This window comes from Notamacropus eugenii, chromosome 5 (genome assembly GCF_028372415.1).
Source record: "Notamacropus eugenii isolate mMacEug1 chromosome 5, mMacEug1.pri_v2, whole genome shotgun sequence".
Classification (NCBI taxonomy): Eukaryota; Metazoa; Chordata; class Mammalia; order Diprotodontia; family Macropodidae; genus Notamacropus; species Notamacropus eugenii.
This window is the reverse complement of record NC_092876.1, coordinates 138384993-138529171: the sequence shown is the minus strand read 5'-3', so window position 1 is coordinate 138529171 and position 144179 is coordinate 138384993. Positions and strand designations below refer to the sequence as shown.

General features: G+C 37.6%; 2 protein-coding genes and 1 pseudogene across 5 annotated transcripts; 1 reads left to right on the top strand and 2 right to left on the bottom strand.

The window, feature by feature from the left end:
• The first annotated feature begins 33144 nt into the window (after window positions 1-33144).
• Window positions 33145-68500, top strand: LOC140505241 (NXPE family member 4-like). 4 transcript variants are annotated; one of them, XM_072611040.1, is made up of 7 exons: window positions 33145-33403; window positions 34042-34135; window positions 38236-38957; window positions 39309-39370; window positions 45080-45298; window positions 61036-61457; window positions 63818-68500. In XM_072611040.1, coding segments are annotated over exons 1-7 (1662 nt in total). In that variant the 5' UTR covers window positions 33145-33401; the 3' UTR covers window positions 63959-68500. The 4 variants fall into 4 exon arrangements, with proteins under 4 accessions (XP_072467141.1, XP_072467143.1, XP_072467144.1 ...); XM_072611042.1 differs by lacking the exon at window positions 63818-68500 and having other exon boundaries at window positions 33147-33403; window positions 61036-62767; XM_072611041.1 differs by lacking the exons at window positions 33145-33403; window positions 63818-68500 and having other exon boundaries at window positions 33754-34135; window positions 61036-62767.
• A 5348-nt stretch (window positions 68501-73848) lies between these two features.
• LOC140505242 (NXPE family member 1-like) lies at window positions 73849-94520 on the bottom strand. Its single transcript, XM_072611044.1, has 5 exons — window positions 94398-94520; window positions 82644-83377; window positions 82106-82167; window positions 74742-74957; window positions 73849-74384 (listed from the first exon to the last, which is right to left on the bottom strand). Exons 1-5 carry the CDS (start codon window positions 94518-94520, stop codon window positions 73849-73851), a joined length of 1671 nt encoding a protein of 556 aa, XP_072467145.1.
• A 28260-nt stretch (window positions 94521-122780) lies between these two features.
• Window positions 122781-124204, bottom strand: LOC140507696 (NXPE family member 1-like; annotated as a pseudogene).
• Window positions 124205-144179: the final 19975 nt, after the last annotated feature.

The following is a 144179-nucleotide window of genomic DNA, read 5'->3' as shown; positions in this document are numbered from 1 at the left end:
TTATAAGCTACCTTATTACTAGTAACAATCTTACACATAGGTTTTATATTTTCCATACAGAAAAGGTAAACATTCTATCCTTATTTAGTTTCTTGTAATTGGTCTTCAGTATGTACCTTACATTTCTCTTGTATCTTGTATGTGAAATCTTCTGTTAAGTTCAGGCTTTTTTTTGAGTCCTGAAAGTCTGACAGTTGATCAAACGTCCATTTTTTTTCATTGAGAATTATGCTTAGCTTTGCTGGGTATGATATTTTGACCAGAGGCCCAGTTCTTTTGCCCTTTGATATATAGTGTTCCAGGGCCATCTCCAATCACCCTGATTAATATCTGGTCATTGGATCCAGATGCCTCAGGAGGAGAAAGTGAAGCTGGTGACCTTGCACAACCCTCCCTCACTCAAAACAAAGTCATGTGCAAGTCATGCCATCATTTCTCTGATGTCATGGTCTTCTTCAAAAATGAAGGATGAACACAATAATGTTCCAAGGCTTGCAATCTTTTAGTGTCGCCAATGCTAGGTCTTGTGTGATTCTAATTGTGATACCATCATATGTAAGCTTTTTTTCTTGTCCTTGATCTGAGGGGTTTCAGAATTAACTATAATATTTCTGTGAGTTTTCCTTGTAGGATCTCTTTCAGGTGGTGATTGGTGGATTTTTCTATTTCTATCTTCCTGTCTTGTTCTAATGCTTCAGGACAATTTTCTTTAATTATTTTTTGTGCTATTGTATCAAGATGGAACTTTCAGGTATTCCAGTTATTCTTTTGTTAAATATAATTTATTTATTTTCAATTTTCAACATTCATTTACACAAGATTTTGAATTCCAAATTTTCTTCCCATCTCTCCCCTCCAATACACTCTAGGACAGGGTGCACTGCAACCGCCCCTTTCCCCAATCTACCTTCCCTTCCATCATCCCTCCCTTCTCTTATCCCTCTCCCCTCTATTTCCCTATAAAGCAAGATGGATTTCTATACTCCATAGCCTGTACATTGTACAACTTATTTCCCAGTTGCATGCAAAAAACATTTTTAACATTCATTTCTTAAGCTTTCAGTTTTATATTCTCTCTCTTCCTCCCTCCCCACCCACCCTCATTAAGAAAGCAAGTAATGAGATATAGGTCACGCATGTGTAGCCATGAAAACCACTTCCCTAACAGTCATGTTGTGAAAAACTAACCACATTTCCCTCTATCCTGTCCTGCACTCTATTTATTCCATTCTCTCCCTTGACCTGTCCTCTCACAATAGTGGGAGCTTCTGATTACCCCTTCCCCAATCAGTCATCCCTTTTATTATCCTTTCTTTCCTATTCCCTTTGCCCCACCTTCCTGCAGGGTAACATAGATTTCCATTCTCAGTTGAATGTGTGTTATTCCCTCCTTAAGTCAAATCAAATGAGAATAAGTCTCACTTATTTCCTCTCACCTCCTACCTCTTCCCCTCCATTGTGAAAGCTCTTTCTTGTCTCTTTTATGTGAGATGATTTGTGTTTTACATTCTACCTCTCCCTTACTCTTTCTCTCAGTACATTTCTCTCAACATTTAATCTTATTCTTTAGGTATCCTCCCTTCATATTCAGCTCCCCCTTGCCCTTTGTCTATATCTACCTACCTACCTACCTATCTACCTACCTATCTATCTGTCTATCTGTCTGTCTGTCTGTCCATCTGTCTGTCTGCCTATCTGTCTGTCTGTATTTAAACACATACATACACACATATGTGTATATAATAAACACACACATATATTCCCTCTAACTACCCTAATACTGAGAAAGGTCTCATGAGTTACAAATATCATCTTTCCATGTAGGAATGCAAATAGTTCAACTTTAATGAATACCTTATAGCTTCTCTTTCCTGTTTACCTTTCCATGTTTCTCTTGATTCTTATACTAGAAAGTCAAAATTTCTGTTTATCTCTGATCTTTTCAACAACAATGCTTGGAAGTCCTCTATTTTACTGAAATTCTATTTTTTCTCCTCAAGTATTATACTCAGTTTTGCTGGGTAGGTGATTCCTGATTTTAATCCTAGCTCCTTTGACCTCTGAAATACCATATTCCAAGCCCTCCAATCCTTTAGTGTAGAAGCTGCTAAATCCCGAGTTATCCTGATTGTGTTTCTATAATACTTGAATTTTTTCTTTCTGGCTCCTTGTAATATTTTCTCCTTGACTTTGGAGCTACAATATTCCTAGGAGTTTTCATTTTGGGATCTCTTTCAGGAAGTGGTTGGTGGTTTCTTTCCATTTCTATTTTACCCTCTGGTTCTAGAAAATCAGGGCAGTTTTCCTTGATAACTTTTTGAAAGATGATGTCTAGACTCTTTTTTTGATCATGGTTTTCAGGTAGACCAATAATTTTTAAATGATCTCTCCTGGATCCAGGTCAGTTGTTTTTTCAATGGGACATTTCACATTGTTTTCCATTTTTTTTATTCTTTTGGATTTGTTTTATAATTTCTTGATTTCTTATAAAGTCATTAGCTTCCATATGCTCCATTCTAATTATTAAGGAATTATTTTCTTCAGTGAGCTTTTGGACCTCCTTTTCCATTTAGTCAGTTCTGCTTTTTAGGACATTCTTCTCTTTGTTGGCTTTTAGAATCTCTTTTGCTATTTGGGTTAGTCTATTTTTAAAGGTTTTATTTTCTTCAGCATTTTTTTGAGGTCTCCTTTAGCAAGGATTCATTTTTCATGATTTTCTTGCATCACTCTCATTTCTCTTCCCAATTTTTCCTCTACTTCTCTTACTTGATTTTAAAAATTCTTTTTGAACTCTTCCATAGCCTGAGACTATTTCATATTTTTCTTGAAGGCTTTGGATGTGGGATCCTTGACCTAGTTGTCTTCCTTTAGTGTATGCTTTGATCTTCTTTGTTGTAAGAAAATATTTTTCATTAAGAAAGTAAGCTTCTATACTCTTATTTTTTCCCCTTTTTGATCATTTTCCCAATTAATTGACTTTTGAGCTCCTTGTTAAGTGGAGGGTACACTGCCCCAAGTTTCAAGTGTTTTGTGTAGCTGCTTTCAGGGATATCTCTAGGGACCTGTAAATTGTCACTTCCTTTAAAGTGGTATGATCAAAGGAGAGGTGTTTACTCCTCTCCTAGCCTGCACTCTGGTCAGTAAGCAACCACAAACACTTATTTCTGGATTGGTGAGTAGGACTTCCTCTCCACAGCTGCCACCTACTCTTCTACACTAGCACTTCTTCTTGCCCCAAGACTGCCACCCAGGACTGTGACCCTGATAGATCAGCCCCTCGATTCCCCCATTGTTTGTAGGTTGAGAGCTCCAGACGCCCTTGCTGCTGCAGCAGTGGCTGATGCTGCTCTGGAGCTCAGACTTGACCACTTTCCTCTCTCACCCAGGTGAGAGAGCTTTTCCACTGACCTTTGAAGTTATCTTCGGAATTTGTCCGTTGAGAAGTCTGGAAACTACTACAGCTGTCAGTAATTCAGTGCCCTGAGGCCTGCTCCAGTCCCATCTGTGCTGGACTGTTCTCTGCTCTCAGCCTAGTGCGATAGACCCTTCCTGTAGTTCTTTTACATGGTCTTGGGCTGGAAATCTCTTTCACTCTGTCATTTTGTGGATTTTGCTGCTCTATAATTTTTTAGTCATTTTTTTTATATGTATTTTGAGGGGTTTGGGAAGAGAACTCAGGCAGGTCCTTGCTTCTACTCTGCCATCTTTGCTCCTTCCTCATAGTCTAGTTATTCTTATGTTTTCTTTATCTGTTCTCTAGAGCCATTGTTTTTCTTATGTGATGTTTCACCTTCTCTTCCATTTTTTTTATTCTTTACATTTAAAAAAAATTTCTTTATCTCTTAGAACTTTGCTGGCTTCCTCTTGTCTGATCAGATTTTCAAGGAGCCATTTTCTTCCTTAAGATTCTGGATCTCCTTTTCTAATTGGTTGTCTTTTCTGCTTGTTTTTCTTCTATTATTCTTATTTTTCTTCTTAATTTTCCTATATCTCTCTCATTTGATTTTTTTAATCTTTTTAAAGTTCTTCAATAAATTCTTTTTGGGCATGTGACCACTTGATATTACTCTTTGGAATAGAAGAGGGTTTCTTTGCTTCAGTATCCTCCTCTTAAGGTGAACCCCAGCCTTCTCCATTCCCATAGTAGCTCTCTATGGTTGAATTCTTTGTCCTTTGCCTGTGCGGTTTTTTCTTAATTATTTAGTTTTTAAATCACCTGTAGTTTTGGGGTATGGGAAATGGTGCCTCTGCCCTCTGATCCTCTTCATTTCTCCCCTTTGACCTTGAACTCAAATCCAGCCTCTTGTAAGTGCCCACAGTTGGTGATTGTCCTGCCTCACTGCTTCTGTACTCACTGGGCATGTGCTGGTTCCTTCTCCCCTCCTGCTTTCCACAGCACAGCTGGGTCTGACATTCCTTGTCAGCAGAGGTTCCCTAGATCTTCCCCAGGACAGATGACCAACTCCTGTCCCTGCCTCGGGGGTAAAAGTTCCTGTGGCTAGGGCCAAGGCAGCCTCTCAAACCAATTATCCCCAGGGCTTGTCAATAGTTGATAAAATGGACCTAACCTGGAGATGTTTACTCTTCACAAGGAGAAAATCTTGTCCTGTGATTTCTCTTCAGGTCTTTTCTGATTGTTCCAAGAGAATTCCTGTTGTGTCCCTACTCTTATTTATTTCACTGCTCGTTTTGCCCAGAGGTGATATTTGATTTTTTTGTGTATAGGAGGATCTTGAGAGCTTGGAATTTTCTGAACAACTCTGTCATCTTCCCAGAATACTCTCCATTTTTCTTTTTCTTCAACATTCCATCTCTGACTCTGGTTTGTGTCCCATTTTCTCTGGTTGTGTCCTATGCTTAGAATTCTTTACCTTGTCTTTTACATTCACTATTTTCCATAGATTCTTTCAAGTGTCAGTCAAAAAAATCTCACCATCTATAAGAATCTTTTCAATATTTCTCTTAATACTAACACTTTCAATTTATGATAATCTTTGGTTAATCTTGTTTGAGCGTAATTATTTACTTGTCGTCTCTCCTATTAGATTATGAGCACCTTGAAAGTAGATACTATTTGGGGTCTTTTTGTATCCCAGCACTTGGCACAATGTCTAAGACATACTAGGTACTAAATAAATGCATATTGACTTGATTTTATCCATTTGGAATTCATTTGGGTAAATGTTGTTTAATATTTGCTTAAACCTATCCCCTGTCAAATTGTTTTTCTATTTTTTGAGCTATACTTGTCAAATAAGAAATCCTTTCAGTATTTCGTGATCTCCAGCTCACTTCAATGCTACAAAATAAACCACCGCACTGCTATATGTATTTATTTTAAATAAATTTGTCTAATTTATTGCATCAACTTAGTTTTCTATGTTTTAACCAGTATCAAAACTCTTTGATCACTAATGCTTTATAATAAACATTTTTTATGATTTACCTTTGAATTCTTTCTCTTTTGTTAAAAAGTAAAAATAATTAAAAAGTTAGGGATAAGCATTAGAATTTTACCTTCACATTTCCTTTGCATTAAAAACAAGCTAAAATTTTAATACCCATCCACAACTTTCAAAGTATTTGCATTTAGTTACTTGTCAGTCTATAAACATTTATTAAATACCTACTATATGACAGACACTATGCTAAGCACTGGGGATACAAAGAAAGGCAAAAGCTAACTTCTGCTCTTGAGAAACTTACTAATGGGGGAAACAACACCCAAATAACCATGAGGAAATAAGTTTTATATGGGATAAATAGAAGCAATAAGCAATTAAGATGACACTAAAATGAAGAGGGATTAGGAAAAGCTTCCTGTGGAAGGTAAGACTCCAACTGGGACATTAGTATTGATAGAACAGAGATTCAGCTCCTGCGTATAGAGTATACCTATCTAGCAGGACACTCCATATTCTTACCTACCTCATGTTCCACCTCTTTTCTCAAAGCAATGCCTGGCAAACAATGGGATCTCCAACAATTTCCTATACTGTAAAGCCATAGTTACAAATCCTAATAAAACTACAAGGCTGAGCATGAAGAAATCTTAAAGGAGTAAACAGAAGTAGATATGGAGACTGGTCTATTGGCATTAGCCCTTTGACTGTCCTTCCTATACAAAGTACATAAGTCCACTGGTCATCTCTTGTGACTTTATGACACGTTAAGTTTGTATGGACTTGGTGAATTTGTGGGTAAACTAGGTCCTGTGAGCTAAATCCAGTCATTTATGGTCTGTTTTTGTATAGCCTTAGAGTTAAGAATGTTTTTCAAATTGTTAAGGAAAGTTTTATTGTTTTAAAATGTAAATCCCCCCAAAATATGTAAAAAAAATAAAAAAATGTGAAACACATTCTTAGCTCTCGGGCCATGCAAAAACAGAAGGCTGGCTAGATTTGGCAGGAATTTGCTAACCCTGGGTCTATCTCTACACAAATGTATTAAAAATATTACGTCAATATTTATCTTAATTCCCACTCACTATAAACTAATAACAACTAGATAGACAGACATAAAATCCCTGTGACATGAGAAACTTTAAAGATCTTTCAGTCTAATCTATAGCTGCAACATAAATTTATGCTACAAGGTCCTTCACAAATAGATTTCCAAGCAATTATAACTTTGCAAATGTGGAACTGGAAGTAAGGGGATGCTCTTACTATAGGCCTTGAATTTGAATGTAGATATCTACTTGTCTGAAGAAGAAAATGGCAAACCACTCTGATCTTTGGCAAGAAAACCCTAAATGGGGTCATGAAGTCTTACATGACTAAAAAATGATTCAACAACAAAAAAACAAATTCCCAGCATCATAAGGAACTTTAAATATCTTAGTCTAATCTATAACTGCTGCATAAACACAGAATGTTAAATATGTATGTGCTTAATAAATGCTTCTTCCTTTCCCTTCATTATTATTGTCATTTCTCTGACTATTGGAAAGAATTATAACAAGTTGGATGGTGCAATTACAACTAAGCTGAAAATAAAAATACACCCTTGTACCAGATGGAGATGCTTAAGAAAACCACAAGAATTTGGTAGAAGCTATTCAAACCACAATAGTACTATCTGAAAACTCAGATACCAGATAAATATAACGGTTTTAGGGAACATGTCCAGAACACGGCAAGATGAAAAGACCAGCTTCTAGAAGAACATATTTTATGTTAACATACCATAAACAAGGCAACAGCCTCTTTCTAATTGGCTATGTAGCTGAAATAAGCTGAGTCTTTGAAACTGTGGGTCTGGGACAGTCATTCATTCTTTTTCCAGAAAGGATAGAGATCTAGTTCACCCACATCACAGGCACAGTGAACTGAACTGGGTAGGGAAGAAGGACTGCCATCTCCTCACCTCTCCTTTTTACCCTGTGCCCCCAAGAGTTTGGTTTTATTTTCTTCCATTTGTCCTTTTCAATTCTAGACTCAGGCAATAGAATCACTGGAACAAAATTGGAGCCTTAGTAACCTTGGAGTCAGTATTCCAGGCCAAATACAGCAATCAGCCCAGATAAGGAGGCCCTTAGAAGTCAGGGGGCTTAGGACTCTAGCCTAAGGGGGCTTTGAACTTGGAATTTTGTAGGACAGTACTGTAAATCTACTGAGCTAAATTGTGAACCTAATCCCCTTCCTCTCCCCAGAGATAAAGCTATTCTAGGGAGGGACTATGCCCCCAGGTGTTGGGAGGAAATGTTTGTATGATTATTCTTGCTATAACATTAGAGTGAATATTGTTTTGTATTTGAAAATATTGGTAATCTAATTGTGAAAATAGAACTGAGGTGCACAGCACCTCTATAATTGGGGGGAACACCATTGGAGAGGGCCAGAGTCAATGCTAGAAAGACTCCTAACCCCTTAATGGTATTGGAGAATCCTACAGGAGGGGTAAAATGTAACATACCTGGCCTCTAGACAAAGTGACCAAGGTAATGTATATATTAGAGCCAAAAAAAAAAAAAAAAGAATGATGGGTTAAGGAATTTACTGGAAGAGAGAAATAGCCATCACATTGTCAGCTGGGATGTGTTCTTATAGCTGCTTCACTTGTTAAAAGCAATTTAGCCTAGATCACAAAAAAACAGCCTAAGGAATATCACTTACACTGGTCTGCTGGCTGATTGCTTGTGATATTTCAAGGAAACTATGTGGTTTTATGGGAATGAAGCATAAGCAGGACCGTGTAACGTGGAAAATTCTCCTGCAGTGGCTTCAGATCCTTTTCTGACCTTTTGGGTGGGCTGCATTTCCTTCCCCTGATAACTTGTTTGGGACTGTTTCCTGCATAACACAGGATTGTATTTATAACACAATTGGGTTTTCTAAAGATATGTTTTTTACAGTCCAAAATGAGTACACAAAGTGTATTTATTTTGGAGAATAGATGCAATTCATCACAGACTTTAATTGTTCCCCATTGAATAACTTGCTTTCTTCAACTCTACCCAATTCAGTTCCAATTGAGAGGTATTTATTACCAGATTGTTGGTTATAGTTGTACATCTAGGAATATAATTCAAGCAACCAGAGATATCTCTAGTCATTAGATGTTTCAACACCCTAAATCAGAGATATAGAAACATTTTTAATAGGGGATGGGGTGGGGTAAGGTGCAGTATGCTCAGGAGTGAAGAGTTGAGGATCACATGAAGCTATCCCTTTCAGGGTGTGACTTTCTCCATCATGGTTTTAATTTATCACCACTCAGTATAAGTTAAATAAGAATTCTTCAGGAGTTTTGTGGGAGCCTCAGAGGATACATGGAGGTCAGTGGATGACACAGAGCCTTTGATCAAAAACTTAAGCCAAATTTCATAATAAGGTAGGTAAACACTCCATAAAAGAAAAAGAGCAAATTCAGACTTCTTCCCTGGTACAAAAGGAAGCCAAAAAAAATGATAAAAAATTTTTACACAGATTTTCCAGATTGTAGGAATGCAGTAATGTGGAAGGGATAAGTAAGTGAAATGTAACAATTTGACTTCTGATATAGGAAAAGGTTACTCCTGTGTATACTTTGCAACTTCTCTTTGAAGTAGGTGATACAAATGTGATTATTTTCACGTTTTAGATGAGAAAACTGAGACTATAGGATTTTTAAAAGGGTGGCCAAGCTTGCACAACTATTAAGTAGTAGCACAGAGACCTAAAACCCAGGACTCTCAAGTCAATTACCTTTTTAAATTGAGAAAATTTAACATTTTGTCCTACTTAAAGCGAACTTTAGAGTACTAAAAAAGAGAGTGCTCTTTCTGTTGGAACTTACCAAACGCAGAAGTAAATTTTATCAGCTATAGGCTCCTATCGCTGAAGGTCTTGAAGTGAAACTTTCATGGATGGAACTGTCCATACCTGGATGATCATTACTAGGAATGCCTTACAATAGTTATCTCATTAGGGAGAGACAAGATGGTGACCACAAGTCCCTTCCAGTTATGATATCCTAATTCAAAATATGGAAAAAATTTATCTATTCTATTAGACAGCAGCTTAAGGGAAAGATATAGAATTAGAAGTGGGAAGGCAGAGAAAATGCCATTATCCTATACTTCTGTCTCTCCACCAAGAACTCCTTTCCAATCACATTAATCTAATTAATTTGTCCCCCACAACATTTTTGGAACCCCTTCTCACATTAGCCACTCTAATTTAGGTCCTCAGTTATTGTAATGGACTACTAAATTGGTCTTCCCACTCTAGCCAATCCTGCACAAATCTTCTGACAAAATAATCTTCCTAAGGAACATCCTCTTCATTATTCCCCTATAGAATTTTCCAAAGCTGCATTTTTTTTTAAAAACAGAAACTAATTATATTTGAAATACAATATCAACATAATTTTTATAAAATAAATTCACTGTCTGAAGCCAGCTTTCCCATGGCTTCCTCCTCATTTATTGTTTCATGTATTGGTTAAGAACAACAAAATCATTCCCAAGGCATGGGTTTCCCTTCTTTTTTTGTCTTCTAACTACCTTTTTTTTTACATAGACCCCCATAACAGTGTTTACTTCTGATTACCCCTTCCCCCAATCTACCATCCCTTCTATTATCCTCCTTCTCCTATCCCCTTCCCCCTCTGCCTTCCTGCACAGTAAGATAGATTTCCATTCCCAATTGAATGTATGTTATTCCCTCCTTAAGCCAAATTCAATGAGAGTAAGGCTCACTTATTCCCTCTCACCACCCCTCTCTTTTCCACCATTGTAAAAGCTCTCCCTTGCCTCTTTTATGTGAGATGATTTGCAACATTCTACCTCTCCCTTTCTCTTTCTCCCAGTACACTACTCTCAACATTTAATTGTATTTTTAAGTATCCTTCTTCCATATTAAGCCTACCCTGTGCCCTCTGTCTCTGTCTCTCCATATATATATATATTCACGTGTGTATGCATATTCACACACACACACACACACACACACACACACACACATATATATACACACACATACATATACACTTGCACACACACATATATTCCCTCTAACTACCCTAATACTGAGAAAGGTCTCATGAGTTGCAAATACCATCTTTTCATGTAGGAATATAAACAGTTCAACTTTAGTGAGTCCCTTATGACTTCTCTTTCCTGTTTACCTTTTCATGATTCTCTTGTTTCTTGTATTTGAAAGTCAGAGTTTTTCATTGAGCTCTGGCCTTTTCAATAGCAATTCTTGGAAGTCCTCTATTTCATTGAAATTTCTTTTCCCCCCAGAATTATTATACTCAGTTTTGCTGGGCCAGTGATTGTAGGTTTTAATGCTAGCTCCTTTGACCTCTAGAACATCATATTCCAAGTCTTTTAATCCCTTAGTGTAGAAGCTGCTAAATTCTGTGTTATCCTGAGTGTGTTTCCACAATACTTGAATTCTTTCTTTCTGGTTGCTTATAATATTTTCTCCTTAATCTGAGAAATCTGGAATTTGGTTACAATATTTCTAGGAGTTTTCCTTTTGGGGTCTCTTTCAGGAGGTGATCAGTGGATTCTTTTCATTTCTATTTTACTGTCTAGTTTTAGAATATCAGGGCAGTTTTCCTTGATAATTTCTGAAAAATTATTTCTAGACTGTTTTTGTGATCATGGTTTTCAGATAGACCAATAATTTTTAAATGATCTCTCCTGGATCTGTTTTCCAGGTCAGTTGTTTTTCCAATGAGATATTTCACATTGTCTTCCATTTTTTCATTCTTTTGGTTTTGTTTTGTAATTTCTTATTTCTTATAAAGTAATTAGCTTCCATTTGCTCCATTCTAATTGTTAAGGAATTACTTTCTTCAGTGAGTTTTTGGATCTCCTTTTCCATTTGGCCAATTCTGCTTTTTAAGGCATTCTTTTCCTCATTGGCTTTGTGAACATCTTTAATCTATTGGTTTTGTCTATTTTTAAAGGTGTTATTTTCTTCAGCATTTTTTTTACATCTCCTTTAGCAAGCTACTGACTCATTTTTCATGATTTTCTTGTATCACTCTCATTTCTCTTCCCAATCTTTCCTCTACTTCACTTATTTGATTTTAAAAATTCTTTTTGAGCTCTTCCATGGTCTGAGCCAATGTCATATTTTTCTTGGAGGCTTTCCTTGTAGAAGTCTTGACCTTGCTCTCCTCCTCCAGTTTTAGGCTTTGATCTTCCTCATAGCAAGAAATAATCTTTTCAGCAAGAAAGTAACCTTTTATAGTCTTAGTTTTTCCCTGTTTTGGTCATTTTCCACTTGACCTCTGAGCTCCTTGTTAAGTGGCAAGTGCGTTGCACCAAGTTTCATAGGTTTTGTGCAGCTACTTTCAGCAATATCTCTAGGGACCTATCAATTCTTAGCTCCTCCAAAATGGTAAGACCAAAGGAGAGATGTTTACTCCTCTCCTGGTCTGCACTCTGGTCTGTGAGTAACCACAAGCACTCTTTTCTACCCTGGATCTGCAAGTAGTATTCCCTCTCCACAGCTGCCACCAGCTCTGCCACACCAGTGCTCTTCCTTGCCCCAAGACCACAAACAATAACTGCAACCCAGATCAGCTGCTCAATTCCCTCACTGTCTGTGGGCTAAGAGCTCCAAAAGCAGTGGACCATAGTAGCAGTGAATGCCACTGCTCTGAGGCTGGGACCAGGCCACCTTCTTCTCTCATCCAAGTGAGAGAGCTTTCCCACTGACCTTGGAAGCTGTCTTTGACATTTGTGGGTTGAGAAGTCTGGAAACCAACCAGTGATTCAGTATTCTTAGACCTGCTCCATTCCCCTCTGTGCTAGCATGGTCCATGCTGGGTTATGTTCCACTCCAAACCCAATGCAATAGACCTCTCCTGTTGGACTTCCAGATTATCTTAGGCTGGAAATCTGTTTTGCTCTGCCACTTTGTGGCTCCTGTTGCTCTAGAATTTGTTCAGAGTAATTTTTTGCAGGTATTTTGAGGAGTTTGGGTGGAGAGCTCAGGCAAGTCTCTGATTCCACTCTGCCATCTTGGCTTCCCCTCTCCCCCTCCCCCTCAGTTATAATCTCCTAACCTACTTCTTGATCATGCCTGGCACCTAATGAAGTTTTCTGCTACCTATTTATTTGCACATTTTCTCTTCTATGTCTATCTACCTTTTAAACTAGTGCTCATCTTTTGAAGCTTAATGGTTACCCAGATTTAGGTAATCTTTACCTACCTGATCTATTATAGACTACTTTTGAGAATTTAATGGACATTTACCAAAGTGAATTTATTAACTTCCAGATACATTCCAGCTACTTCCTAGTATGCTTATGATGGGGAATAGATTTAAAATTGAATACAATCCCACATAGATATTTAGAATCAATTAAAGAGACTAGAGACTTGGCTTAAGTCAGGTTTATGGCTTGTGTGGCACTTGTGGCCTTCCAAAGGATTTCATATTGTCCATGAAAAATGTAGAGGATGTAAAACAGGCCTGTACAACATTTGGCCCATGGGCTGCTTTGATGAGTTTCAAATGGCCTGTGGGTCACATGCTACGTAGGCCTGCCTTAAGTTAAGGGGAGGTAGTCATATCATATGATTTCTATGATCTCTTCTCCATGGTAGGACTTCATTCAATTTTCTCAATAAGAGGACTTTCAGTTAATACCATTATGGTCAGCAAAAAGATCCAGGGAACATGGAGAATTTTGGGTCACAATATGCTCACCTAACAGGAAAATCACTTTAGCAACTGAGTACAGCATAGATTGAAATGTGAAGAAACTTGAAGCTAAGACTCACCAGTAGGCTGTTGCCATCAGGTGTGAGGTGATGAGGGTCTGCACTAGAGTGGTGGCAATATCAGAGGAGAAAAGGGAAAATATTTAAGAGATTTTATAAAGGTGAAATCAACAAGCCTTGGCAACAGATTGCATGTGAGGGAATGAAATATAGTAACGAGCTGAATATGACTCCTAGGTTGATAACCTGAAGGACTGAGATAATGGTGATGCTCTCTACAGTAACAGAGAAGGTAAGAGGGTAGAAAAGTTTAGGGGGAAAGATAATAAGTTCCATTTTGGACATGTTGCTGAACATTCAGTTCAAAATGCCTGAAAAGGGGGGGTGGAGCCAACATGGTGGAGTAGAGACACACACATACGCTAGCTCCAAACCCACCACCCATAAAATATCTGTAAAAAAAGAACTGCCGGTGAATTCTGGAGCAGCAGAAGCCACAGACCAGTGGAGCGGACGAGATTTCTGTTCCAGAGAGCCTGAAAACCTCTCGCAAAAGGTTCTTCATGCCATGGACTGGGAGCCGAGCACAGCCCTGCCGCGGCCACCCGGTGCCGAGAGGAGCAGATCTGAGTGGGGAACAGATCCGAGCTGGCTTCAGGGACAGAATCTCCAGCAGCCACGTGGGTCCCTCCACCCAGAGGGGACAAGGGTTGGTGAGAGGGTCTCTTTCAGGACCCCTTGGGAGGCAGCAGTGGAAGCAGGAGCACACCAAGGCTCCCCAAGCAGGCAGGAGCCTGGATCCATTGTTGAAGGTCTCTGCATAAACCCCCTGAGGGAACTGAGTCCCGTGAGGCGGCCCTGCTCGCACCTGAGCAGCTGAACTTAATCTCACACTGACTAGTAGCCCCGGCCCCACCCAAAGCCCTGAGGCTGGGGAGCAGCATTTGAATCTCAGACCCCAAGCGCTGGCTCAGTGGATCGGGAGATGAAGTGGGTGTGAAGAGGATATTCAGAAGTCAAGTCACTGGCTGGGAAAATGCCCAGAAAAGGGGAAAAAACCAAGACTATAAGAGGTTGCTTTCTTGGTGAACAGGTATTTCCTCCCTCCCTTTCTGATGAGGAAGAACAATGCTCACCATCAGGGAAAGACACAGAAGTCAAGGCTTCTGTATCCCAGCCCACTAAATGGGCTCAGGCCATGGAAGAGCTCAAAAAGAGCTCAAAAAATTTTGAAGAACAAGTTAGAGAGGTGGAGGAAAAACTGGGAAGAGCAATGAGAGATATGCAAGTGTGCATGATCAGGTCAGCACCCTAGTAAAGGAGACCCAAAAAAATGCTGAAGAAAATAACACCCTGAAAAATAGGCTAACTCAATTGGCAAAAGAGGTTCAAGAAGCCAATGAGGAGAAGAATGCTTTCAAAAGCAGAATTAGCCAAATGGAAAAGGAGATTCAAAAGCTCACTGAAGAAAATAGTTCTCTGAAAATTAGAATGGAACAGATGGAGGCTAATGACTTGATGAGAAACCAAGAAATCACAAAACAAAACCAAAAGAATGAAAAAATGGAAGATAATGTGAAATATCTCATTGGAAAAACAACTGACCTGGAAAATAGATCCAGGAGAGACAACTTAAAAATTATGGGCCTACCTGAAAGCCATGATCAAAAAAAGAGCCTAGACATCATCTTTCATGAAATTATCAAGGAAAACTGCCCTAAAGTTCTAGAACCAGAGGGCAAAATAAATATTTAAAGAATCCACCAATCACCACCTGAAAGAGATCCAAAAAGAGAAACTCCTAGGAACATTGTGGCCAAATTCCAGGGTTCTCAGGTCAAGGAGAAAATATTGCAAGCAGCTAGAAAGAAACAATTCAAGTATTGTGGAAATACAATCAGGATAACACAAGATCTAGCAGCTTCTACATTAAGGGATCAAAGGGCGTGGAATAGGATATTCCAGAAGTCAAGGGAACTAGGACTGAAACCAAGAATCACCTACCCAGCAAAACTGAGTATAATACTTCAGGAGAAAAATTGGTCTTTCAGTGAAATAGAGGACTTTCAAGCATTCTTGATGAAAAGAGCAGAGCTGAAAAGAAAATTTGACTTTCAAACACAAGAATCAAGAGAAGCATGAAAAGGTAAACAGCAAAGAGAAGTCATAAGGGACTTATAAAAGTTGAACTGTTTATATTCCTACATGGAAAGACATTATTTGTAACTCTTGAAACTATTCAGTATCTGGGTACTGGGTGGGATTACACACACACACATGTACACATGCACACACACATAGAGACAGAGTGCACAGAGTGAATTGAAGAGGATGGGATCATATCTTTAAAAAAATGAAATCAAGCAGAGAGAGAGAAATATATGGGAGGAGAAAGGGAGAAATGGAATGGGGCACATTATCTCTCATAAAAGAGGCAAGCAAAAGACTTTTTTAGTTTAGGGAAAAAGAAGGGAAGTGAGAGAAAAACATGAAGTTTACTCTCATCACATTCCACTAAAGGAAGGAATAAAATGCACACTCATTTTGGTATGAAAACCGAACTTGCAATACAGCAAAGTGGGGGATAAGGGGATAAACAGGGTGGGGGGGATGATGGAAGGGAGGGCATGGGGAGGAGGGTGCAATTTGAGGTCGACACTCATGGGGAGGGACAGGATCAGAAGAGAGAATAAAAGTAATTGGGGGCAGGACAGGATGGGGGGAAATATAGTTAGTCTTATACAACACGACTATTATGGAAGTCATTTGCAAAACTGCACAGATATGGCCTATATTGAATTGCTTGCCTTCCAAAGGAAGGGGGTGGGGAGGTAGGGAGGTAAAGAAGTTGGAACTCAAAGTTTTAGGAACAACTGTTGAGTACTGTTCTTGCCACTAGGAAATAAGAAATACAGATAAAGGGGTTTAGAAAGTTATTTGGCCCTACAGGACAGAGAGGAGGATGGAGACAATGGCAGAGAGGGATGATAGAGGAGAGCGCAGATTGGTGATGGGGGCAATTGGAATGCTCAGTGTTTTGGGGGGGGGGTGGGGATGAGGGGGGAGATAATTTGGAACCCAAAATTCTGTGAAAATAAATGTTAAAAAAGTTAAATAAATAAATAAATTGGGGGAAAAAAAGAAAAAAAAGAAACAAAAAAAACAACAAAAAAACAAACCCAAAATGTCTGAAAAGCAACTGGATATATGTGATTGAAGGTCAAATAGAGTTTGGGACAGCATAAGTAGATTTGAGAATCATTTACATAGAAATGATAACTATGGGACTGATGAGATCACTAAGTGAAGTTGTTTAGAGGGAGAAGAGAAGAGGACTCAGGACAGAAACTCTATGGGACACATATGGTTTGAGGGCATAATCTCAGCAAAGAAGACGTGTTTGGATTATAATTGCTCAATCTGTAAGAAAAACCACTGAGTCAGAGCTTTGAGTCATGGTCCCCGTTATGAATTGGACCTCAGATCTTCCTCAGTATCTGAAATACCCCCTATTTCTAGGGCCTTGTTTTTTAAGGCTTGATACAAGATTTGATAGTTAAACACACTAGAGGGGCCACACAAAATATAGAATCCCATTGGTAGACAGACCTTGCTTTAAGGGCCAAAAATGATGCATCAGCCAAAAAAAAAAAAATGGTGTGTCAGCAGGAGGTCTTGGATTGGGTGAAGCATGGGGCATCTTCACTGACTAAGTGGTCATAGGATGGTCATAAGATAGTCCCCTGCTCATGCTGAACAGGAGAGAGTGATCTGGAGACACAAAAATAAGTTGGGGGACTTTTCATGTAATCAAGTCACCTCCACCACACTGGGCTCGGTCACCATTACAAGGTAAAACAAAGGTGGAAGTCCTCTAGTTAGCTTCTAGTTATCCATGTTGTCAAATACTTTCAACAAGGATGAACATGGCATCAAGGTCAGCTACCACATTAATGGTAAATTCTTCAACTTGAAAAGGCTAGAAGCCAAGAACAAAGTAGAGGGAGTATTGGTGCTTGGTTTTCTGTTTTTAGATGATTCTGCATCCAATGAAGCCTCTGACACTGAGAAGCAAGAAGTATGGATCAGTTTCCTGCTGCTTGAACTAATTTTGGTCCAATAATTAACACCAAGAAGACACAGGTACTCCATCAGCTACGACCCCATAATTCATATGTAGAACCATCGGTTATAGCAAATGCAGGAGTTTTGAATGCTATGAATAAGAAATGAGGTTGATGCACACATTGCCAGAGCTAGCTCAGTGTTTAGAAGGCTCTAAAGGAAAGTGTGGGAGAGAAGAGGTATTAGAGTGACTACCAGACTGAAGGTCTACATTGCTGTTGAGCTGACCTTATTGTTGTATGCCTGTGAAACCTAGAGACCTGGCACCATTCCAGAAAACTGAATCACTTCCATTTGAATTGTCTTAAGAAGATTCTGAAGATCACCTACCAGGATAGGACATCAGACACTGAGGTCCTTTCTACAACTAAACTGCCAAACATTCAAATTCTGCTCAGAGAGCACAACTCTGATGGTCTGGCCATGTTGTTCAAATGCAAAACATATGCTTGTGCAAAAGACTATTTTATGGAGAACTTACACATGATGATCAGAAGAAGCATACAAGGATACTCTTAAGGTCTCTCTTAAGAACTTTGGAATTGATTCTATGATATGGGAGACACTCACACAGGAGATCTCAGTATAGTGTGCGCACATTACCAAAAATCCTGTGCTCTATGAGTAAAGCAGAATTGAAATAGCTCAAAAAACCCACAAGATGCACAAATTTAGAGAATCCACCCCAAATATTATTTGTGCCCAACCTGTTTTAGAACATTTTGATCTTGTATTGGACAGATCAGCCACAGCTGGACACACTGAAACTTGACTCTAAAATAGTGATGTCACTTTGGTCCTCTTCAAAAATGAGGATCAACAGCCAACCAACCAGCTTCCTATGATTAAGTAAGTGATTTTACAGTCTCTGAAGATCATAGCTCTGGGGCCTGATATACAGAACCTATAATCACTACCCATATGGAATCATATAAAGCTGATTAATACTCACTAGAATAGGGGTCAAAGATGAATCATCTCTCATAGAAGAAGTGATCAGATAGGTAGGAGGAGAACCAGGAAAAAAGTGGAGCTCCCCAAACCTAGAAACAGGAGACTGTTATCAAGGATGAGAGAATAATCAGCATTGTCAAAGACCAGAGAAATTGAAGAAAATTAGGTTCAAGAAAAGTCCAACGAATTTGGCAACTAAGAGATCATTGCATTCAGTGTGTTGTGTCCTTTCCTGTATTGTCTGTTCATCAGTCCACTTTATCTGGTAAGAGATTCTTACTTAAGAGATTGTTGTATTCATTTTTAGAATGTATTATGTCCTTTTCTGGATTGTTTGTTCATTATTACCTTTTTATCAGATCTGAGCCAAGGATAGACATTGACACAAACTTTGTCAGATTTCTTGGTTGCAATCCCTTTCTTCTATTCCAAATAGTGCCATATCAGGCAATAGACTCCTAGTTCTTTTCCTTATTTATCCATAAATATATGAGGATATTTATTTTGTCTCATTTATCTTATTATTATATTTATATATTATATATATTTGTTTATGTTAGTGATTTAGCCTATCTGTTGAAATTTATCTCATGTGAATTACTGGGTGTCTTCCCATGTTGTAGCTGACAACAACACCAGTAATAACAACAACACCTAATTAGCATATTTGCCACACAATTAAACGTGCATTTCCTATGTACACCTAACATCATTCCTGTTAGGATTCCTAAAGCACTCTGCCTGCTATATTAGCATCGTAATAAATCTTGAGCCACTTCACTGAAAGGCTGAGTCCCAAATTCTTTCCAGGTAACTGTACCCTGTACCTCAATAGTTTTGGGGTTGCTGTACCCCTAAACTGCATGAGTAGCACTTATAAAGCACCTTAAAGTTTACAAAATACGTGTCATCTCCACTGATGCTGATATCCCTGCAAGATGCTATGATACAATATACGTAGTCTGTAGTAATAGTAGCTACACATATTTACTTTCTGTGTTATGTAGTTTGGTAATTTTCTTCTTTGCCATTTAGAGCTCACTTAAGTCACTGTAAGCAAATATATATGCCATCAGCTTTTATTGTGAGAGAAATTAATATTAGACTACTATATCAACTATTAATTCATGTTATTAATTAATTAAAGCTGAACTCCTGAAAAGATCAATCAACCTCTGAACAGCATGGAGGAGTGATGAGATTGCTCCCAGCCCCCAAGATATATGCTTCTTTTTTTTTTAAATTGTTTTTTTAAATTTATTAATTTAACTTTTAACATTCATTTTCACAAAATTTTGGGTTACAAATTTTCTCCCCTTTTATCCCCTCCCCCCCCCCAAACACCAAGCATTCTAATTGCCCCTAAGGCCAATCTGCTCTCTCTTCTATCATCCCTCTCTGCCCTTGTCTCCATCTTCTCTTTTGTCCTGTAGGGCCAGATAGCTTTCTATACCCCTTTACCTATTTCTTGTTTCCTAGTGGCAAGAACATTACTTGACAGTTGATCCTAACACTTTAAGTTCCAACTTCTTTACCTCCCTCCCTCTCCACCCCTTCCCTTTGGAAGGCAAGCAATTCAATATAGGCCAAATCTGTGTAGTTTTGCAAATGACTTCCATAATAGTTGTGTTGTATAAGACTAACTATATTTCCCTCCATCCTATCCTGTCCCCCATTACTTCTATTCTCTTTTGATCCTATCCCTCCCCATGAGTGTCAACCTCAAATTGCACCCTCCTCCCCATGCCCTCCCTTCTATCATCCCCCCCACCCTGCTTATCCCCTTATCCCCCACTTTCCTGTGTTGTAAGATAGGTTTTCATACCAAAATGAGTGTGCATTTTATTCTTTCCTTTAGTGGAATGTGATGAGAGTAGACTTTATGTTTTTCTCTCACCTCCCCTCTTTATCCCTCCACTAATGAGTCTTTGGCTTGCCTCTTTTATGAGAGATAATTTGCCCCATTCCATTTCTCCCTTTCTCCTCCCAATATCTTTCTCTCTCACTGATTGATTTCATTTTTTTTAAGATATGATCCCATCCTCTTCAATTCACTCTGTGCACTCTGTCTCTATGTATGTGTGCGTGTGTGCATTTGTGTGTGTGTAATCCCACCCAGTACCCAGATACTGAAAAGTTTCAAGAGTTACAAATATTGTCTTTCCATGTAGGAATGTAAACAGTTCAACTTTTATAAGTCCCTTATGACTTCTCTTTGCTGTTCACCTTTTCCTGGTTCTCTTGATTCTTGTGTTAGAAAGTCAAATTTTCTTTTCAGCTCTGGTCTTTTCATCAAGAATGCTTGAAAATCCTCTATTTCATTGAAAGACCAATTTTTCCCCTGAAGTATTATACTCAGTTTTGCTGGGTAGGTGATTCTTGGTTTTAGTCCTAGTTCCTTTGACTTCTGAAATATCCTATTCCATGCCCTTCGATCTCTTAATGTAGAGGCTGCTAGATCTTGTGTTATCCTGATTGTATTTCCACAATACTTGAATTGTTTCTTTCTAGCTGCTTGCAACATTTTCTCCTTGACCTGGGAACTCTGGAATTTGGCCACAATGTTCCTAGGAGTTTCTCTTTTTGGATCTCTTTCAGGCGGTGTTCTGTGGATTCCTTGAATATTTATTTTGCTCTCTGGTTCTAGAATCTCAGGGCAGTTTTCCTTGATAATTTCATGAAAGATGATGTCTAGGCTCTTTTTTTGATCATGGCTTTCAGGTAGGCCCATAATTTTTAAATTGTCTCTCCTGGATCTATTCTCCAGGTCAGTTGTTTTTCCAATGAGATATTTCACATTATCTTCCATTTTGTCATTCTTTTGATTTGGTTTTGTGATTTCTTGGTTTCTCATAAAGTCATTAGCCTCCATCTGTTCCATTCTAATTTTGAAAGAACTATTTTCTTCAGTGAGCTTTTGAACCTCCTTTTCCATTTGGCTAATTCTGCTTTTGAAAGCATTCTTCTCCTCATTGGCTTTTTGAACCTCTTTTGCCAATTGAGTTAGCCTATTTTTCAAGGTGTTATTTTCTTCAGCATTTTTTTGGGGTCTCCTTTAGCAGGGTGCTGACCTGCTGTTCATGCTTTGACTTCATGTCTCTCATTTCTCTTCCCAGCTTTTCCTCCACCTCTCTAACTTGATTTTCAAAATTCTTTTTGAGCTCTTCCATGGCCTGAGCCCACTGGGTGGGCTGGAACACATAAGCCTTGCCTTCTGTGTCTTTGCCTGATGGTAAGCATTGTTCTTCCTCATCAGAAAGGGAGGGAGGAAATACCTGTTCACCTAGAAAGTAACCTTCTATAGTCTTATTTCTTTTCCCTTTTCTGGGCATTTTCCCAGCCAGTGACTTGACCTCTGAATATTCTCCTCACACCCACCTCGCCTCCTGATCCTCCCAGGCAGCGTTTGGGGTCTGAGATTCAAATGCTGCTTCCAGCCTCAGGGCTTTTGGCGGGGGCAGGGCTGTTATTCAGTGTGAGATTAAGTTCAGCTGCTCAGGTGGGGGCAAGGCCACCTCTCAGGCTCAGTTCCCTCAGGGGGTTTATGCACAGACCTTCCACAATGGATCCAGACTCCTTCCCCCTTGGGGAGCCCTGGTCTGCCGCCGCCCCTCAGCTTCTGCCTCCCGCGGGGGCCCGAGCCATGGGGGCACCCCACTCCTCTCTCGACCCGCCAAAGAGACTCTCTCACCGACCCCCATCACCTGTGGGTGGAAGGACCCACGCGGCTGCTGAAGATCCCGTCCCTGAAGCCTGCTTGGGTCTGTTCCTCTTGGTGCCGCGGCCGCAGCAAATCTGGGCTGGGCTGGGCTCTGCTTCTGCAGTGTGACGGACCTTGTGCGAGAGGTTTGCAGGTCCCTCTGGAACAGAAATCTCCTTCGCTCCACTGTTCTGTGGCCTCACTGATCCAGAATTCACCGTGGGTTACTTTATACCGATGTTGTATGGGTTGTGGGTTCGGAGCTATGTGTATTTGCGTCTTTCTACTCCACCATCTTGGCTCCGCTCCCCAATATATGCTTGTTAATTAGGTGGGGAAGACCCCCACCCAACTGGAAAACCTAGAGTACAAAAAGAATTCAGTCCAGGTGAGCCTTTGCCTGGGGTAAGAATCCTGTCCTTGATGTCTTCCATTAGAATTTAGGACAATTGAGTTTTTGAAGGAGAAACTTAGCTACAGAAGTTCAAATGGAAATGACTTGCCATGCTCAGATGCCTTGAGGCTGCTGAGTCTCATAAACACAGCACATTATCAGCAGGAGGAGCTGAAGACTTTTAGCCCACCTCCTCTTTAAACTCAGGGCTGAGTTTCACATGTCAGGGAAGTTTCCTTTCAAAAGGAATTTAAGATAATTCAGAGCCTTTCTTTAAATCTTTCATTACCAAGAGTAACCATTGCCCGTCAATTTGTTATTGGCTAGCCTAATTAATTAATTGATTATTAATTAGCCAGAAACTGAATTTTGACAGTTTTCATGCATCACTGTTATATGTGCTCAGCTCCTGACCCAGAATTCAGCATTGTTACATTTTAAGCCATGTAGGTCCTGATGTATTTGATAGCTTCAACTGTAGTTTGAAATTTGATGGTGTCTGTGACTATTACCAAATGCCAATCATTCTCTCAAAGATCAGTAAACTGACACAAGGTATGTGTTTTAAGTTATGTGTTCACGTCAGTTACAGTTAAAATAACTAAGAATGCACCCTTATCAATATGCAGACTGCAGGAAACAATCTCACCATAAAAATGGTATTAATTATCATAACAATAAGAGTATTATTAACAATGAAAATAGTAAGTTAATATTTTTTTGGAGTTAAAAAATACAAGCTGCCTATTCATACAGAAAGTATACATATTGGGTCCCAGAGCCAGAGATAAACACCACCCCAACCATTCAGTTCTTGTAGACTTCAGCACAATATAAAAAACAGTCTACTTAGCTTTCAAGTTGTTCCAAAATTTGATTAGGGTGCATTGGGAAGTAGTAATAATAAAGTTGATGACAAAGCTCTTTAAGAATTTGTTAACCCGTCACTTGGGAGACTTTTTCTGTGTGGTCCCAAAGGTGCAAGCAGCAAAAATGGGTAGAATTTGAGAAGTAGATTTTACCTAAATTCAAGAGAAAACTGCAGCAATGAAAGGTTTCAAAGCAGTTAAATGACCTAGGAAGGTTATGAATTACCTATAACTGGAAGTTTTTAATGGAAGTTGGATAAAATGAATGAAGGGGAAAATGACAAATGTTGGAAGGGATATGGAAAATTGGGACACTACGCTGGTAGAACTGTGAAATTCAACCATTTTGGAGAGCAATCTGGAATTATGCTCAAAGAATTATTAAACTACCTATAGCATTTGACCCAGCAACGCCACTAGTAAGTCTTTTACTTTTTTTCTTTTTTTTTCTTTTTTCTTTTCTTTTCTTTTTTTTAATCTATTTTTAACACAGTTTATAACAGATAAAGCAATTCCAACTTTTGGTCAGGTGATACTTCTTTTTAAAGCATTTACAATATGGACCACAAAAGAAATTTTTTTTTTGAACAATTAACCAACTGAGACACAAATAATATTTATGTTGCTAACTTCACAAGCTCTTGACCTAATTGTCTCCACAGTATTACTAAGAATTAAAGGACCCTAACTTGTTGTTGGTCTAAAGTCCTATGCCTCATAGCTTAATTTTAGACAATCTTGGATGTTCCCCTATCCATAATCTATTATTGAATAGATCTGGTATTAAGCTTACAAACCTTTTGACTATAGGAATTGCCACCAATAGTAAGGACATTGCAGGGGTACAATATCACCCCAACTTCATGTCAATTCCAGGCCGGATTAGATTATCCACTTTCATTCAGTCAGGCTTAAAGTCTGCCAGGTGTCAGTGGGGAAATTGAGTCAGGAGAATCCCACCTCAGCCCATGCTGAACAGCTGCTCTCCCACCCTTCATTTGAGATCACCTATGCAGTTCATACCAGCATCTCATCAGCTTACTGGCATCATGGATTGGAGGCTCAGATCGCCTTTCTTGCTACCCATACCTGGAGTTAGACTCAGAAGAACAGTCACTTAATAGTCCCATAGCATCTAAAAATGTCAGGTTCCAATAATCAGGTTTCAAATATGGTTATAGTTTCACTTTGGCTAAGGAACATCTTTTGAGGCAAGCCGTAAGTGGTTTACATGCCTCTCTATACATGTTCTAGTTCCTGATTAAATGGCAGTCACAAAATCAGATTTACCATGAAAGTTTGACTTTTCCACCAATGCCAAATTTTACCCGAGGTTACCTTCCTCTAGGAAATTTAGACTGAAATTCTTTTCTCCAAACTAAAGACATCATTGATTTACTCTCAGTAATTAATTCTGTCTATTACTTTAATACTAATTGCTTTTACCTCACTTTGTAACTTGTCCAATTTTTCTCCCCATCATTCCCCTCCCCCCACTTCCTAATACCTTGCATTCTGATTACTCCTTCCCTCAATGTACCCTCCCCTCCATCACACCCCACCCTTCTCCTATCCTCATCTTCTCTCTCTTCTTGCAGGACAAGATAAATTTCCATACCCCTATCCCTGCAGTTCTTTTTTCCTGATTATATGCACTAAAAATTCTCAACATTCGTTTCTAATACTTTGAATTCCAGCTTCTCTCCCTCCCTCCCCCTCCCCAGCCCTACTGAGAAGGCAAGCAATACAATACAGACTAAATATGTGTTGTTTTGCAAAAGACTTCCATAGTAATCATTTTGTGTAATACTAATTATATTGCCCTCTGACCTACCTTATCCCCCCTTATTTTTCCCCCCTACAATTGACCTTGTCCCTTCTTGAAAGTGTTTATTTCTAGTGACTCCCTTCTCCCATTTGCCCTCCCTTCTAATATTCTCCTCACTCCACTTGTCACCTCCTCTCCTACTTTCCTGTGGTGTGTATAAATTTTTATATCAAATTTAGTGAGCATGTTATTCCCTCCTTCAGCCACACATGGGGAGAGTAGTTTTATTTTTCCCCTTCTCCCTTTCTTCCTTATCTCCTCCACTGAATAAGATTTTTCTTATCTCTTTTATGAGTTATAGCCTGCCCCATTCCATTACTCCCTTTCTCTTCCCAGAATTTTCCTCCTTCACCCCTTAATTTTTATTTTATTTTTTTTGTGTGCATATCATCTCTTCTGATACAACACACCCTGTACTCTCTGTCTATCTATGTGTATATGTGTGAGTGTATGTACAATCTCTCCAACTACCCAAATACTGAAAAAAGACTCAATTCTTATAAATATTTTCTTTCCATGTAGTAAAGTAAACAGTTCAGCTTTAGAGAATCTTTTATGATTTTTCTTTTCTGTTGACCTTTTCATGCTTCTCTTGATTCTTGTCTTGGGAAGTCAAATTTTTAAATTCAGATCTAGTCTTTTCCTCAACATGAAATCTTGAAATTCGACTATATCACTGAATGACCATTTTTTCCCTTGAAGTATTATATTCAGATTTGTTGGGTAGGTAATTCTTGGCTTCAATCCCAGTTCCTTTGGCTTCTGAAATATCCCACTCCAAGCCCTTCGATCTCTTAATGTTGAAGCTGCCAGATCCTGTGTTATCCAAATTGTATTTCCATAGTACTCAAATTGTTTCTTTCTAGCTGCTTGCAGTATTTTCTCCTTGATCTGGGAACTCTGAAATTTGGACACAATATTCCTAGGAGTTTCTCTATTTAGGTTTCTTTCAGGAGGTGATCAAAGTATTCTTTCAATATCCATTTTGCCCTCTGATTCTATAACATCAGGGCAGTTTTCCTTGATAATTTCATGGAAGATAATGTCTAGGCTCTTTTTTTGATCCTGGCTTTCAGGTAGTCCAATAATTTTTAAATTATTTCTCCTGGATTTATTTTCCAGGTCAGTTGTTTTTCCAATGAGTTGTTTCACATTATCTTCTATTTTTTCAAATTTTTGGTTTTGTTTACTAACTTCTTGGCTTAACTCACAGTCATTCGTTTCCCTGAACTCAATTCTCTCTTTCAACAAATTATTGTGTTTGGTGAGCTTTTGAACCTTCTCCTCCATTTGGCTAGTTCTGCTTTTTAAAACCTCCTTCTCCTTGTTGGCTTTTTGGACCTCTTTTTCCAATTGAGTTAGCCTTTTTTTAAAGCTGTTATTTTCCTCAGCATATTTTGGTTCTCCTTTAGAAAGCTGCTAACTTGTTTTTTAAGGTCTTCTATTACCTGAGTCCGGTTTAAGTTCCCTTTGGAGACAGAGGCCTTGACTTTCTCTGACAGTATACTTCATTCTTCTTCATCTGAAAGGATGGGGGAGACATCTGTTCCCCAAGAAAGTAACCTTCTATGGTCTTACTTTTTTCCCCTTTTTTGGGCATTTTCCCAGCCAGTTACTTGACTTCTGAGTTTCCTCTCCACAACCACCTGGCCTCCAGTTCCTCCCAGCCAGTGCTTGGGGGTTGAGATTCAAATGTGCTGCTCCCAAACCTTAGGGGTTTTAGGTGGGGGCAGGGCTGCTATTCAGTGTGAGATTAAGTTCAGCTGCTCAGGTCGGGGCAGGGCAGACACATGGAGCTCAGTTCCCTCAGGGGGTTTGCGAGGAGACCTTCAACAATAGATGAGGGGACTGCCTGCTTTGCGAGCCCCTATCTGCTGCTGCCTCTGCTGCTGCCTCCTGAGGGGCCCTGAGTTATGGGGACACCCTGCTGCCCTCTTGGTCAACCGAGAAGACCCTCTCACTGACCTTTGGTGCCTGTGAGTTGAGGGATCTGTGCTGCTGATGGAGATTCTGCCCCTGAAGCCTTCTCCAATCTGCTCCTCTCAGTGCTGCGTGGCCAAGGTGGGGCTGGGCTCTACTCTGCTGTCCAGTGTGCAACAGACCTTTCTCTTCAGTTTTTCAGGTCTCTCTGGAACAGAAATCTCCTCCATTCCATTGTTCTGTGGCTTCTGCTGCTCTAGAATTTCTTGAGAGTTCTTCTTTAACAGGTATTTTATGGGCTGTGGGGTAAAAGCTAAGTGTATGTGTATCTTTCTACTCCACCATCTTGGCTCCTCCCTCTAGTAAGTCTTTTTCTAAAGATGATCAGGGCAAAAGGAAAAGAATCTATGTATTTTTTAAAATGTTTATGGCAGCTCTCTTTGTGATGGCCAAGAGCTGGAAATTATGGGGATGTGTGTCAGTTATCACCTCTAGTCCTGAGGTATGGAGGATGATGCCTCTGGTCTCAGATCCTCTTTCAGTTCTCTCTTCTTTTCTGGAACTCAAATCAAGACCTCTAGCCTCCTGTAAGTGCCCACAGCCAGCAATATCTCCACCCCACTGCTTCTGTACTCAATGACCATCTACTGGTTCCTTCTCATCCCTGGCCATATCTCCAGAGCACAACTGGATCTGGCATTCCTTGTCAGCTAAAATTCTCTCTATCCTCCCTGGCTCAGTCACCCAACTCCCTTCATTGTCTTGGGGGTAAAAGTTCCTGTGGTTGAAGCTGAGGTAGCATCTCAGTCTATCTAACCCAGGGCTTGTTGCTTGTGGTTTAAGCTGACCCTAGCCTGGAAGTGTTTACTCTTCAGAGGACCAAACCTCATTCTGGAATTTTTCTTCAGATTTCTTCTGATTGTCTCTATTGTAAATACCCAAATTAACTACAAAGTACCTATGAAGGAAGATGCTATCTGCATCCAGAAAAAGAACTGCTAAATAGAAATATATATTAAATGATTTTGTATGTATACATATCTATCTATCTATCTATCTATCTATCTATCTATCTATCTATCTATCTATCTATATGGATATACATACACACACTTACACATACACACATACATATATACACACACATATACATATTAGTGTATATCATTATATAGATATAGTGTATATCATTAGTGTATATCATTAGACATTAATGTCTAATGATAGGCATCTCTAGGGTAGGAGGGAGGTAGAGGAAAAAGAAAAAAAAGAAATTTATGTAACTTTATTATATATTTAAAAGGACTAACTAATTGTACATAATAGATTTGCAGTTTCATGTGTAATCATCTTTTTATTTCTTTCTAGTCTACTATGTGTTAGAAACTATTTTTTAATTTCTTAAGTTCAGAATAAAATGAATAAAATTTTAAAAATGAAAGGTGGATGACCAAATTTCAAAAAAAACCCAAACCACCAAACAAATTCTAGGAAAGAGTTGTACTTTAAATATTTTTATTAAATGGTCACCAATATTCCCTGTAACTCTGTGATTTTGTGATTAATCGAGTGCTACTAAGTTATAGTGAAGGGATTGTTAAGAAAAATATCAATGAAACCATGATTCATTTTTATCAGATGGGTTGGTAAAGTTTTAATTCCATGATGAGGAAGAAACAGTTCTTATATCATGAGATTTATTTGAGCATAAAGAGCTTGTGCAAAGATAACTCACTCTGGAGCAGTAAAAACTAAAAATGAGTAATGTGACAAAACAGGACTAATATATACAGACAAATGGTTATTTGTTTGCTACTGGTATGGTTAGGGTAGAGGGCCAAAGAATGGGCCATTAGTTACAGAATTATCAGGTTAGGGAGAGATCAAAATGTCAAAGCCCAGCACCTCTGGTCTCTAGTCAGTGGGATCACATGATTATTTCTAGGTCTACTCTTTTAGTCTTCTTCATACTTGGACTCATCATTTTAATGGTATTTTTGTTGAACAGTTAATTTATGAAATCATGAAATGAGGTAGACACACCCAGTTATTTGGTTACTCATCAGGAAATACCATGATGGCAGTAGGAAGTGAGGTCGCACTCATTTTTCAATAAGGCATAACGGATGCAGGGGTGAACCACACAGAAAATAGAGAGATAAGAAGCAAAAAGGAGTACAAAGGCAAATGGCATGGAGTCTGAACAGGGTGGTGGAAGAAGGCAGGTAGTAGTGAGCAAGAGGATAAGACAGGGAAGAGACACAGAAAAACATTCACATAACCATGAATTAGAGTTGCGAGTACTCAGACTAAGGACCTGAAGACTGGAGCAGTGCTGGGAGAATGGAGTTTGAGGTCTCATTTTTATATGGTTCAAAGAGATTCTGATATCTATTTGTGCCACCTTGAGGTTAGTACATTAACGTAACATCATCTCAAAGTTGTCAGTGAAACTTTAAACTTAACATGTCCACATATCATTCCAAAGCTATCAGTAACATGTGGTGTTCAGCTGGTTTTACTGTGGATGTCTGAAACTTCTCTGAGAATTACAAAAGACCCTGACAGAAAAAAGTAGTGTAGAAAATTCTGAAGCTTAGGACAGTGTTTCTTCCTCACCCCTCAACCCAAGAATAAAATCCAACTTTAATGCAAAGTACAAAGTTAAACAATAGGCTAGAAAAATGAGCAAACAACAATAACAAAAAACCTCACCTTCAAAAGCTACTATGGCAATAGGGAAGATTAACACAAACTAGAAGAAGACAATGATGTCTAAATAGCTACAAACAAAGTCTCAAAGGGAAAAAAATGATTTGAGTAGGTTGAACAAGAATTCTGGAAAGAACTAAAAAAAGCTTTTAAAAATCAGAGTGGTAGTGTAAAACTTAGGTAAAGAAATAAAAGTGAAGGGAAAAAATTGTGAAAAGACAATTCATTGCATGGTAAAAGAGGCACACACACACACACATACACACACACTCACACAAATATCAAAGAAAACAATACTTTTAAAATTGGCCAAATAGCAAAAGATTTCATTCATATCCAACAGGGAAGTATTAGAGGAAGGGGCAAAGATAAGAAAATGGAGAGGGTGATAAAAGCAGGGCATAGATGAAGGAAGGCAGTAGTTACAAGAAAAACAGAGTTTGGAGGAGGGGCAGGATAAAAATAGAGAGGGAAGGGTGAACAGAAAAAATAGAATGGAGGAAAATGTACCATTAGTAATCATAACTCTGAATATGAATGGGATGGACTCAACCATAAAACAGAAGTGGATAACAGAATGGATAAGAAACCAGAATCCAAAAATAGGCTGTTTTAAAAAAAACATGAATCAGAGGGACACACTGTAAAAGCAAGCACCCTGACATACAGAGGAGAGCTTGCTATCACAGGTTCTTTGATCTGCTTTTCTAAAAGGAAAGGCAACTTTTGAGGGGTCAATAATCACTTTAATTAAGCACGTACATCATTCACTTAGTTCAAGGGGAAAAGTCAGCACCCTGAACTTCAGAGAAAATGCGAAGAAATACTGATCAACAGACAGGGCTTCCAGCTGCGTGCCCTTAAGCAATATATACATCACAGATCAACAGATAGATCCAACTGTCTGCCCATTACATACATACATAGTTACCAGAGATAGAAGCACCAACATCTGGGTTTTCAAAGCCAAGGGGTTCCTTAGTGGCTGCCTAGATAAACATTTCCAATTAGTAAGCCCCAAAGTAATAATTCACCTCAGTGAGTTTTTTTCAGAGCCAGAAGGCATCACAACCCTTGAGAACCAGTGCATTAGAAACTAACACAAGATGTGGGTCTTCCCTAATCAAACTTTCCTTAATGGGCGAGCCCATTAATGCATGGGGAAGATCTTTAATATCATTAGCATTAGATACCAAAAAAAAAAAAAAATAAGAGGCTGAAGCATAATCTATTATGCATCAGCTAAAGTTGAAATGTAGGAGTTACAATCGTGATCTTGGACAAAGCAAAAGCAAAAATAGACCTAATTTTAAAATATAATCAAGGAAAGGCACCATAGGCAGTGAAGTAATATGAATACTAAATATGTATTCACCAAATGGCGTAATATCCAAATTCTTAAAGGAAAACTTTTGAATTACAGGAAGAAATAGTAAAACTATACAAGTTTAAATGTTTCCATTTTGGAGCTAGATAAATCAAACCGTAAAATACACAAGAAACAAGTTAAGGAGATGAATAGAATCTTAGAAAAATTAGATGTGACAGACCTCTGGAGAAAACTGCTTGTATGGAAAAAGAAATATGCCTTTTTCTCAGCTATACAATGCCCCTTCACAATTCAAAAATTGACCATATGCTGGGGCATGAGAACCTTCCAAAGAAATGCAGAAAGTAGAAATATTAAATGCACCTCTTTTAGAGTGCTATAAAATTACATTCAATAAAACACCCTGGAAGAACCACTAATTGGAGAGCAAATATCATAACCTTAATGAATGAATGGATTAAATAAAAAATCATATAAACAATCAATAATTTCACTAAAGAGAATGAGAATAATGAAACAACCTACCAAAATTTATGGGATGCACAAGAGTAAGAGTAAGAGTAAGAAAATAGACAGAGACCATCTCACACCATATACTGAGATGAAGTTAAAATATGTAATTTAGACATTAAAGGTGATATAATAGGCAAATTGGGGGAGCATGGAAAAATGTACTTGTCAGATCTTTGGACAAGGAAAGAGTTAATCACCAAGCAAGAGATAGAAAGGATTGTGGGAAATAAAATGGGCAATTTTGGTTACTTTAAATTGAAAATGTTTTGCGCAAACAAAATTAATAAAACCAAAATGAGAAGAAAAGCAGGAAACTGGGCAAACATTTTACAACATTTCAGTGAGAAAAATCTCCTTTCTTGGGAACTGAACTGAATTAATAAAAATAAGAGTCATTTGATTAGCCAGTTGATAAATGGTCAAAGGATATGAACAGTTAGTTTTCAGAAGGAGAAATTAAGACTATCAATAGTCACATGAAAAATGTTTTAAATCACTATTAATTAGAAAAATACAAATTAAAACAACTCTGAGATACCGTCTCACAACTACCAGATTGACTAACATTACAGAAAAGGAAAATGGAAAATGTTGGGGGGATGTGGAAAAATTGGAACACTAATGTGTTATTGATGGAATTGTGAACTGATGCAACTATTCTGGTGAACAATTTGGAACTATACCCAAAGGGCTTTAAGACTAGTCATACCCTTTGACACAGCAATACCACCACTAGGTCTGTATCCCAAAGAAATCGGAAAAGGATCTATATGTAGGAAAATATTTATAGTGGCTCTTTTTGTGGTGGCAAAGTTTTGGAAATGAAGAGGGGGTACCCATCAACTGGAAAATGGTTAAACAAGTTGTTTTATATGATTGTGATAATTATTGGGCTATAAGAAATGATGAGGGGAATGTGTTCAAAAAAACCTGGAAATATTTACATGAACTGATTTACATGAAATGAAGTGAGCTCAAGCAGTAGAATATTATATATTTAGTAATGCCAATATTGTAAGGATGATCAGCTGTGAAAAACTTAGCTACTCTGATCCAAAACAATTCCAAAGGACCCATGATGAAAAATGCTATCTACCTCCAGAGAGAGAACTGATACACTTTGAACACAGATTGAAGCATTCTCTAAAAAGAAAAGAAAACAGCTGGTTCAAGCTAAAGAAGAGCTGGGTTTCATAGGATATAGGATTCAGGTCTGGTTTCTTTCACTTAAGGATTTAGAAAAGAACAACCTATCAAAAATGGTTGAGAGAGAGTCACAGAGGGCTTCTAAATTGTATTTCCTTCCTGGTTGGGGCAGCTAGGTGGTGCAGTGGATAGAGCACCAGTGCAGGAGTCAGGAGGACCTGAGTTCAAATATTACCTCAGACACTTGACACTCACTAGCTGTGTGACCTTGGGCAAGTCACTTAACCCCAACTCCTTCCTGGTAGATTACCATAGTTCTCACAGACAGCGGATAAAACAGTTAAAGAAAGATGACAATAACTGAAAACCACAAATACAGTGACTGTTGAGAGAGAGAGAGAGAGAGAGAGAGAGAGACCAGAGACAGAGACAGAGACAGAGACAGAGACAGAGACAGAGACAGAGACAGAGAGAGGTTGGACAGAGACAGAGAGGAAAGAGAGGAAGTTAGCCAGAAGTAGAATATGGTTTGTGAGGAGGCTAAAAACAAAACAAAACAAACAACCTTTAACCAGTCAGAGTAAATCAGGAAGTACAGCGCAGGAGGGTGGATCCCCAGATGAATTATTGAGAATGAAACATAGTGAATGCTTGAAAGACGATCTTATGCTGTTGTGGCTTTGAAGAACTTATCTGGAGGTAAAAAGTAGACGTTGCAGAGGGAGAGATTTCTCTTCAATGTAAGTAAAAATTTCATGATGATTAGTTATCCAAAATTGTTTTGAGTTGTCTGTGTATAATGGGTTCCCTCTCGTGAGGGTTTTTTAAAAGATGGATGGATGCCAACGTAATGAGGATCTTGTAAAGATCATTTGTAGTCAGGTTAAACTACGTGGCTTCTGCTCACGTTTCTACTTCTGAGATTCTTAGTAAAGGGGACAGGCCCAAGCAGGAAAGAGGGAAAGAAATACTTTTTAAAAATTGCCACTTGGTTTAATTAAAATGATCATGAAAAATGCTTTTTTTTTTTTCTTGGTTTGCTTATGGAGTCCTTGGTGACCTGAAGGGAAGAGGGGCAGGAAGAGATATCCATTATAATTAGGGGTGGGGAAAATTCCCCAGGAAGTAAGGTCCATTCCCTGAACAAGATTGTATTAGTAATTCCTTATAGAGAGATAGGTAGGCTTTTCATGTTTCATGTTTTCCTGTATGCAAAGTGCTGGTAACACTTTTTCAGGGTCAAAAAAAGGGAAAAGCTTGAAAGGAGCAAAGAACAGAATTCTAAGAATTAGAGCGCTGTTAAAAATGATAGTAATCAAGCATAAAGCAACGACCTTTTTGTTATTCTTTGCATTTTTTTTATGATCATCTCTCATAGGGCTTCAAACCTGACTGCTTGGAAAATACTGGTAATGATGATGTATGTATTAGCTGCACTGATCATTGTGATAGCTTCTAAAAACTTCTCAAAGGTAAACAGTGTTTTTAATTCCCAGCAACACATTCTCTCTCAAAACAAATAAAAATAAAACATATGACAGTGGTATTTTTATCTTTGGCTACTAAATGACTCTAGGTTTTCCTTTAAAAAACACACACATAACTTTCTTTTTTTGTTGTTTATTTACCTATTTTAAGTTTTCAACATTCATTTCCACAAAACTTTGAGTTCCAATTTCTCTTCCTTCCTCCCTCCTCACCCATCCCCACTCAGAGGGCAAGCAATTCAATAAACACTATATATGTGTAGTTTTGCAAATGACTTCTATAGTAGTCATGTTGTGTAAGACTAATTATATTTCCCTCCGTCCTATTCTGCCCCCATTTCTTCTATTCTCTCTTTTGACCTTGTTCCTCCCCAAGAGTGTTTACTTCTAATTGCTCTGTCCTCCCACTTGCCCTCCATTCCATCATTCCCACCCCAACTTATCTCCTTCTCCCCTGCTTTCCTGTAGTGTAAGATGGGTTTTCATACTAAATTGAGTGTGCATGTTATTCCTTCCTTGAGCCAAATGTGATGAGAGTAAGCTTCACTTTTTCCCTCTCACCTCCCCCCTTTTCTCCTCCATTGAGAAAGTTTTTTCTTGCCTCTTTTATGAGAGATAATTTGCCCCATTCCATTTTTCCCTTTCTCCTCCCAATATATTCCTCTCTCACCCCTTAGTTTTATCTTTTTAGATATGATCCCTTCCTATTCAACTCACCCTGTGCTCTCTGTCTGTCTCTCTGTCTGTCCATCTCTCTCTCCATATATAATATGTGTGTGTCATACACAACTTTCTTTTTTTTATTAATTTTATTGATTTTCAGTGTTCTACAATCACTACCATGTAACTTAGATATTTTTCCCCTTCCTCCCCAAGAGGGCATACATTTTTGTATAGGTTCTACACATACATTCCTATTAAATACATTTTAACTATAGTCATGATGCGTAGAAGAATTAAAACAAATGGGAGAAATCATATAACAAACAAATATGTAATACAAAAGAAAATGATCTGTTACATTCTGTGATTGAATTCCATAGTTCTTTCTCTGGATGTGGAAGGCATTTTGCCTTAAAAGACCATTGGGCATTTTTTTTAAATCCTTGCATTGCAATGAAGTTCCAAGTCTACCAGAAAAATCTCTCACACTGTGGTCATTGTTCTCCTGGTTCTGCTCCTTTCGCTCAGCATCAGATCATATAAGTCTTTCCAGGCCTCTCTGAAGTCTTCCTGTTCATCATTTCTTATAGAGCAATAGTATTCCATTACGTTCACATACCATAATTTATTCAGCCATTCCCCAATTGATGAGCATCACCTTGATTTCCAGTTTTTGGCCACCACAAGAAGTGCCACACACATAACTTTCAAAAGGGCTACTAACTATGAAGTTTATACAGAGCCTGGAAGTAGGTCTTATTTTGGCAGCTCATTTTATTCCCCATGTCATAAGCCCATCTTGAACTTCAAGGATAACTTGCAGGAAGACCCAATGACTGCTCTTCAAGGCAGAGTGTCCCACGTTTTAAATTGATTTCCAGGAGAGAAAAACATAGAAAGCTAACACATATCTGGCCATGAAAAGTCCAGAGGGCTGCCTATGGGCTTAAAAAAAGTAACAAGTATGGAGACAACAGCAATACTTTGGGCTTTTATGGAGCTTTTTAAAAGTTGTCCTGCTAATAAAGGAGATTTAGAATGAAACTAATAAGCATCTGTTTGGACAATTTGTGAAGCTGGATAGAGCGGCAAATGATGAGTTTCCTCCTTCAAGAGGACCTTGGAGTTAGAAGCTCATGGAAAATGCACAAGGAATAACTATAAAGAATAATGGGATCATTGAATTTTATAGTTGTAAAGAATCACAATAATCCAACCCCTTCTTTTTACAGGTAGGGAAGGTGATGCCCAAAGATATTTAATAACTTGTTGAGGGTTGTGCAGCTCATCAACAACAGAGCTCAGACCAGAATACAGCTTTCTGATTCCTAGTGCAGGACTTCTCCAACCTCTTACATCATTTCTCCTTTTCTCCCCCTACCCACCCCTTCCTCCTTAGCTTGAGGACCTTTTCTCTTACTTTACTGAGAAAATCAAAGCCGTTCTTCATGAGCTCCATCTTCTTCCCTGTTCTGTACCTCAAATCATCTTTTCATGACCCTCTCCTTTTTTCCAGTCAGAATTTGAGGAAAAATATGTTTTTAAAAAAGGGGAAATGGAAAGAAAGCCTTCAAGTCACATAGCTCTCTCTATACATATTTACGTATATACACATAATACATATCTGTATGTGCATACATATATAGGCACACGTGTGTACATAAATATACATATATATGCATATACATACATATCCAAGTTACCCTGGAACTGGTGTAGTATCCAGAATGTGAGGGATAAAAGCAATTATAGGATTGCTTTTACTCTTCTGATCTTCACTATTCATGCTTGCTTCTCTTTGGAGGATCTAGTATAAGCCTCCATGAAGGAGTGAGCAACACATGGAAGTTGCATCCAACTTTTGTTCCTCCTTAGTCATTAATGTCATATCCTTTGATACAATGGCCTACTTCGTATTCCTCATGCTCAGAGCTTTATCTACCTTTCCATATTGCATGTTTCTTGCTCTTATTCCCTACCTCTGATTCTTAGATTTCCTGGTTTCCTTTAAGCCCAACAGAATCAATCAATCAATCAATTTATACTATAATGGCAATATTATACATACAAATAATTTTGAAAGACTTTGAAACTCCTCAATCCAATGATCAACCACAATTCCAGAGGACTCATGATGAAACATGCTGCCCACCTCCAGAAAGAGAGGTACTGGATTCTGAGGCATAATTGAGGCATAATTGCTTTCTCAATAGAAGGGGGAATGGAGGTGGGTGGAAAGAATGCAGACCTGAAAATAAAGTAAAAATGATTTTAAAAAAAGAGAACTCATATGTCACTAGCCCTAGAATAGTCTTCCCCTGCACCCATAGCTGCTCATACCATTCCTTCTAAGGCTATTTTTCATCTACTTTTGGTTTCTTTCATATGTACTGATTCATATAGGTTGTCTTCACCACTCATATGTAAGTTCTTTGTATGAAGGGACTATTTATTTTTTTGTGTGAGTTACTTCCAGGATTTAGTGTAGAGCCTAGTACATAGTCCTAGTAAAAGTCTAATAAATGTTTGTTGATTGATTTGGCGAGCTTGATAAAAATATGATTCATGCTGTTGTCATCCTATGAACACTCTTGCAGAATGTTCTTTTGGCTCCACCCAAAAACTGAATCTCCTCCTTTGAGCCAATGCACATCTGCCCAACTTAAACACCTTGTTATGAGCTAGTTCCTTCCATGCTGCTTAGGAACATGCCTAGATCTTCCTCATCATTGAACTGTAACCAACTCTCTCACCTTCAAGGTATCATCACACATTTCTCCTCTGATATGTTGCAAGTCCTTAGGAAAAGCCAGCTACCCTCCTAGTCTTAACTTTCCCACCTCCCAATCACTTTTCAGTCCCTAGCACTCTGGATTCTTATCCCAATCTCAGAGGAAGTTGCTCTTTCCATGTTTGCTACTCATCTGTTCATTGCTGAATTGCATGACCTTTCCTTAGCCTTCATTCTTTCTGACCTCCCTTTAGCTTTTGACATTCTTCCCCATTATACTCTCCTCCTTGAGTTTTCATGGTGGTTTTTTTCCCATTTCTTGGTTCTCTTTCTAGATGTTTGATAAACCATTTCTCAGTTCCTTTGATGGATCATTATCCATATCCAATCCCCTAACCATGAGTATTCACCTAGTTCTCTCCCCTCCCCCCTTCTCTTCCTCTCCTCTCCTCCCTCTCTCTTCCTCTCTCTTCTTCTCCCTTCCCTTCTCCTCCCCTCTTCTCCCTCTTTCTCTTCCTATCTCTTGCTTTTCAACCACTGTCCTGCTGCCTATCTTGCTCTATGGTATAATGGATCAATAGTAGCAACAGGTTATGCGTTCAAACATGCAAACTTACCAACAAACGAACATACAGATTTAGAAAAACGTTCTGGGTTCTGCACATAGTAAGTCATATTTTTATTATTTCAGTTCTGGCCTAGACTGGACTTTCCCATCTCTGTGTATTACTGGGATGCTTCCACGAAACCCTTGTGTCCTAAATCATCAATCAACCAAACAAACACTGACCTAAAAATAAATAAAATCAAGAAAGAGCTAGACAAGCTCATTCCACACAGGCCATTCTCCCATATCAACACCACCACAAGTGCAGCCCACAGTGTGGCCAAAATCATCAATCCTAAGGCCACCTACTGCAGAGGTGATCAGCTAGATATTCACCTAGAGGTGAGAGACTACTCAGGACAAAGAAAAACATATGGAGGGGACTTCTTAAGGGCCAGGATTTCTTCCCCACATCTGAAGGCAGGGGCTTCTGGAAGAGTGACTGACTTCAACAATGGCACCTACCTTGTCAGCTTCACTTTACTCTGGGAGGGCAGAGTCTCTGTGTCTCTTCTGCTCATGCATCCTAGTGAAGGAGTGTCTGCGCTCTGGAGAGCAAGGAATAGGGGCTATGACAGGGTGATTTTCACAGGGCAGTTTGCCAATGGTACATCCCAAGTCTTCAGTGAATGTGGCCTGCTTCTAAACACAACTGCTGAACTGTGCCAGTACTTAGACCCTCGAGATCAAGAAGCCTTCTTCTGCCTGAAACCTCCCCAAGTGTCCTGTGATGCTCTGGTTCAGCTGAAATCTAAGAATAAGCAAGTCACTTATCTTAGCAACCTAGAGAAAAGTCTCTTTATCAGGTAAATAAATTCTTCAAAAACAGTCCTGTCTCTGTGAGCCAATATACTGGAAAAAGAGTTAAGGACCATGAATTTGTATTTATGTATTCTGATGAAGATGTCTTCTCATGTAGAAATGTGGATCTAAAACCATTTTAGAAATGAATTTATCATACAGGCAATAATTGCCCTTCTACTACAAAAAATATTTAGTACATGGCCTGCAACGGTGGCTGCCATTTCCAAAGATTTTAACTTCTCTCTCCACACTCCAGATTTGCTCAGGCAAATGAGTTGACTTAGTCTCTCTTTTTTTTAACTCTTTGAATTCCGGTCTGCCAGTTGAGTAATTTCTGTTCCTTTCTTTTTAAGGTCCAACACAGGTGTAGAGATTTTGAAAAAATTTGATCCCATCAGTGTCTCAGTGTGTGACAGTAAGTATTCTTTTTAAATGTCAACCCTCTCAATCAGAATTACTACAACAATAAGCATACATTCCCTGAGTTTGAGATGGAAGATATCGAATTCAGGATGCAACTCTCTCCTGGTTTTCCCCTATCTATCTGATTGCTTCTCTTTTTTCCTTTGTTGTATCCTCATTTAGATCATGCCCTTTAACCATAGGTGTCCCTCAGGGTTCTGTCTTGGTACTTCTTCTCTTCTTCTTCTATACTGCTTTACTTGGTGAAATCATCAACTCCCATGGACCTAATTACAATCTCTATGCTGATAAGTTTTAAATCTACCATTCCTGCCCCAATTTCCCTCCTTACCCCCAATCTTTCATCTCCAAATGCCTTTCAGATTTCTTGAACTGGATTTCCAGTAACCATCTTAAATATGACATTAAAAATGCCCAAAATAACACTCATTATCTTTCCTCCTAAACCCCCTCCCTGCAATTTCCCTGTTATTGTAGAGGACAACACCATCTTCCCAGTCCCTCAGTCTTGCAATGCAGGCATCATTTTGGATTCCTTCCTATCCTCTCACCTGCCATATCCAAGCTGTTGCCTGTCAATTTCACCTTTGTAATATCTCTTGAATATGTCCCCTTCTCTCCTCCACCATTGTAATTGATGAGATTTGAGAAGTTCAGGGACACACCCACTCCCCTCAAAGACCAGAGTCCTGAACAGGGTTATCTGGAATGAATTCATAGACTCAAGTCTTCTTTAAGTCAAGGTGGCAAAGGCTTATTGTAATGCCAATGTGGCAGGCAGAGCTCCTTAAGGAGCTCTCCTTAGTGTTCTACTGTTCCTCAAAGAACTTACAATTTAACAGGAATGATGCTAAAGCTTACACAGTAAAAGTAGTGGATTATCTGGAAATATGCTAATTAGGATCATCTAATTACAACCTTACTTACTGGTGTTATTCACTACTGGAAACCAGGGGAAGGGGTTTCTCAGAGGTATATTTTTGGTTTGTTATGTCTGTAGCAAGATAGTTTTGAGAGGTGATGTCTATCACTTGACCTCTGGATTGAATATGATAACTTTGAAAAACAATGCATGATAATTCTGTGACTATGAGATGGTTCTGTTTTTGTAAGAAAATTTCTTTAGAGGTCAGCTTGTTCTTGTGATGGAGAAAGATAGTTTGTCCATTCATGAATAATTGTGGGGAAAGGTAGTTTGTCTTACTGGGGCCCATTCATGAGTTATTGCTAGACATAGGATCCTTGGACTGAAGAGAAAACTGTCAGGAATAGTGTTTTGAGGCTAGAGAGAAATGCTATCTTGGAATTGGGGTCCAAGCACAAGCACCCCATCATAACCACTCTGGTGTAGGCCTTTATCACCACCTGGACTATTGTGATAAGCTGCTGGTGAGTCTGTCTGCTTTGAATTTTTGCCTACTCTGACTCTAATCCATCCTCCATTCAGTCACTGAAGTGATTCTCTTAAAATTCAGGTCTGATCATGTTATCCCTTTACTCAATAAGCTTGAGGTCCTTATTTCCTCCAGGAGCAAAGACAAAATGCTCTATTTGGCTTTTAAAGTCCTTATAATCTAGCTCCCTCCTACCTTTTCAGTCTTCATATACGTTTCTATCAGACACATGCTCTTTAATCCAGTGACTCTGACCTCCTGGTTATTTTGTGAACAAGACACTCCATCTCTGGGCTGTGAGTATTTTCTCTGGTTTTACCACATGCCTGGAGCCCTCTTTCTTTTCTGTTTCCATTAGTAAGCTCCCTGGTTTCCTTTAAGTCCCAACTAAAGTTCCACCTTCTATAGAAGCTTTCTTCAACTCCTCTTAATTCCAGTGCCTTCCTTCTGTTAGTTATTTCCTATTTATAAAGTATATAACTTGCTTTGTATCCATGTATCTGCAGGTTTTCTCCCCCATTAGTTTGTAAGCTCCTTGAGGGTAGATAGTATCTCTTTTTATATCCCCAATGCTTAGCTCAGTGCTTGGCATGTAATAGGTGATGAAGCAGAAAAAAATTATTGAGGCAGATGAGGAAGCAGGTTGCAGAATGTGAGATATGAGATAAGATGCAGGGTGTGACCAGCCAGAAAAGTGATCAAAGAACACTATGTAAAGAACTTCCAATTTCAGAACAACTCTTCCCGTCTCCTTTCCTATTCTCTTTGCTTATCAGTATGACAAAAGCACCTGGAGATGCCTTGATATCCCAGGCATTTTGGAGCCATGCTTGCTCCTCCAATTTTCTTGTCCCCTTTCCCCCTCTTCCATAAAATTGTATTTAAACCAAGCACCTAATCCCCAAAACTGTCTTTGCCTCCTACAGGTAAAAGGGTCCACTCTGCTCCCTTAGGGTAGCAGTGCCTGTCACCAAGGCTGTTTCTCTCATGTGGGAACAAGGCTTGCTTGGGTGCATCATCCTAATAAATGCCTTTCTTTAACTTGGAGACTATCCAAGTGAATTCTTTCAGGACTATAGGACCAGAACGTCTATGTTTCATCATTTCAGGTGTACCCCAACATTCTTGATGTGCACCCTAAACTCATCAGTAGGCACTTTATAAATGTTTATTAATTAACATTATTAATTAATACATTGCTTATAAATAAGTTATTAATTGATCCACTTTCTGTGTATTAGCAAATGTTTTCAATCAATATTAATAAAATATTTTCATTGAATAGTTAAAATAAGTCATTTTTATTGAAACATCAAGGTCATTCCTACCTTGGAGTATTCTCTTAAAATAAACATTACAGCCTCTCAAGGTTGGAAGATGCTTCAGAGGTCTTCTGCTCCAAGTTATACCTGAACCTTTTCTAATATTTCTGAGAAGTTAATTAGCCTCTGACTGATGATCTCCAGTGAGGGGCAACCCATTATTTCCCAAGTAATTCCACCACATATTTGATCATTGCCCATTCTTATGCTGCCTTTTCCTTATGTGGAGCCTAAAATTTTCTATCAGACTTTCAAATTGGATGTCTCAGAGACATATTCAGCATGTCCAAAGTAGAACTCATTATCTTTCCCCAAAAATCCTTTCCTTTCTTAAACTTCATTGTATTGTCCAAAGCACCACCATCCTTCTAATCTCGGGTCTGTAAGCATTAATCTGAACTCTTCCATCTCCCTCACTCCACAGTCATATTCAATAAGCTGCCAAAGATGGCTACTTCTACCATCACAATCTCTCTCATCTCCAATCCTTTCTCTCTACTGACATAGTCACCATCTTAATTCAGTACTACCTCCTAACTTGATGATCTCAGTAGTCTCCTGCTTAGTCTCCCAGCCAAATGCCCACTAGTATGACCTACACAGAGAGTCAAAGCACATGCTATTCTCTCTCATTTCTGGGGCTTTTGCATTTGCCATCTCTCATTGCTGGAATGCACTCTCTTCTCACATAGACCTCCAGGAGTCTTTCTCTTCCTCCAAACCTGACTCAATCACCATTTTCTACATAAAGCTTTTCCTGACACATCCCCTCTCCCAATCTGATCATGCTCTCTTCCACAATCTACATTTGCATCCAAATGCTTTATATTTATTTGTATTTATTCCCTTTAGATGGTTTAGTATTCCCTTGTATGTTATTTTATTGTCTTTTCTCATTAGGGTGTAAGCTCCTTCCAAAAAATGAACTATTTAATTAATTTTATTTGTATCCTCAGCATCTAGCACAGTGCCTAGCATATGGTGAGTCATTTCAGTCCTGTCCAGCTCACTGTGATCCCATTTGGGGTTTTCTTGGCAGAGTTGCTGGAGTTCTTTGCCCTTTTCTTTTCCAACTCATTTTATGGATTAAGAAACTGAAGCAAGCAAGGTTAAGTGACTTATCCAGGATCACACAGTTAACAAAAGTGTATGAAGTCAGATTTGAATTCAGGTCTCCCTGACTCCAGGCCCATCTACTGAAGCACTTAGCTGCCCTATAGCTTATAGCAGATGTTTAAGAAATGCCTGTTGCTTGATTGATCCTAAGTCCAGCTAGCCAAGTGTAGTTCTCTTTGAGAATGCAGGACAAATAATTTGTGAGTAGCGGTAGCCAATTGACTGGTTCCAGCTGGGCAATGTTGCTATTTCCTCTTCTTCCTCCTTCTCTTCCTCTGTCAATGTGAGGAATCATACCCTCACATGTGGGTGCTCTGTCCAAAGGAATATAAATTTTGATCACTTCTATAGACTTCTCAAAGAATCTTGGAGTTGAGAGTTCCTTCCCCATTTATTTATCATTTTTTGTAAAACTGGGACAATTAACTCTTTTGTCTCATATGGTTTTCATTTATGATTTCTTGAAATGTAGCTATGGAAAACCAGGGTTTGATAAAGCTCATTATAATTCAAATGGAGCTACTATGCCTTTAAAACCAAATGACTCTGGCATGCACTGATTGGCCAATAATGGGTCCCAGTTCAAACCTTACTTGCTCATTATTTGGGTTTTGATGTCTCAGAGAGAATGTAAATAATAATTGTTTCTATTTTGACCAGACTGATTCTTTGTGAAGGAAAAGTAGCCATTTTTTTTCAGTTTTTTCAGTTCTTACCTAGCCTTTAATCCCTAATGATCATTGCCTCACACAAACTGAGACCTGGGAAAGACCTTAGCTTAAAAAAGGCCAAGTTCTCCTAATACATCTGGGCTATCACTAGCCATCTTGACCTATATCTTGCCACTGGTCCCTGATGTCTCTGGAGGAAAGAGTGAGGCTGAAGACTCTGAACAGCCCTGCCTCACTTAAATCCAATTCACTTGCATGTCAAGACATTACCTTCCTGGGTAATTGGTCTTCTTCAAGAATGAAGGGCAAACAACAGTGACAGTAGCCACTTCTACCTTTCCCTACTAAGGGTAGGCTAACATCCCTTCAATCACAGCCACTACACCTAGCTAACAAAAATCTGGAAGTGTACCCTCATATTAAAATTAAGACATTTCTTTTTAATCTCATCAACTAAGGTAGAGATTATAATGTTTGATCTTAGAGAGTCATCTGACAATTTTAATGAACTCACAAAATTATTTGTGGCTCAGCATACAAATGAATTTAAGCCAGAACGATCAATATTTCTAGAATGATTTTGTTTCTTTGACATTTTAGTTACTGTAATTGAGGTTTAGGGGTACTGGGATCCCAAAATAGCTACAAACAGGGCCTGCCTGAATGAATCCAACTCAAGCTTTCTTTCAGCCAAAGATAAGGTTTGTTAGATTGACCGTGGGTGCGATTCTAAAAATCCTTGCCTAGGTAGACTGACTCTTTTTATAGGGAAAAGATCTGCATGGGAGTGACCAGTAGGTTGAGGTAGGTAACAGAGAAAGGAAGGGAATGCCGGGGACCTGGACCAAGTGACCAAGGAAATAATGGGGCTTAGATAGGATTAAGGGTGGGAAGTAGCAAGGGGCAATCTGGGAGTAACAGATAATGGAGGGCTGGACTAGGTTAGGAAAGATAGAGAATTGGGAGATTGGGCATAGGCTATAATGAAAGCATTACCAGGGTGGATTGATGCCTGGGTGAATGCCAGAGACTTTACCATGTGAGAAAATTCAAAGAGAATTCAGGGGAAAGTTCAAAGGAGAGTTTCCAGGGCCTGTAAACAAATGAGACCCAAATTCTTCTAAAGTAAGAGGCAGCAGTATTTAAGGTCTTGACTTGGGCCAGGCACCCTGTCGTTATTAATGTTTTCTATTGACAGATCAAACTATGGCATTAAAAAAGAAATGCAAACCCGGGATGTGGTCCCCAATTCCCACTGGCTATGTCTGGAATAATGCATGGAATCTGGTCTCCTGCAATTTGTCACATTTCCACATTGAGACCCAAATGAATGTTTGTTTGAAGGGGAAGCTCATTTATATCCTGGGAGACTCCACAGTCCGTCAGTGGATGGAATACTTCGTAAAGAACATCAAAAGTGAGTTTTGAATTGAGCTTATCCTCAAATCTCAGAATCTGCTTTGTCAGATTTCTAGGGGAGGGGATATAGTCACATACTGTATTTTTTTCATACTCTTTAATTTCAAAAGTTTTAACTTTTTATCTAAAATGTGATTACCATTCCTTTGCATTCATATATTTCACAAACTTAATGAGAAACAATGAGGACAAACTGCCTCTCTTCCTTCTTCACAGATATTTCCCACTTTATTATTCGCACAGCGGATGCATTCAAATTAAAATTCAGATAGGATGACCTATATATAATTAAAATGGAGGAGGAACTTCAATGGGTTTCTGCCACACTTCCTTCAGAGAGGTTCTGAGATTTGTAAACAATATAGGAGAATGGCTTTCCATTATTTTAAGAAAAAATCTAAGAAAGGAAACTTCACCGCAGTAAATTCTACTGTAGAGCCGCTGTTCAAAAGTATTCCCATTCCATGTTCCCACAGCAGTTAAGGAAATTATTCCTTTAGTTCCACCCTCAATTTTATAAGTGAGGAAACTGAGTCCCAGAGAGATGAGTGGGTCAGAACTACTCCTAGAATTTATATCATAAAGACATGTAAGCTTAGCCCAGGACAAGGCCTTAGGCATTAGAGAGTGCAATCCCTTCATTTTTATGGCCTCCTAACTTTCAATAGAGAACTCTTCCGCTTATCTTAAGGATCCCTTTCCAATAGATCAAGATTTCATGGTAAGTATCCTAGGGGAGTGTTATGTAAAGGAGTTAAGAAGACAAGTTAATATCCAACCTAAGATACAGATTAGACTCCTGGGCAATTCACTGAATTTCTCTGTGCCTTTACAGATAAATTTTCTTATCTATAAAATGAGAGAGTTGGACTCAATGACTCTAAGACCTCTTTCAGCTCTAAATCCATGATGCCATCCTTCCCACCAAGAATTGACTGTGTGACATGGTAGATGCTGGCAAAGGACCACCCAGCATGGCTTATCCACATCAAAGAAAGTGTTGTGCTCTACGAGCAAAACAGAATTGAAGTAACTCAATAGATGTGCAAATTTAAAGAATACACCCCAAATGTTCATATAGACTATTTGTACCTAACCTGTGGTAGAACATTCTGAGCTCATGTTGGTCTGCTCAGCCACAGTTGGACACACTGTAACTTAACTCTAATATAACAATATCATTTTGGCCCTCTTCTAGAATAAAGGACAACAACCAACCAACCAACTGGATTGTAAGCTCCCTGAGGACAGGGAATATCTTTTCCTTCTTTTTGTATTAGCACTTAGCACAGTGCCTGGCACACACTAAGTGCTTAATAAATCTTTATTGACTGATTAACAGAGAATATTTGTGGTAGAATCATAGAATTTTCAACTTTCAGAGTTGGTAGAGACTTCAGAATCCACCTACTCTGACCAATAATTGCATAAGGAGCCTCTTTGTAATACCTGTGACATAGTCATCCAGTCTTTGCTTGAATACCCTCAGGAAAAGAAACTTATGACCCTATCAGGCAGCTCATTCCTCTTCCATCATCCCTTATTGTTAAGAATCTTTATTTACAATAAGTAAAATCTTTCTATGTGATTACTGCACATTCAACCAATCAATCAACAAATATTTACCTAATGTTTATTGTATGCTGGGCTTGTTGTTTATCCTTTATTCTCAAAGAAGACCAATGACATCACTGTTGTTATCTTGACTTGCTCATGCATTGGAGTTAAGTGAAGCAGAGTAGCACATTCATCAGCCTCACTCTCTCTTCCTGAGTCATAGAAGTCCAGTGGCATGACTGAACATCACATGACTCGGGATGGCCCTGATGCAGTCGATCACCTTGGTGTCTTCAATGTCTTCACAGCTCTCATATGTCCATTGTGCCTGGGGACATCTTCACATGCCTGTGGTAGACATCACCCATGTGCTGGGAACCGTGTTAAAAACTCTTGAGGTGTGTTCTATTAAAACCAAACCACAGAAGAAGGTGGAGTCCCTATCTAGAGAGACATAGGGTTTCTTTATCAGCTCTTGCTTTTTAGCCTGAGTTCATGGTCCATGCTTACCTCATGGTAAATTTGGCTATTGACAAATTAAGTCCTTGCCTGGGAATCTGGCTTATGACTTAAGAAAAGGGACCACAAAAGGGTTGGTTGGATTGGAGCAAACAAACCCAGTTCTTTGAATGTTCACTGGGAAAGATCATACTGGAAACAAGTGGAGAATAATGAATCAATTACATTTTAATAAAGCAAAAAAGAGTACAGAGTCAGTTACAGAATGGCACAAAGAATGGGGTAGGACAGGAAGGCTGAAAACTCAGGAAAGAGAAGAAGGACATATAGAGACAACTAATTGCTGATCAGAGTGGGGAACACTCAGGCAGCATGGACCCACAGCAGTGGACAAGTACTGGGGGGCAGGGTTTGGGGTCTGATCATAAGAACATTGTTAAATTTTCAGTGTGAGAATCTACCCTTCAGAAATTAGCAAATGCTCCAAACCGGGGCTTTATTTCTTATTTTGTTGATTGCATAGACTTAAAAAGTGATGGAAAAAATTGTAATAATCCAAATTAAACCTACTAGTATGTCATAGGTGAATTTTTTTTCCTGAAAGTCATTTTGTTAAACAGTCATGTGACCTCATGGACCATATTGTCTATGTGATTTTCTTGGCAATGATATTGGAGTGATTTACCATTTCTTCTCCAGTGCATTTAGGCAAACAGAGGTTCAGTGACTTGCTCAGAATCACAGAGCTACTAAGTGTCTGAGACCAGATCTGAACTCAGATCTTCCTGATTCCAGGCCCAGTATTCCATCCACTCCTTTAAGAAAATGCAAGCTAGAAATAATTCTTCTTCCAAAAGACAGATGTTCAAGCGCTTGAAAATGCTTGTCATATCACCCCTAAGTTGCTTCTTCCCTGAGCTAAACATCCCATGTTCTTTCATCTCACCCTTATATTAGAATCATCCAGGGCCATCTCCAGTCATTCTGATCTATATCTGACCACTGGACCCAAATGGCTCTGGAAGAGAAAATGAGGCTGGTGATCTTTCCCAGTGCCTCCTCCCCCCCCCCCCCCCCCCCTGCCCACTTAAATACAATTCACTTGCAAGTCATGGCATCACCTTCCTGATTTTATGGCCCTCTTTGAGAACAAAGGACAAACAACATATTAGAATCAACACCAGCAATCTCACCATCTTGGTAGGCCATCTCCAATAACACTCTATGTTCTCAAAATCCTTCCTAAAATGTGATGCCTAGAAGTGAATGTAAATAATACAGATGTTACTTGACCAGGGGAAAGTATGTTGAGATTATCACCTGTGCTTCACTTAAATACAAACTGAAACCCCACTGCCCCTTTTGGCTTACACATTATGTGACTGAATCAGACTGAGCTTGCAGTTAGATCTACAAAATCCTCAGACTGTCATACAGAAATCATTGCCTTTCCATGTCTCCCCAAGTCTATATTTATAAGATTAAATGTTTGACTCTTGCTGTAGAATTTTATATTCATCCCAATACAATTTCATCCTGTTATATTTGGCAAACTTTCATATCTTGTCAAGGATAGGGTCTTTTTAGATCCTAATTCTGTCTTTCATCGTGTTAGCTAGTCCTTAATGCCTTCATGTCATATGTTAATTTGATAAGTATGACATCTATGCCTTCATCTGAATCACTGACAAGGAGTATTGCATATAAGACAGAGTGCTTGACTCAGACTTTTAATAGCTGTGTGATTCTGGACAATTTCCTTGACCTCTGTCAGCCTCAATTTTTTCATTTATAAAATATGGATAATAATATCTGTATCATTTAATTCACAGGGATATTGGGAGGATCAAATGAGGTCATGTATATGAAGTGCTTTGAAAACCTTCACATGCTATGTGAATGTCAGTTATTACTATTATTAGCAGTAATAATAATAATAAAATCAAAGATTACTCCCTGGGACATTCCTCTAGAGAGATTCTTCTATGCTGACATTGATCAGAGCAGGATAGAAAAAAAACCAACAAAATCCTTTCACTATTTATTTGAACTCTTTACTTCCCGGAACTGCTGGGAAAAATAGATTCTCATTTTCCCACTGCTCTGGAAATATTATCAGAAAACTTCATTTCCCTAAAGTACTGTATTTATATACATTATAATTTCAGCAAAACTCTATAAAGATGCAGTTAGTACCACATTGATAAATATCACTAAGCTCTTTTAGGATTAGCCTGCTTGAGGGAAGCAAAAAAGAGACCAAGCTAGAATTAAAGCAAAAGAGCCATTCTTTTCCAAATATTTTTTTTTCTGTATGAATAGGATTAATAATGTTCTTATAACCATTACATTTTAAGATGATTGGAGGGATGTATATTTTGCAGCTGAAAAAAGTATTTTTTGAATATTGTCTTGGAGGCAATCATTTGTAACTTTGTCCATGCTATTCATGACATATTTTTTAAGGTGATCAATCTTTCATAACTTAAAGAGGTAGCTTTCTTACCTTTAAGACTACTCATATTACCTCCCTACTCAAAGATCTGAGTTTCAGGTTATTACCTTTTCAATGGGTCTTCATTTCAATTTGACAAGAATATGTTGTCCTTTAGTCATGTTCTCTTCATGACTCCATTAGGTGTGTTCTTAGAAGATATAATGAATGGCTTTGCTGTTTCCTTCTCCAGCACATTTTTACAGATGAGAAAACTGAGGAAAACAGCTATTAACTTGCTCAGGGTCACACAACTAGTAAGTATCGGAGGCCAGATTTGAACTTAGGAAAATGAGTCTTCATAACTAGGTCTAGCACCATATTCCATTGTACCACCTAGCTGCCCCTCAATAAGAATGTATTACACACTAATTACATGTTCAATCCCATGCTAGGCTGATAAGCAATAAAAAGAAATATAGCAACTGGATCCTATAAATTAATCAATCAATCAAGGAATATTTATCAAACACTTGCCATTTGCCTGACACTGTTCTAGGGGCTAAAGATCCTTTTAGAGTTTGTGAGGTATTTAGATAATCTACCTCAGAGCACTCGCATATGACACATACACAGATGTCAGAAGTAGTACAAAGACATTTTCAAGGTCTATCTGAAGAACTTTAGTATTGATAAGGAGACACTGACACAGGACTGCTCAGCATGGGATGTCTGCATCAAAGAAGGTGCTGTGCTTTATGAGCAAAGCAGAATTGCAAAGGAAACACGAGATACACAAATCTAGAGATATGTCCATCCCAAATATCTAAGAAGAGTATTTGTGACTGACCTGTTGTAGAGCCTTCTGAGCTCATGTTGAACTGATCAGTCATAGGCAGACATATTACACCTTGATCCTGAAATCAAGATGTCATCGGTTCTCTTTGAGCACGAAGGACAAACAACAGAAGGTAACATTTTTTTCAAAGTGAGACGCAATGTGTCATAATGGATACAAAGCTGGTCTCAGTGCCAAGAGGACCCAAGTTTAAGTCATCTTTGATACACAGCGTGTGATCTTAAATAAGTCACTTAACCTCTTAGTGATTTAGGTAACTCTTTAAAACTGTAGTTCTCAAAAGAAGGTGCCAAACTGCATTAGTAGAGGACATTTGTCACCAAGGAGTACCTGGTATGAAAGGAACCATAGGATTGGTCCATATCCACAGTCTCCATCCCTTTAGAATGTATGGGAGAGGTGGAGCCAAGATGGTGGAATAAGGCAGTGCCTTGTCCGAGATCTCACCCAAATCCCTCCAAATACCTTACCGTGGAAGGGAAATGGGGGAGTGAGGAGCAGTGAGTGAACCTTACTCCCATTAGAATTGGCTCAAAGAAGAAATAACACACTTAATTGGGCATAGAAATCTATTTTAGCCTACAGGAAAGTAGGGAGGGAAGAAAACTGAAGAAGGGGTAGGGGTGATAGAAGGGAGGGCAGATTAGGGGAGGAGTAGTCAGAAGCAAAACACTTTTGAAGAGAGACAGGGTGAAAGGGGACAGAAAACAGAATAAATGAGGACATGATAGAATAGGGGAGAAATAGCAATAGTAACTGTAAAAAAATTTTTGAAGCATGTTTCTCTGATAAAGGTCTCATTTCTCAAAGATAAAGAGAACTGAACCATATTTATAAAAATAAGGACGATTCCCCAAATGATAAATGGTTAAAAGAAATTGTCAGTTTTCAGATAAAGTAATCAAAGCAACTACAAACATAGGAAAAAATATTCTATTGATTAGATAAATACAAATTAAAACAATTTTGAGGTACAACCTCATACCTATTAGATTGACTAATAGGACAGAAAAGGTAAATGACAAATGTTGGAGGGGAATGTGGGGAAAATGAGATATTAATGCATTGTTCTTTTTCTCCTTTTTTAAAATTTGTTTTCAGTATTCTATAATCATGTTCATATATCTTAGATTTTTTTGCCCTGCCTCTCCCAGCTTCCCTCCTCCCTCCCCACTCCTCCCTGAAATGTCATACAACTTTATATAAGTTCTACACATACATTCCTATTAAATACATTTTCACCTTAGTCATTTTGCATAGAAGAATTAAAATGAATGGCAGGAATCATAAAACAAAAAAAACATAATATAAAAGAAAATAATCTGCTTCATTCTGCCATAGAATTCCATAGTCCTTTCTCTGGATGTGGAAGGCATTTTGCCTTAAGAAATCATTGGGAATTTTTTAAGTCCTTGCATTACAATGAGGTACTAAGTCTACCATAAAAATTTCTCACACACTGTGGTTGTTGCTGTGTACAAAGTTCTCCTGGTTCTGCTCCTTTCACTCAGCATCAGTTCATATAAGTCTTTCCAGTCCTTGCCGAAGTCTTCCTGTGCATCATTTCTTATAGATCAATAGGATTCCACTACATTCATATACCACAATTTATCCAGCCATTGCCCAATTGATGGGTATCTCCTTGATTTCCATTTTTTGGCCACTACAGAGAGTGCTGCTATAAATATTTTTGTACACATGGGACCCTTTCCCATTTTTGTGATCTCTTGGGGATGCAGTCCTAGAAGCGGTATTGCTGGGTCAAAGGGCATGCATATTTTTGCAGCCCTTTGGGCATAGTTACAAATTGCTGTCCAGAATGGCTGGATCAGCTCACAGCTCCACCAACAATGAATTAGTATTCCAGCTCTCCCACATCTTCTCCAACATTTATCATCTTCTTGTTTTGTCATGGTAGCTAATCTGATAGGTGTGATGTGGTATCTAAGAGTTGTTTTGATTTGCATCTCTCTAATCAATAGTGATTTAGAGCATTTTTTCATATGACTATAGATAGCATTAAATTCTTCCTCTGAAAACTGTCTGTTCACATCCTTTGACCATTTATCAATTGGGGAATGACTTGTATTCTTGTACATTTGACTCAGTTCTCTCTATATTTTATAAATGAGGCCCTTATCACAGACACTAGTTGCAAAAACTCTTTCCCAGTTTTCTGCTTCCCTCCTAATCTTGGTTGCATTGGGTTTGGTTGTGCAAAAAATTTTCAATTTAATGTAATCAAAATTATCCATTTCTTACTTCATAATATTTTCTATCTCTTGTTTAGTCAAAAATTCTTCCATTCTCCATAGATCTAATTGACACACTGTTCCATGCTCCACTACTTTGTTTATTCTATCAATCTTTATTTCTAGATCATGCACTCATTTGGACTTTATTCTTGTGTATGGTGTCAGGCATTGGTCTATGCCTAGTTCCTGCCAGGCTGTTATCCAGTTTTTCCAGCAATTTTTGTCAGTGAGTTCTTATCCCAGAAGCAGGGGTCCTTGGGTTTATCAAACAGTAGATTGCTATATTCATTGACTATTGAGTCTTGAGTACCTAACATATTCCACTGGGTCTACCCCTCTGTTTCTTAGCCAGTACCAAGTGGTTTTTGATAATTGCTGCTTTATAATACAATTTGAGATCTGGTAAAACTAGGCCACTTCCCCAGCATTACTTTTCATTAATTTCCTTGACATTCTGAACCTTTTGTTCTTCCAGATGAATTTTGATATTATTTTTTCTAGCTCTATAAAATAGTTATCTGATAGTTTGATTGGTATGGCACTGAATAGGTAAATTAATTCAGGTAGAATTGTCATTTTTATTGTATTGGCTCAGCCTACCTACAAGCAATTGATGTTTTTCCTTAGATCTGACTTCATTTGTGCAAAAAGTGTTTTGTAATTGTGTTCATATAGTCCCTGGGTTTGTTTTGGCAGATAGACTGCCAAATATTTTATAGTGTCTACCCCAGCTTTAAATGGGATTTCTCTTTCTTTCTCTTGCTGTGGGGCTTTGTTAGTAATATATAGAAAGGAAGAAGATTTGTGTGAACTGTGAGGTTTTTATGTTCTAGTACATGGTGAATTTTTGTCAACATGTGCCATGTATTGCTGAGAAAAAGCTGTGTTTCTTTCTATTTCCACTCGATCCCCAATAAGGAACTACCTTAGCCAGTGTATTATTTACTTCTTTAATTTCTTTCTTGTTTATTTTGAGGTTAGATTTATCAAGTTCAGAGAGGGGAAGGTTGAGGTCCAGCACTAGTATAATTTGCCATTTCCTTCTGTAATTCCCTTAACTCCTCCTCTAAGAATTTGGCAGCTATATCACTTGTAGCATATATGTTTAGTAATAATATTGCTTCCTTGTCTATGGTGCCTTTTAGCAGGATATAGTTTCCTTCCTTATTTCTTTTGATTAGATCTATTTTTGCTTTTGCTTTATGTGAGATTAGAATTGCTACCTTGCTTTTTTGCATCAGATGAAGCACAATATATTCTGCTCCAAGCTTTTACCTTTACCCTGTGTGGATCCCCCCATTTCAAATGTGCTTCTTGCAAACAACATATTGTTGGATTATGGTTTTTAATCCTTTCTTCTATCTGTCTCTGTTTTAAGAGAGAGTTCATCCTATTCATATTTACAGTTATGATTACTATCTATGTCTTTCCCTCTATCTTCTTTCCCCTCTTTCATATTCCAATGCCTTCGATCTTTAAATGGAGAAGTTGCAAGGTCCTCTCTGATCCTGACTATAACTCCTCAATACTTGAATGGTTTCTTTGTGGCTGCCTGTAGTATTTTCCCCCTCATTTGATAGTTCTGGAATTTGGCAAGGATATTCCTTGGTGTTTTTAGTTTGGGATCCCTTCCCCTCCACAACAGAGTTTTAATTTTTGCCATCACCTCCCACAGTCTTCTCTTCTTTCTTTCAGCCCCCCTCCCTTTTACTCCCCTTTTCCCTTACTACTTCTTCCCTCCCTTTTAGCCTCCTCTCCCTTTTCTTTCCCACTTCCCCTTCTTTTGCCTATAGAACTAGTTAGGGCGGAGCCAAGATGGTGGAGTAGAAAGACGCACATACGCTACCTCCAAAACCACTGCCCATAAAATATCTGTAAAAAAATAACCCCCAGAGAATTCTGGAGCAGCAGAAGCCACAGAACAACGGAGTGGAGGAGATTTCTGTTCCAGAGAGCCTGAAAACCTCTCGCAAAAGGTCCCTCACTCCCCGGACCCAGAGCAGAGCCCAACCCTGCCTTGGTGGTGCTGTGCAGAAAGGAGCGGATCCAAGCTGGCTTCAGGGACAGAATCTCCAGCGGCCGTGCTGGTCCCTCCACCCACAGGTGACAAGGGTCAGTGAGAGGGTCTCTTTGGTGGGACGAGAGGGGTGTGGGGTGCTCCCATAACTCGGGCCCCCTTGGGAGGCAGCAGCGGAGGCGGGAACAGACCGGGGCTTCCCAAGCAGGCAGGAGCTTGGCTCCATTGTCGAAGGTCTCTGCATAAACCCCCTGAGGGAACTGAGCCCGTGAGGCAGTCCTGCCCCCACCTGAGCACCTAAACTTAATCTCACACTGAATAGCAGCCCCGCCCCTGCCGAAAACCCTGAGTCTGGGAAGCAGCATTTGAATCTCAGACCCTAAGTGCTGGCTGGGCAGATCTGGAGGCAAGTGGGAGTGGAGAGGACACTCAGAAGTCAAGTCACTGGCTGGGAAAATGCCTAGAAAAGGGAAAAAAAAATAAGAATATAGAAGGTTACTTTCTTGGTGAACAGGCATTTCCTCCCTTCCTTTCTGATGAGGAAGAACAGTGCTTACCATCAGGCAAAGACACAGAAGGCAAGGCTTCTGTATCCCAGCCCACTCAATGGTCTCAGGCCATGGAAGAGCTCAAAAAGGATTTTGAAAATCAAGTTAGAGAGATGAAGGAAAAACTGGGAAGAGAAATGAGTGACATGCAAGCAAAGCATGAAAAACAAGTAAACACCCTGCTAAAGGAGACCCAAAAAAATGCTGAAGAAAATAACACCTTGAAAAATAGGCTAACTCAATTGGCAAAAGAGGTTCAAAAAGCCAATGAGGAGAACAATGCTTTCAAAAGCAGAATTAGCCAAATGGAAAAGGAGATTCAAAAGCTCACTGAAGAAAATAGTTCTTTCAAAATTAGAATGGAACAGATGGAGGCTAATAACTTTATGAGAAACCAAGAAATCACAAAACCAAACCAAAAGAATGACAAAATGGAAGATAATGTGAAATATCTCATTGGAAAAACAACTGACCTGGAGAATAGATCCAGGAGAGACAATTTAAAAATTATGGGCCTACCTGAAAGCCATGATCAAAAAAAGAGCCTAGACATCATCTTTCATGAAATTATCAAGGAAAACTGCCCTGAGATTCTAGAACCAGAGGGCAAAATAAGTGTTCAAGGAATCCACAGATCACCGCCTGAAAGAGATCAAAAAAGAGAAACTCCTAGGAACATTGTGGCCAAATTCCAGAGTTCCCTGGTCAAGGAGAAAATATTGCAAGCAGCTAGAAAGAAACAATTCAAGTATTGTGGAAATACAATCAGGATAACACAAGATCTAGCAGCTTCTACATTAAGGGATCGAAGGGAGTGGAATAGGATATTCCAGAAGTCAAAGAAACTAGGACTAAAGCCAAGAATCACCTACCCAGCAAAACTGAGTATGATACATCAGGGGAAAAATTGGTCTTTCAATGAAATAGAGGACTTTCAAGCATTCTTGATGAAAAGAGCAGAGCTGAAAAGAAAATTTGACTTTCAAACACAAGAATGAAGAGAAGCATGAAAAGGTAAACAGCAAAGAGAAGTCATAAGGGACTTTACTAAAGTTGGACTGTTTACATTCCTACATAGAAAGACAATATTAGTCACTCTTGAAACTATTCAGTATCTGGGTACTGGGTGGGATTACACACACACACACACATGCACACACACACGCACACACACATAGAGACAGAGTGCACAGAGTGAATTGAAGAGGATGGGATCATATCTTAAAAAAATGACATCAAGCAGTGAGAGAGAAATATATTGGGAGGAGAAAGGGAGAAATGGAATGGGGCAAATTATCTCTCATAAAAGAGGCAAGCAAAAGACTTATTAGTGGAGGGATAAAGAGGGGAGGTGAGAGAAAAACATGAAGTTTACTCTCATCACATTCCACTAAAGGAAGGAATAAAATGCACACTCATTTTGGTATGAAAACCTTTCTTACAATACAGGAAAGTGGGGCATAAGGGGATAAGCAGGGTGGGGGGGATGATGGAAGGGAGGGCATGGGGAGGAGGGAGCAATTTGAGGTCAACACTCATGGGGAGGGACAGGATCCAAAGAGAGAACAGAAGTAATGGGGGACAGGATAGGATGGAGGGAAATATAATTAGTTCTTACACAACACTACTATTATGGAAGTCATTTGCAAAACTCCACAGATTTGGCCTATATTGAATTGCTTGCCTTCCAAGGGGAAGGAGCGGGGAAGGAGGGATGAAGAGAAGTTGGAACTCAAAGTTTTAGGAACAACTGTCGAGTACTGTTCTTGCCACTAGGAAATAAGAAATATAGGTAAAGGGCTATAGCATGGACACAAGGGCAGAGAGGGATGATAGAAGAGAGGGCAGATTGGCAGACAGGGGCAATTAGAATGCTCGGTGTTTTGGGGTGGGGGGAGGGGACAAAAGGGGAGAAAATTTGGAACCCAAAATTTTGTGAAAATGAATGTTAAAAGTTAAATAAATAAATAAAGGAAAAAAAAAGAAAAATAGGACTAAAACACACACACACACACACACACACACACACACACAAAAGAACTAGTTAGATTTATGTTGTTAAGTTTGTTGTTTCCTCCTTGAACCAAATCTGATCAGAGTAATTGCCAAACAATGCTCATCTCTCTCCCCTCTTTTTCTCTACTGTACTATAGTTTTGTGCTTCTTCCTTGATGTAATTTACCATTTTTTTCCTCCTACTTTTCACATCTCCTGTTGCAATCCCTTTTTACCCTTAAATCCCATTTTTGTCATTGCATCATTTATTTCAAACCCACTCCCTCTATCTATGTATATCCCTTTTATATTTCATAATAAATATACAAAACTCAAGATTAACAAGTATCATCTTCCCTTATAAGGATGTAAGCAGTTTGCCCATATTGAGTAACAAGTGCTTTTTCCTGTTGTTTACCTTTTTAATGCCTCTCTTGAGATCTGCATTTAAAGATTGAGTTTTCTATTGAGTTCTGGTCTTTTCATCAGGAAGGTTTGGAAATCCCTTATTTCATTTAATGTCCGTCTCCTTCCCTGAAATATACTCAACTTTGCTGAGTAATTGATCCTTGATTGTAGTCCCAGTTCTTTTGCATTATGGAATATCATATTCCAATGCCTTCGGTCTTTAAATGGAGAAGTTGCAAGTTCCCCTCTGATCCTGACTATAGCTCCTCAATATTTGAATGGTTTCTTTCTGGCTGCCTGTAGTATTTTCTCCTTCATTTGATAGTTCTGGAATTTGGCAACGATATTACTTACTTTGGAATTCCTTTTGGGAGGTGAATAGTGGATTCTTTTGATGACTATTTTGCCCTCTGGATCTAGGTATTCTGGGCAGTTTTCCTTGATGATTTCTTGGAAGATATTGTCCAGGCACTTTTTTTTATCTTGGCTTTCTGGTAGGCCAATAATTCTTAGGTTTTCTCTCCTGGATCTATTTTCCAGGTAAGTTGTTTTTCCAATTAGATATTTTACATTTTCTTCTGTCTTTTCAGTCTTTAGATTTTGTTTGACTGATTCTTGACGTCTCATAGAGTCATTAGCTTCTACTTGCCCAATTCTAATTTTTATCAAATTGTTTTCTTCAGTTAACTTTTGCATCTCCTTTTCCATCTGTCTAATTATTCCTTTTAAGGAGTTATTTTCTCCAGTTAGGTTTTGTGCTTCCTTTTTCATTTGTTCACTTTTCCCAGTTAGATTTTGTACTTCCTTTTCCTTTTGTCCAATTTTCCTTTAGGAGCTGTTCTCTTCAGTGAATTCTTTTTTCACACTTTTAAAATCATTGGCCAGTTTTTCTTCAATTTCTCTTATTTGGCTTTTAAAATCCTTCTTCAGCTCTTCCAAGAGTGCTCTTTGTGCTTGCCACCAGTTCATTATCCCTTCTGAAGTTTCAGATGGGAGTACAGTCTTAATGCTGATCTCTTTGGTATTCATGTTTTGGTCCTTGTCCCCATAGATGGGTTCTATGGCCTTTTCTTTCCTGTTTTGCTGCTTATTCCTGATGATGATAATCACCATTTTCCTGGCTTTAAAAGCAGATCTCTGCATCTAGGGCACAAGGGGCTCTGTGATACAGTTCTTGTTATTTGAGCTTGAGGCTTTGTGTGTCCTGGCCTCTGGTTCTTTCAGCTAGAAGCTAAAGTGCTGCAGCCTACCTAGTGCTGAGCTGGCTGGTATGAGAAAGCAGAAGCCAGGTGAAGTCTTTTTGTGTTTTCCAGGATTTACCCTGGAGCTAGCTTGTTAAGTATGTGGGAGGGGTGGCATGGCCACAGGAGGTCGCTGAGCTAGAGCATAAGCAATCTCAGTGGTTGGTGATCTTGGTTGCCCTAGTGTCTTCCTGATTCCCTTGAGGTCCTGAGGCATGCCTAGGGGCCTGGTATTGGTTGTTGCGAGGCTCCATCCCCCTGGGACTTTGGATCTCCTCCTGGTTTACTGAGGTGGGGCTGTCTGAGATAGCTCCAGTCCTGCACTGGTTCCCTTCAGCCACAGCAAGGGGGACCCTCTTTAGTGATTTTCCTAGCCTCATGTGCTAAGAGACTGTTTGCCCCTTCTGCTGATCCCACTGTTTCAGGATTTTTCTGGGGAAATATTTTATGGTTCTTTCAAGGTAAACAAGGGGAGGGGGAGAGAACATTTACCGATCACTCTTCCATTTTGGCTCCCAGAAGTTCAAGTAGGTGACTTACAGACATTTAATCTGTGGGCTGATAATCTCAGGAGTAGCCACTGCAGATACCTGTGGCTCCATAGCTCTCACTTGCTCAGTTCCTCTGGACTCCTGTCCTGGGTTGATATGACCAAGATTCTGCAGTGCAGCCACTGCCTCAAGCCACCCAAGACTTCCTGATCAGCCCTATTGTGGTGGGGATGCACTGGTACAGCCTGTGCACCATGTGTTGTGTGCTCCTCCATGGAACAGATCCTTCCTATCAACCTTCCAGTCTGTCCTGGGCTGTGAATCTGTCACAGTCTGTCTCCTACTGGATTTTGCCCCTCCAAAATCTGGTAAGATTTTCTTTTTAATGGTATTTGAAGGAGTTTGTCTAAGAGTTTAGGTGAGTAGTTGATCTTACTCTGCCATCTTGGCTCCACCCCCCCATTAATGCATTGCTGATGAAGTTGTTAACTGATTCAATCATTCTGTAGAGTATTTGGAACTATGCCCAAAGGGCTACAAAACCATGCATATTCTTTGAGCTACCAATACCACTACTAGATCAGTATCCCAAAAGAGAGAAAAAGCAAAAAGGAAAAAGGACCTATATATCCAAAAATATTGCAACTCATTTCTGGGGCAAAGAACTAGAAATTGAGGGGATGCCCATCAATTACAGGAGGACTGAACAAGTTGTGGTATGTGATTATGATGGAATATTATTGCAATATGAGAAATGGTGGGCAGGATGCTCTCAGAGAAACTTGGAAAACTTACATGAGCTGATACAAAGTGAAATGTTCTATGCACAAAGTAATAGCAATATTGTAAGATTATCAGCTGTGAATGACTTACCTATTCTCAGCAACACAATGATCCAAGACAACTCTGAAGGACTTATGAAGGAAAATGTTATCCATTCCCAGAGAAAGAACTGATGGTGTCTGAATATTGAAGCACATTTTTTTCCTTTATTTTTCTTGAGTTATTTTTATCTATGTTTTCTTTCACAATGTGGATATGTTTGGCATGAGTACACTTGTATAACCTATGTTGAATTGCTTGCCTTCTCAATGAAGGTAGTAGGAAGGGAGGAAGGGAGAGAATTTGAAACTAAAAGTTTTTAAAAAGAATGTTAAAAATTGTTTTCGCGTATAACCAGGGAAAAATAAAGATAAAATACTAAAAAAAAAAATCAATAAAACAGAAAAAAGTATGTAATTAAATGACATGGGTTAAACAATAACTAGTTTATGATTAAATACCTTTATATAACATTTTTCATTACTTACCACTTTTGTACAACTAGTGCTCTCATTTGGTCCTCCATTTGGCTGACATACTCAGTTTAGAGTCAACTCTACTCCTCCCCATCTTCATACTATGCCTTTGCCTAAGCAATCTTTGTAACTTTTAAACTAATTCCATTTGTGATTTCTCTCTTTGTTATCAGCACTGAAGTCTGTTGACCTCCACGGATTTGGGAAACTCCGTCGTCAACTTCTTGTGGACTTAGAAAGGAAGATCTACATTCAGTGGCAAAGACATGGCTACCCTCTGGTTGGCTCAATTAGCTATTCAGCAAAAGAGAATGAATACATGGCCCATGCAATAGATCGAATAGCAGGGGACAGCAACACCATTATTATCTTTTCTCTGGGTCAGCACTTTAGGTTTTTTCCGATTGACCTCTTCATCCGACGGGCCATCAATGTCCATAATGCCATTAAACGCCTATTCCAGAGAAGCCCAGAGACAAGAGTGATCATCAAAGGTGAAAATACCAGGGAAATTTCTGATGATCCTGAGAGATTTAGTGACTTTCATGGATATATTCAGTCTCTGGTTTTGAAAGACATCTTCCAGGATCTTGATGTGAGTGTCATTGATGCCTGGGACATGACCATTGCCTATGACACAAAGAATGTCCACCCACCTGAATATGTGGTTGAGAATCAGATTAACATTTTCTTAAACTATATTTGCTAGAAAAAATAATAGATCAAATCCCAGTTATTCATGACCAAATTATATCTGCAGTTGTTTATTGATGTGATGTCAAACCAGTCAATATCTTACCACTTAAAAACTCATTGCTAATCAGGTACAACTTAAAATAGGAAAAGAAAAATATTTAAAAGAATGGATTTCCCTTGATACAATCACATTATTCCTTATGATATTTCAAATTTTTATTCAGTGGCCATTACATCACAATTATCAGTAGATTATAATTATTATGATCCTCTGATATCTCCTTTCTACCCCAAGTAACTCTTAGCCATTCAATAACTCAGCACTCAATTTGCAACAGGAGTATTTGGCTTATTCCCTAAGCATTAAATCAACTATTTAAGACTCCAATGTTGGAGTAAGCATAAAAGAGTACCACCAAACAGTGTATTTTGCTGAAGAGATGGTGTCATTTTTTTTAACCTCACTCAATACCTCAGATAGGATTCTGTACACAATAGATTTTCAACAATTATTTTAAAGAATGTCTGAGAAGAATAGATTTTTCCTAGACAGCCAACTTTGTCATCTTCTTCCTCAGATAATCCATTCTTTCTCCTTAGAAGTTATCAACTTCCTACAAGTTAAAAAGTAACTGGGTCAAACTATATCAGTAACTCACCAGAAATATCCTGGGGTGATCTGAATTTAAATGCCCAAAGAAAAGAAAGATGAAATTTAGGATTAAAAGGAAAGGGTGTACTAAAAAGGGAAGAGACAAAGTGACTTAAAAAAAAGTTGGGACAAAGTGTTTAAAACATCTGATGTTTGGAAAGAAACTGAAAGTAGAAGAAAGGTAAGAGAAAAAGGGTAGAAGGCTGATGAATGGGCATGGGAAAAACACTGAAAATGAAGGCAGATGAAAAGCGAGGTACATGCAGAGTAGATGACGCTGTTATAGCACAGGTAGGCATGGCATCTGACTCCTAGGCAGCTAGGTGCCACAGTGGATAGATTATCAAATTTGGAGTCAGGAAGTCCTGAATTCAAATCCTGTTTGAATTTCTTACTAGGGTTGTGACTTGACCTCTCTGTGTCTCAGTTTCTCCATCTGCAAAATGGGAAAATGGGGATGATAGTAGTAGAACTTACCTCACAGGGATGTTGTGAGGATTGAATGAGTTAACATATGTAAAGTGCTTTGCAAATTCTAAAGCAATATGTTAATGCTAGTTGTTTTTACTATTAATTATCATTCTTCTTTCTGTGATAAGGTTGTCTCACTCACCCATGTGCACTGATGCTTTCAGGTAGGTAGTTTTCTCAGTGGAGGTGGGCACACTGCTACAACTCACTGTCAAAGTCCTATAGGAAGGCATAGTAGGAGAAATACATACCTAATACATTTATAGCTATTGAGACCCCTCTAGAAAGACAGGATGACACCACTGACTCTTAATCTTTTACTAAATCATTTACTAAACAGAAAGCAAAACAGGTATGATTCAAATATAATATCATAATAATAAACCTGGAACATACTCTCTCACCAGTGAGCACAATGTGCATGAAAGAAAATGGACACAAACTTACAAAACCATTGCATGGAGGTACGTGAGTAGGGAACATATGTACCTGGATCAACTCACACCTTGATGTCCCTAGTCTACCTCAGAGATAGTCTGCACCAGAAGTCACTGAGAAGCCAAACTATTCCTCTTTTGCTCCTCTCCATTCTCCTGAAGGATGGGGCCTTTTCTCTGTTGGATGTCAGGTTGCTCCTTTGCTAGGTCCATCACTTTCTGCTGGTCAAGCATTCTGCTTGAATGTTGTGCCCAGGTCTTCCTCTTCTGGGCTACCACAGAAGGATTAAGCTCATTCAAACATAACTCTAAGTCTAGAACTGAAGAGCTTTTTCAGCTCTACTTTGGTCGGGGTCATGAAGTAGCATTATGCATTTCCAACAAGAAGCTGAAACTGTAAGCCTGGGAACTTCAGAGCTTTTTAAAAATCTTCTCCTTTGCCTGAGATCTGAGATAGCACTATACTAATTTGGGAAAAGCATTTCCCTTAAGCCTAGGATCTGTAGAGGTTTTCAAGATCCATTTCCTTGGTTGAGTTTCCACCTCTCAGGTAATAGACAGCAATGCAGAGAAATGTTAAATATAAGTTTCTTCTCAGTCACTTCTTATATGCAGTAAAGCTTTTTTCCTCCAGTCAGCTATGCCAAAAAACAAATGGCACTGCCAACTCTGAAGTCTTCTAATTATGTATTTATAAAGGTACCTCTTGGACCCAGCTCTGAAGATTCTTCTCATACACACTTTGGATGTCTGATCTTGACCCATCTACATTCTAAAGTAGGGTTTCTTCTGGGAAATGACTCACTTCTATCTTATGGTAAGAAGCCAAACTATACATAGAAAATACAAGGCTTTCTTGTAGTCACCAAATAATTCTAGGTAGCAAAGTTTTTCAGTTTGTAATCTAAAAGTTCTTATTTCAGTCATATATACATTATATGGTGGGAAACAGGATACTTCAATCATTTTTTTTTTCCCAGCTGAGTATCTCTTTTGTATCTACAAAGGTGTGGATGCCTTTTCAGTGTTGCTCACATGAATAACTTTGTTTTTATTCATTTTAATCAAGAAAATTTACTCAGAAAGGGTAGCACCTTAATACTGGGATTTCATGACCCTATGAAAGGGGTTTTAGGGAATGGAGAAATTTATGCTTTAAAAAACAGTTGTATTCCTTGTCAATGCTCCAATTGCTTTAAGTCTAGAAATTGAATTAATGATACCCGGGTGTTTCCATACATGAACAGATATTTCAAGTCCCTTGCCCACTTTTTGCCCCAAAGTTGGTAGTGGGTCAGGAGAAGCAAAAATGTAAGAAATCCACAGAAACTCTAAATTTTTAATTTCAGCCAATTTCTTCAGCTTTCTCTCCCATCAGACCACTAGATATGATATTATTAGAAAGCCATTGACACATAGCAAAAGGCGGTATGATTGGAGGTTGTCCTTTTTGTCTGCCCAATCACAGAAATATGAAAAGCTGCTGATATTTACCCCAAACATATCCAAATATGTCCCTCTAACTACGATTTGGGTACCAAGTCATGTGTCAAAAATAAACTACCCGAGCTTCAGAAAAGATAACTCTAGGATCACAGTTTTGACCTGGAAGATACCATAGACTACCTACTATATACTGCTAATTTTATAGATAAAGAAACAGAGATTTAGAGAAGTTGAAAAGTCACATGGATCATAAGGAAGAGCCAACATTCAAACCTAGATCCTCAGATACTAAATCCAGCCAGCTTGCCAAGATGGCATCCTGTTTTGGAGTCAATCCAATATAGTTCAAAGGACATTTATTAAGTATCTACCACATGTAAAGTATTGATACTAAACGCTGAGGGTAGAAAGACAATGAAGAACACCAGAGATGATCAAAAATCTTCAACATCTTATGAAAGTCATAGGTTTCTGCCATTATTTTATCCCTTCATTTTTGACTCTAATCTCATGCTTTGTGGACTTGTGAAAATATATCTCATCCATATGGGACACACAAGCATATGATACTGGAGAAAACTTTCTCTGTATAATTCCAAAATGCTACAAGGCAATAAGGCAGTGAAATGAATGGATCACTCATCCGGGAGTCAGGAAGGCTAGAGTTCAGATTTGGCCTCCAACATACCAGCAAAATAACCATGGGCAAGTCACTTAACCTATATTTGCCTCAATTTCAAAATCAAGTATAAAATGATAATAATAAATAGCACCTACCTTGCAGGGTTGCTGCAAGGATAACATAAGATAATATTTGCAAAACACTTAATGTAGTACATAGCACCATGTAAATGTTTATCACCCACCCATCCCAACCTCAAGCTAACAAGCAATGCACCAGATAATAGTCATTAAAATTGTCACATAAAAAGTGAAAAATATCATCACACTTTTAAAGCCTGCTGAAATAATAGTGAAGATCTCAGAAAAAACCCATTCCCAGACTGCTTTCTGCCCTTTTCCACTAACCTAATAGTCTTTCATTTTGTACTTTTACTGTGGTAGTTTCTACTATTTTCCACTAGACATTATTTTAGTCTGACCACTCCATTCTCATCCCTTAATCCAGGTAGAGTATTGAGCTATCCCAGCCCCATTACCAGAAAGGTATGTGAAAGAGGAAAACCAGTAGCAAAGAACCAATCTTCCAGACTGACAGAAAGTGTCAAGTATAAACTATGATGTAGTGGTTCCCCTCTCCAAGAGTTTTCATATGTCAAGGAACAAGCCAGATACTTCCACACTTTCATGTAGAGGAGCTTTGAAATTGTCTAACTTTTGTTTCTGGATAGGATTAAATGCCCTACCACACATTGAGGAAAGGCCAAATTTTGGGGAAGCCTGATGCAATACTACCTGAGAAGGAAAAAGGGAACAGGAGTGCCATCCATCTAGTCTCTAAGCAGAAATATCAGCAGGAAATAAAAATAAAGGAAAAACAAAAGAAAAAAGTAAATTAGAAAAAGTCACAACACAATGAAAAAATCATGTACTCTATTAAACAGTGATCTGAAAAAAGAAAAGAAAGCTAGGAGACAAATTCTGAAGTTCCTCAAATAAAGGAACCATAAGAATCTCTGGAAAAGTTCAACAGAGAAATAGCTTTTCAAGGGAAATTAAGACTGAAATTAAACTAGAAATCAGAGCTCTCAAAGAATAAAATCAATAAGGCAAATTACAGAATAGTCAGTTGAAAACACAGAAAATATATAAATAATAGCTGACATTTCTATAATACTTTAAGGTTTTCAAATTGCTTCATATATATTATTTCATTTCATCCTCACAACAATCCTATGCGATAGGTACAATTATTATCTTCATTTTCACAGATGACTAAACCAAGGGCTTAAGATATTGAAAAAAGAGAATGGCAGTTTTATAAGCAGAAAATGCAGATGTGGAAGAACTTTTGGAGAAAGGAAGTCAAAGTATAGCTACATTGTAATTAATTGACAGATTTAGCACCATGCCAATCAAACTTACTGTATTAATCTAGGCAAAAAGCAAAATATTAATCTCTAAGAACAAAAGTCAGCAATCTCATTGGAACTAAAGAAAAAAGTAGGGATGAAGGAAATTTACTATTTTTTGTTCTTAAATTATAAATAACTCAATTATCAGAACCATATAGTAGTATTTTTTAAAATAAAAAGATTGATCTGTAAAAAAAGATTGTCAGCACAACCCAGAAGCAATTAAACATAGAAGTCTAGGTTTTGATAAATCCAAAAAACACAAACTATTGGGGAAAAGAGCCATCTACTCAATGAAAATGGCAAGAAAACTGGACATTGGTTAACTAAATTATATTTTGACTTAGATTTTACACAGTAACCTCAAAATAGATATATGACAAATGTATAAAGATCACATTATAAAAAATTAGAGGAAGAAAGGTGGTCCTTTACACAACTATGGTTAGGGAGAGACATTTGTTGACAAAATTTTCTTGAGTTTTTGTTTTTATATCACTTCAGTTTCTCCGTACATCCCCCACACTTGAGATCTATTCCTTATAACAAAAAATAAAAAATAGAGGGAAAAAAAGCAATTTAGATAAACTAACCAACACAACAACAAAGTCCAACATTCTAGACAGTTTTTCACCTTCTTTTAGCCCTCAACAATTAGCAGAGGAAGATACATGCTCATATCTCTTCTTTGAGGCAAAACTTGATTGTCATAGTTAAAGAGCCTATACTTTTATTTGTTATTTCCTTTCATATTATTATATTCATCAGATACATTATTTTCCTGGTTCTCTTCATTTCACTCAGCATTATTTGTGTCTTTCCATGCTTCTCTGTATTCTTATATTCATCCTTTTTCACAATACACTTAATTAAATAATACTACATTTATATTCGTTATGTGCCATCAAATTCATAGCCCATGATTTGATTAGTGATTTCTCAATTGATAGGCATCTATTTTGTTTTTACATCAATGCTACTACAAAAATTGATGATAGCAGTATTTTGTCACACATGTAGCTTTTCTTTTTGTCTTTGTTGTCCCTTGGGATACATAGAAATGTTGGGTCACTCTTTTAAAAAAATAATATTTTATTTTCCCTTATTATATGAACAATAATTTTAAAAATTTTTTAAAGTTTTGAGCTACAAATTCTATCTTTCCCTCTTTTTCTTTCTTTTTCTCTAATAAGGTAAGCAATCTGATATAGGTTATACATGTGTAATCATGTACAACATTTCCATAAGTCATTTTGTGGGGGGAAAATGAACAAAAAAAAGAAAGTGAAAAATAATATTCTTCAGTTTATATTTATAGTCCTTCAGTTCTTTCTCTGGAAGTGGATAGTATCCTTCATGATGAACCCTTTGGGATTGTGTTGGATCATCGTATTGCTAAGAAGAGCTAAATCATTCACAATTGTTCATCATATAATGTTGTTGCTATTGTGTACAATGTCCTCCTGCTTCTGCTTGCTTCACTTTTTACCAGTTCATGCAAGTCTTTCCAGGTTTTTCTGAAATCATCCTGCTTATCATTTCTTATAGCATAATAATATCCCATTATGGTCATATGCCACAACTTGTATAGCCATTCCCCTAATGATGGGCATTCCCTCCATTTCCAGATGTTAGCCTTGGTCACTTTCTCTTCATAATTCCAAACTGCACTCCAGAATTGTTGGATCAGTTCACAGCTCCATAAACAGTATAATACTCTGTCTTTCCACACCCCCTCTAACACTAGAAGATTTTAATTTTTGTCATTGTTATGCATTTATTAGATAGAAAAGTGAAGTCTCATATTTATTTTTATTTGCATTCATGTTGTCATTATTATTAATTATTTGAAGCATTCTTTCATCTGATTGTTAATACCATGCAATACTTTTGAAAACTGCTCATGTTTTCTGGGTTATCCTTTGGAAAATTGTTTTAGGTAATATATGTGTGTATGTATGTATCTATAGATATAGATATACACATATATAGCTCTTGTTTGGCAACAGAGGACAAACACAGTAACCTGTGAGTAGACTTAGCTGCTTGAATGGAGACAGCTATCCAGGTAACTCATCTCCTCCTCTTCTGTCTGTCTCCTCCTCCCCTCCTTCTCCTATCGAAAGGAAGGTGAATTTGGAAGGTCAGAGGATGCCCAGTTAACCTGGAGTTTACTGGCTAGATTTCTTCCCTTCCCTTTCCTTTCCTTCCTTTTCCTTCCTCAAAACATTAAAACTACTGTACTCTGAAACACATAGATTTTACCACACTAGACCCCTGCCCAAGCTCCACTTAAGGGCTGTTTTGGAGACCCTCCTGGCTTAAGAGTGTTTCTAAATAGTAACCGTTGCTGTTTCTCTCCCAACTTGATTTAGTTATTTTTCTTTGGCTCATTAAAGGGACCATCCCCTAACTACTTCTTAAACAGGCTTATTCACTGAATGGGCATTACCTCATCGTAAGTGAATACTGAATAAGCCTTGGCCTCAAGGGGACAAGGTCTCCCATTGCATCCTGGGCCATCTCCAGTCATCCAGATGAAAATCTGGTCACTGGATACTGATGGCTCTAGAGGATAAGTGAGGCTGGTAACCTTTCACAACCCTCCCTCACTCAAAACGAAGTCAAGTGATAGTCATGTCATGATTTCTCTGATGGTATGGTCTTCTTCAGCAGCAAAGGATGAACACAACAATAACTACACATATGTGTATACACATGTCTATGTATACACAAATATGTTGAAATCTTGGTTATCAAAAATCAATCAACAATATGACATATTCAATGCAAAACTTTCCTAATTGGTAGTTTCCCTTTATCTCCTTATTGATTTTGTTTATGCAAAAACTTTTCAAATTCATATTGTTGAAATTATTTTCTTTTTATCTTTAGTGATCACCTTGGTCCCTTGCCTGGGAAAGAATTCCCTTCTAACCATGCTGTGAAAGGTACCTGACTTGCTTGGTGCACTAGCAAGCATCCTAGCATACCCAAGATGGCCTGCTAGCACAGATTCTTTAATCTGCTTTGCTAAAAGGAAAGCAACGTTTAAGGAGGCGATGATCTTCTTTAATCAAACATACATAAGTCATTCACTGGTTCAGGAGAAAGGTCAGCACCCTGAACATGGAGAAAATACAAGCAGAGAAATAATTACAAAGATTCAACAGACAGGGCTCCAACTATTCGACAAAGTAATACAACCACCTACATACCACCAGATGGAGGAACACCAACATCTGAGTAGCGGGGGGTGGGGGAGGACTCCCAACCAAAAGTTGTTCAGAGTCCCATCCAGAGAATCAAATAGTCCTTCTCATAAGCAATAACCCCCAAAGCAAAATATCAACTTCCCTGTATATATAGTTTTCAACTAATAGCCTGAGAAACAGAAGCATTCATGACTCAGCCCAACCGCAAAGTGCCTGTCAGGTGTTTTTAAATGAGCCTGAACCTAGGAAACTGAACTCCAGAAAAGAAACAACAAAAATCCCACTTTGCTTGGGCTTACAATTGGTTCTCTTTTATTTTTTTATAGAAGTTTTTATTCTCAGAAAAGAGATCAATTTTTAACTTACTTTGGTGCATTGTATAAGATATTAGTCTAATCCTAATTTCTCCCAAACTGTTTTCCAGTTTTCCTAGCAATTTGTGATAAATAGGGAAAGAAAGATTACCTAAAGTAATTATATTTGCTTTCATGTTTGTAACTAAGTTATTGAGCTTAATATCTTCTGATTATTTTAAATCTATTCTTCCACTGATTTACTTTTAAATTCTTATCCAATACCAAATAATTTTAAAAACTATTGCTTAATGATGTAATATGATGTCTAAAAATGCCATTTCTAGGAGACTTGTTAATGACACAAAGAACAAAGGTAAGCATAGAAGGCATTAGGGAAAATTTTTATTACATTAAATTAAAATGATATTTCATGAACAAAATCAAAGCATTTAGGATTGCAAGAGAAGTATTGGGGAAGATATTTCCAGCTGTTATTTCTCATTAAGAAACATTAGAAATCAGTCAACAAGTAGTTATTAAGTATTTCCTATGGGTCAGGTGCTGTGATAAGTCCTGTAGATACAAAGAAAGTCAAAAACCAGTAACTGCCCTCAAGGAGCTTATATTTTAGTGATTGAGATAAAATGTAAATGAAAAGGTACCTGAGAGATAATTGAATGAAGGTCCCTCCACCCCCCATCAGATTGGCAAAGATAGCAAAATAAAAAATTGCTAACTATTAGAGAAACCTCAGGGAAATGGGTACATTAATAGAATTGCTAGTGGAGCTGGGAGTTGGTCTAGCCGTTCTGGAAAGCAATTTTGAATTCTACCTCAAAAGTCACTAAACTATATCTACATACCCTTTGACCCAGTGATACCACTATCAGAAATATACCCCAAAGAGATAAAAAAAAATCTCTCTCTCTCTGTCTGTCTCTCTCTCTCTCTATACATACACACACAAACACACATTATATACATATATACACACACACACATATATATATATATATACCCACATATACCTACATATATACACACATGTATATATACCTACAAAAATATATAGCAGTTCTTTTCATAGTTGCACAATAGTGGAAACCAAGGAGATAACTTATTGGGAAATAGTTAAATACATGTTGTTTTGAAATACAATAGAATGCTATGATTTAAAAGAAATAATGCAATGTATAGTTTCAGAGGAAACTGGGAAGACCTCTGTGAACTGATATAGAGTGAAATGAGCAGAATAGGAGAACAGTTTATATAACAATAACATTAGATAGAAAAAAAACAACTTTGAAAACCTTTAGAACTATGATCAATTAAATGCAATTATGATTTCAGAGAATCAAAGATAAAGTGCACTACTCACATCTTGGAAGAGAAGTGATAGCCTGAAAAAGCAGAAATGAGAAATACATTTTGGGATATATAATGCAGAATTTGTTTTTGTTTTTCCCCCACTATATTTATTTGTTATAAAGTTTTTCACCTTTAAAATTTTTCACTGGAAGTGACAGAGAGAAGATAAATTCTTGTTAATTAAAAAAGAAGACTAAATTTTGGAGAAAATAGAGTAAAAATAAAAGTCACTGCCTTCAAGGAGGTTACATTCTAGGGGGCAGAATAACGTATAAATAAGTGGATGCATGCAAAATTTATCCAGAGAAAATTGGAGTTAACCTTAGAAGGAAAGACTTTAGTGGCTTAGGGTTGAACATGGGGAACTAATGGAAGCTTTCTACAGAGAACATTTCAGCTGAGTCTTGAAGGAAGACAAGGATAATAAGAGATGGCAATAAGTGGGGAGGGGGAGGGCATTCCAGACATGGAAGAGGGTCATTGCAAAGTCATAGGTCACGTAAGAGGAACAAGTCAGCTAATATGGAAGGATTTTAGAATGTGTAGAAGGGAATAAAATTTAAACAGATGAGAAAGGTAAGAGGGGATTAGTCAGAAGACATACTATTTACTTCATCCCAAGTGTAATAGGTAACCACTCAAGTCTTTGGATTATGAGAGCAGGAGGTGTTGGTATGCCTGATTTGAGGGAGAAGTCAAGAAAAAACCAAAAGAAATGCTTCAGGTTTAGAAGCTAAGCTATCAAAAAGTCAGGAGAGAGGGAGACAGAGAGAGAGAGACAGAGACAGAGAGACAGGGAGAGAAAGAGAGAGAGTGAGAGAGACAGAGAGAGACAGAGACGGAGATCACTAATGAATCCAAGAAGCTGGAAAAAGACAAGAACATAAAGCAAAAGGAGAAGGCAAAAGCAGATGTGTCCTAAGCTTAGCTGAGACCAGCTGACTAGGTTTTATAAGTGATACTGATGAGCTGATATGATTGGAGGAAAGGTATTATTGCTGAGAGCTGTTTAGAGTGAAGCACCTTTGATTGTTTGAAGAGAGTACAGAGACAAGACTACCTATCTCTATAGCACTGTCTACAACCTGAGACAGGTAAACTCCTTGGAGATATGACTACCTTGCCCTTTAATGTCTTCTATGGCTTGAAAGGGGAAAATCCCTCAAAGCCCAAAGTGCAGATCTGAATAGCTTTGTGAATAGGAGGCTTAAGGAAACTGCATTTCATGGAAAGAGCATAACAATGTCCTGACAAGTCAACATGCCTGGGAAGCTCTACAGATCCCAGCCTTAAGGAAGTAGAAGACATAGTTTTTTAAACATTTATGCCTGAAAGCAAAGCTATGAGGAATACTTTAGAATAATTATTGATCCCATTTTTATAGATGAAGAAAGAGAAGCCAAAAAAAAATTAAATGACTTGTCCATAACTACCCAATTGAATATATATGTTTAAGTTGGAAATCAAACCCAAGTAATTCTGATTCCAGATTCATCACTTTTCCCACTGTTCCATACTACCTCCCTTAATTTGGTTTGGCAAGGGTATCTTTGCCTTTCTAGGACCTGTTTACCAATCCTAGCACAGTATTATATAGGCCTCCATTGCTTTTGGAGAAATGATTGTTTTCTTTTCTGACAATTTTACAACAATCTTTAAGATAATTTTTCTTCCTTAGAGATCCCATTGCTCCCTAGGTATTCTCTAAAGCCTTCCCTAATCTTGGCTACATTGAAAGTAAATACTTTTCTTTTCTGCCACACTTGTCAACAAAATGAAGATATATTTGGAATAATCTGAAACTACTTGAGTGATTGAATGTATGTGGTAGTCATATGTAAGTGAATGTCAAATTAGAAGAATGGCTCAGTAGAGTGTCCTAGTGACCTACTTTGGTCCTATGCTATTCTGCTTTTAATTGATGACTTGGATAAAAGCAAGAATGATACGTTTGCAAGATTTGAAGATAGCATAGACATATTTTTCTGAGTGCTTGACTTGAGTTGCTGATAGGAACAGTAGAAGTTCTTCATATGACATGACTCATATAGTTTCAGAAGTGCCTCATCCTCTCATTTAAGTTTGCTTCTCTTTATTTGATCCACAGTGGAAATCAGAGCACACCCTCAACATAATATTTCATGGGCTTAAAAATGTATTACTTTTTCCTATAAGCTTTCTTTAGAGATTTTTCCAAAACATTAATCATTTAAATTTCTATTCTCTGAATGCCATCTTCTCTAATAAATTTACTCCATGGAACTTTGGAATTATTCTTTTAAATGTGATTCTCTCTGGCTGTGGAACATATCAGGTAAATCTACTACATCCATAGAGAGAGATCCCTGGTGATTTTGTTCATCTGTCTCTTAGCAGATATAATTTAAAAACATGTTAATTTGATTTCTAACAACGTGGTTGGGTGGGTGCACATTGTTTGTGCCATATGCAATAGTCATGTCCCAGGCATCAATGACACCTACATTGAGGTCTTGGAAAATGTCCTTCATAATAAGATATTGAATATAGCCATGAAAGTCACCAAATCTCTCAGCCTCGATGTACATCTCCCTTATGTTTTCAGTTTTGAGGATGACTTTGGTGTCTGGGCTTCTCAAGAATAATCGCTCAATGGCCCTTCGAATATTGATGGCCCTTCGTATGAAGATATCAATGGGAAAGGGTCGGAAATGTTGTCCAATGGTAATGACAATAGCTGTGTTTTTGTCTCCTGCTATTCTGTCAATTTCACGGGTGATATACTCATCATCTTTCATTGAGAAGAGTTGTTCAGTGACAAATGGATGTCCATGTTTTTTCCACTGAATTTGAATATGTCTTTCCATATCCACAAGTACAAATCTCTTAAAATTTCCACTTCCATGATGATCAAAAAATTTCAGAGCTGGTGAAAAACAAATGAATGTTTATTTCAGAAAAAAGGAGAGATCTGTAATACTATTGAAAACATGATCAACCATATATCCTGCTCCTCAAGAACTTGATTGGTAAGAGCATCATTCTTAACCATCAAAGGGAGAACAGTCTTGCAGAGAGTGTGAAGGTACTTTAAAGTCTAACTCAATTCCTTCACAATTTATACATGAGAAAATATATTTAGGAACTATATAAAGCTATATTTCTGTAGGGTGTTTTTTAATACATTTGTTCATAAGTCCAAAACGAAAATGCAAATAAATGTCACTTTAAACAAAATGAAATTCAGCTTTAATTTGGAAATTAACATAGGAGAGAGACATACTTTTCATCATTGAAGGAAAGTAGAGTATCCACTGACGTAGTGTGGAATCTCCCATGAGGTAAATGAGTTTTCTTTTCAAGCAATCACCGATTATATTCATAGCATTAAATTGAATAATTTTGCATGATGTTGGAATCCACTTTTCTTGCAAAGCATAACCACTGGGAACAGGGACCTTTATTCCAGTATGACATTTTTCTCTCTCAACTTCACTGTCTGATTAAAAAAAAGTTGATTTACATAAAATTACTAACATAATACTTTATACAATTACATAAAATAAAAATAGCTAATAGTCAGCATTAATGTAGCACTATAAGGTTTGTAAGATACTTTACAAATATCATATCATTTGATCCTCACAACAATCCTGGAATGTAGGTACCATTATTATTACCCAGTTTACATGGAGAAGGAAAATAAAGCAAATAAAGATGAAGTGACTTAACTAGGGTCAAATAACTAGTAAGTGTCAGAGGCTGGATTTGAACTCAGGTCTTCCCAGAACTCCAGCTCCTATTCTCTATATACTATGCCACTTAGCTTCCTAGCAACAAAGTTCATGTATAAGAATAAAATGCTTATAAAGGCTATGAAAGAAAATAATGGGGAAAAATTAGCAAAGATGAAGTCTTGGCACTACCAAGATCACTGGATCTTGGAGAAACAGTTTTAGTCAAGTTTAACAAAATGGTAATAATTAGGCCAAACATCTAGCCTTCTTATCTGCATTTCTATATATTACTAACAAAGCCAAACAGCAAGAGATAGAAAGAGAAATCCCATCTAAAGTTATTTTAGACACTATGAAATATTTGACAAAACAAACCCAGAGACAAAGTTAGATTTAAATAATTGGAAAAACATTATTTCTTGTGGGTAGGCTGAGATAACATAACACAAATGAAAATTCTACCTAAATTAATTTACTTATTCAGTGCCATACCAATCAAACTACCAAAATTATTTTATAGAGCTAGAAAAAAATAACATCAAAATTAATCTGGAAAACAAATGGTCCAGAATATCAAGGGAATGAATGCAAAGAAATGCTAGGGAAGGTGGCTTAGCCACACCAGATCTTAAATAGTATTATAAAGTAGCAATCATCAAAACTATTTGGTACTGGCTAAAAAATAGAGGGGTAGACCACTGGAACAGACTGACACAGCAGTCAATGACTATAGCAATCCACTGTTTGATAAGCTCAAGGATCCCAGGTTCTGGGATAAGAACTCATTGACAAAAACTGCTGGGAAAACTGGAAAATAGTGTGGCAGAAACTAGGAATATACCTGGGCCTGACATGATATACCAGAATAAAGTCCAAACGGGTACATGACACTCTAAACAAATTAGGAAAGCAAGGAATAGTTTTTTGTCAGATTTATGGAGAATGAAGAAATTTATGGTCAAAAAAGAGGGAAAATCTTATGAAATGCAAAATAGGTAATTTTGAATACATTAAATTGAAAAGTTTTTGCACAAAAAAAGCCAATGCAACAAGATTAGGAGGGAAGCAAAAAACTGGGAAAGAATTTTTACAAGTACTGTCTCTGATAAAGGCCTCATTTTTAAAATATATAGAAAACCAAGTCAAATTGACAAGTATACAAATCATTCCCCAATTAATAAATAGTCAAAAGATATGAACAGGCAATTTTCAGAGGAAGAAATTAAAGTTATCTATAGCTATTTAAAAAAATGCTCTAGATCACTATTGTTTAGAGAGATGCAAATCAAAACAACTCTGAGGTACCACATCACGATTATGAGATTGGTTAACATGAAAAAACAGGAAAATGATAAACGTTGGAAAAGGTACGGAGAGGTGGAATACTAATTCATTTTTGGAGCTGTGAGCTGATCTAACCATTCTGGAGAGCAATTTGGAACTGTGCCTAAAGGGCTATAAAAATATGCGTACCCTTTGATCTAGCAATACCACTTTTAGGGCTGTATCCCAAAGAGATCATAAAGATGGGACAGGGACCCACATGTACAAAAATATTTGTAGTAGCTCTTTTTATGGTGACCAAGAATTGGAAATTGAGAAGATGCCCATCATTTGGGGAATGGCTGAACAAGTTTTGGTATATGAATATAATGAAATACTATTTTGCTATAAGAAATGGCAAACAGGCAGACTTCAGAAAAACATGGAAAGACTTACATGACCTGATACTGAGTGAAGTGAGCCCAGTACACAGTAAGAGCCACAGTGTGTGAGGACTGTTTTTGACAGACTTAGCCCTGCACAGCAATTCAAGGACCTAAAACATTTCCAAAGCATTCATGATGCAAAATGCCATCCAAATTAGGAGAAAAAGCTATGGAGCTGAAACACAGAATGAAGCATACTATTTTCTCTTTTGCTATATTTTGTTTTTCTCATGGTTTTTTCCTCCTATTCATTTTAATTCTTCCATGTAACATGACCAATATGAAAATGTATTTAATAGAAATGTATGTGTAGAACCCATATAAGATTGTATGCCATCTTGGGAAGACAGGGAGATAGGAGTGGGGAGGGATTTGGAACTTGTGAAGTGATTGTTAAAAACTGAAAACAAATAAATTAATAAATTTAGCAAAAGTAAATGAAGATCTTGCCTTCTTGCTAAATAGAAAAGTGAGTCCCTCTGTCATGTGTTCCCCCTTACTCCATGTTTTCCACCTCAAAGTCCCCTGACATCATCCCTGATTTTCTACTACTTTGATTCTTTTCCCTGGCAATACCAATATTTCTGCAAATGCCCTAGAATCCTGTCGTGTCCTTTTTTCTCTTGGAGCTTGCCACCTTCATAGTTTCATCTCTTTCTCGTCTTTCAAAATGGCTTCCTACAAACATTGCAATATCTCACCAATCTTTTTTTAATCCTCTATTTGAAGTTGCCATCCCTTCACAGTAAACATACATGCATGTACATATATACAGACAAACTTGCTCAACTTGAAATCTCCTTCTCCTCACATCATGTTTCCATGCATAACTTGATGTACATATACGTATACATACATATATATGAAATATGTGTGTGCTCATATGTATATGTGTATCTATTTGCACTCAAAAATATAAAATTTGAGCAATTTGTAATTTGAAGTGTAATATTTTATGCATGTAATATATAATATGTTTATGTGTATATTATACACACACACATACACACACATATGTTCTTACAATCTGGCTTCTGACCTTATCATTCTACCAAAAATACTTTCTTCAGTTAATGATGATCTCTTAGTTGCGAAATCCAGTAGCCTTTTCTCAATTCTCATTCTTCTTGACCTCTCTACAACTTTTGACACTGTTGATCCCTCTTTCGTTCTTGATATTTTCTTCTCTCTAGGTTTTCTACAGCTAATTCTCCAGTTCTGGAGTTACAAAACATGATCTAATTAACTTTGCCATTGTTTTTTCATGGAGCGTATTAAATTCTACTCTCCTATGGCTCAATTCACTATCACTTTACCTTTCCAGACTAAAATATCTTCTCTGGCCACCACTTCCCAATGTGTGTTGTTTTATTCATTAGACTCTAAGCTTCTTGAGAACAAGGACTCTCCTTGCTTTGGTACTTGTATCCTAGGTACTTGGCACATAATAAGCATTGAATAAATGTTTTTTAGTCATTCATGCATCTGATGGTCTTTTTCTCAGTTCTTATCATTCTTTATTCTTGCCCTCTCTGTAGCTTTTGACACTATAGACTGCCTCATCATCCTGAAATGTTTCTCTTCCTCCTCTCCTTATTCTCCTTTTACATGTATTGCTATTACTCAATATCCTTGGCTGAATCATCTTCCATCTGCTAAGCAAAACATAACCTCAACTGGATCTTTGTGGTTGCTAGGCAATCCTATTATACCTCCCTTATCAATTCACTCTCCCACTCTCCACAGAGGGCCTTCCCAACTTTTTTATCCTTTCTCAAACTTTCCATGGTTCCACCTACCCCTACTCTCTCAGCTGAGAATTTTGACTCTTATTTTCTAAAAGAAAACTGAGGCTATTTTCCATGAACTCCCTCTTTTCCACTCTTCCTCATCTCCTATCACTCAGATGCCTTTTATCACTATCTCCTCCTTCACCTCTGTCTCACATGATAAGGTGGCCTTACTCCTTACCAAGGCTAATTCCTCTACTTGTTCAAATAATTTCATTCTATCCCATCTCCAGTATTCTGCTTACTCTGTCATTCCCCCCTTCTACTTATTTTCAATCTCTCCCTGTCTACTGGCTCATTTCCTACTGCCTGCAAACATACCCATCTCTCACCTATCCTGAAAAAAAAATCAAAAGCTTACTTCACCTTCCCATCCATGCTAACTAGAATCCTATATTTATTTTTCCTTTTATAGCTAAACTCCTTGAAAAGGCTATACACAATATGTATCTCCACTTTCTCTCCTCTCATTGTCTTCTTAACCTCTTACAGTCTGGGTTTTAATCTTATTGTTCCACTGAAACTGCTGTCTCCAAATGAGCACTTAGCTGCCAGATTCAATGGCCCTTTTTCAATTCTCATTCTTGTTGACCTCTCTGCAGATTTTGACACTGCTAATCACTCTTCTCTCCTTGGTATTCTCTTCTTGCTATGTTTTTGGGACACCATTCTCTCCTGGTTCTCCTCCTACTTACCTAATTAGTTCTTGTCTGATTTTTGTAGATCCTCTTCTAGATCATACCTTCTAACTGTAGATATCCCTTACATTTCTGTCCTGGACCCTTTCTCTTCTCCTTCTGTATTACTTCACTCAGAGATCTCATCAGCTCCCATGAATTTAATTATCATCTCTGTGCTGATGATTCTCATATCTATACTGTCCCAGCTTTTCTGTTGACCTCTAATCTTGCATTTCGAACTATCTTTCAGACATCTTGAATTAGATGTTCAATAGACATCTTAAAAATCAATATGTCCAAAACACAACTCATTATCTTCTCCAAAACCTTCTTCCCCACTAAGTCTTACCTTCCCTAGTACTAGATAGGGCAACATCATCTTCTCAGTTCCTCAGGCTCACAAGCTAAGAATCATTCTTAACTCTTAACTATCGGTCACCCTTCTTCACATTTCTAATTTTGCTAAGGCCTATTGATTTCACCTTCGCAGTATCTCTGACACACACCCCATTCTCTTCTTGAACACTGCCACTACTCCAGTGCAGGCCATCATCACTGAGGTCTTGATTACTGCAATAGCCTTCCTTAGGTCTCTCTCACATTCCAAACCATCCTCCATTGACTAACTAAAATAATTTTCTTAAAGTGAAGGTCTCACATTTTCTCTCTCTTCCCCCATCAATAAACTCCAGTGACTTCCTATTGCCTTCAGGAGAAAATACAAAATGCTCTATTTAGTATTCAAAACATCATAATCTTGCCCCTTCCTATCCCTATAATCTTCTTATTCCTTATTCCCCAACACATACTCTTGATCCAGTGACACTGGCTTCCTGGTTGCTCCATGACAAAGAAATTCTATTTCTCAGCTCTGGGTATTCTCTCTGACTGTCCCTGTGCATGGAATGCTCTCCAAACATCCAAATTCTACTGGAGAGAGCACAACTGCAATGGACTGGTCACATTGTTGAAATGCCAAATTTATGCTTGCCTCAAAGACTATTTTATGGAGAACTCGTCCAGAGCAAGAGCTCACATGGTGGTCAGAAGAAGTGATACAAAGACGCTCAAAGTCTCTTTTAAGAACTTTTGAACTGATTGAGTGACATGCAAGACATTGACACAGGACCACCCAGAATGTTGTGCCCTTATCAGAGAAGATGCTGTGCTCTGTGAACAACACAGAATTGAAGTAGCTAAAAAGAAACTCGAGATGCACAAATTTAAAGAATCCACCTCAAATGTTCACATGGATTATTTGTGCCTGAACTGTGGTAGAGAATTCTGAGCTCATATTGGACTGATTAGTCACAGTCAGACACATTGTAACTTGCCTCTAAGACAGTGATGTCATTTTGGTCCTCTTCAAGAAAGAAAGGCAGCAACCAACCAACCAATATGTCACAAACATAAATGACTAATTTAAAATAATATATAAAGTGCATAAGAGATGTGCCTACAAACTTTTATGTGAAATCTGAATAGGGAAAGATCATTCATGACTATTAAAGATCAATTATAACTACTTGGAGGAGGTGGCATTTGAAGAGGACTTTAGAGGATAAGTAGTGTTTTAACAGATTGAAATTAAGACTGGGGTAGAGGACATTGAAAGTTTAAGCAAAGCTGTGAATCTAGAGGAAAGGAAAACTCAGGCCTTACATAGGGGATAGTCATGTGGCTAAATTATAGGAAAATTGAAATGGCAGGGTGACATTGGATGGAATGGTAAGATAGAACCTAGTTACTTGTGATCTTGCTGGAAGGATATGGAACAGAGGAATAACATGAACTAATCTATACATATGGCATAAATCTGGCAATTGTGGGAAACATGCATTGGAGGGAAGGATTGAATTAGGTATCAGGGCATTAGGGTATTAGGGATTGAACTAAGGATTGAAGTAGATAGAGAAAAATAGAGAGATGCAATTCTGATTAGAAAGGTAAAATTTATAGAAGATAGCCAATGATTGAGTTTAGGAAGTTGGGCAGAAGCAAAGAAATTACAACTCACCAAAAGTTTTTAATCTAGTCTTTGAGAGTTTTTTTCTAGGTATCAAAGCTCAGATTTAATAATCTAAGCCACTGACCAAATGGAATTTGCTTTACTGAGATTTATTTTACACACAACTTAGCTGAAATTTCCCTATTTAATAAAGTAAGGAAGATCTGTATTTATCACTGAAATTCACATGGCAAAACTGAAAGTTTAAAGAAAAGTTTAAGGACTCCTACTGAGAGTGTTTCACTAAAAGAAATTAAAAAAAAACACCTTTGGAGCTTGATTGCTAAAAATAAATGGAATTTCTGGTATATAGGAAAGAAAACAGTTAAACCAAAGGACTAGTATAATAAACACATACACACACACACATACCATTAGAGCTTTCTAATTATGATTTTGTGCACCTCCATCAAATATTTAGGAGAGTATATAGATGTAAGTCATAAGTTTAAATTCTTCCATCTTGTTCAGTTACATACAATTCAACAGAAGTTCTAAATACCAAGATGGTGATGATGGCAGGAAGAGAATTGAACCCAGAATGAAGACTGGCTTTAACTTAGATTGAAAAACTTTCCTTGCATGCAGGTTTTTTTAAAATAAAGAAGGATACTTTTCTAATTCCTCTGATTTGTGCCAAGTGAAAATTATATAAGAGAAAAAAATTTCATTTAAAAAGACAAGGGAACAAGTATCACCCAGTACATCATAGAGGTGACTTACTGTTACAGTTTGAGACCTCAATGGCTTTAAAACTTTTCATAATTTCAACCCCCACATTGGACCTTCAAAAGACAGAAAGATAAATTTATCAGTTATACACCCAGACTCAATGATCAGCCCATTTCCAGTCTTTCTTAAACTTCTGTGTACTTTGTTCTTTTCTGCTATTATCCTCTAGGTTTACATAGGGATATTTACAATCAACACTTCCAAGTTCATATATGTGAACTATTCCACTTATTTCAATTACATTTTGACTGAAGATTTTTGCATATAATTCTAGCCTACCATGTCTCTTTCCAGACACCAGAAAAGCAAGACTTGTTTATAAGAATCTGGTGATTTTCAGTCACTTTCTGGAAACTAAAATTGTGTATAAAAGAAAATGCTTTTCCAAGAATCTCCCTTTCTATGAATTAATTTCATGTGACTCTAACTCTGCATTAATATAGCTCAGTTAGGAAAAGAGTTTTCACATGAAGTATGGAACCCTTACTTTTCTATCTACATTGGTTTGCATATTTGAAATTCTCTTTACCTTTGAAAAAGAGTTTTCTCTTTTATACTAAGATGAGATACTCGACTATTCCTGGTCTTCAAATGAGTGAATGCATCACAGGATACATGTGGAGGTTTCACACAGTAGAAAGCTTCTTGATCTTGGTGGTCCAGGTATTGGCACAATTCAGTGCTTGTATTTAAAACCAGGCCACATTCAGTGAAGACCTGGGATGTACCATTGGCAAATTGGCCTGTGAAAATCACCTTATCATAGCCCCTATTTCTTGCTTTCCAGAGTGCAGACACTCCTTCACTGGGGTGGATGAGCAGAAGAGATACAGAGACTCTGCCCACCCAGAATAATGTGAAGGTGATAAGGTAGGTGCCATTGTTAAAGTCAGTCACTTTTCCTGAAGCTCCTGCTTTCAGATCTGGGGAAGAAATCCTGGCCCTTAAGAAGTCCCCTCCATATGTTTTTCTTTGTCCTGAGTAGTCTCTCACCTCCAGGAGAATATCTAACTGATCTCCCCTGCAGTAGTTGGTCTTTGGATTAAAGATGGTGGCCACACTGTGGGCTGCACTAGTGGTGGTGTTCACACTGGAGAATGGTCTGTGTGGGATAAGCTGGTCTAGCTGATGGATTATTTTGTTTGTTTTCTTCTGGATCTCTGTGAGTGGAGTAGCTGTAGCAAGTGGTTTATAAGTAGATAAGAGCTTTTTGGAAGTGTTCTGGTGATGTACAGAGATGGGAAGTCTTAATGTGGACCCAAACTGAAACAACAAGAAACATAATTCAGTGTGCAGATCATAGAAACTGTCCTAATTTGAGTATCATGATGAGTGGCTTTACAAAGTTCTGAATGAAAACGTTTTCATCTTCAATCTTCATTATTCTATCATTTTTGATCACTAATACTTGGAAGCAGCCACTTGAGAAGAGAGCCTTAGAGCAGTTAGACAGACAAGTCAACAAGAATCAACTTGAAAGTTAGAGAGATTAAAAGGAAAGTAGGAAAAAGAAGAAGTCCAGTGTTGACCAGTTGTATGATTGTAAAGTCCTTCTTGATCTCTTTGACTGATAATACTCCCCGATTCCTGAAAAAGCAAATAATTAAAAAACTTTTTTATTTATTGTATGGTCAATCTGTATATGCAGATGTGTGTATACATGGTCAGTCTCATACTTTGGGAAAATCATTTTAATGGATAGGTAAAGGATGGATTGGAGAGGAGAGGAACCTGAGGCAGGGAGGCATATTAGAAGGTTATTGTAATATCAGGCTAGAGGTGATGAAGCCATGAAATAAGGTGGCACGTATAAAAATAGAGAGAAGGGGTTTACATGAGTGATAGTACGAAAATAGAACTTGCACAGTTTGGCAATGGACTAATTGGGATATATGGGAACAATGAGAATGAAGAGTTAAAGATGACAGCAAAGTTGTAAACCTGGCTGACTCTAAGAATGGTGGTGCCTTGAAAGTCTGGATGATATAATTTTGGAAGAAAATTCTCCCTTTGGACATGCTGGGCTTGAGATGCTTAAAGGTCTTCTCATTTTTTAAAAATTAAATTTATTCATTTTCAGTTTTCAATATTCACTTCCACAAAATTTTGAATTTCAAATTTTCTCCCATTCTCTCCCCTGCCCCTTTGCCAGGACAGTGTATATTCTGATTATCCCTTCCTCCAATCTGCCCTCCTTTCTATCACCTCCCCATGCCTTATTCCCTTATCTTCTATTTTCCTATAGGACAAGGCAGATTTCTATACTCCATTGCCTATATATATCTTATTTCCCAGTTGCATGTGAAAACGATTTTTAACATTTATTTTTAAAGCTTTGAGTTCCACATTTTCTCCCTTCCCTGCTCCTCACCCCCCCTCATTGAGAAGGCAAGCAATTCAATATAGGTTATACATATGTAGTCATGCAAAACACTTCCAAGGCTATCATGTGCAAAAAACTAACTATATTTCCCTCTATTCTGTCCTGCCTTCCATTTATTTATTTCTCTCCTTTGACCTGTCCCTATGCAAAAGTGTTTGCTTCTGATTACCCCATCCCCCAATCTGTGATCCCTTCTATTATCCCCCCTCTCTTATCCCCTTCCCCCCTCCTTTCCTGCAGGTTAATTAGACTTCCATTCCCAGTTGAGTGTGTATATTATTCCCTGAAGCCAAATCTAATGAAAGTAAGGTTCACATCTTCCCTCTGACCTTTCCCTTCTTCCCCTCCATTATAAACCCTCTTTTTTGCCTCTTTTATATGAGATGATTTACTACATTCTACCTCTCACTTTCTCTTTCTTCCAGTACATTGCTCTCAACACTTAATTTTGTTTTTTACATATCATCCCTTCATAATCAGCTCACCCTGTGCCCTCTATCTATATGTATACACACAATATATATGTGTATGTATATATGTATATACATACACACATATATGCATGTATGTATACACATTCCCTCCAACAACTCTAATACTGAGAAAGGTCTCATGAGTTACAAATATCATCTTTCCATGTAGAAATGTAAGCAGTTGAACTTTAATAAGTTCCTTATTAAATTATCTTTTCCATTCACCTTTTCGTGTTTCTCCTGAATCTTGTATTTGAAAGTCAAATTTTCTATTCATTTTTGGTCTTCTCAATAACAATGCTTGAAAGTTCTCTATTTCATTAAAATTCCGTATTTCCCCCTGAAATATTATACTCAGCAGAGTATATTATTCTTGGTTTTAATCCTACCTCCTTTGACCTCTGGAATAGCATCTGCCAAGCCCTCCAATCCCTTAATATAGAAGATGCTAAATCTTGTGTTATTCTGACTGTGTTTTGACAAATCCAGTACTGCCTTTCTGGCTACATACAATATTTTATCCTTGATCTGGGAACTCTGAAATTTGGCAACAATATTTCTAGAAGTTTTCCCTTTGAAATCTCTTTCAACAAGCAATCAATGAATTCTTTCCATTTCTATTTTGGTCTCTGGTTCTAGAATATCAGGGAAGTGGGTTTTTTTGATAATTTCTTGAAAGATAATGTCTAAGCTCTATTGATGATGGCATTCTCATAGAACAATAATTTTAAAATTATCGCCCCTGGATCCATTTTTCAAGGTCAGTTGTTTTTTCAGTGAGATATTTCACAATGTCTTCTGTTTTTTCATTCTTTTGGTTTTGTTTTATTGCTTTTTGATTTCTCATAAAATCATTAGCTGCCATTTGCTCCATTCTAGTTTTTAAGTAATTATTTTCTTCAGCAAGCTTTTGGACATCCTTTTCCATTTGACCCATTCTACTTTTTTTTTTTACTTGTAATTATAATTTAATTATGAACCCCCTTTTGCAACATTTTAAAGTACATAGTTAGCATTTAAGTACTTTCTATGTAATTATCTGCCATTGAACCTGTTCATTATTTAGTACTTGCTGAATAAATTACTGTGCTTTGTGTAAAAATATTTTTCACTTCACAGTGACTTGAAATCAAATAAGAGAAATCTTTTGAATGGTATTTAGTGGTACCCCAATATTAAATTTCCACTTTGAAGGGATCCTGACCATCTTAGAAAGCACAAGATAAAGAGATGGGCTTGAACTACTTTCTTTCCATACTAGGGGGTTCCCAGAAACCCAGAGAGCTTTTTTTGCATTTATTTCCCAAGAACCTTAGGTACCTCTCATTGAGGATCCGATTGGATTATTTTTTTTTAAATTTTTTAAAATCTATTTATTCAACTTTTAACATTCCCCTTCCCTTCCCTTGTCCCCATCTTCTCTTATGTCCTGTAGGGTCAGATAACTTTCTATACCCAATTATCTGTATTTCTTATTTCCTAGTGGCAAGAACAGTACTCCACAGCTGTGCCTAAAACATTGAGTTCCAACTTCCCTTCATCCCTCCCTCCACACCCATTCCCTTTGGAAGGCAAGCAATTCAATATAGACCATATCTGTGTAGTTTTGCAAATGACTTCCATAATAGTCATGTTGTGTAAGATCAACTATATTTCCCTCCATCCTATCCTGCCCCCCATTGCTTCTATTCTCTCTTTTGATCCTGTCCCTCCCCAAGAGGGTTGACTTCACATTGCTCCCTCCTCCCATTGCCCTCCCTTCCATCATCCCCCCCTACGCTGCTTATCCCCTTCACCCCCACTTTCCTATATTGTAAGATAGGTTTTCATACCAAAATGAGTGTGATGAAAGTAAACTTCATGTTTTTCTCTCACCTCCCCTCTTTTTCCCTCCACTAAAAAGTCTTTTGCTTGCCTCTTTTATGAGAGATAATTTGCCTGATTCTGTTTCTCCCTTTCTCCTCACAATATATTTCTCTCTCACTGCTTAATTTCATTTTTTAAAGATATGATCCCATCCTATTCAATTCACTCTGTGCTCTCTGTCTCTGTGTGTGTGCGTATGTGTGTGTGTGTAATCCCACCAACTACCCAGATACTGAAAAGTTTCAAGAGTTACAAATATTGTCTTCCCATGTAGGAATGTAAACAGTTCAACTTTAGTAAGTCCCTTATGACTTCTCTTTGCCGTTTACCTTTTCATGCTTCTCTTCATTCTTGTGTTTGAAAGTCAAATTTTCTTTTCAGCTCTGGTCTTTTCATCAAGAATGCTTGAAAGTCCTTGATTTCATTGAAAGACCATTTTTTCCCCAGGGGTATTATACTCAGTTTTGCTGGGTAGGTGATTCTTGGTTTTAGTCCTAGTTCCTTTGACTTCTGGAATATCCTATTCCACGCCCTTCAATCCCTTAATGTAGAAGCTTCTAGATCTTGTGTTATCCTGATTGTATTTCCACAGTACTTGAATTGTTTCTTTCTAGCTGCTTGCAATATTTTTCTCCTTGACCAGGGAACTCTGGAATTTGGCCACAATGTTCCTAGGAGTTTCTCTTTTTTGATCTCTTTCAGGTGGTGATTGGTGGATTCCTTGAATACTTCTTTTGCCTTCTGGTTCTAGAATATCAGGGGAGATTTCCTTGATAATTTCATGAAAGATGATGTCTAGGCTCTTTTTTTGATCATGTCTTACAGGTAGTCCCATAATTTTTAAATTGTCTCTCCTGGATCTATTTTCCAGGTCAGTTGTTTTTCCAATGAGATATTTCACATTATCTCCATTTTGTCATTCTTTTGGTTTTGTTTTGTGATTTCTTGGTTTCTCATAAAGTCATTCGCCTCCATCTGTTCCATTCTAATTTTGAAAGAACTATTTTCTTCAGTGAGCTTTTGGACCTCCTTTTCCATTTGGCTAATACTGCTTTTTACAGCATTCTTCTCCTCATTGGCTTTTTGAACCTCTTTTGCCAATTGAGTTAACCTATTTTTCAAGGTGTTATTTTCTTCAGCATTTTTGGGGGTCTCCTTTAGCAAGGTGTTGACCTGCTTTTCATGATTTTCTTGCATCTCTTTCATTTCTCTTCCCAGTTTTTCCTCCACCTCTCTAACTTGATTTTCAAAATCCTTTTTGAGCTCTTCCATGGCCTCAGATCATTGAATATTTATTTTGGATGTTTGGGACACAGAAGCCTTGACTTTTATGTCTTTCCCTGATGGTAAGCATTGTTCTTCCTCATCTGAAAGGATGGGAGGAGATATCTGTTCACCCAGAAAGTAGCCTTCTATGGTCTTATTTTTTTCCCCTTTTCTGGGCATTTTCCCAGCCAGTTGCTTGACTTCTGAGTTTCCTTTCCACACCCACCTCACCTCCAGATCTGCCCGGCTAGTGCTTGGGGTTTGAGATTCAAATACTGTTTCCCAGCCTCAGGGCTTTTGGTGGGAGCAGGGCTGCTGTTCAGTGTGAGATTAAGTTCAGGTGCTCAGGTGGGGACAGGGCCGCCTCATGGGGCTCAGTTCCCTCAGGGGATTTATGTGGAGACCTTCAACAATGGATCCAAGCTCCTGCCTGCTTTGGGAGCCCTTGTCCCCTGCTGCCTCTGCTGCTGCCTCCTGAGGGGGCCTGAGTTATGGAGACACCCTACTCCCCTCTTGGTGAACTGAAAAGCCCCTCTCACTGACTTTTGGCACCTTTGGGTGGAGGAACCTGTGCGGCTGCTGGAGATTCCAACCCTGAAGGCTATTCAGATCTGGTCCTCTCAGTGCCTCACGGCCATGGCAGGGCTGGGCTCTGCTCCGGGTCCAGTGCGTGATGGACCATTGATGTCAGTTTTTCAGGGCTCTCTGGAACAGAAACCTCCTCCACTCCGTTGTTGTGTGGCTTCCACTGCTCCAGAATTTCTTAGGAGTTCTTCTGTACAGGTATTTTATGGGCTGTGGGCTTAGAGCTAGCATATGTGTATCTTTCTTCTCCACCATCTTGGCTCTTCCCCTCCTTCTACTTTTTAGGCATTTTTCTCTTCATTTGCTTTTTGGACCTCTTTTGCCATTTAGGTTAGTCTAAATTTAAAAGTGTTGCTTTCTTCGTCATTTTTTTGGATTTCCTGTTGACTCATTTTTCGTGATTTTCTTGCATCACTCTCATTTCTCTTCCCAAACTTTCCTCGACTTCTTTTACTTGATTTTCAAAATCCTTTCTGATCTATTCCATGGCCTGAGACCAATTCATATTTTTCGTGGAGGCTTTGGATATACGAGCTTTGATTTTGTTGTCTTCCTCTGGTTGTATGTTTTGCTCTTCTTTCTCACCAAATAAGATTCTATAGGCTGAGGTTTTTTTCAGCTGTTTGCTCATTTTCCCAGCCAATTACTTGACTTTTGAGCTCTTTTTTAAGTGGAGGTCTCTAGAAGCAATTGCTGCAGCAGCAGCAGTATGTCACCCTTGGGGCTGAGGCCAGACCATGCTCTCCTGTTGGCCAGGTGAGAAACTTTTCCCATGACCTTTGAAGCTGTCTCTAGAGTTTGTTGGATTGAAAAATCTAGAAACCACTTCAGCTGCCAGTGCTTCAGTCTCCTAAAGCCTGCTCCAGCCCTATCTATTCCAGCGACAGCTCACACAGGACTGAGCCTCTGCTCCCAGGTCTGTGCAATAGCCCCTTCCAGTTCACCTTCCAAGTTGTCTTAGGCTGAAGATTTGCTTCAGTCTCTCATTTTGTGGCTTCTGCTGGTCTAAAATTTATTTAGTCATTTTTTTACAGGTTTTTTGAAGGGTTTGGAAGAAAATTCAAGCAAGTCCTTGCTTCCACTCTGAGATCTTTGCTCTGCCCCTGAAGTCTTCTCATTTGAAATGTCCCAGAGGTAGTTTGTGATATGGGACTAGAGTTCAGAAAAGATGTTAGGGCAAGAAGTTTTTCTGCATTAGAGATCATGAACAAAAGGAGGATGATGAGGTCATGAAGTAATATGACAGATAAGAGAAGATGGTCCAGGACGGTTTAGAGGAATATCCACAGAATTGACATTGATGAAGATCTAGCAAAGAAAAGAGAGAAGGATCAAGGGTTGAGTGAACAAGCATTTATCAGGCACCTATCATGTGCCATTCAGACACAGCTAGATGGCTCAGTGGATAGAGTGTTTGGTCTGAGGTCAAGAAGGCTTATTTTTCTGTATTCAAATCTGTCATCAGACACTTAATGTCTGGATGCCACTCTTGGCAGGTTTGTTTGCCTTAATCCACTGTAAAAGGAAATGGCAAACCACTCCAGTATCTTTGCCAAGAAAACTCTATGGACAGTACAGTCCACAAAGTCATGAAGAGTGGGACATGACTAAAGAGTAACAGTATGCCATGTTATAATGTTAATGTAAGGTTAGTGGTGGATGGGAGAAAGACTTAAACATCTTCCCTGCCCATTAATAAGCCTCTGATGAAGCCCATTAAGGGAAGCTTGATTAGGGGAGACTTGTTTTGTAGGAAGGCCCATACTTTTTGTTTCTAATGAGGCACTGGATTATCAGGGTTGTGCCCTCCAGCTCTGAAAAGGGTATATATTCACTGAGGTGAGATTTTACTTTCAGGTTTACTCTTCGGAAGAAAGTTCATGTGCCAAATGAGATTCTGGGTTGCCACTAAGAAGCACCCCTAGTTTTGAAAACTCAGATGTTGGTTCTTCTCTCCCAGGTAATAGTGTATGTATGTAATGGTCAGACAGTTGGAAGCCCTGTCTGTTGGTCTTTATTTCTCTGCCTGTATTTTCTCTGTTGGTGAATGTAATTAAAGAAGATTGTGGACCCCTAAAAAGTTGCTTTCCTTTTTGAAAAACAGATCTAAGAACCTGTGCAACAGGCCCTCTTGTGTATGCTGGAGTGCTTACTGCTATACATGTCCTATGCTAAGCATCAGAGATACAAAGGAAATTTTTTTAAAACCACTTGCCCTTAAGGAGGTCACAATTTGATAGGGGAGATAATCAGTAAATATCTATATCTAAAGAAGTTGCATGTAAGATAAATTGGAGACCATCTCACAGGGAAAACATTAAGATTGAGGAGGACTGGAAAAGGATTTTTGCTGAAGGTGAACGTTTAGCTGAAATTTGAGGAAACTGGGAAAGCCAAGAATCAAAGATGAAGAGAGAGAGAATTACAAGTTTGTGGACAGCCAGTAAAAATACCCAGAGTCAGGAAAAATAGCAAGGAAGCTAGTGACACTGAATCAAAGTACATGAGGGAGTAATACGACTTTTTGTTTCTTTCTTTTAAGTTCTTTCCTTAGAATAATGATTAGAAATCTCAATATGCTTAGCAATGACATTTGAGAGCTCTTAAAAATCCTGCAATGATACTATATCTTTTTTCCAAGGCTCCCAATCATTTCATTATGTAAGATTGTAGTTAGAGATGGAAAGTTCCTTCCCTACTCCCTGTAAATATACTTGTCTCTCTAAACTAAAAACCCCCAAACAAACAGAACCTCACTAGATCCTGCCAACTCTCCAAGTTATTGCCCTATATTTGTCTCACATATCTCTGTTAATCTTCCTCTCTTCTAAACCCTCTGTAGTCTGTCTTCTGAACTTACTATTCAACTGAAGCTTCTGAAAATCAGTTCTAATCAGTATTAACCTAATCCACACCACTTGTTTTCCAGATGAGAAAATTGCAACCCAGAAAAACTTGGTGACCTGCTAAATGTACAGAAGTAGAGGGTAGTAGGTGCAGGGTTTGAATCTAAATTTGCTAATCCAAATTGAGTGCTCTTGACTCAGTCATTGTAGTTAAGTGGTTTCAGCTCTGTCCAACTCTCTGTGACCCCACTTGAAGTTTTCTTGGCAAAAACAGTGCAGTGGTTTGCCATTTCCTTCTCCATCTTGTTTCACATATGAGGCGCTGAGACAAACAGGGTGAAGTAACTTGACCAGGGTTACATATCTAGTAAGTGTCTGAGGCTGGATTTGAACTCAGGAGGATGATTCTTCTTGACTCTAGGCCTAGCACTCTATCCACTATTTCATGATAGGCTACCTACCTATTTCATGATAGGCTAATTTACCAAACACTTCTTTTTGTTCAGACAAGTAGCACCTTTTATTGCTTTTGAGGTGCACTGAGGACAGAAGTTAAATTACTTGCCAAGGAACAGAGCTCTAGTTAACAAAAGAACTGGAAATAACATTATGATTCCTCACTAATCAAATGAAACTGGTTTGAATATTGTAATGTGATAAATACCTTGGAAATTATCCTATCTAACCTCATTGTTTAAGAAAAGAAGAAATTGAAGACCCAAGAAACTGAGCAGCTTGCCTAGGATTAATGCTATAGCAGAGAATAGAATTCCTGAAGTTTTTTCAACTATACTTTGACTAACCTTCCCAAAGAAGCCCAGCATGTCTATCCTTTCTAACTCTGCTAAATTCCTTTCTTCCCAAATTTTCATCCTCCTTTTTCCTACAATATGAAACTTACTTTTTATTGTAATGAGAGTATATTTTACCCCATACATAGCAAAACTGTATTTCCTCTTGTCATAGACTATAATTTTTAATAGATGTAATCCTGTTAAATCCTAGTGACTTCCTAAAATATTCTCCTCAGAATCACCATTACTCTATCTTTCTTCTTTCTCTCCAGTCAAAGAGAAAGGGGTATCTTTCCTCCTCACTAAAACTGCTAATTCCATTGCAAGTGTTCCTAATCTCAAGTACCTGAACTTGTTTTATAAAGTATTTTGATAACCACAGTTCAATGTAATTGGTTCCCACACTAATTCTAATGGATTTTACTTCATATTTTAAAAATATTATTTGGAGAAGGGGTTCATAGTCTTTACTAGACTGCCAAAGAGCAAAGAGCTGTCTTTCTGTCTCTCTTTCTTTCTTTCATGTACACACACACACACACACACACACACACACACACACACACACACACACACAGATTAAGAACCCCCTGCTCTACCAGCACCTTTAGATGTATCCCTTTTGCTTCCTTTGAGATTTTACTGTAACAAATCGTCATCTCACATCCAAATACCTTCAATTTTTCCTATTCACTGTCTTGTCTCCATTTTTCTACAAATATATATAAGTTTGACCTATCCTCAAAAATCCTTCCTTTGATCCTTTTATGTCATCAGGTTGGCTTTCTGACTGTCTTTTCTTTCACTTCCCAATTATTAAGAAAAATGATCTATTATCACATGAAGATATTAGGGAGGAATATCAGACATAAAGGTATGACCTAAATAACATCCCTTATGAACCTGAAGTGGAAATGACAAATAGATTTAAGGGATTAGATCTGGTGGAATGCTTTGCAGGTATCTCCTGATTATTTTTAAGCCAAATTTTTAATATTTAAGTAGCATCATGATATAGTGAAAGATCTGAAGTCAGAGGACCTGCATTCAAATCCCATCACTTGTGTGAGTTGGGGGAAATTGTGTAATCTCCCTAGATATTGGTTTCCCCTTCTATAAAATGAAGTGGTTGAAGCAGAAGAACTTCAAGTTCCTTTCCAGATTGAAGTCTTTGATTTTATGATCTAATATCCTCCATTCCCCTGCAGGGGGATGCCACACCCTTACCCAAATACCTCTCCACACAGCTAAGCAAATTACTTGAACAAGTCTTTGCTGTTCTCACATGAAATTCCTCTCATTGTCAAAAGATTAGAAATGGCATGTAAGGTTTTGACACTGATACCAAGTTACTGTATTTCAGATCCTGTAGAGGTTCTAGAAATCCTGTCTCGACAATGAGCCAGTCTCTTGTTCTGTATTTTTACCAAGCAGAAATTAATTTTGGATTTGGGAATGTCTAAGTTGTGGGTCCATTCTGTGAACTCTTGTGGTTGGCTTTAGCATGTAAATTGAGCTTGAGACACATGAAGAAGATATCCTCTAGGCCAGAGAGTTAGCATTTCAGGGCTTGAAATAAGCTTCAGAAACAGCATTTTAGTCCAAGCTAGAAAAGAAAGAACGCTGGAGCAACTTGGTACCCACAGACAAACTGCTTCAACCACCCTGGGTAGAATTCATATTATAAACATCAATGCATTTATCTACTGTTCTATTTTATTATTTCAAGTGTAATATTGTACTTGCTCTGTGAAGAAGGACAAGTCACTTAAACTTTTATCATCTGTAAAATGTTGATAGTAAAAACATTTATCTCACAGGTTTGTTGTGAGAATCAAATGAGTTAATACGTATACAGTACTTTACAAACCCCTAAAGCCCTACATATGTACTAGTTGTAGTAATAGTAGTAGTAGTAGTAGTAGTAGTAGTAGTAGTAGTAGTAGTAGTAGTAGTAGTAGTAGTAGTAGTAGTAGTAGTAGAAATAGTATATTCCATTGACCCCCTCCGCAATTCACTTTTGTCTTGGTCTAGTCAGAAGATGATATTGAAAAAGAAAATAATTCCTACCTTTGAGAATGTTCTTGAAGTCATAAAGAGCACCCAGAGAGTTAACAGGGAGATTAGCATCAGCAGTATTTTCCTGGTAATCATATTGGAAGACACAGTGAGAATCCTATGAGAAATGAACATGAAAGATGGAAACACATCCAGGAGCCCAAGTGAAAAAACATTTCTTCATGCTCATTTGCCCTCATTTTAATGGCTCTCAATTTCCAGAACCCTGCTCTTCACATCTGCTGCAACTCTTTCCCAAATGTTTTCTGTGTGGTCCTCAAAATGTGTCATCAGCTCTTGGAGAAATCCACATTGAGGAGATATATAAAGTTCCAAATACAACCATTTAGAACTGCTTAGAAATTCCATTTTTTGAACTCACCCTTGAATTCTCCCACTCACTAATTTGCAGAAGACATGTCTATTTATCAGAATATTAAAGATTTGATGAACTGGCAAATGGTTTATATATATACATATATATATATTTCAGAATTTTACATGTTGTACAATGTTATTGATTATTCCTTTAATTGAACTGTTTGGCAGAGTATATATATATTTTTTCCCAGTACTTCCGTGTTCCCTGTCACGTCACCTTTTCTCCTCCTCCCCCCTTCATTATCAGCATTATTACTTTAGATTTCCACCCTATGATTTTATTGTGGTGGTGGTGTATTTCCCCAAGAAAATGGCCCTTGAAAATTTCCTTTTTATGGGTTATTCACAGTCTGGTCTTCCCTTCACTTTTGGCTATACCCTATTCTGTCTCCCTAGCCCCAGGTTAGGAATAGAAAGTCACTATACCTGTGGACAAAAAATCTCCCTACTGATGCAGTGTAAGGGTGCTAGGAACCCTGAAAAACAAAGGTAAAGGGTGGATTTTCCTTGAAAGATTTTGACCACTCAAGCCTTCTTTCAGTTCAAGTATGGTTGTGAGGGCAAGAATCCTAGTGAGTCTGCAGTCTTTGTAACTATAATGGAAGCAGGCTAGATCCTAAGAATCAGTGCAATTTAATAGGGGTAATATTGGTAAATTTATACAGAAAAAGCCTGTGAGAAGATCTGAATGGGATTAAGGAGCGGCAAGGAACCTGGGGTGTTCTGAAATTTAACAGAAAAAGATGGGCTGGGCTGGGTCCAACAGCCACAATGAAAACACTTTGAAAGGATTATGCTGAGATGGACCAAATGCCTCAGGCCAACATCAGGGCCTGGGATCCTCATATCCCTGGGAAAATTCAAGAACCCTTTTCTTGGGGTCCCACTGTCCCATCAGCCTCATCATTTCCCCCCTCCAACAAATGGAACCCCAAGGGGCTAAAGTCTCAACTTCTCAAACTGCTTCCTGCTGCCAAGAGCTGTATAGCAATAACATTTAGTATCATCTTTGACTTTTAACAAAGGCCAAAGTCTGAATTAATCAATCAGACTGCTTTGTTTGGCTATAAAAATGCCCTTTCCTGTGTCAGCAACTTCAAAGACCTGTTTATGACAGGATGCCTACAACCAGAATGGTAGGATTTTTCTTCCCTTGATATGCAGAAACAGAGGAAAACAGACATCCTAGGATCTTAATTTCCAATTGATTCTACGTTGTTAATTGTCTTATCTCACCAAATTTACAACTTATACAACTAAGAAAATTCCTTTCTCATGGTAAAGTGTATTTAAGCCTGATCATTCTTCCATCACGCAGTCAGAGATTTTCCTTCTGGCTCCATGGCCATGTAACTGCTAGTTTTAAGGGAAAAAACAATATGCATTTAGCCTGTTTGTCTTTTTTAACCAAACTTCCAGGTTCACAGTTATGGTGCCATGACTTGAATTGGAACTGATGGACTAGGAAGGAACATCTCCCCACATCACCAAAGCCAGGAGACTTAGTCATTTTTCCTGAAGTCTTAAACCTTGACAGGGTCAGGTAAGTCTTCCTATTCCCAGCTTCCAAAGGACTCCCACTAGTTTGGTTGAAGTCCAAAATTTTCCTTTAAAGCTAGCTCAGGGGGCAGGCATCAAGTTTGAGGTCAAACACTCTGTATAGATCCCCTATATTGATCGATCTCAGGAAGTATTAACTCAAGTATTGCTAGCACTGTTGTCAATTAAACAAAGATAGCCCGAAATTATGTAGGCCACCATAGAGCTCTTTTGGACTGGTCAAAGTTACTTTATCTTAAAACCAAATTGAGATTAAAGACCAACAAAACATCTAGCCAGCAGTGGGAATGTTTTCATCTTGGGCTTGCTGAAATGGTTGAGGAAAAACAAAAGGCTGGAGCGTCTTCCCTTAAGGCTCCCAAAGCTGCTTCAGCACCATCCCTGATACTGGCTAATTCTCTTCATCCCACTCTCCCCTCTTTCCCACCAACTCCAGCCCCTCTTTCTCCTCTAAACTCCACTCCTCCTCTACACTATTCCTTGCTTCCTCCCTCTCCCCTTTCCCTTAAGGATTTCCTGGAGATTATAGCTGAGCTGGCCTCCCAGCTTTTCACAGCACTAGAAACACAGAACACAGACTGAGGAGGACCTTACAGCAAAAAGGGAACTTCCAACACCTCCCATCTCAAACCCACACCCCACCCTTAAAGTGGTAAGGGATCAAAAACCTGGTATTTGTCACTCTTGTAAGAAACCAGGGCATTGGAAATCTAAATGTAAGACCTGTCTCAAGGTTATGGAAAGTCAGAAACTTTGGGGTGTCAAGGTTCCCTACCCCTCTTACAACCGTAGGGGTGCTCTGAACAAAGGTTGCAGGATCCACCCTTATTCTGTCAGGTTTTGAATCCTTGCAATCCCTTTCCTAGGAATAATAACAGCCAATTCATGATGGAGTTTCCTAACTAGTTTCTGATTCCCCCTCTGTCCATTATTAATTGTGAGCTCTGCTTGTATTTGTCCTGTTGTTAATTGTCAATTTGTCTGTCAGTGTATGTCTCTGTCCGTATCGTGTGCTGTGAATGAGTCTGTTATCTTGTAAGTTTTAAAATGCAGGCAACCAGAGAGTTCTAAGGGCAGCAGCTAAGGAAACAAATAAACAAAACTGTAAGACCCTTTTCCTTGTTTTTCTGGTCTGGCCAACCTGGAATTACAATGGAAAATTAGATCATCTTAGGTAAAATCATTTTAGCAGATTTTGTAGGTTGTGAGATTAATCATTAAAAAGTTTGGGAACTGATTTGAAATTACTGGGGAAGAATTTCTAAGACTGTGGGTAGCTCCAGGAGCTCACCTGACTATAACACCCCCTCCTAATTCTGATCACTTAGCATTCTCCACTCCCTTCCTGAATTAAGAGAGTATCTCAGAATGGGGATTTTTTGCAGCTCCAAGTGTTCATGTTACCCCTCTCATCCCAGATCAAATTATAGAGAAGAGAATGAAGGAGAAGTGTAGGGGCACCAATTAGCAGACTGGCAGTGATTCTAACAGTCCTGTCTCCTTGGGCACCTTGTAGCCCACCTTTCTGGGTAAAGCTTAGAAATGTCACCCAGGTCCTATACATTCTGCCCACCCTGTCCCAGCAACTGCAAACCACCCCAGGTTTAATAAGTTCTGCAGGTGTCAGGGAAGGGATAGGTGGATGGATCAGGCTTGTGGTGAACATTCACTAAACCCTGCCTACAAGAATCATCAGCACTGGGATATCAGTCTCTCTGCTCTTGGTAAATTTCCAATTGCAAAAATGTATGTTATCTCTTTTTGACTGATTTCCTAACTTGTAAAATAAAAATTAATAATGGCATCAAAATGATATAATGATTATAAAATACATAACTGGTATATGTTACATACTAGTGTATGTTACATGGTATAGTTGACTGGTATATGTTACATACAATATTATTATTATCTCTAATGTAATTCTTAGCTTTGAAGTGGTTTTAATTACCAAAAGTAATAAGATCAATAATTTCTGGAAATGCAAATGATATCATCTGATTTTATTGCTGTGTTATTTCCAGAATTGTATTGTATTTCTGAATTTCTTTTAGATTTGTGAAATTTGAGAGACCACAGTGAAGTAGAAATGTTTTTAAAGTTATTTTAATTTGGATCTTGTTGTATATGAATTGAACCTTTCAAAGGAAGTGATGAAATTAGATAAGTTGAAGTTTGCTATGATAGCAGATATTTTTCATCTGAAATCATGGCTATTATGAATATGTATGGTGGTTTAAAGTTGGAGTTTCCACATGTTATGCAAGGTGATTTGGAAATACACTAATCTAAAGTTCTTATAAAGCTCTGTGCAAACATTTCTTTGTTGTGGAATTCCTGTCAAACAAATGAGAATCCTTAAAGAAAATAATGATAGGGGTGTGATTTTCAAGCCTGTCTCATCTACAAGATATATTTATATATGGTAATTTGAAAGTTTATGGATTGTCTATATGAAAAGTCAGAATGTACTTAATTTCTAGTGATATATTTAAGGAAAATTTGTTATTGTAATAAGGCTAATTTAATTGGATATGTCATTCTTGACTTATCGAAACTAAATCTCCTTTCCATTACAAACACCTTTTTGACTAAAGAACTTTCTCTAGGAATTCCATAACAACTAAGAATTTAGTTTTTATATTCCTTTGTGAATTTGTGTTACTTTACACCAAAATAGTTAAATGAATTCTAATTTTAAAGGTTTATTTTTGTTTTAAAGAGGAAGAGATATCTATCATTTTAAAAGTTTCCAATTAATTCTCTTCATAAAGGTTTAATGAAGATCAGAATAAAATTTAAGCTGTTTTTAGAGAAGGGGAAATACTTTTAGAAGGATTCTTTAAAAAATATTGTTTGATTCTTTGAAGGTCTGCTAAGTTTGCAAGATAATTTATTACTCAATTAATGTGATGAGGTATGAAACAAAAGAGGTTTTGTTGTTTTGATCTGAATTTTTCATCATTCCATGGCCTAATCAAGAGCTAAAATTTATGTTTGAAATTTGTATGTAAAGGATTTAATTCTTGAAATATCTTATTTTTCCAGAGTGAGTATAATTAGGGAAGAATAACAAATGTGTGAAACAAAGACATAAACCCATCAACTTGTAAGGTTAGCATTAACCTCTTTCCTTCATTTAAGCTGAAATTCCAGTACAGTTATGGTGGTAAAATGTAATAACTTATTAGCTATCTTGTCTTATGGTTAAAATGTAAAGGGAAGTGGAATAATCTGAATAATGGAATTGTGAGATTTGGAAAGATAAATAAATTTTTGATTAAAAATATCTAAGTCAGATAGTAAGGTTTAGGAACAAATTGAGGTTATCTAAACTCCTCTTGTCCCTAGATTTTTTTAAAAGAAGAAAACCAAATTACCAGTATCAAAAATGGAAGGGTGAATTCAACGCCAATAAAGAGGAAACGAAAACAACAATTAGGAACTACTTTGCCTAACTGCATCTCAATAAATCTGACATTCTAAGTAAAAAGGATGAATATTTATAAAAATATAAATTGCCCAGATTAACAGAAGAGGAAATAAAATGCTTAAATCACCCCATCTCAGAAAAAGAAATTGATCAAGTCATCAATGAACTCCCTAAGAAAAAATCTTTGGAGCTAAATGAATTTAGAAGTTTGTCCTACCAGACTTTTAAAGAATAATTAATTCTAGTACTTTGCAAACTATTTGGAAAAAAGTCCTATCAAATTCATTTTATGATACAAATATGATGCTGATACCTAAACTGGGAAAAGCCAAAACAGAAAATCCCCAATATGTAGTATATTTTGCTAATGATTATTGATTTGAAAATTTTAAATCAAATATCAACAAAGAGATTATAGCAATTTATCACCAGGATAATACACTATGACTAGGTGGGATTTATACCAAATATGGATGTTATTCAATTATACTAGAAATATTAGCTTTAGTAATAAGAGAAGAAACAGAAATAGAAGGAATTAGAATAGGCAAAGAACAAAGTTATCACTTTTTGCATGTGATGGTATACATAGAGAATCCTAGAGAATCAGCTAAAAAACTACTTGAAATAACTAGCAACTTTAGGAAAGTTGCACAAAATCATCAGCATTGCTATATATTAGCAACTAAGCCTAGCAAAAAAGAGATAGAAAGAGAAATTCCATTTATAATAACTGTAGACATTATGAAATATTTGGGAGTTCACCTACCAAGAACAACCCAAGAGCTCTGTGAACACAATTATAAAACACTTTTTGCATGAATTAAATCAGATACAAATAATTGGGAAAATATCAGTTGCTCATGAGTAGGCTTAGCTAATATGATACACATGACAATTCCACCTAAATTATTTTAGTTATTCAATGCTATACCAATCACATTATCAAAAATTTTTTTACCCAGCTAAAAAATAATAAAATTCATCTGGAAACATGAACAGTCAAGAAAATAAAGAGAATTAAGGGGAAAAAAAGGTGACCTACCTGTATCAGAACTAAAACTATGTATTATTTTTAGTATTAAATTTCCCCACAGTTACATGTAAAAACAATTTTTAATGTTCACTTTTAAAACTATGGGTTCTAAATTCTCTTCATTCCTCCTTTCCCACTCCTCTCATTGAAAAGTCAAACAGTTTGATATTGGTTTTATATATGCGTAATCATGCAAAATATATCAATAATAGTCATACTGTGAAAGAAAACATAGAGAAGAAGAAAAAAACCCTCAAGAAAAATAAAATAAAAAATAAAATTAAATAAATAAAAAATATTAAGAAGTATGTTTCAATCTGTAATCAGACACCATAAATTCTTTCTCTGTGGATAGATAGCTTTTTTCATCATAAGTCCTTCAGAGCTATCTTGGATCATTGTACTACTGAGAATAGCCAAGTCATTCACAGCTGGTCATCTTGCAGTATTGTTGATACTTTGTACCTTGTACATTTCACTTTGCATCACCCCATGCAAGTCTTTCCAGGTTTTTCTGAGAGCATCTTGCTCACCATTTCTTATAGTACAATGGCATTTAATCATAATCACATACCAAAACTTGTTTAGCAATTCCCCAATTGGTGGGCATCCCCACAACTTCTAATTCTTTGCCCCCAGAAAAGACCCATTATAAATATTTTTGTGCATATAGATTCTTTTCCTTTTTGTTTTTATCTCTTTTGGGATAGAGTCCTAGTAGTAGTATTGCCAGGTTAAAAGTATGTATTGACCTTTGGGAATACTTCCAAATTGTTCTATAGAGTGGTTGAATCAGTTTACAATTCCATCAACAATGCATTAATGTCTCATTTTTCCCACATCCCTTCCAACACTTGCAATTTGCCTTTTCCATCCCATTAGCCAATCTAATAAGTAGGAGGTAGTACCTGAGAATTATTTTAATTTGCATTTCTCCAGTCAACAGTGAGAATATTTTTTATATGACTATAAATAACTGATTAGTTTATTTAAAAACTGATCATATCTTGTGCTTATTTATCAATTGGAGAATGGCTCTTATTTTTACAAATTTGACACAGTTTTCTATATGTTTGAGAAATGAGACTTTTATCAGAGAAACTTGTTTCAAATTTTTTCACAGTTATTATTACTAACTATATTTCCCTCCATTCCATTCCCCCCATTTATTCTATTCTGTCTCTCCTTTCACCCTCTCCCTCCTCAGAAGTGTTTTGCTTCTACCCGTTCCAAGTCTGAACTTCCTTCTATCTCAATTCTAACACCTCCCTTCTCTTATTTTCTTCCCCTCTTACTTTCCTGCAGGGAAAGAGAGATTTCTATACTCAACTGAGTATTTGTTATCCCCTGTAAGCCAATTCTGATGAGACTAAGATTCACTAACTCCCCTCACCTTCCCTGTCTTCCCCTGTGCTGTAAAAGCTAACACTACATATTATAGAGCAGCAATTGTCAAAACTATTTGGTACTGGTGAAGGAATAGAGTGGTAGATCAGTACAATAGGTTAGGTACACAAGACGCAGTAGTCAATGAGTATAGTATTCTACTTTTTGATAAACCCAAAGACTCTAGCTTCTGGGATAAGAACTCACTATTTGAAAAAAAAAAAACCTGGAAAAACTGGAAAATAGTATGGCAGGAACTAGGCCTCATACTGTATACAAGATAAGATAAAAATTAGTACATGATTTGGACATAAAAGGTGATAGCATAAGCAAATTAGGAGAGCAAGGAATAGTTCACCTGTCAGATTCATGGAGAAGGGAAGGATTTAGGACCAAACAAGACACAGAGAACTTTATTAAATGCAAACTGGATAATTTTGATTACATTAAATTAAAAAAAAATTTGCACAAAGAAAACCAATGCACGAAGATAGAAGGAAAGCAGAAAACTTGGAAACAATTTTTGCTGTCAATGTTTCTGATAAAGGTCTTAGTTTCTCAAATATATAACTCAAATATATCAGTTTCTCAGATAACTGAGTCAAATTTATAAAAAGGCAAGTCATTCCCCAGTTGAAAAATGGTCAAGGATATGAACAGGCAATTTTCAGACAAAGAAGTAAAAGCTATCTATAGTCATATGAAAAAATATAATCATATGAAAAATCACTATTGATTAGATAAATACAAATGAAAGGTCACTATTGATTAGAGAAATTAAAATTAGATAGATACAAATTAAATCAGATAAATACATATTATTATAACTCTGAGGTACTACCTCATACCTATTATATTGGCTAATATGACAGAAAAGGAAAATGATTAATGTTGGAGAAGATGTGGGAAAATTGGAACACAAATGTATTGTTCGTGGAGTTGCGAATTGATCCAACCATTCTGGAGAGGATTTGGAACTATGCCCAAATGGTTATAAAGCTGTACATATCCTTTGATCTAACAATACCACTGCTAGGTCTGTATCCCAAAGAGATCATTAATAAAGGGAAAAGGATCCACAAGTACAAAAATATTTATAGCAGCTCTTTTTGTGGTGACAAAGAATTGGCAATTAAGGGTATGCCCATGAATTAGGGAATGGCTGAACAAGTTGTGTTATATGAATGTAATTTAATGGTATTGTACTATAAGAAATGATGAATAGACAGACTTCAGAAAAATCTGGATTTACATGAACTGATGCTGAGTAACATGAGCAGAACCAGGAGAACATTGTATACATTAAAAGCAACATTGTGCTAGAATCAACTTTGATAGATTTAACTATTTTCAGCAATGCAATGATGTAAAACAATTCCAAAAGAATCATGATGAAAAATGCTATCCAAGTCCTGAGAAAGAACTATACAGTCTGAATGAAGATCAAAGCATACTATTTTCTTGCTTCGTTTTTTTTTCTTTCTTGTGATTTTTCCCTTTTGTTCTGATTCTTCTTTCACAATATTTGCACATTAGTCATGTGGCTTATCTTGTGAGGGAAGAGGGGAAGAAGGGAGAGAGAAAAAATTTGGAACTCAAAATCTTGCAAAAGTGAATGTTGAAAACTATGTTTACATGTAATTGGAAAACTAAAATACTAGTAAGGTAGGGGGGAAGAAAAATTGAAAAATGTCCTAACTAAATACACATTAAGAGTAGGTACTAGCATTCCCCAATTGATAAATGGTCAAAGGATATGAACAGGCAATTTTCGGAAGAAGAAATTAAAGATATCTATAATCATATGAAAAAATGCTCTAAATCACTATTGATTAGAGAGATGCAAATCAAAACAACTCTGAGGTACCACATCACACCTCTAAGATTGGCAAACATGACAGAACAAGAAAATGATAAATGCTGGAGAGGATGTGGGAGAGTTGGAACACTAATTCATTGTTGGTGGAGTTGCGAGCGCATCCAACCATTCTGGAGAGCAATTTGGAACTATGCCCAAAGGGCTACAAAAATGTGCATACCCTTGGACCCAGCAATATCGCTACTAGGACTGTATCCCCAAGAGATCATAAAAATGGGAAAGGGTCCCACATGTACAAAAATATTTATAGCAGCACTCTTTGTAGTTGCCAAAAACTGGAAGTCAAGGGGATGTCCATCAATTGGGGAAAGGCTGAATAAATTATGGTATATGAATGTAATGGAGTACTATTGTGCCATAAGAAATGATGAACAAGAAGACTTCAGAGAGGCCTGGAAGGACTAATATGACCTGATGCTGAGTGAAAGGAGCAGAACCAGGAGAACTTTGTGCACAGCAACGACCACAGGGTGCGAGAGTTTTTTCTGGTAGACTTGGAATTTCGTAATAACGCAAGAACTTCTTAAAAAAAAAAATCCCAATGGTGGTTCTCAAGGCAAAATGCCTTCCACACTCAGAGAAAGAAATATGGAAGTCATTCACAGAATGTAGCAGATCATGTTTGTGTATGTGTATGTTTTTGTGTATCATGTTTTGATTTGTTATATGATTTCTTTCATTTATTTTAGTCTGACTACATAGCATGACTATAGTGAAAATATACTCAGTAGGAAAGTATATGTAGAACCCATACAGAATTGTATGCAGTCGTGGGGAGGGAGGGGGGTAGTGGGGGGTAGGTGTGGGGGGGATACAATCTCAATTGTATGGCAGTGATTGTTAAATATTAAAAAATAATAATAAAAAAATGAAAAAAAAGAGTAAGTACTAGGAATCAAGGAGATATAATTTTGTTAATGTTGATGATAATCATTGTTTTGCTTTGATCTTTTGTTTCATGATGTTTATGTTTAAGTTTTCTTGATTACCTTGGTGACATGTAAATCTTCCTTCTCAAAACTAATCCATTTTGAGCCTTCTATGTCATTTGATCTAAAGACCTTATAGATTTGGCTTATAGATAAGTGATCCATGGAGAGAGTGAACTGCCCACTACCCCATAAATCAAAAATAAAGGGGAGGGAGAATTGAGGGAATTGAGGTGAATTGAAGGGATTAGGATGGCAAGTGGTTAATAACGGAAATTGAGTGAATCACACTGACTCCTCTTGTGACTCAACCTTGGAACTAACTTGGTATCTATTTAATTATGGGGTCTAGTCCAACTTTTGTCCTGTGAGAAAACTTTATTCAATTGTGGGAATTTGGAGAAAGCCTCATTGCATGATTTGAATGTGGCCCTGTGTGGCTAGGAAATTGGACCATCTGCATATGCTATTTAGAGATCCTTAACCAAGTACCTAGATTATACTGACCAGAAATTCAGATCCAAAGATTAATGCAAGGAGTTTTCTCACAATTGTATATCTCAAGCAACCCATATGTCTTTTCCAAAACCTGTACTTGTACCAATCAATCAGTCATTATTTCAATATTTGAGGAGTGGGATATCTCATTTTCTGAATTCAGGAAATTATACCTGTTCACTCCTTCCTTCAATCTAAGGGCCCTTACCAGATCCTTCTGACTACTCCCACAGTTGTGAAATTTGCTGTATGAACTCCTGGATCAAAAAACCCATGTTTCGGAGTGGATTGTAGAATCCTCCAGTGACCTCAACTTTCATCTAGTACAGGTCTCAAAGCAGCTGACTTCTAGAGGAGACAGCTGTCCCAGGACTCTAGAGAAGGACTGAGTATATTGTCCTAGTTTTTTTTTCTTCTTCTCTTTGTTATGTGTCCAACCACCAAGGCCTTCATTAAGTGTGTGTTGGCATTTTCCTTCTCTACATTCTTAGCTTCCCCTTCTTTTTTTCTTTCTGCTTGTAACAGACAATGATAGAAAACACCTATTGCTCTGTTTATGCTCTTTGCCCTATTGGGAATTTCACAATGATACTTAGTGTGCATGTCCCTGATAGGTCCCCTCAAGGAATTATCCTGGGATAAAAATGGCATTCTTAGTCTATCCTCCATTATTTCTCAGGGGAGAGGGTCTAAGCAGTTGAATTTGCCACCTTAACCCCCAAGTTCACCAACCTAAGTAACATCTCGTCCTTTTGCAACTGGCCTCTTGTGGCATCTTGGCTTATACCTGATGCTACTTTCTTGTCCAGAACTGGCGGAGTTCTCTTAGACTCCTTCTTTTTAGCTAGAAGTATGAAATATGAGGATTCCTGTGTCAAGAGACCACACTTCTCTTTTCACTCCTCTCCAGAGCTAAGGCCCAGCAAGCAAACTGTGCCATGAGCTTAGCATAACAATAATCCTTTGTTCTCATCCTGTGAATGAATTCTGCTGAAGCAAAATCACAGGATTGTTTCACATTAGCCCCAGATGGTCCCTGAGCTCAGAAAAGCACCTGCAGGAACATTCTAGTCATGAAACCCTGCTTTGAAGCAAACTAGCCTCATTCTTGCTGTTATCTGCTCATTGCCATGGCCATAGCTCACTGAATGTTTTTTTTGTCTACTCACTATCATATATATCAAGGCTTAGCCTCATTACCTTGGGTTTCCCTGATTCTAGAGGAGATTCTAGTTTGTATGTCTAATTTCCCTTCTCCAGTGGAAAAAGAAGGCTTTTTACCTATAACTTCTGTGAGCTGCTTGGTTATTTATTTGCAGGGTTTGATGGTGGCTAGGTACATGACAGATTAGAGTTAGGGAAGACTTGAGATAAGGGGAACAATTAGGAGATTATTGTAATAATCCAGATGAAAGGCAACAAAATCATAAACCAAGTTCATGGCTTTGTGAATGAGTAAAAGGGACAGATGTTGTAGATGTAGAAACAAGATTTGACAACTGATTGGTTATACAGATTGCGTGACCACAGGACAACAACTCTTAGAGCTGGAAGGGATCTCAAAGGTCATTTAATTCAACCCTTTCAGAGGTGTACAGAGAAAGAAACAGAAACCCATAGAGATTAAATGATTTGCACAAGGTTTCATGAGTAATAAGTATCAAAACTGGAATTTGGCCAAGATCTTCTGAGTCTGCATCCAACCTTTTCCCCATGCTACCAAACTGTAACTGGAGAAATAATGACACCTTTGACTTCACTAGTGAGGAGAAGTGGGTTTTTTTGTTTCGGAGGGGACAATAATTAGTTCAATAAGTTTACCAACTGGATAACTGGAGGATTGTTATGCCCTCCACACAAATAGGTAAATTTGAAGAAGTGATATATTAAATGAACATGAAAAGAGGTGGAGACAGAGAGAGAGGTTGAAGAAACAGTGTTAAACTGGTAAGGGAATAATTACAAGCAAAAGAAACTTCAAATATGAAAAAAATGATTATAAGAAAAATATGTTGTACGTATTCAATTTGTTTAGATGACATAAAACTGACAATTGATTTCCAGGATTTTTGAATTCTTCTTTCATTTTCATAATGAAAGTCAGATACTTGTCTGACTTGGTATAAAAAACTCAGCAACATAAGAGATCCACTAAAGATTGAACAGTAGTAGTAGTAATTTCTATGTTGGGTTTATGTTAACTGAGCAGGAACCACAATCATTAAGAGAAAGTACTTTCCATTTGGGGAGTAAGGGAGCAAACTCACTTATTTTATTTCAAGCCAATACCAGAATCCACCCATATGTGATTCACAAGGAATTCAGAAAGTGTGACTATATCTTCATCATCTCAAACACCAAGACATTGAGTTCTTGTTGTCACTTTTTAAAATATTGCTCCCAAAACAGTTGTCAAGTCTTACAAAGTAGTTTTTGTGCTGAGGAATGACTGCTCATTTTAGACTCAAGTATTCAACTAAAGACTAGAATCAGAGGAGGGGAACCTGAGGGTTCAAGGTCACATGTGGCCTTCTAGGTCCTCAAATAATTATTTCTTCTGTGAAGTTTGGATTTGGTAAAAGGGCTGCACTTGAGGAGATGGAGAGTTGGCCACATATGGCCTCGAGCCTGCAGGTTCTTCTCCCTGGCTAGATTCTTCCTTCATTAAAGAATATATAACTAACCATCTGGCCTACTCCAGAATGCATTGATGCATTGCCTTATTTCTTATGGTGTTTTCTCATAAATTGAGTTTTGTTTCTTCGCTAGAAGCAGGATCCCTCTAGTATTATCCCACCCACAAATCTATCTGACCTCTATTCCATCAGCTGTCCATTACAACCATCCCTATCATCCCTTGGATATAGCCTTAAAAAAGTTTTCCCTTCTGATCATGGATGAGCCATTCCCATCCATTCCTCAAGTGTCTTCCTCAGCCCTAATGATCCATTTGTCATGTCTAACACTCTTGCCATACCTATGCCCACAGAACCATTTCAGGAAGGATTAAATCATCAAGAGCTCAGTCCATATGAAGTGTCCCATCAGGCTTCCTAGTTGCCATCTAGAAAACAAAATTTCATCCCATGTTTTGTGAAAATTCATCCCCCACATCATCGCTTGATGATTCTCACTACTTAACTTTGGATTGATCCATATGTGATTGATATCTGCATGCTGATAGATGATCTATATAATCCACAAGTAGGTGCATTCTTACTGACACTTTTCCTCAATGAGTACCACTGCATTCTGGGTGTAACTATACTATTTACATGGAGTCACTACTCTATATTCATGTTTCCCAATTTATTGGTCTGTGGTGGATGCCTTCAGAAACCTGTAACAGGAAAGTTTGAAATATAATACATATAAGTTCTGTAAAAGTGGATCCCTTTTGATCAGTGACAGTATATCCAATATTCAATTAAATTAAACAAACACTTATTAATTATTTACTATATATACCAGGCATTGTGCTAAGCACTGGAATACAAAGAGAAAAATGAAATAGTCCCTGATCCCAAGGACCTTCCATTCTGGGTGGAGAGGTTCAGGGAGAGTTTCATTCTCTAAAGAGAAGGGGGACACAACAAGCAAATAAAACATTTAAAATAAATACAAAGTGTTTAGTTGGAGGAGACTAAAATTTGAGAGAAACAGTATAGGCCTCTTGTAGGAGTGGGAGATTCCGAAAGATAGATGTTAAAAGAGATATTAAAGTTATGTTGACCCAGTGATCCATTGTTCACATACCTGTTTGTCTCTCAGTGTTAGGGGAGGAGTCATTAAGTCTGCAGTTTTGTGTTATCTATGATTCTTCATGTACTAAATCAGCCCCTAACTGTTGATACTTGGCAAATTGTCACATACTCACACCTGGCGGGTGGGGTAGAACTGTGATTTTCCTTCTATAACTACTTTATTTATTAAAATTTGTAAATGAAACACATTATACTTCTCTTCTGAGCTATTGAGCAATATTCCCCTAAGCTTTAACTCCTTTTTATTTGAGATAGCTGCTTCATTTTTTATTATTATTATTATTCCTGATCAATACAAAATATCATTCTGATATCAAATGTATTTTGTAAACATCTTTACTTTTATATGGCAAGCATTAAAGAACATATTTTAATTCTAAATTAAGTTAATTGTTGCCATTATAGTTAGAAAAAATTATATTTCTATGTGTTAAGTCATAATTATAAAAAGTCAAAATTTTAAATGTATTTGAACTTCTTTCTCTAGTGCTTGAATGGATCTCTTTTGTTGTAGATTTGTATTTATAAATTATTTTAGCTACTGTTTATCTTTTAAGTGAGTCCTACTATCTTCACACGTGATAATATTGCTCTGTTTACAGAGTTTGTAAATTTCATCCTATTTTGTGAAGTAATTTTTGTTTTTTGTCCAACTTTGACATTTTCATTTTGTAGTTTTTGAAATATCTACTGTTACTCTGACATTTGTTTGAATGTGACTTTAAAAATTTTTTATGCTATAGAACTGGGGAGTTGGGCATTGAAAAGAGAAGGCTTTGTAAATGTGACCTAGCTTTCTAATGCTTTTTGATATTTTTGCTCAACTGAGTTCTTTACATGAACAATTTTGTTAACTGTATAGTAGAATATGAATTATGAATAGGGAAACAGAATACTATTTGACAGATTAGTTATGCACTTTTGACCAGTAAGCATGAAAGATACCAAGAAATTTGGAAAGAGTTTTTTAAATAATCCAAAGTGAAAATAAGTATTATCAAAAAGAGTGGATCCTATTAAGGGTCACATAAGAGGAAAAGATAAGGACAGAAAAACAAAGTATTAATCAATTAACAAGTATTTATTAATTGTTTGTCTCTCATTTTCAAAGAGGATCAATGACATTGTGGGACGATGTCTTGAGTTGTACATGAATTGGATTCAGTGAAGCAAAATTACAAAGTCATCAGCCTCACTTTCTCTTCCAGAGCCATTGAGGTACAGTGTCAAGACAAAAGGCAGGCCAATTAAAAATGTCCTAGGATGCAGTGGATGACCTTGATGTCTTCCGTGTGTGACCAAGCTCTAAGTGCTCCACAATGTCTGTTTCAGTCCCCTTCATGGTCATTGAAACAAATTGTTCTTATCTACCCATTCCACTAGGGCAAACCTTCACATGCTTAGGATGGACAACCCCCTAACTCACCAATGGTTTTGAGGCCTGTCAATTACTCTCTGTTTGATTTAGCTGTCTGCCAAGATGGTTTTACTGGGGTGTTACTGCTCTGCATGCTATAGCTTCTTGGAGCCACAGATGAGAGTTGGTTGACGTGGACACCAATGGTAGATGAGTAGCTCTGAGAGGGGTTCAGCAAGACCTCTCACCAGAGGTGCTACTTCTCCAGGAACATCTCATATACACATTTATTAAGTATCTTCAATATGTCAGACACTTTGCTAAATTCTTCCTTGAGGCTATCGAAGGCCTCATGTATTTATGGTTCCCTTCTACTATAGAGACAACTTATTAACTAATACTCATGTCTTCTGACGATCTTACAACTGATGCTCAAAATTTTGGACATTCATGGGTGCCCCATCATAGGTATTTTTGACCATTCCGTGACACTCATGGCATAGTCTGCACACGTTTAAGCACCTTTAAATAATAAATGGGGTTATTGTCAGAGACTATTACGGAAATTAATGTACGTACAAAATTTACTTGTAAGGGGGCTAGGAACTCTCAGACTCCATTGCAGGACCGCACCCAAGGTGCCTGGAACTAATGGTCCCTGCCCTTGTTTTCCTTCTGGAGTTTAGGAGAAGTGGGTAATCACGAGCTGGACATGAGGTAAATGTGGAGTAGGGATTAGAGGATTAGATTTGACCTTTAAAGGGGTTGCCTGAAGTGTATAATTCACGAGGCTATGATACTATAACTAATGCCACTTCACTGCTAATAAACAGAGTTGCCTTACATCCTGCCTCCCGCCTCATTCATTGCATCTTGAGAATGGCATAGGGTCTTGCTGGTCAAGACTCTCTACCCAAAAGGAGCTTCACATTTACTATTTTAATTTTATGGGGGATCTTAGCAGTCTCTAATTGTTTCTTTTTGCTTTATCATTTCTGACCTTCATTATCTACTTAAACATAATCTGTGGGTTACTCAAAAGATAGCCTGCTATCACCAAAAGTCTTTTTTTGATTATTATTATTTTATTTGTTTTCAGTGTTCTACAATCACTTCCACATATCTTAGATTTTTCCACTCCCTCCCTGCCTTCCCCCCTATCTTCTCACTCCCTCCCTGAGATGGTATACAATTTTCTATAGGTTCTACACATACATTCACATTAAATACATTTTCATCATAGTCATGTTGCACAGAAGAATTAAAATGAATGAGAGAAATCATAAAACAAACCAAAACATAATATTAGTGATCATCTACTCCTCATCCCCAGGTACCATCAATTTTGCACATGAGGAAATATACTCTTTTATTGTTAACCATGTATTGTTCCTAAAATAAAAAAAAAAACAGCAAGAGACAACAACAATCTCATTTTTATGAATTAAATGAAATTGTATCTGAATTTTGAAATTATTATTAAACTGATTCGTACTTTTCACAAATCTGGCAAAGTAATATATCCATTGACACAATGTTCTAACTCCCAGAAGGTAAGTAATTTTTAAAAAATAATCATTTATTATATTCATGTTATTAAATTGAGACAGTTTACAAAATGCTGTACTCCATTTGCCATGTAAAACGTAGCCACTGGGCATATGGGACTTCATTCCCCTCTAACATTTCTCTTTCACCAGGTCACTTTCTGATAAAAAGATATATTTGTGGTGAGTGAGTACATCATTACACACTCTTCCTCTGTGTTACTAGTACTGGTATATTGATGGGGCAGCTAGGTGGTGCAGTGGATAGAGCACTACGGCAGGAGTCAGGAGGACCTGAGTTCATATCTCACCTCAGACACTTGACACTCACTAGCTGTGTGACCTTGGACAAGTCACTTAACCCCAATTGCCTCATCCTGGGTCATCTCCAGTCATCCTGATGAATATCTGGTCACTGGATTCAGATGGCTCTGGAGGAGAAGTGAGGCTGGTGACCTGCACAGCCCTTCCTCACTCAAAATAAAGTCAAGATCAAGTTATGTCATTATTTCTCTGATGGCATGGTCTTCTTTGGCAAGGAAGGAGGAACACACACACACACGTGCACGTGCGCGCACACACACACACACACACACACACGGGTACATTGACTTACACTCATCCCACACTGGGAACACAAGATTTGTAACAATCTAGGCACTGCCTCCTTAATAACACTTTTAGCCTCTTAAGACCCTTCTAAGTGTGGTCCTTCCCATGTGAAGATGATGCCACAAATCCTGTCTCGGACCACCTGCTTTGATTTTTTTTCCTATGTAGGGATGGATTTGCTCTGAGTAAATCTGATGGATTTACTCTCTTTTATATTAATCATTTTTATGACCTGCATCAGTTATATCTCAAGTTGTGGAACAAAGCAAAGTCATGTGACCCCCGCTCTCCCCCCCCCTGCCAGTGGCCAGGTTTTTAGGTTTCTGAGGCTGGCAGTCATGACACTGACATCAGTAGAATATTGCTGAATCCAACTGAGCTCCACAAAAGCAGAACTGAAATAAAATTGTGAGTAGCTTAGTGTCTGTGGGAAGTATATGATTTTCTCTTTTTCCTTCTGTCATTGGACTTTCCTTAGACAAAAGCCATCCATGATGTCTAATTAGAAACACAAATAAAGACACTAAAATCTTTAGGAGAGAAAATATATGGAGACAAAAGAAGAGAAAGACAAAGAAAATCAATCTTTCAGTTTCTCAAGTAATGTAACACCAGGGCAACTGATGATGATGAAGAAAGTTGTGAATAGATGTATTCTATTATGGTACTAATGCTTTTTTTTTTTTAATTTAAGCACAGGCTATGTCAACAGTAGCTGAAGAAAATGTTTAGAGTTGAGGAGAACAAAAAATCGGAAAACATAGTTTTAATATTGTACTAAACTCCCTGATTCATGCATTTTCAAGTGCTCAGAATGGTCCCCTGACCTGACAAAGAAGTTGTCAAAGATGATTCACAATGGATTTCCCTCATTAGAATATATAGCCCTTTAGGGCAAGGGTTGTTTTTGCCTTCCTCTTATTCCCACTGCTTAGCAGAGTACCTAGTACATAACTAGAGCTTAATAAATGCTTTTTGACCATCAGTGGATCTTATCTGCCTCAAAATTGTTATATTTGGTATTTAGACTTTTGAAACAATACAAACTAAAGAGAGTTTACCAGCTTGTAAATTTTGCAGTTATATTGTTATAAGAGGTTATTGTAAAAAAATCAAAACAGTGAGTGGATCCTTCCATTACTAGAAGAAGAAAATCAACAGTTACAAAAACTCTGCACAAAAATCAAGAATTTAGATGACAGTTCCAAAATTAAAACAGAAATCTCTTTTAAGTAACTAAGTAGATGAGTTAGGATGAGATGGTACATGTTAATCCAATGTAACAAAAGTCAAACTCTAGAGAGATGATGGCATCATAGAAATACAAGGCTAAGCATTCAAGGAGTATGGCCCAGGTGTCCATAATCTCTATACTCCTATGATCACAGGTTTAGGGGGTTTCCTCAAAGGAGAAATAGGAAACCAATCAGCAGACAGAACTTTCTCATTGTGATTCTGAGCACCTTACCCCAAAAAGATTTCACAAAGCACAAGTGTACAGATGATTGGCTGGATGGGAATACATTACATTTTAATCTTGGACAGTTTTAATGGAACTGACTGAAATTACAAATATTCAGGCTGTAATTCTACCATGTAGTTATGAATAAAACAGAATGGAGACTGGTTTAAATTTCTAAATTTATAGAATTACAAAATCTGAGTGAGGAGTGATCACAGAGTTCATCAAATCCAATCTATACCTCAAGAGGAACAGGTTCCATAAAATTCCAGATAGGTGGTCACTTGAGCCCATTTGATGTCTTCTGATAAGAGAACCCATTTCTCTTCATGGAAACCTTTTCCACTTTGAGCCAGATGTATGTTTGTTTACATCAAGCAAAATTTACCTCTGTGTGACTTGCACCCTTGCTTGTAGTCTTGTCTTATCGTACTAGGAACAATTTTAATCTATCTTCCTTATGATACACCTTCAAATAACTGAAGATAGTTATCATGTCTCTCATGTATTTTCTTGTCCAGTCTAAACTTGCTTATGTTACATGCCATGGAGAAAGCTTTAAATTTAGGATCCTAGTTTCTACATCAGAGTCTTGATTCAGATACTACTTCTGCAACCTTGGACAAGTCATTCCATCTCTCTGGACCTCAGTCTCATCTATAAAATGAGAGGTCTGAATTTGATAAACCTATCAATCAAGTGTTTATTAAGCACTTACTATGTTCTAAGCACTGTACTAGATTATACATTGATACAAACTATGAATTTTATTATACTAAATTATTATCAATTGTATTAAATTATAAATTGATACAAAATTATAATGGAAGGCCCAAATACTCTCTTAGTCCTCATAAAACTCAAATTCCAAAAAGAAAGACAACATCTAAATAAATATGTACATGCAAGATTTATATAGAGTATCTAAAATGTAACCTTAAAGGAAAGGGGAACTTTCACTCAGGAGAGAAGGATAAATCTTTGCAGATGTTGAGATCTGAGCTGAGTGTTGAAGAAATCCAGGGAATCTAAGAGGCAGAAGTGGGGAATAAAGAATAATATTATTACAACAACAATAATAATAATACTAAAACTAGTATACATATAGTTCTTGAAGATTTTGCAAATCACTTTCCAAATATCTCATTTCATCCTCATAACACTCTGGGAGATAAATACTATTATTATCCCCATTTGAGGAATGAGAAAACCAAGTTAGACAAAGATTTATGTTGTTTGCCCAGAGTCATACAGCTCATGTCAGAAGTAAAATTCAAACTCACATCTTCCTGAATTTAGTTCCAGCTCTCTACACAGTCAGTACAAAAGCTAAACTTAGGACATTGTTGTTGTTGTTGTGTGTCTGTCCTTCATTCTCGAAGAAGACCATGACGTCAGGGAATGATGACACGACTTGGAGTTGACTTAGATCTGAAGGAGGTAGGGCTGTGCAAGGTCACCAGCCTCACTTTTTCCTCCAGAGCCACCTGGGTTCAGTGTTGTGACATTCATCAGGATAGCTAGAAATGGCCCAGGAGGCAATGGGAGACCCTGGCTCTTTTAGGCTAAGGTCTTTCCAGGTTTTCCCTTTGAGTGAGGTAATACCCATTTAGTGAATAAGCCTCTTTAAGAAGTGAGTCAAGGGATGGCCTCTTTAATAAAATAAATAATCAAACTGGGGGAGGAAGATCCTTAGCATTGCTGACCAAAAGAGAAACAGTTACTACTGATGATTTAGAGCTGCTAGGCAACACATTGGATAGAGAACTGGCCTTAGAATCAGGAAGACTTAGCTTCCCAAGTTCAAATCTATCCTTAAACACTAAGTATGTGACCCTGTTTGCTCAGTTCTTTATCTATAAAATAAGCTGGAGAAGGAAAGAGTTAGGACATAGACCGTCATGGCAACTAGAACCAAATGCAATGCCTTATATGTAGTTTGACCAGAATACAAAGGCACTGTAAGCTCCCTTATTCTCTGTGCCATGCTTCTATTAATAATGTCTAATCTTGGATTAGATTTTTTGTCTTCTATTTCCCATTTTCACCCTTATTAAGCTTAAATTCATTTGAAACCCCTATATTTCTAACATAAATTGTATGGTTATTAAGTCTTTATGATCAAGAAATTTGCTTTTTAAACCTAAGTGTAAGATGTACTGAAGTACCCCTTAATCTTATCTCCCCAATTCGCCACTCTCCTATTATGGGTTGGGTCCCTGGAGGGCAATTATTTGTTGTTGTCCCTCATTCTCAAAGAAGACAAAAATGACATCACCACGATAAAGTGAAGTTTCAGTATGTCTGACTGTGGCTGATCAGACCAATACAAACAAAATACTCTACCATAGATTGGGCACAGATAGTCTGTGTGAATATTTGGGGTAGTTACTCCAAATTTGCCCATCCTATGTTTACTTTGTTCTGTCTTAATTCTGCTTTGCTCATAGAGCATAGCACCCTTTCTGATGTGGGCGCACTGTGCTGAGCGGTCCTGTGCCAGTGTCTTCCATGTTGCACAATTAGTTCCAAAGTTCTTGAAAGAGATCTTGAGAGTGTCCTTGTGTCACTTCTTCTGACCACCATGTGATTGCCTGACCCATGTGAGTTCTCCATCAAATAGTCTTTTTGGCAAGGATACATTTTTGCATTCAAACAATGTGGCCAGCCCATTGAAGTTGCATTATCTGAAGCATAGTTTGAATGCTTGGCAGTTTAGCTCCAGCAAGGACTTCAGTGTCTGGTACCTTATCCTGCCAGGTGATTCTCAGGATCTTCCTAAAACAGTTCAAATGGAAGTGATTCAGTTTTCTGAATCTAAAAATTCCTATTTCAATGATATATTCACAATTTCCCCAAGAAATAATTTCAAGCTCATTGGCCCCTAGTTTATAGATTCTGTTCTTTCTCTCATTTGAAAATCAGAACATCATTTATCCTAATCTAATTTTATTAGATTCAGACCATTTGTCAGACTGTCAATATCTTTTGAATTCTAACTCTGTTATCCAGAGCATTAGGCATTCCTTCCAGTTACCAGTAATCTAAAATTTTGGCAAGCATACCCATCTCTGCCACCTGTAAATCAATGATTTTTTTTAAAATGTTGAATAGCACAGAATGGCACCATTACAGAGAAGAAATACTGATGGATTGGAATGAGATGAGAGTTGAATTTTAATCTCCAACTTTACTTTTAATTAGGTTCCAAGTTCAACTTTGCACTTACTGTGTGACCAATATAAATCACTTAACATCTCTAAATCCATTTCCCCATCTGTAAAGTGACAATTATAATACTTGTAGTACCTTCAGATACCTTATACAGTTGTTATGAGAATCATAAAGATAGTTTATATAAAACTTTGCAAACACAAAAATTCTAAATCAATAGCAATTCTTTTTATAAGACCAAGGACAGATCCACTCTTTGTAATGGAAGTCATTCATGTTTTTATCTTTATAATTTTAATCCTGAAAAATTTCACTCATGTAAGTTTTTCATCCTTCTTGGGCCATTTGCTTATGTAGAATCTTAAGTCTCAGGTATCCTACTCATCTTTGTTACCCTAAAGATAGGTAACGTTTGTTGTCTGACTATACTTATTTCCTCTCCTCGAGTATATAGTTTAAAATGGAGTGGCTACTTCCTCCTTACCATCAGTATGGTAATTGACCTTGATTCTGTGTTAATTCTTACTGAAAGCATTATACAATATGACTGAAAACATTATGCTAAAAAGCATGGGAGCAAGTATACAACCCTGTTTCACTCCACTGGTGACTGGGAAGGCACAAGAGCATTGTCCACTATCCAGAACCTGGGCAATGAAGTTGACACATGCATTGTCAGGGCTAGCTCAGTGTTTGGAAGGCTCCAAAGAAAAGTTTAGGAGAGAAGAGGTATTAGGCTGACTACCAAATTGAAGATCTACAGAGCCATTGTGCTGACCTCATTGTTGTATGCTTATGAAACATGGACAGTTTACCCATTCTATGCCAGAAAACTGAATCATTTCCATTTGAACCGTCTTAGGAAGATTCTGAGGATTAACTGGCAGGATAAAGTACCAGACATTGAAGTCCTTGCTCTAGCTGAACTGTCAAACATTCAAACTATGCTTCAGATAGTGCAACTCTGATGGGCTGGCCACATTGTTTGAATGCAAAATGTAAGCTTGCCCAAAAGACCATTTTATGGAGAACTCAAATGGGTCAGGCGATCACATGGTGGTCAGAAGAAATGATACCAGGACACTTTCAAGGTCTCTCTCAAGAACTTTGGAACTGGGAGGTGGTGGAGCCAAGATGGTGCAGTAGAAAGATGCACATACTCTAGCTCTTCCCCCACAGCCCATAAAATACCTATAAAAATGACTCTCAACAAATTTTAGAGCAGCAGAAGCCACAGAGTGACAGAACAAAAGAGATTTCCAGTCCAAGGTAACCTGGAAGGCTGACAGGAAAGGTCTATTGCACTGGATGCACAGCAGAGCTCAACCCAGCCCTGGCCATGTGAAACTGGGAGAAACAGAACTGGAATAGGCCTTGGGGGAGGAATCCCCAGTAGCAGCAGAGGTTTTCAGATCCCTCTACCCACAAATGCCAAAGACAACTTCAAAGGTCAGTGAGAGGGCTTTTCCAAATAGGCAAGAAGGGAGCAGAGTCCTCCTCTAGCCCCAGGCCCAGACAGTGGCAGCAGAGGAGGCAGCAGAAGCAGCAACAGTGTCCATTTGTGGAGCCCTCATCCTAAAGGCCCTAGGGGAATTGAGCAGCTGATCTGAATCCCACTCCTGAGCACAGGCCTGGGGTGAGGAGGAGCACTAGGTGGGCATGGCTGAGCTAGAGGCAGTTGTGTGGAGAGAATTCTACTACTCGCAGATTCTGGACAGAAAAGTTTCGTTGCTCCCAGACCAGTGTTCAGGCCAGGAGAGGAGTAAACTCCTCTCCCTTGATTGTGCCACCTTGGAGGAACTGAGAATTTACAGGACCCCAAAGCATACCTTCCTCTTGACAAAGGACTCAAAAGTCAGATAACTGCCTGGGAAAATGCCCCCAAAAGGGAAAAAAATAAAACTAAAGAAGGTTCCTTTCTTGGTGAACAGTCATTTTCTTCCATCCTTTCAGATGAGGAAGAAAATGCATACTTTCAGAGGAAGTCAAGGCTTCCATTAACTCCAAAGTAAATATACAATGGTGTCAGGGCATGGAAGAGCTCAAAAAGGATTTTGAAATTCAAGTAAGAGAGGTGGAGAAAAAATTGGGAAGAGAAATGAGAGCAATGCAAAAAAATCATGAAAAGTAAGTCAACAGCTTGCTAAATGAGACCCAAAAAAATGCTGAAGAAAATAACACCTTTAAAAATAGACTAACTCAATTGACAAAAGAGGTCCAAAAAGCCAATGAGGAGAAGAATGCTTTAAAAAGCAGAATTAGCCAAATGGAAAAGGAGGTTCACAAGCTCACTGAAGAAAATAGTTCTTTAACAATTAGAATGGAACAGATGGAAGCTAATGACTTTATGAGAAACCAAGAAACTACAAAACCAAACCAAAAGAATGAAAAAATAGAAGATAATGTGAAATATCTCATTGGAAAATCAACTAACCTAGAAAATAGATCCAGGAGAGACAATTTAACGATTATAAGACTACCTGAAAGTCATGATCACAAAAAAGAGTCTAGACATCATTTTCATGAAATTATCAAGGAAAATTGCCCTGATATTCTAGAACCAGAGGGCAAAATAAATATTGAAAGAATTTGCCAATCACCTCCTGAAAGAGATCCAAAAACAGAAACTCCTAGGAATATTGTAGCCAAATTCCAGAGTTCCCAGGTCAAGGGAAAGTATTGCAAGCAGCAAGAAGGAAACAATTCCAGTATTGTGGAAATACAATCAGGATAACACAAGATATAGCAACTTCTACATTAAGGGATCAAAGGGCTTGGAATATGATGTTCCAGAAGTCAAAGGAACTAGGATTAAAATCAAGAATTACTTACCCAGCAAAACTGAGTATAATACTTCAGGAGAAAAAATTGTCCTTCAATGAAATAGAGGACTTTCAAGTTTTCCTGATGAAAAGACCAGAGCTGAAAAGAAAATTTGATTTTTGAACACAAGAATGAAGAGAATCATGAACAAAAGGTAAACAGGAAAGCGAAATCATAAGGACTTACTAAAGTTGAACTGTTTGCATTCTTGTATGGAAAGATAATATTTGTAACTCTTAAACTTTTCTCAGTATTTGGGTAGTTGGAGGGTTTATACACACCCGTGTGTGTGTGTGTGTGTGTGTATACATATATGTATACACACATGCAGAGCACATGGTGAGTTGAATAGGAAGGGATCATATCTAATAAAGTAACATTAAGGGGTGAGAGAGGAATATATTGGGCAGTGAAATGAAGTGGGGCAAATTATCTCTCATAAAAGAGACAAGAAAATCTTTTTCAATGGAGGGGAAAAAGGAGGAGGTGAGAGGGAAAGAGTGAAGCTTACTCTCATCACATTTGACTCAAGGAAAGAATAATATGCACACTTAATTTGGTATGAAAACTTATCTTACACTACAAGAAAATAGGGGAGATGGGGATAAGCAGGGTGGGGGGGATGATGGAAGGGATGACAAATGGGAGGAGGGAGCAATTAGAAGTAAACACTCTTCGGGAGGGACAAAGTCAAAAGAAAGAATAGAAGAAATGGGGGACAGGATAGGATAGAAGGAAATATAGTTAGTCTTATACAATATTACTATTATGGGAGTCTTTTGCAAAACTACACATATATAGACTATATTGAATTACTTGCCTTCTCAGTGGAGATGGGTGGTGAGGGAGGAAGGAAGAGAAGTTGGAACTCAAATCTTTTGGAACAAATGCTGAGAATTGTTTTTGCATATGACTGGGAAATATGAAACACAGTAATGGGGTATAGAAATTTATCTTGCCCTACAAGACAACAGAGAAGATGGGGATAAGGGAAAGGAGGGGGGTTAGAAGGGAAGGCAGATTGGTGGAAGGGGTAATCAGAATGCTTGGTGTTTTGGGGTGTGGGGAGGGGAGAGATGGAGAGAAAATTTGGAACTCAAAATTTTGTAGAAATGAATGTTGAAAGCTAAAAATAAATAAATAAACATTAAAAAAAAAAAAAGAACTTTGGAACTGATTATGCAACATGGAAGACACTGGCCCAGGACAGCTCAGCATGGTGTGCCCACATAAGAAAGGGTTCTGCACTCCATGAGCAAAACAGAATTGAGACAGCACAAAGGAAATGTATGATGCACAAATTTGGATTATCCACCCCAAATGTTCTCTCAGACTATCTGTGCCCAACTGTAGTAGAGCATTCTGAACTTCTGTTGGTCTGATCTGCCACAGTCGTACACACTGAAACTTCACTTTATCATGGTGATGTCATTTTTGTCCTCTTCAAGAACAAAGGACAACAGCTGCTTCCTCCTAAAGTCCCATCATGTCAATCTCATCAATCTTTAATTGATCACAATCAGGCTTAGAATATCACTTCCATCCATTCTTTTCTTCATCATTAGTAAAGGCAACAATTAATCATCTGCTCAGTTTTTGTAAAAGGGAAATCCATGTGGTTCTTTCCATGCTATTGGGTCACATGCTTTTTGTAATTCTTCTGTCTTGAATGTTACAATCGGCAAAGTGGCTAGGATTTCAACATGTTTAATATTGATGGAAGAGATGGGTCTGTGGTTTCATCAGCATGGGGAGCTCCCAATAAAGGTATTCCATTCATCAATGCAGATTGAAATACATTTCTAAGTCAGTAGAAAATTTATGGGGAGTTACTTGGTGATCTAAGAGATTCAGTGCCTTGTACAACATAAAACAGTTAAAAAAGTGTCATAGGCAGAATCTGAACCCATGTTTTTCCAAACCAAAGTTTAGCATTTTATCCATTATAGTACATTGCTTCCCCTCGTGAATATTATGTGATACAATAATGGCATTTAAAGGGAAGAAGACCCAATTATTAACCAACTTATCAGAACTCAGACTTACAATGGGAGGCAATGATGGGTTCAAAGTTTTTCAGAATCTCAGTACTTTCATTGGACCTTTAATAGAGAAGAAAACAAAGCTAACAGTTATGATATTCAATCAACACTAGTTCTTTCTTACGTGTTAAACTAATTTGGTTCATTTCTCAAGAACTCCTTTTCGACTTACTTAAGGAAACTTTCATTTAACGCTACCCAGCTTATGAGTTGCCTTTTTTGTAACTTCTTTATGCACAAATCAGTTTTATCTTGCAAATCTCAGTGTTTAACTCTAGGGCCATCACTTTGGACAAACACCACAAAACTAAAACTCATCTATAGGAATGTCAATAATAAAAATTGCTGGTGTCTGCCTCTACTGAAAACTACACTTGCAGATGAGGAAGGGTGCTTTCCTGGGTACTTCTACTTTGTAGATCAGATTCTTACTAATGTAACTACCAGGGAATTAGGTCCAAATTGAAAAAGGACCTTACAAAGAAGTTTGTTTAGATCCCAAACCCTCCCATCTACATCTTCCAGTATATCTGAAGGCTCAGTTGCCAATGAAAAGGTTTGCATTCCTTTATGCTGAAGTAAGAAATCTCATAATTTCTGGATGTCATATGGGTCAGTGTGTCACAGAATAAACATGAAGGTTTCACATAGTGGAAAGCATCTTGATCTCAGGGGTCCAGGTATTGGCATTATTCAGTGCTTGTGTTTAGAACCAGACCACATTCAGTGAAGACCTGGGGTATTCCATTCAAAACCTGCCCTGTGAAAATCACTTTATCATAGTCTCTATTCCTTGATCTCCAGATGGCAGATGCCCCTTCACTGAGGTATAGAAACAAAAGAGACACAGAGACCTTACCTTCCCAGAAGAAAATGAAACTGATAAGATAGGTGCCATTAAAAAAAATCCATTGCTCTTCCTGAAGGTCTTTCCTTCAAATCTAAAGAAAAAATCCTAGTCCTTTAAAAATCCCTTTCATAGTTCTTTCAGTGCCTCAAATAGTCTCTCATCTCCAGGTGAATATCTAGCTGATTCTGTTTACAGTATGTTTTCTAACACTTGAAAATGGTGGCCACACTGTAAGCTGCACTGGTGATGGTGTTCATGTCAGAGAACGTCTGTGTGGGATCATCTGGTCCACTTGCTCCCTGATTTTGGTTATTCTCAGATCAATGTCTGTGAATGTCACAGCTGAGGTGAGTGGTACTTTAGGACAAGAGGAGTTTCTGGGAGTATGCCAGTGATGCAAAGAGATGGGAAGCTTCAATGAAGGCCCCAACTGAAAAACAAAACAAAATCAAGAAACACATGACATTATATGCAGACCTCATAAGCTAGTAGTGAGCTTGCACTATGCTGAACTCTGTGTTTAGATTATTACACTTGTGAAATGTGGTCTTTATAATGATTTTTCTTGCTTAACTGCTTTTCTATTTTTCTTTGTTATAAGAGAAGGATGTGTGTATGTGTGTGTGTAGGAGCACACATGAGAGAATTTAGAAGTGAAAGGGAGATTACAAAATCATCCATAAAACATTAAAAAGAAGATAAGAAAGAAAGTAAAGGGAAGAAAAAGGTAGTGGCACCATGATTTAGTGGGAGGAAGAGTAGATTTAGCAGACTTGCTTTTCAATCCTGCCTTTAGTACTTAACACTTAACTGTGTGACCTCTTTGGGACTCATTTATACAGTAGGATTGGTTAAAATCCCTTCCAGTTCAAAATATGTTTTTCTATAATGATAATAAAATGAGAAGGGGAAGGGGGAGAAAGAGAAGATAATGCTGAAGAAGATAATGATACAGAGGGGAAGAAAAGAAAAGAAAAAGGCAGCTGAAGCTGAGATACTGTGCTCCAACTTAAGTCATAACTGGAACAGAATGTTATGTGTATACCCTTCTCTACCTCCTCTTCCAGTTCCAACCCCTACCTCCATCTATCAATGGTTTATCTAAATAGAATTAAGGCAACTCTGTTTTTATTCAAATAAAATTGTAGCAAGAGGAGGAGAAAATGGATAAGCTCTCCATTCAATATAACCCCTACTAATATGAAAGCAAAAAAGATGTAGTAATTTATTCATGCCTCTTCAAGGAGAGGAAAAGAAAATGACTGGTGGAATTAGTTTCATCATGAATCCAGGGGTAAAAAGAAAATAATTTTTATGGTATATTTGGTCATCTCATAATGCATTACCCATGATAGGTATTAGTAAAAAGACAATACTTTTATTTTATGTACCAATATATGTTACAGAGTATAAAAAACTAAATAAATTCTATGAAGAACTGAATAAGACATCTTCCAAACTAGCTCAAAATGTATTCTGATATTGGTGACTTCAGTGCAAAGGTAGGAATAGGTAAAGAGACAGAAAAAGTAAGAGAATCTGGTTCAGGAGTAAAAAATGAAATAAAAAAACCAACAAAGACTGGACAGCTCTCTAGATGGTTCACACCTAAATATTAAAACTATTTTTTTCTGAAAAAGAAACAGAAAGTGCTGGACCAAATAGCATAACAAAAAGGAAAATGATTAACGTTAGCAGACATAAAATTCTTGTCCTTGATGTGAGAATCATTCCTGCATCAGTTTTCTGTGCACAGTTGAACCACCAACTTGTCAGAGCAAAGATAAAAATTAATACAAAACTAGAAAAAACAATAAGACCATGAAAAGGGAAAAGATAGAATGGCATTAGAACAATTTGAAATAGAACTATTTAAGTAAGCTATTGATGAAATATAGGAAGTGAAGGATAAAACAATGACACCAACCAATAATTTAATACTTGTGTATTCAATCACTCAACAAGACTTTTTTGGGAGCCAATGTAGAAGATTAGAGGCAACAACTGAGGCAAATTCTCCCAGCATTCCTCTCTAAACATCTCCAGTTGAGTTTTAGAATGGCAAAGCCAAAAAAGATCAAATTGAAATATTTTTTCTAGCCTAAGACAAGGAGGGATGCACAAGAAATCTGTGGTACCAGGGTAAGGATCAGACCAGAGCAAACCCAGGAGTAACACTAAAAGCACAACTTGGAGGTGGTGGCAACTGTTGTGGCAGCAGCTTCAGAGGAATCCAGACAAAAGATGGTAAGGGAATTCTACAACTGGTCAGAAAGAGCTTACATGGGACCCTTTGTTGGCCCTAGATGAAGTTGTTACTATTTGACAACTCTATTATCCATATGCAGTTGTGGGTAGCAGTTCTAGGATGATAAATGGAACTAAAATTTGTAGCTAGAGGAGGGTAGGAAACCTGGTCACAGTTCCTTGAGAAAGAGGACTGCAGCATCTTGGCTACAATGAAACACAGGCCCTTCCTGGATAAATATCAGGGAACAGACCAGGAAAACAGCAACCGCATTTCTTGCTGGGGCACACCCTCTTGGAAGCACTGAAAACTTGCAGACCCTCAGAATTAACTCTGAAAACAGCAGCACGAAAAAGCTTGGACCTTGTGACAGTGCCTGGGGAGTCCCTTGCCCCCATCCCCACATGAGCAGACCCCAATTGTGACATGAAGTTCAAAGTCAAGAAATAAACTTGGAAAATGAGGAAACAATGAAAAAAGGACTTGACCATAAAAAACTACTATGGTGGTAAAGATCAGGGCACAAATTCAAAAGAAGAAAATAATGTAAATGTACTTATGAGCAAAACCTCAAAGAAAAATGCTAATTGGACAGAAGTTCAACAAGAATCCCTACAAGAGGTAAAGAAAAAGATGAGCACAGTAGAGGGAAAATTGAGGAAAAGAAATGAGAATGATGCAAGAAAATTATGAAAAATAAAAATGAACAGTTTGATTAAAGAGGCACAAAAATTCACTGAAAAACAGAAACCCTTAAAAAGCAAAATAGGTCAAGTGGAAAAAGAGATACAAACACTCACTTTAAAAAAGAACTCCTTAGAAAAGCAGAACTGGGCATATAGAAAAAGAGGTAAAAAGCTCATTGAAGAAAATAATTTCTTAAAAATTAAAATTGGTCAAGTAGAAGTTAATAACTCCATAAGACATGAAGAAACAATAAAACAAAGTCCAAGGAATAGAAACATATATATATATATGTATGTATGTATATATGAAAAATCTCATCAGAAAAACAGCAGTCTGGGAAAATAGAGCAAGGAGAGATAATTTAAGAATTATTGGACTACTTGAAAGTCATGATAAAAAAATGAACCTAGACATCATATTTCAAGAAATTATCAAGCAAAGGTGATGCAGAGGATAAAAAAAGACAATGAAAAAAAGCCACCAATCACATAGTGAAAGAGACCTCAAAATGAACAGTCCCCCAGGTCAAGGAGAAAATATTGCAAGCAGCCGGAAAGAAATAATTCATGTATCATGGAGCCATAGTTAGGATAACACAAGATTTACTAGCTTCTAAGTTAGAGGAACAGAGAGCCTGGAATGTGACATTTCAGAAGGCAACGGAGCTTGAATTACAACCAAGATTCACCTACCCACCAAAACTGAGTGCAATCCTTCAGAAGAAAAAATGGATTTTCAATGAAATGGAGGACTTTTAAGTGTTGTTGGTGAAAAGGCTTCTAGTAGAATGGGATACAAATATCTATGTATACATATATACACACATTCTAATTTAACACCCATACTCATATGAGAACTTATGTCATATGACCTTAATTTTCTAAAAAGCAAGAGACAAAGATCTCAACTGAAGGAAAGGGAAGAAAATTTTTCGAATAGCTTTTGTGAGAAGTGAGATAGGGAATAATGAAGCAATAAAAGAGTTATTAGTACAAGGAGTAAAGGTTGGATAACCTGAATTTTCAATGTACCTAGGCAGCACAGTTGTGAGAATTTTTTCCAGTTGTACCATCAGCTACTGAGTAGAGAGAAGACAGAGAGTGAGAATAATCCAGCTTCTAGTGTCTACACCCCCAAAACCACCTTCTATTCAACTACTTTTCAATATAGTTGCATTTATTAATTTTATATTAATATTATATATACTTATTGTGTTCTTCAAAGGAATGTTTGCCAAGAGATGAACAGCAATAATGATTCAAATAAATGATTCATGAGCAGAAGATAGTATAGAATTAAAATAGTTAACTATTGGTATGAGTTTGAAGAGGGAGAAAAATGAAATAATTGAAGGGGCAATAGCATGAATAAATATTGAGGCGGAGATGATATTGAAGGTTTTAATGAGGGCAAAAGATAGGTTTATCCATATGGAGAGGTGAATTGACATAAAGTTATGATTGGATAGAAAAATGTCAGAGTTTCTAATTAGGTTGTGGGTAATGGTGAAATCTAGTGTATAATAATTCCTACGCATGGCTGAGGTAGAATGAAGATGTTTAAGGTCATGGAATTTAGGAAGATTGAGGAACTGGAAGGTTAGAAAGTTTGGAAGAAAATCCATAAGGACAATCAAGTCTCCTAGTTTAAAGGCAGGATTTGGGGAGGAGAGAAAGATAGCAAGACAGCAACTAGACTTCTTGAAAAACATAAAGGAGAATGACTTGGTAGGTGTTATGCTATAGCCACCATAATTTGGATTGAGTGGAAACTACTGAGTGAGTGGATAACAAAGGAGGAAAGATTGCTAAGTGATCCAGGTGAGGGAAGACTTTGGAAATGATGGTGGGGAGAAATAAAAAGGTCTAGGATAAAGAAGAGTTTGATCATTAAGGAACAAGAATTTTAGAAGGTGTAAGTGGGAAGGGTGAACAAGTTTACAGGGATGAGGAGTTTGGAGATAAGAAAATAGGAGGTGTGATATAGGTATTATTTTTTCCTATGTGGTCAATAATTGGTTAATATGGGGGATAGGCAGTGAAACTGGAGGATTCCTAGGGGTAGAAGCAAATAGAAAATGAATGATAAAGAATAAAGACTCCAAGGGATGTTGCAAGGGAAGACTACATGAAATGCTGAGAAGTGGCTAGAAGAGGGCGAATTTAACTGATTAAGTCTATTGTTCTAACAAAGGAGAAAAAAGGTGCCTAAAATACCACCTTGCTTGGCAAAGTGATTTCCTGGCCAAATAGAGTGATCTAGAAGTAAAGAGCAGCACTGATTTAGACTATAAATACATTTATAAACTTTTATGATGAAAAATGGCAGAAAATTATGAGTACTAATACCTTATCAACAGTGAATAGCAGTGGATGGACCGAAAAAATTAAAGAAAGCTTAATTAAGTGAAGTCATTCCATGTCCATTTTAAGGATGAAAATGGAAGAAGGAAAAGAAATGAAAAGTCATAAAGAACTGCAAAGATTTCAATAACAATTTCATCATTAAGAAGAATGGAGTCACCAGTTTGGACTCTGACATCAATGCTCCTGGATGTGCTTAGAGAAGTACTTCAGGAAACACAGATGAGAAAATTATCCAGACTAGCTTAAATTGACACAGAGGAGGCACTGGAGATGACACAACTTTGAGGGCATTGAAAGATCAATTGTCAAGGTATACCAACCGTAGAAAATGTTTCAGATTTCATTACAAGACAAAGAAAAAAGTAAAAGAAAAAAGAGAAAAAGGTGACTGAGACTATCAATAGCTACCAACCTATACCTCTACTCTCCCATCTTTCCATAAAATTTTATGAGCATCATTTACATATGCATCAAGAACATTGTTAGGGAAGGCATTCGAAGGGGTAGATCTGTTTCAAAAAATTATTCTATGATGATCCACATCTTCTCTGTCACAAAATTAACTGGAAAATATAGAGAATATAAAATCCCACTGTTTAATTTTTTTGAATTGGAAAAAAATTAATTTTGTAGAGAAAAATACCACCTTAAAGGTCTTCCTTGAGCAAGATATATGTCAAACGCATTCTAATTAAATACACACACACATACACACACACATACATACACACACATTAGAATTCATGTCAGGTGACATCAATTTTCTCTGTAAAGTAAGAGGCTAGGGTCTCACTGGAAAGAGAGGGAGATATGAGAGATGAGGGAAGAAAAACTATATGTTTCCTTGAAAAATATTGTAGAGGTAACCTTGCTTCATGTCTCTTATCATTAATGTGAAATGAGATATAAAACTAGAAGCCTTAATGTTTGTCAGAGGTGTTGGTCTCCACCATGAAGAACAAGGGTAGAGTCCAAGCAGAATTATGCCCTCTGCTTGTATGGATTTGCCAGATGGTTCTATTTGCCTGTGATTGCATCATACCTTAGAATACCACCAATCTCTTAAATCAGATCTATACTATTTTAAACAGATTCACCTAACTATCCACACAAGTAGACACAAGTGGACAAAGATTGCCTACAATGCAGACTATCATTTGCAAGTGGAATGGCAAGCTATATTGCTTAGCTATTGGCTTTTCTATTTCTGAAAGACTCTACAAATAAACAATAAGTAGGGCTCAAAATTTGAACAGAAAAAAAATCATGAGCTAGATTTCCTTTGGGAAGCTGGAAAATTGTTTTAATGACCCCAAGTTTTCATCTGAAACAATCGTTTATCTTTTAAGGCAAATATTAATTCAGCAATGTTGTATGGCTTTGAGTCATTTAACAACAACATCTCCAAGTAACTGAAATTTAAGATTATTCAAAAGGTAATAAAGGAGCATTGTGTTGACAGTCAAACATTATAAGAAGGAAATGTACTTGTTATTAGGGATTGTTCCACCATTCTTTGTACTTTGATCCCCAGTACCTAGCACGTCTGAAATGTGACAATAAACACCTGTTCATTTACTGATTAATCAAAAAAGGGAAGACTTGCTTGATGAACTGATTCAGAGCAAACCCGGAACAACTTCATTCATTATATTTGTATTCTTAGTACCTTAACAGGCCTTTAAATAAATACTTTTTCATTCACTGATGCAACAATTTCAATACTGTAAAGAAAAACAACTTTGAAAGACTTCTGAACTCCATGCAAAGCGATGAACAACCGTGATTCTGAGTACAAATAATGAAGCATGCTACCCACTTCCTAAAAGAGAGGTGATGGGCTCAAGCGGTAGAATACATTTTCAAACACAGACCATGTGTGGATCTGTTTTGTTTGACTGTGATTATTTGTTACAAAGGAGGGCTTTTTAAGAGTTAGAGAACTGGGTGGTCATGGTGATGCAAAAAAAAGTGGTATCAAAAAGCAATTTTAAAATGCACAGAAAGGAACAGAAGGAGGTTTAGTAGGAAACATAGGTGAGGGGGATGTCTTGGTAACTAATGTGCTGAAATTATCATATGCCTTAAAAACTAAGCTTTACATAATGGAAATTTGTGGTTCTATGTACAAACCTATTTTTCTGGGGGTTTTTTGCATATGAAAATACTCATACTTATTGTCTGTCAAGTTCAGCGTGACAGAAAGAAATTTAATGCATTACTTAAAAAGATGAATTGGCCGCATGAGGAAAGCAAAGCTAACCCATGGATAGCATATGTGCCTTATTTGTATTCTCATGATGATAAGGATAGATGAGAAATAACTCCAGTATATTAGGTAGAAATATGATGATGAACTTATGTGACAAGAGTTATGTGGAAAGAGGTCACAACTCATGGATAAGTTGTGATCTACTTTGGAGAGAATGATATCACAGATCCAGCTGAGTGAATTAGTTGGATAAAGTTATAGTTGTAGTTCTTATTATATCTGTATATTACACAAAGCTGAGATAGAGAGCAAACATACTAGATGACTAAGTCAGGATACAAAAAGATTTAGACATGTTAGAACATTGCGTAAAATGAAATAAAACGAAATTTAATAGGGATAAATGTGAAGTCTTATGCCTGGATTCAAAAATCAATTTTATAAATACACAGTGGAAAAATCATGGTTAGATAGCAGTTCATCCAAAACAAAATCTAGGGATTTTAGCAGACTGCAAGTGCGACATGAGTGAATGCTGGGATACGTGATCCATGAAGGTTAATGCAGTGTTGGACAACAGTATAATAGGTATGGCTTCCAGGGACAAAAATGAAATCCCACTGTATTCTGTCCTGATCAAAACACATGTGAAGTGCAGTGTTCAATTGTGGGCATCTCATTTTAGGAAGGACATTGATAAGTTTGAGAAAATACAGAAGAGGGATATCAGTTTCATGATGGATCTTGAGTACATGCTATATAAGGACTGACTGAAAGAATGGATCATGTTTAACCTAGAGAAGAGAAAACTTAGGGGGAATGTGGCATCTGGAGAGCTGGGCTCTAATTTCAGTTACATACTACCCATACAAACTACCCATAAGAAGTTCCCTCTCAGCTTCAGCTTGATTATCTCCCAAAAAATTTAACGTTTGTACATTCTTAACAACAGATGCTTTAATAAATAATATCTATATACATATATACTTTAAATATCTACTTAAAGATTGTGTTGTTGCCTTGTAACTTCTTAGAGTTAAAGAATATGAGCATCTAAAGCTTTGTTCAAAGATGCAATCTCCCAAATCTTATTATTTTTGTGGTTCTCCAATGAATTAACTACAAACCTTTGAACTTATAGAATTGAGAATTGGATTTATTAATCTATTGTAAGATAGGTTTTCATACCAAAATGAGTGTGCATTTTATTCCTTCCTTTAGTGGAATGTGATGAGAGTAAAATTCATGTTTTTCTCTCGCCTTTCCTCTTTATCCCTCCACTAATGAGTCTTTTGCTTGCCTCTTTTATGAGAGATAATTTGCCCCATTCCATTTCTCCCTTTCTCCTCCCAATATATTTCTCTCTCACTGCTTGATTTCATTTTTTTAAGATATGATCCCATCCTCTTCAATTCACTCTGTGCACTCTGTCTCTATGTGTGTGTGCATGTGCATGTGCATGTGTGTGTGTGTAATCCCACCCAGTACCCAGATACTGAATAGTTTCAAGAGTTACAAATATTGTCTTTCCATGTAGGAATGTAAACAGTTCAACTTTAGTAAGTCTTTTATGATTTCTCTTTGCTATTTACTTTTTCATGCTTCTCTTCATTCTTGTGTTTGAATGGATTTATTAATCTACTACGAACATGATCAATCTTTATCATCAAGGGAACATTAAATGATTAGAAAGGAGGATGAAGATTCTTCCTCTCCCCCCCATTAAGGTTCACTAACTCAGAATAAATCAGTTGATGACCATAAGAAAAAACTTAGCAGTGATGATTCTGTTACAATTAACAAGGTCTTTGTCCTTGCCCTCAGGTTCAGAGATTCCCTTAGAGGAAATTGGAGTTAAGAGTTCTAAAAATGTAAATATAGAATGAGGACCAGTAATTTACTTTGGAATGAAGTCATTCTGTGTACTGAGGGAAGATTTCCTTACCATCTCTCTATGTTATTTATTCTTTTTGGTCATATTTTCATTGTGTTTATATTATCTGGCCAGTGTTCTCTGTTTCCTTATGTGAAAACGTATTGTGCCCCTCCCCATTTCATTCGCTTCTTAGGCTACATATTAGAATGTGATATTAAGAATTAAGACAGCACTTTAGTTAGGGCAGTGCTCAGACTGAGAAGGGGAAGAAGTCATCAATTAATTCAAAGAATAGAGCCTCTCTTGACCAGATAGACCTTTGACCAGATAGAAGGGAGAATTCTGGAGGTCATGGCTAAAGGGGGATTAATTAGTTTTAGGAAAATTATTTGCTTGGGTGCCTGACATTTTAAGTTTGTCTTGTTCTGAGGCTGCTACCTTAATCCTAAACCCTTGCTTAATCTTGATTGGAATTTTGTCTCTGATGGGAAAATTAAAAATTCTAAATCCAAAATAGCTTGTGCTAGAAGATTTTTTTAAAAAGGCACGAGGAAACTGTTCATCTTTGGACCTCTATCTTTCTAAGTAAAGATGCTTAGAATTAGAATTGTATACTTAATCCCCACCACCCCCATCACTACCTTGTCATTGCAGAGGGACTTCTGTAGCTCAAGAAAACTCTGAGCTATGCCATGCAAGGTTACCCTAGATGTACAAATCATAGGGGATACTCCCCTGGAGAAAGAAATGGCAAGCCACTCCAGTATCTTTCCAAAAAAACCTCATGGACAGTCCTAAAATGACAAAAGAGTTGACATTGGAAGATGAGCCCATTAGGTCAGAAGATGTCCAGTATGCAAAGAACAAAAACAAGTAGCTCCAGAACTAATAAAACAACTGGACCAAAGCCAAAAGGAAGCTTAGCTGTGGATGTATCTGGTGAGAAAAGGAAAGTCCTATGCTGTAAAGATCAGTATTGCATAGGAATCCAAAATGCAAGGTCTATGACCTGAATGTGGTCAAATAGGAGATGGAAAGATTAAAACCTGATATCTTGGGTGTCAGTGTACTTAAAATGATGGGAATAAGTGAATTTGATTCAGATGATCACTACATATATTTCTGTGGACAAGAATCCCTTAGAATAAGTAAAGTAGCTTCATAGTCAATGGATGGGTGAGAAAGGCAGTCCTAGGGTATAATATAAAAAATGACCAAATTATTTTTCCAATCTAAGGCAAAACTTTCACCATGACAGTAATACAAGTCTATGTTCCAAGCAGTGATGCCAAAGAGGCCAAAGTTAATAAGTTCTAGGGAGACCAGCAATGTCTTCTAGAAATAACACTGAAAAAGGTTGCTTTCATCATACGGAAGTGAAATGCTAAAAATACCCCAAAAGATAATTGGAATAAAAGGCAAGTTTCATCTTGGAGTACAAAATTAAGCATAGCAGAAACTAATAGTGATTTGTTGAGATAAATCACTAGTTATAACACTCTATTTTCAACAGCTCAAATGATAACTCTACACATGGACATTGTCAGATAGTCAATATAGAAATATTTATAGATTCATCATATATATAACAATAGATTTTTATATTTATTGCAGCCAAAGATGGAGAAGATCTATAAAATCAGTTAAAACAAAAGCTAGAGTGGATTGTAGATCAGATCATATGCTTCTCATAGCAAAATTCAGACTTGAACTGAAGGAAGTGGGGAAAAACATCAGATCATATAGGTGTGACCTAAATAAAATCTCTTATGAATCTGAAGTGGAAATGATAAATAGATTTAAGGGGTTACATCTGGCATAAAAGAGCCTGAAAAACTATAAAGGGAGGTGTATAATATTGTATAGGAGGCAACAACAAGAAAATCCCAAAGAAAAAGAAGAGCTAGAAGGCAAAATGGCTGTCTGATGAGGCTTCACAAATAGCTGAGGAAAAAAGGAAATAGAAAGGGTAAGGAGATAGAGAAAGATACACTTAATTGAATTCAGAACTCCAGAGAATAGCAAGCAGAGACAAGAATGCTTTCTTTTATGAACAATGCAGAGAAATAGAAGACAACAACAGAATGGAAAAGACAAGAGATCTCTTCAAGGAAATTAGAGATACTAAGGGAAAGTTTCATGTAAAAATGGGCATTATAAAAGACAATAATGGTAAGGGTTTAATAGAAGCAGAAATGATTAAGGAGAGGTGGCAAGAATACACAGAAGAACTATGCAAAGGACATCTTAACATTACCAATAACCAGGATGGTATGGTCATTGTTATAGAGCCAGACATCCTGGATAATGAAGTCAAGTGGGTCTCAGGAAGCATTGCTAACAATAGAATCAGACGAAGTGATGGAATTCCAGCTGAGCTATTTAAACTCTAAAAGATGATGCTATTAAAGTACTGAAGTCAATGTGCCAGAGAATTTGGAAAGCAACATTGGATTGGAAACAATCAGTTTAAGTCTCACTCCCAAAGCAGATCAATACTAAAGAATGTTCAAATTACCAAGGAGTTGTACTTATTTCACATGTCAACAAGGTTAGACTTAAGATTCTGCGGTCTTGGATTCAGCAATATGTGAACCCAGAATTACCAGAAGAGCAGGCTGTTTTTTGAAGTGGCAGTGGCAGAGGAACTAGAGACCGAATTGCCAACATTCTTTCGCAAGGGAGTTGCAGAAAAAAAAAATCTACTTTTGCTTCATTGACTACACTAAAGCCTTTGACTCTGTGGGTCACAACAAAATGTGATAAATCCTCAGAGAAATGGGAATACCAGATCATCTTGCTTTCTCCTGAGGAACCTGTATATGGAATAAGAAACAACAATTAAACCTAACATGGAAAAACTGGCTGTTTTAAGTTTGGAAAAGGAGTATGACGAGGCTGTATATTGCCATCTTATTTACTTAACTTACATGCAGAGTACATCATGTAAAATGACAGGTCAGATGAATCAAAAGCTGGAACTAATTTTGCTAGGAGAAATATCAATGATTTCAGATGTGCAGACGATACCATTTTGATGGTAGAAAGTGAAAAGGAATTAAGAAACCTCTTAATGAGACTGAAAGGGGAGAGTGTAAAAGTTGACTTGAAATTTAATATAAAAAAGTAACATCTTGGCAACAAGTGCCATCACTTCCCAGCAAACAAAAAAGCAAAGCTATATCAGATTTGATATTCTTGGGCCCACTGTAGGCAATAACTGCAGCCACAAAATTAAAAGATTTCTTCTCTTTGGAAGAAAAGCTAAGGTGAATCTGGACAGCATATCGAAAGTCAGAGACATCACTTTGTCAACAAATGTCCGTATAGTCAGAGATGTGATTTTTCCAGTAGCAAATATATAGCTATGAGAATGAGACTATAAGGAAGACTGAGCACCACAGATTCAATGTTTCTGAATTATGGTCCTACAGAAGACTTTTCAGAGTCCCTAGGACAGCAAGGAGGTCAAATCAGAAAATACTTAAATAAATTAATTCAAGCTATTCACTGGAAGGTGAAATACTGAAGCTGAAGGTTAAGTACTTTGACCACGTAATGAGAAGATGGGACTCATTTGAAAGGATCTTGAGGTTGGGAAAGATTGAAGGCAAAAGAAAAAGGGGATGGCAGAGGATGAGATGGATAGAGAGTGTCACAGAAAAAAACAAAGTATGAACTTGGACAGAATTTGAGAGATGGTAGAGGATATAAGTGTCTGCTGTGCTACAGTTCACAGGGTGACAAAGAGTGGGATGTGACTGAATGACTGAAGACCAACAATTAGGGCAGTTTCCATACTAAAGTGTTTCTGGTGGGCTTATAGCTTTCAGGCAGCGAGTTTTTTTTCCTTTGACACCTGTTAAATAATTTAACCAGTGTTATATTACCCATTTATGACTCATAATGACCCCTAGTTTTTCTTCTGCATTTTTGCTGTCTGGCCTTTTATAGACAAGGGAAGAGGATTCCATTCAATTAAACAAACCCTAAATACAGTAGTAGCTATCAAGTTCAAGCAGCATCATATAGTGGGTTGAGGACTGTCCTCAGTCCAAAATGCTAGAGTTCAAGGATCAACTTTATCACATTCTGACTGTGTGACACTAGACAAATCCCTTAACTATCTGTCCCAAGAGGTGATGCACATTGGCAGATGCAGGGGATCCTTATGTAAGTCAACTCAATAATCCTCAAAAAGTGTTCAAGGTATTCTGCTAAGTCAACCAAAATAAAAATGAAACCATCCGTGCTCCTTAAGACCTTACAGAAAAGCAAATACAAGATAATTGAAGGAAAGAGAGCTAGAGAAAGAGAGAAAGAGAGAGAGAGAGAGAGAGAGAGAGAGAGAGAGAGAGAGAGAGAGAGAGAGAGAGAGAGAGAGAGACAGGGAGAGAGACAGAAAAACAGAGAGAGACAGAGAGAGAGACAGAGAGAGACAAACACAACAATTAAGGGATCAGGAAAGCCTTTCTGTAGAAGGTAGGATATGACCCAATCTTTGAAGTAAGATGAGTAAGTCTAAGAGATGAGGTAAGGAAGGAATGAATTCTAGGCCAGGAGGACAACAAAGGTAAGAAGGAAGTAATGAGTTTGTGGAATATCAAATAATCCAGTTTGGCTGAAATATATAACATGTGAAGGAGAATAATGTGAAATAAATCTGGAAAAGTAAGCTATAGCCAGGACTTTTTAACTACCAAAGCCATATGGAGCTACTGAAAATCTGCTCAGGGACTGGGAACTGAGTTCCTATTTCCAAAAATGAGTGATCTTTGAGTTTGGTGGACTGTTTCTTGATTTTCCACCCTCTGAAAAGACAGAATATACACTGGTAGTGAACTTTGAAGGTGGATTTTTCATTTAAGGAGAGAGGAGGATGCACTCAAGAAAGGAATGAACAAGCCTGCAATCTATGATGTTGGCATCTGTAATGAATGAAATAGTAAGTTGATTTATCCTAGTTTTCCCAGTGAAAAGAAAATGGATTCACAGAATCTGAGATCTAGTCCTAGCTCTACCACTAAGTAGTAATGTGAACTTTTTAGCAGTCATTGAATTTCCCTTGACTTAATTTCTCCATTTTTAAAAGGGGTTGGATTGCTTGTTTCCTTAAAAGCCTAAATATTATGGTTCAGAATGCTTTGCAGCTATCTCCTGATCATTTTTAAACTATATTTTCCATTTTAAGTAGCATCATGTTATAGTGAAAGATTAATAGTTCTGAAGTCAGAGGACCTGCATTCAAATTCCATTAGTTGTGTGATTTTTTTGGGAAATTGTGTACTCTTCCTAGACCTTGGCTTCTTCATCTATCAAATGAAGTGCTTGAAGCAGATGAATTTTAAATTCCTTTCCAGCTCGAAATCTATGATTTTATGATCTAATCTCCTCAGTTCCCCCATAGAAGGATGCCACCCTGTTACCCAGATACCTCCCCACCCAGCTGAACTCATTTTCTGAACAAGTGTTTGCTATTCCCACCTGAAATTCCTCTCATTGTCAAAAGAATAGTAAAGGTTTTAATACTGAAACAAGTTACTATATTTCAAATCCTATAGGGGTTCCAGAAATCATATCACCTCAATGAGTCAGTATATTGCACTGTATTTTTAACAAACAGAAACTGATTTTGGATCAGAGAATGTCCATATTGTGGACAATTTCTATGACCTCTTGGCATGTAAATTGAGCTTGAGACACATGAAGAAGATGTCTTCCAGCCAGAGGGTTATGGTTTCAGGGCTTGGAATAAGTTTCAGAAACAGCATTTTAGACCAAGCTAGAAAAGAAAGAATACTGGAGCAACTTGGTAGCCACAGAAAAAACTGTTTCAACCACTCTGGGTGGAATTCATGTCATAAACATCAATGCATTTATCTACTGCTCTATTTTATTATCTCAAGTGCAATTTCACACTTGCTGTGTGACACAGGACAAGTCACTTAAGCTCTCTCAGACTCAGTTTCATCATCTGTAAAATGGTGAAAATAAAAGCACTTATCTCACAGGTTTGTTGTGAGGATCAAATCAGTTAACATACATACAGCACTTTGCAAACCTTAAACACCCAGGTACCTAACGGGAAGATTAACGTCAGTAGTATTTTCCAGGTTAATCATATTTGAAGACATGGTGAGAATTCTATGAGAAATGAACATGAAAGATGGAAGCATGCCCAGGAGCCCAAGTAAAAAGACATTTCTTCACACTCATTTGCCCTCATTTTAATAGCTCTCAATTTCCAGAACCCTGTTCTTCAACATCTATCTCAACTCCTTCCCAAATGTTATGTCTGGCCCTGGAAATGTGTCATCAGCTCTTGGAGAAATCCCAATTGGGAGATGTGTAAAGTTCCACATTCAACCATTTAGAACTGCTTAGAAAACCCATTTTCTAAATTCACCATTGAATTCTCCCAGTCACTATTTTACAAAAGATATGTTGATTGTTGGACTGTTAAGGATTTAATGAGCTAGGAGGAGTTGTTTTTCTTAGCAAAATTTTATATATTGAACAATGTTCTTGCTCATTTCCTTTACTAAACTGGTTTGACAACTTACTTTTTCCCTAAAAAATCTCTTCCTAGTTCCCTTCCCAGACTTTTCTCCTCTGCCCTCCTTCATTATCAACATCATTACTTTAAGATTTCCCCCTAGGATTTTATTGTGGTGTTGTTATATTTCCCCATTAAAGCAGAGTCCTTGAAAATTTTCTTTTTTGGCTTATCCACAATCCAGTCTGCCATTCTCTTCTGGCTATATCCTATCCTGTCTTTCTAGCCCCAGGTTAGGAACAGGGAGTCACTATACCTGTGGACGAAAGAGACCCCTACCTCTCTCTTCATTCTTTAGATGTTGGCCTCTTGTTCTATAGAAATTACAATAGTCAATGACAAGGAGTTCAATAGTTGAGGTGCCTGGGGACCATTCACAATTTTTGTCTGATATGTCATTAATTCTTCTGCAAACCCATAAGATAAAGACAACGATTAACAGTTCTTACCTGGAATGTCCAGTCTGGGATCAGTAGCCCTCTCTTTTCTTAAGAGGCTTCTGATACTGTCAGAAGACTATTGGAAAGGGCCCAGCAGGTAGAGGTTTGTTAGGACACAATCCCTCCAGATAATTGCCCTGGGTAGAGTTCATGTCATAGACAAAAATGAGCATTTATTTAACGCTCTACTTTATTATTTCAAGATAAATATTGATATGGAGGGTAGAAGAGGGAGGTTCTTTCTCCGTAAAGGAGGAGAAAGAACAGTGAAGCAGAAAAAAGAGAAAGAAACCAATAGATTCATATATTGACAAAATTAGCAGCCACAGAATATAATAGTTATATTATAAGGTTAGGTCTGATGGTTATTCCATGAATGATTTCCCTTAAGGGAAGCTATAGCTTATAGGATCTTTAAATGAAAACATTGTCATAAGATTAGGCCTGATGTTTTGGAGGCCAAAATGATAGCCTACCCTTAAGCGATTCTGTAAGTTTGCAGAACATACTCATGAAAAATATTAACAATTAAACAATAACAATTGTTATTGGTTAATACAAGGTTACAGTTGGTACAACTGTGTGTGTCTCTCTCTCAAGTGACATTTTGTCTAACATCAGCTTGTTTTTCTCCCTGATATGTAAACCTTCCAAATAATATTTTGTCCACCACTATCTTGGTTTTTCTCCCTGATGAAAAACCTCCTCAATAGTATTTTGCCCTAACCACTGATATGCAATTCAACTAACTTCAGGGTGGTCACCCAAAATCAGAGTCTAAGAACCCCAATCTTATTCATGCACTTTTTAGCATTCCCTCTCCTCCAGCAGGAGCATACCTTCCCGATGAAGTCCTACCTTCCTGCTCAATGGACCACTGTCCCTCCCTGCCCTCCCTAATATAATGCTGCCCTTGTGTGAGCTACACTTTATGTTAGTGTATATAGTTGAGTCACCTTTTCGTCTCTATCCTTCTCCCTCTTCCTCATTGCTTGCAATAAAGCTTTGCATTGAACGGACTCCCGCTGTTTTGTATCTTATTCTCAGCACCTGAACTCATTAAGGGGTTGTTTTCCCATACATCTCTGGTTAACCACAGGACCTTTTCTTAAATATAAACTGGTTACCTGAACAAGGAGTTAACCCATCCATAGACCAGAGCATCAATACAAGAGAAGTATGACACTCTAAATTCAGTTGTAGAAAGCAAGGGTCAATATAGAAATCCTATATCCTCCCAAGGGGAATTCTCTTGTGCCAAAGCAATAATATAATAAATATAAGATAAATTATATATTACATAAGATATAGTTAATCTATTCATTCTCTTTTATTTTGTGTCTCTTGTATTTTATAAAGCATTAAAACTCAAAAACACTTATTGGGTCAAAAGACCCAAAAAAGTTAACCCTGGAGGGGTTTGGTTGACCTAAGTTTCTGATCTGCTACACTCTGGTCTTCATCTTGACACCTAACCTCCCATCTGCCTATCCCACAGCAACACAAAATACTGTGTTCATTGGTCTTTCTTCTGCCACATGATTACAGTTAAGTTCACACTTACCTGGCAGAACTATTTATGTGTCATTGATTTGGAGGTTCAAGGGTATCAATTCCTTAAATATCTAAACAAAGCTTATCATATTAGGGCTTTAAGTTGGTGAAAGGAAGATACTCATCCTAGTGATCAAACCTCATAGAAATGAATTATAATTGTTGCCTCACTCCTGGTTTTCACCACTCATTACAGCCTTATGACCATTCACTGTGGTTTTGTAATAACTTGAATAATCATATAGGGTACCTCCTTCAGACTATTTCTCCAACTTGTACTCTGGTTTGGATTTTCCATGGGGAAGACTACCCTCAGGTTAAGGACCTTCATTTGATTTGCTCTTATTCAGTTGTTCAGTTGTATTGGAGTCTTTGTGACCCCATGTAACCATCCTTGTGATATTATTGGCAAATATACCAGAGTGGCTTGCCTTTTCTTTCTCCAGTGTGTCCCCATTTTATAGATGACAGTCTATAATCAGGTTTATAAATAAAAGACTATGAAATGAGGAAAAAGGTATAGGGGAAGCAGGAATCAGCTGAATCTTACTTTTGTGTTAACTGGTCAAAGGAGGGTAGAATATATACCCATGCACAAGAATTTGTATGTGCATGCACATGTACACTCATATACACACAAATAAAGAATTTGGTGTGGAAATACATTCAACTCAGCAGAGAAATGAGAGAGAATTAGAAAAAGAAAGAGTAAGAGAAAAGGTAAATTCAGAGAGGGGGCGGCTAGGTGGTACAGTGGATAGAGTGCCAGATGTGGAGTCAGGAAAACATCTTGCTGAATTCAAATCTGGCTTTAGATACTCAGTAGCTATGTGACCCTGGGCAAGTCACTTAACCCTGTTTGCTTCAGTTTCCTCATCTGTAAAATGAGCCAGAGAAGGAAATGGCCAATCACTCTAGTATCTTTGCCAAGAAAACCCCAAATGTGGTCATGATGAGTCAGACAATACTGAAAACGAATAACAACATATTTGGAGAGTGATTATTCATAAGTAAAACAAATTATTAAGGGAAAGGAGGAGGAGGAGGAGGAGGAGGAGAAGAAGAAGAAGAAGAAGAAGAAGAAGAAGAAGAAGAAGAAGGAGGAGGAGGAGGAGGAGGAGGAGGAGGAGGAGAAGAAGAAGAAGAAGAAGAAGAAGAAGGAGAAGAAGAAGATGGAGAAGATGGAGAAGATGGAGAAGAATAAGGATGTTAAGCATGCAAAAAGAATTTTAGAAAAGTTAGATATACTTTATTGCTGGCAATTACTGAATGGGAATAGAAAGAATTACACACATTGGTCAATGTAGCATTCTTTAAAAAAATTGACCATATTTTTACCTATTTATGATGAAAAGCCCAGAGGTGAATTTGACATTCAAACACAAGACTTAAGAGAAGTAATATAAAGGTAAACATGAAAGAGAAATCACAAGAAACTTAATAAGGTTAAAATGTTTACACTCTCATATCAGAAGATGATAATATAACTCCCAAGAACTTTATCATTACTAGGGCAAGTAGAAGACCTCTCTATATAGAGGGGGCATGAGCATGAGTCAATCATATTGGGATGACATTTTAAAAAAAAGGGTGACTGAGAAAGAGGAATGCCCTGGGAGAAGGGGGAAGAGGGAGAAAAAATGGGGGAAATGAGCTTACATAAAAAAGCACATGCAAAGAAGAACTTTTATAGCAGAGGGAGAAATGGGGGGTGTTCAACATATTTGAAACCCACTTAATCAGAATTGGTTCAAAGAGGGAAGATGTTTCATTTCATTGCCTTTTAGAGAGAGAGGATACATGCAATTCTCTTTAGAAATCACTTGAGGGAGGGCAAGGAGACTCTTCTGCAGATATATAGAGGAATCTGTACCTCAACATTTCCACAGAGGAATCCACACAAATTTCAGTTTGTCTCCCTATAGACTTCAGGGAATTTATCTTTGGGTGAGATCAAGGGATCTCTTAGTTGGACTGAGCTCATAGTTTCCTTCCCTCAGTGGATGAGAAAATACTATGTATTTTCTTGTATATTCCTATCTGAGCCTGCACAACATACAGCCAGCAGACTGCTCATAGTCAGCCAAAGGATTTTGGATGATTCATAAAAAATGTAGAGGATATAAAAGAATGTAAAGATGTAATGAGTGTTTTGTCCATGCCCCATTTAACCTGCCTTCCTCTAGTTACTATTGTATCTGTCACGTAACTTGGCTGGTAAGTTGCCACTGCATACTCTCTCCTGTTTGTTCCATGACCCATTGCATCATCATTCTGTGTCTAGAAACCTATCTGCAGCCTGAAAAAATTTAGCCTACTCTACTTTTAGCCCCTAGCTATTGCCAAATTGTGTAGGTCTGTTCTAATCTATATAATTTCCAGATTTTATTAATTAACTCTCTGAATAAATGGTTTTACTCACATTCTATTTATGATAACTTTCTCTGTAACTAGTCTTTGATGTGAAGAAGTTGAAACTGTAGGGGATAGTGATCAGGAAACTGACTTGAATAAAAATATTTTTTCCCTAGACTAGCAATATGTAGGTAGGAAATTCTCCTTTGTACCCCTCCTACCCCCATTCAGAGATCAGAGTGGTCAGTCTCTGCCCTTTGCAGGAATTAAAGTTTCCCTTGGAGAAGGGGTGGCAAGATTCCTGAGACATCTATCCATTCATTCCTGCAAGACACATTTAGCCAACCCATGTGAACATACACACCTTACATAACTAATAGTAACAAGTTGTCTATAACTTTGTATCTCTGATAAATTTATTTATCATTTCACATTTGTTTACACATATCTTTCTAATATCTTTATATTTCTTACATTTAGAATATTTGAGATTTTTAATAGTGCTATAGTATTCTATCATACATACACACACGTGTGTATATGCATATGTGTTTAACTATTCCCAACCATGACATATTTAGACTATTTTTTTCTATTACAAATTACGCAACTATGCATATTTTTATATAGTAAGTTTTTAAAATGTCCTTAATACAGGGCTGAGTTAAGGGATAGTGATCGTGTTAGTGTTGTGATTATTGAATCTCAGGGCATGATCAGTTTTCTAACTCTCATGTCTTACCAAATTGGTCTCAGAAAAGGTAACA

Excerpts from the sequence above, each read along its gene's own strand:
- LOC140505242 (XM_072611044.1), bottom strand. The coding sequence starts at position 94,520 with ATGTTCATTTCTCATAGGATTCTCACTGTGTCTTCCAATATGATTACC. Across the intron at positions 82,168-82,643 it reads GAGAAAACTCTTTTTCAAAG|GTCCAATGTGGGGGTTGAAA; the intron begins GTAAAGAGAATT and ends TGTCTTTTGAAG. Across the intron at positions 74,385-74,741 it reads CTTTCCTTCAATGATGAAAA|CTCTGAAATTTTTTGATCAT; the intron begins GTATGTCTCTCT and ends GTTTTTCACCAG.
- LOC140505241 (XM_072611040.1), top strand. Across the intron at positions 34,136-38,235 it reads CTTCTAAAAACTTCTCAAAG|TTCTGGCCTAGACTGGACTT; the intron begins GTAAACAGTGTT and ends TTATTATTTCAG. Across the intron at positions 45,299-61,035 it reads CTTCGTAAAGAACATCAAAA|CACTGAAGTCTGTTGACCTC; the intron begins GTGAGTTTTGAA and ends CTTTGTTATCAG.